General features: G+C 44.1%; 3 protein-coding genes and 2 long non-coding RNA genes across 13 annotated transcripts; 2 read left to right on the forward strand and 3 right to left on the reverse strand.

Moving 5' to 3' along the window:
- Positions 1-1,736: 1,736 nt before the first annotated feature.
- LOC129633683 (uncharacterized) lies at positions 1,737-4,037 on the reverse strand. The gene is made up of 3 exons (XR_008705216.1): positions 3,915-4,037; positions 3,286-3,459; positions 1,737-1,856 (listed from the first exon to the last, which is right to left on the reverse strand). It is a non-coding gene; the product is annotated as an uncharacterized LOC129633683 (long non-coding RNA).
- A 9,022-nt stretch (positions 4,038-13,059) lies between these two features.
- CHRNA5 (cholinergic receptor nicotinic alpha 5 subunit) lies at positions 13,060-41,938 on the forward strand. 7 transcript variants are annotated; one of them, XM_055555548.1, is made up of 8 exons: positions 13,060-13,195; positions 18,748-18,857; positions 29,013-29,164; positions 29,815-29,914; positions 33,480-33,524; positions 35,167-35,276; positions 37,162-37,993; positions 41,497-41,938. In XM_055555548.1, exons 5-8 carry the CDS (start codon positions 33,498-33,500, stop codon positions 41,656-41,658), a joined length of 1,131 nt encoding a protein of 376 aa, XP_055411523.1. In that variant the 5' UTR covers positions 13,060-13,195; positions 18,748-18,857; positions 29,013-29,164; positions 29,815-29,914; positions 33,480-33,497; the 3' UTR covers positions 41,659-41,938. The 7 variants fall into 7 exon arrangements, with proteins under 7 accessions (XP_055411523.1, XP_055411522.1, XP_055411527.1 ...); XM_055555547.1 differs by lacking the exon at positions 29,815-29,914; XM_055555551.1 differs by lacking the exons at positions 18,748-18,857; positions 29,815-29,914 and having other exon boundaries at positions 13,066-13,195.
- Positions 41,939-44,526: 2,588 nt separating this feature from the next.
- CHRNA3 (cholinergic receptor nicotinic alpha 3 subunit) lies at positions 44,527-64,000 on the reverse strand. 3 transcript variants are annotated; one of them, XM_055555544.1, is made up of 6 exons: positions 63,875-64,000; positions 59,313-59,452; positions 59,155-59,199; positions 57,943-58,052; positions 50,967-51,978; positions 44,527-45,863 (listed from the first exon to the last, which is right to left on the reverse strand). In XM_055555544.1, exons 2-6 carry the CDS (start codon positions 59,331-59,333, stop codon positions 45,735-45,737), a joined length of 1,317 nt encoding a protein of 438 aa, XP_055411519.1. In that variant the 5' UTR covers positions 59,334-59,452; positions 63,875-64,000; the 3' UTR covers positions 44,527-45,734. The 3 variants fall into 3 exon arrangements, with proteins under 3 accessions (XP_055411519.1, XP_055411518.1, XP_055411517.1); XM_055555543.1 differs by lacking the exon at positions 63,875-64,000 and adding an exon at positions 62,203-62,219; XM_055555542.1 differs by lacking the exon at positions 63,875-64,000 and adding an exon at positions 61,044-61,278.
- Positions 64,001-65,496: 1,496 nt separating this feature from the next.
- Positions 65,497-84,105, reverse strand: CHRNB4 (cholinergic receptor nicotinic beta 4 subunit). The gene is made up of 6 exons (XM_055555783.1): positions 84,051-84,105; positions 79,222-79,370; positions 72,657-72,701; positions 72,444-72,553; positions 70,664-71,654; positions 65,497-65,673 (listed from the first exon to the last, which is right to left on the reverse strand). Exons 1-6 carry the CDS (start codon positions 84,103-84,105, stop codon positions 65,533-65,535), a joined length of 1,491 nt encoding a protein of 496 aa, XP_055411758.1. The 3' UTR covers positions 65,497-65,532.
- Positions 84,106-93,406: 9,301 nt separating this feature from the next.
- LOC129634128 (uncharacterized) lies at positions 93,407-96,372 on the forward strand. Its single transcript, XR_008705437.1, has 3 exons — positions 93,407-93,601; positions 95,684-95,769; positions 96,243-96,372. It is a non-coding gene; the product is annotated as an uncharacterized LOC129634128 (long non-coding RNA).
- The last annotated feature ends 15,586 nt before the right edge of the window (positions 96,373-111,958 follow it).

Here is a 111,958-nt window from a genome sequence, read left to right on the forward strand (position 1 = left end):
AAGTCAGCCTCTGAGCTGAGCCAGAGCATAGCTTGTCAGGGGAAGAAGAGTAACCACAAGAGATGAGAGAAGGCAGCTTCACAGATCTTAGAGTCTGTGCTCAATACAATGCAGAGGCTGCTGAGATTAAGAGAGAAACTATTACACTCTTAATTCTTGGAGTCCAGAAGATGGATTAAGTGGGAAGAAACAAGGCAGGGAGACCAGTCAGGAGGCCATCGAAATAGGCAAGGAAGGATGAGTGTCTATAAGACCGTGGTAAAGGGAACAGAGAGGAAGAAGGCTCCATACAGTGAGGGATGAGAGAGGGAGTAGGGGATGACTAGGGTCTCTAACTCAGATAAAGGGTTACAATCTAATTTCAAAAGATGTTAAGTGAATGTGATGAACTATTCTTAAAATATCCTACCCTCTTTTTTTCTTATTGCTGTTTTGGGCTGAAGCCAAGTGGAGACTAATATCCTTGGGTGGGAAGAGTTCAGTGAACATCATCACACATTACACAGCAAAACCATGTCATAGGCTTTATTTTTCTTTTTCTTCCAAATATTGTTCTTTTGTATACTTTTGTGCACTGTTCATCTCCTTAGCTCAGTTTTCTATTAGAGCACTTAGCTTCTAAAAGATTCAGTTTTGATGTGCGTGTCCAACTCTTTGGGACCCTGTGGACTGTAACTTTCCAGGCTCCTTTGTCCATGGGGTTTTCCAGGCAAGAATGCTGGAGCGGATTGCCATTTCCTCCTCCAGGGAATCTTCCCAACTCAGGGATCAAACCCCCGTCTCTCGCGTCTCCTCTGTTAGCAGGCGGACTCTTTACCACTGCGCCACCTGGGAAGCCCTGATGCGGGTATAGTGAATGCTTTTTGTGTTTATGCAGGCAAATCTATTGTTCATTTTTAGTTCTTGTTGTTAGTATCATGCATGCAAAGATACTCCATAACCAAAGTATATAACATTCTTGAGTAAATTTGTGGTTTTGTCACTTTTATCATGCATAATTTAAAATATATAATTGGCATCTATTTTTAAAAGGCACTATTTAAATCATGCAACTTTAATTCCATTGTTCAGGCTAATTGGGAATGGTCCAGTCTTTTTTTTTCCTTTGGCCAGATATTGTTTTAATGAGAATTATAAACAACCAAAACCATTTTTTTGCAAACCACCCTTTTTTTTTTTAAACAAATGATTTGGAAATCATTACAAATACTGTGTAAGATGTACACAGTACATCTTTGCCTTGTTTTGCAAAGCCAACAAATACAAGAACAAATTTTAAATATATGTGATTTGTTCAAGTTATTTGGGGTGGGGTGGGGTGGGTGGAGAGCCTGATTTTTTCCCCAGTATTTAAAAAATGAGTTTTTCCTAACCTTTCAAACAAAAAGTTTATGACAACTGGAGAAAAAAAGACACAGAGAGATAGACCATCTTATAGCTGCTTTAAGTGGTTTCTGATAATTCTTCCAATGTTACCTTTCCTTTCCAGAACTCATATCTTCACTAAATAGTTGAATTTAAAATATTTCTCTATTTATTTTTGGCTATGCTGGGCCTTCGTTGCTGCGTGTGGGCTTTCTCTAGTTGCAATGAGTTGGGGCTCCGTTTTATTGCAGTGCGTGGGCTTCTCATTGCAGTGGCTTTTCTTGTTGCAGAGCATGGGCTCTAGGGACGTGGGCTTCAGTGGTTGTGGTTCCTGGGCTCTAGAGCGAGGGCTCAGTAGCTGTGGCCCACAGGCTTAGTTGCCCTGCAGCATATGGAATCTTCCCGGATCAAGGATCGAACCCATGTTTCCTGTATTGGCAAACAGATTCTCCACTGCGCCACCATAGAAGTCCTAAAATATTTCTAATGAACTGATTAATGGGAGAAAAGAAAATGAATCAATTCAGAATTACATGAAACAACATAGTTATTTGCCTTTCTTGGTTTACTAATTTATTTTTTGGTAACAGCTTTATTGAGATATAATTCATAGAGCATACAGTTCATTTAAAGATTATACTTTAATGACTTTTAATATATTAACAGAGTTGTACAACTATCACCACAATCTTAGAACATTTTTATCACCCTGGAAAGAAATTCTATACCAATTTACCATTCACGCCCAGGTTCCTCCTTAGCCCTACACAATCACCAGTCTACTTCCTGTCTATACATAGTTGCCTATTCTGGAGATTTCATATAAATGGAATCATATACTCTGTGGTCCTTTGTGACTGACCTCTTTCACTAATTGTAATGTTTTTGAGGTTCATCCACATTTTAGAGTATATTGGTAATTCATTTCTTTGTTTACTAGGTGAGAAAAATAGCAAGAATTCATTTCTTTTTATTACTGAATAATACTCCATTGTGTGACTATATCACATTTTATCTATTCATCAGTTTTGGAATCATAGGTTTTTTTACATTTTTTGGTTATTATGAGTATTGCTGCTTTGTATACTCATGTATACATTTGTGTGGGGGGGAGGTGTGTGTGTGTGTGCTCAATCATCTCTGGTTCTTTGTGACCCCAAGGACTGGCGCCCACATCCATGGAATTCTCTGGGCAAGGATGCTGGAATGGGTTGCCATTTCCTACTCCAGGGGATCTTCCCAACCCAGGTATTAAAACAGCGTTTTTCCTGCATCTCCTGTATTGACAGGCAGATTCTTTACTGCTGTGCCACCCCAGAAGCCCATTTTTGTGTGGACGTATGTTTTAATTTCTCTTTATATATGTAGTAGTGTAATTGATGGGTCACATCTTGGTTTATTTTTAATCCATCTTTATACTATTCATTCATATTAGCAATACAGATTTTAAAAGAAGCCTGCTTTCCTATTAAGATCCCAATAAAAATGGGAACTGGATTGACTCTGAGTAAATGCATGTATATGAATGTTAGTTATCCTTGAAGTAGGTCTCACAGTTGGAGAGGATTTTGGCTTCCTTTCATCCCAGCAGGAAGAATCTCTTCTCTAAATTCCATTATGCCTAACACTAGGAAAGGCCACGTCTTTGATTCTGCACCCAAGAACCTTATATAATAACATCAGAGTCATATGGAATGAGAGAATCCAGGGTAAATTGTCTTCTGAGTCCAAAACAATCTAACAGCCTATTCTTTGATTAAAAAAGCAGTATATGCTCACTTCGGAAAATATACAATAAATTAAATAAGAATTGCCCTTAGAGTTAGCCACTCTTACTGCACTGGCCCGGTTTAGCTGCTGAGTTAGTGTATGTGGTAGACTCTGGCAAATTATACAAAGTGAAAAGTGAAAGTCACTCACTCATGTCCGACTCTTTGAGGCCCCATGGATTATACAGTCCATGGGATTCTCCAGGTCAGAACACTGGAGTGGGGGATCTTTCCCTTCTCTGGGGAATCTTCCCAACCCAGGGATCGATCCCAGGTCTTCTACATTGCAGGCGGATTTTTTACCAGCTGGGCCACCAGGGAAGCCCTAAAATTATACAAAAGGTATTATTAAAGAATCTTAGAGGATAATTTAAAATAACGTTTTTTTCCCTTACCATTGCTTTTCTAAAGCATTTTGCAGCCTTAGAAAGCCCTGTGTCTCGATACAACAGAGTAGAAGCTATCATTTGTTGAGCACACAAGTGTGTCAGTTACATTATATTTGTTAGTGCTAATTCTCACCATAACCTTGTAAAACATTTAGCATAAATGATTTAGAGGCAAACTTTCAATTATGTAGTTAAGAAAAACAAAGCTCAGAAAAGGTGAGTGTCTTGTGCCAAGAGACACAGCTCCAGTGCCACCGCTGCAGTGCAAGCCATTATCATCCCGTGCCTGGGGTCCCGTGGGAGCCCCCACACTTGTCCCTCTCTATCTCCTTTCCCCTTTACTGCTAGAATGTTTTCAATTTGTTGAAAACTACAGAATACTTGAAATCACCTGTAAGGAAAAGGCTCTATTTGATCTTTGATTACATCGGATCTTCTCAGTCACCACTAAAGCAGAGTTGAAATTCCTCATTGTGCTTTTGATGCTCATCTCTCCAACACTCTGTAAAGTGATAGATTGAGAAATGCAGAAAGTTCTTGACATATTGCGAAGTGCAGTCTTGGGTCTTTGATGTCAGATAAAAACCAGTGTGTATCCTTGCTCTGTTACCTAGCTATTCGTTCAACAATTGAGAATCAATACCTGTCAAGTTCTCAGGCTGATGCAATGAACAAGATAGACAGTGTCTCTGCTTTCATGGAACTAACTGCCTAGGGGATGAAGGCAGGAAACATTATTAGTCAGGTGTGTTATAGAAGAGCAAGGAATGATTAGGCCTTGTGTGAGATAGCTGTGGAACTGGAAATTACCAAATGATTTCCGATTTTGAGAGACTTGGATCAGCTGGCTTAGAATTAGGCGCAAGATAATAGATGCTCTGGAACAATCAATGCCATACATTAACCTTCAGAGGGAGTTTTCTGTGTTACTAAAAGGTTGTTCATTTGGTCTTGCTTCTTATCCATAAAGGAAACGACATCAATTAGCATTCATTGGCTAGATGAAAGCTTTTTATTGCTAAATAGAGGAGCAGATCATTAGAGCAGATTCCCAAACATGGTAGAGAAATAGCTCCATTTTGGTTTTAATTTATCTTCACATCCTAAAAGCATTATTTGGCAGTTTACAAATTACACATGGAAGTGAATTATATTTAATTTTGAATTTTTGACCGCTTTTGAGGTTCATAATTTCTTAATATCCCTTGATTGAAGTGGGAATAGTGGGAATAGTCTGGGAACAATTAAATTGGCAATCAATGAATGAATTCTAAGAGGGCAGTTCTGGTGCATAGCTACAAATTTCTGGAGCATCTGTATACCTGCAGTATAATTTGTCCTTTGGATTTATTTTTGGTATATGTGGGAGTGTCTATAAATACCTTTCATTTCTAGAATAGAAAGTGACCAAGATATAGGCTGTGTATTTTATAAGAATATTTAAATTCTACCTTTTGTAGAAAACAATTGTGTTCGCATATTTGCAGCTGTGTTTTGTGGTCATTAAATATAAGGGCATGAGTTTCTTTCTAAAATTTATAATAGTGTGCCATTTATGAAGAACATTTCACATAATACAATAAATATTTTTATATTTCTAAGAAATTGTGTTGATTTAGTATACAAATGTTGAGTTTTTGTATAGTGATTGCAAATCTGCTAAAGGAATTTACTTACTGAAATCCATATTTGGCATTTTTTCACCATAGAAATTATTTTTATTTTTAGCAGCTTTGTGGAGCTATCATTGATGTGTACAAACTTGATGTTTATTATACATATAAATTGCAAAATGATCACCACAATCAAGCTAATTAACATATCCACTACTTCCACATGGTTACCATTTTGTTTGTTTGGAAAAGGTTTAAGATCTATCCTTTTGCAAGTTACAAGTGCACAATAGAGACTGTTTATATTTGTCTTTAAAAAAATCTTTCATCATATGATTCATCTCTTCCAGATGTAAAAGTTTTCAACATTCAGAGGACATGGAGTATTGCAGTGTTCTTTCTTAAGATGGAAAACAATATCTTCATTTATAAAAAGAGTTGGGGTTTGTTCAGGACACATTATAATTTACTCTGGTTTGTAGTAAACTGTCATTTCCTTTTCTCTTGTGTTTTTCTATTGTAATTGGGTCTGTGACATTGTGGTATATATATATACTATTATAAAATTCTAGTGCGATAGCTCAGTTTTATATTTTTGTGATATGTGATTTATGTGCTACTAGTTATTACAATCTAATAAAAATGTGGTCAATTGATTTTCTTTTAAAGCTCTCTGCATTAAAATATGCCTGCACTTTTACATTTTGATTACAGCCATTGAAATAGCCCTGAAAGGAAGCTTTTATTTTGATATCATTTCTTTTGAAGGATTGGATTTTAATATTCTATCAATATTTGCTTTTTTCCCTTTAATGTGTGAAAAATGCATTTAATTTCAACAGCAAATTGACAGCATCCATTTTTATCTTTAATTAACTTTTCAGTTTGGCTCTCATCTTCAAGACTTACAGCAGAATTTATCACCAAGCCATAATGGAAATGCTGAATGTAAGATTCAGAGAATCTGCCTAGCTCTTAATTTAGCTCTCAGTTGACCCCATTAGAAAAAAGAAAAGTCAACAACAACATTGGTATAAAAGACAATTCATTAGGTCATACCACTTGCAAATGACAATGTCTATTTTTGATTCCTCCTATGTATCTGGTCTCCTAATTCCCTTCTCAATACCCTCCCCTTTAACTCCAAAGCACCAACTGCCCTTTGCTTGAGGGTTTTGTAAGTGCAGAAGTACAGTAGCGAATAACTTCCACACAAATAATAATAGCTGTCACCTATTGAACGCGTGGGCCCTGCAGCTGAGCACTTGCTTTACCAGCTTTATGTCCTGCAAGGCAGGTTTTAAGGCTCTAGTTTACAGATTGGGGATGGCGTATACAGAGAGGGATTCAGTTTGAATCTCTGTACAAACTGAGATTGTACTGCTGCTGCTGCTGCTGCTAAGTTGCTTCAGTCGTGTCCGACTCTGTGCGACCCCATGGACTGCAGCCTACCAGGCTTCTCCGTCCATGGGATTCTCCAGGCAAGAACACTGGAGTGGGTTGCCATTTCCTTCTCCAATGCATGAAAGTGGAAAGTGAAAGTGAAGTCGCTCAGTCATGTCCGACTCTTAGCGACCCCATGGACTGCAGCCTACCAGGCTCCTCCATCCATGGGATTTTCCAGGCAAGAGTACTGGAGTGGGGTGCCATTGCCTTCTCCCTGAGATTGTACAGTTTGAATCAAATTGATGCCTTTGAACTGTAGTGATGGGGAAGATTTCTGAGAGTCCCTTGGGCTTCAAGGAGATCAAACCAGTCAATCTTAAGGGAAATCAACCCTGAATACTCTGTTGAAAGGACTGATGCTGAAGTTGAAACTCCAGTATTTTGGTCATCTGATGCAAACAACTGACAACTGACTGATTGGAAAAGTCCCTGATGCTGGAAAAGATTGACGGCAGAAGGAGAAGAGGGCCTCAGAGGATGAGAGGGCATCAGAGGCGGGATGGCATCACTGATGCAATGGACATGAACTTGGGCAAACTTTGGAAGATGGTGAGGGACAGAGAGGCCTAGCATGCTGCAGTCCATGGGGCTGCAGAGAGTCAGACGCGACTGAAAAACAACAACAAACAGCACTTAAGACTAAATTAGACTTGGTGGGTGAAGCAGAGGAAAGAACAAAGGATGACCTCCAGGTTTTTCACTTGAGTAATTAGTTGAGATGGGAAAACTAAAAGGCCAAAGTGCTTTGTGACATATTAACTGATATTCCAACAAAGTCACATATACGGAGACACAGAGTTGAGATGACCACCCAAGTGTGAATCTGGTCGTTGCCAGTGTGCAGCAGATATTTAAAGCCAGGGAAATAGATAAGATCACAGAGGGAGGGATGGGTGGAGGTGGGGGCACAGTGTACAAGAAATAGTTCTGAGATTTGAGCCTGTGGAATTCCCAACATGCAGCATCTGGGTGGGAGAAGAGGAACCTGCCAAGAACAGTGAGAAGGAGTGCATGCATGCTCAGTCACTTCAGGCAGGTCTGACTCTATGTGACCCTATGGACTGTAGCCCACCAGGCTTCTGTGTCCATGGGCAAGGTAAAAATAAAATAAGGGTAATAAAAGTGCTTCCCTGGTTGCTCAGTGGTAAAGAATCCACCTGCAGTGAAGGAGATACACTTTGAATTTCTGGGTCGGGTGGATCCCGTGGAGAAGGAAATGGCAACCCACTCCAGTATTCTTGCCTGGGAAATCCCATGGACAGAGGAGCCTGGCAGGGTAGAGTCCATGGGGTCGCAAAAGAGTCAGACACAACTTAAGGAACTAAACAACAATAAAAGTGCCACCCTCCTAATACTGCTGGAGTTTAAATGTGCTAGTACATTAAATAATGATTGGATTATTACATTCTCCTACTATGTAGCAAGGGTAATATGATAATTATTAAACTCCACTTTCTATGGCAAGAAAGTAAAAGTGTAAGCCACTCAGTGGTGTCTAACTCTGACTGGCTAGTGGGTATTACAAAGATGGATAAGACCTAGACTCTAATCCTAGGAGCTCATTATCTACTAGGGGACATAAGGTTTATAGAGAAATGGGTCCAAAAATGGAAGGTGGCAAATGCTGTGAGAGAAGTGAAAGTGTCCTGGAGGTTCGGAGAAGGGAGATGGCTGTGGCTGGTCAGGGAGCCAGGCTAGGCTTCAAGAGTCAAGTGACATTTGAAGAAGGGGTGGGTTTGGATATTCAGGGAAAGTCGGATCGGTGAAGGTGAGGAAGTATAATAAAAATTCCACAATCTTCAGAGGAAATGCGGTGTCTGGGATGTGGGTGCTCTGTAGACTGTATGCCAGTCCCTTTGGTCAAATCTCAGAAAGTTGGTAGACAGATGCTGCTTTAGGGGCCTTTGTAAGCGGTGGCCATAGCGATAGCTGCAGCGTGCATTGTCATTCGATCCGCCAGCGTCTCCTAGCAGTGTGCAAACGCCTCTTATCAGAGGCAGGTGCAGCCACCACAGCCAACAACCGAGAGTAATTGGTGTATCCGTCTAGGAAAAACCATCCAAGAGGCATACATTATATTCTGTATTTATTTGCTTGGATTTCAAAGTGCCCAACAAATTACACACTTTACCTTTCACTTAAAAACAGTAATGACAGCTAGTTTTCCACTCCCACCACCACAGATTATTTAAATAACTATTGTTTTCATGGTTATTGATATATAAGACTCTGGGGAGACCTAGGAGTTCCAATCATGCTTGCTGTGGCTGAGTTAACAACCATATAATTCTAGTTTGCTACTGACAGGTGCTGTGACCTTCAACAGTTATTCAACCATTCTGTTTTAAATCCTCTAGCTGTTGAAGTGCAATAACACTTTTACTTTCTCCAAATACAGTTAGAGTGAATCGCGTAAGTGTCTACATGTTCCATAAATTCTTCAGAGCAAAATACAAATAAGGGACAATAAATACTGTCTTTTCTTCCTATGCTATGCTATGCTAAGTCACTTCAGTCGTGTCCGACTCTGTGTGACCCCATAGACAGCAGCCCACCAGGCTCCCCCGTCCCTGGGATTCTCCAGGCAAGAACACTGGAGTGGGTTGCCATTTCCTTCTCCAATACATGAAAGGGAAAAGTGAAAGTGAAGTCGCTCAGTCGTGTCCGACTCTCAGCGACCCCATGGACTGCAGCCTATCAGGCTCCTCCGTCCATGAGATTTTCCAGACAAGAGTACTGGAGTGGGGTGCCATTGCCTTCTCCATTTCTTCCTATGTAGAAGTATAATTAATGACTAACCTGGTTATCATTTTCTGTGGCTCTTTTCTTTCCTTAAGTCCAGCTTAAGCAGACTAGCTTCTACGGGTATTGTTCCCAATTTCCTGATTGTACTTAGATGGAGGGGAAAAGTCTCTATTTTCACTGTTTGGATTCTTTGCAGCCAGGTTTAGTTTTTAAACAGATTCACAGAGTCTGGAGCTTGGAGTGATATTTCTGCTCACAAGGAGCCTTAGAGGTGTCAACTCCATAAAACTTTCTGTGAAGAATCAGCGAAACACACTGCCACTGAAGTTTAAAGATGATTTGCCTGAATCTCTTCAGCCAAATGAAGCTTTCTAATCAATTATGAACAGAAGGGATGAAATGTAGGGTCTAGTGGGATTTGAGATGGGATTCTAGCAGCCATCATCAGTCACCACCTGAGCTGCTAAGTGTCTGTGGCAGATAGAGTCATTAATATTTACTAATGTTAATTGATGGCAGCACTAATGTTAATTTATGTCCACTCTGAGGTGCCAGCATATCATTTCTGTGGATGGCTTGAATAAGTGTCAGAACTGGACCTTCCGAGTCCTCTATTTGATCCCCCTACTTCTAAGGATAAAGAAAGAGGCCCAGAGAAGGAGGGTGATTTGCCAAGGGTTGCCTGCTGGCCTCCTATTGGGGATCACTTGGCTCCCATAACAGACTTTTGAGGCATGTAAACTGCCACTGGTATTTACCTGACAAGGAAGAATTTAGTGGGTAGCAGGGCTGAATGGAGAGAGTTTTAGCCAGGAGCATGGGGGAAAGTCCCCTCCTGCTATGTTTCAGGCTCCCTTGGGTTTCCTTTGCATCTTTCATCACAACTCAGTAACTTTATTTATGATTAATGGTTTTCTGTCTGCTGAGAGCCGTCTGTCTGTCTGGTTCCCCTCTTGGTGCTGGGCCCAGAGCAGATGTTAATTGATGGTAGTTATCATAGGTATGCAGTGGCTTGCCCACGGTCACTCGGTGGTTGGATTGAGGACCCGCCTGTGATGCTATCTTCTGGCCTTGTGCTTCCTGGGACTCTGAGCTCCCAGATAGTGAGGTGGGCCAGGTGTGAAAAAGGTGGAGCTAGAAAAGATACTGCTGCTGTTTAGTTGCTAAGTCTGAGTCGTGTCAGACTCTTTGTGATTCTCCAGGCTGGAATGGGTTGCTATTTCCTTCTTGGAGGAATTTTCCTGATCCAGGGATCAAACCTGCATCTCCTGCATTACAAGCAGAGTCTTTACCGCTGAGCCACCAGGGAGACCCTAGAACAAGCAGTTCAGTTCAGTCGCTCAGTCATATCTGACTCCTTGCGACTCCATGGACTGCAGCATGCCAGGCTCCCCTGTCCATCACCAACTCCAGGAGCTTACTCAAACTCATGTCCATAGAGTCGGTGATGCCATCCAACCATCTCATCCTCTGTTGTCCCCTTCCCTCCCACCTTCAATCTTTCCCAATGAGTTAGTTCTTCACATCAGGTGGCCAAAGTATTCGAGTTTCAGCTTCAGCATCAGTCCTTCCAATGGATATTCAGGACTGATTTCCTTTAGGATGGACTGGTTGGATCTCCTTGCTGTCCAAGGGACTCTCAAGAGTCTTCTCCAACACCACAGTTCAAAAGCATCAATTCTTCGGTGCTCAGCTTTCTTTATAGCCCAACTCTCACATCCATACATGACTACTAGAAAAACCAGAGCCTTGACTAGACGGACCTTTGTTAGCAAAGTAATGTCTCTGCTTTTTAATATGCTGTCTAGGTTGGTCATAGCTTTTCTTTCAAGGAGCAAGTGTCTTTTAATTTCATGGCTGCAGTGATTTTGGAGCCCCCCAAAATAAAGTCTGCCACTGTTTCCATTGTTTCCCCATCTATTTGCCATGAAGTGATGGGACCAGATGCCATGAACTTAATTTTCTGAATGTTGAGCTTTAAGCCAACTTTTTCACTCTCCTCTTTCACTTTCATCAAAAGGCTCTTTAGTTCTTCACTTTCTGCCATAAGGCTGATGTTATCTGCATATCTGAGGTTATTGATACTTCTCCCAGCAATCTTGATTCCAGATTGTGCTTCATCCAGCCCAGCATTTCTCATGATGTACTCTGCATATAAGTTAAATAAGCAGGGTGACAATATACAGCCTTGACGTACTCCTTTCAAGATTTGCAACCAGTCTGTTTTTCCATGTCCAGTTCTAACTGTTGCTTACTGACCTTCATACAGATTTCTCAGGAAGCAGGTCAGGTGGCCTGGTATTCCTATCTCTTGAAGAATTTTCCCGTTTGTGTTGTGATCCACACAGTCAAAGGCTTTGGTGTAGTCAATAAAGCAGAAGTAGATGTTTTTCTGGAACTCTTGCTTTTTTGGTGATCCAACAGATCTTGGCAATTTGATCTCTGCTTCTTCTGTCTTTTCTGAATCCAGCTTGAACATCTGGAAGTCCAAGGTTCATGTACTGTTGAAGCCTGGCTTGGAGAATTTTGAGCATTACTTCACTAGCGTGTGAGATGAGTGCAATTGTGTGGTAGTTTGAGAATTTTTTGGCATTGCTTTTCTTTGGGATTGGAATGAAAACAGATATTTTCCAGTCCTGTAGCCACTGCTGAGTTTTCCAAATTTGCTGCATATTGAGTGCAGCACTTCCACAGCATCATCTTTTAGGATTTGAAATAGCTCAACTGGAGTTCCATTTCCTCCACTAGCTTTGTTCATAGTGATGCTTCATAAGGCCCACTTGACTTCACATTCCAGGATGTCTGGCTCTAGGTGAGTGATCACACCATCGTGGTTATCTGGGTCGTGAAGATCTTTTTTGTATAGTTTTTCTGTGTATTCTTGCCACCGCTTAATATCTTCTGTTTCTGTTAGGTCCATACCATTTCTATCCTTTATTGTGTCCATCTTTGCATGAAATGTTCCCTTGGTATCTCTAATTTTCTTGAGGAGATCTCTAGTCTTTCCCATTCTATTATTTTCCTCTATTTCTTTGCATTGATCGCTGAGGAAGGCTTTCTTACTCTCCTTGCTATTCTTTGGTACTGTGCATTCAAATGGGTATATCTTTCCTTTTCTCCTTTGCCTTTTGCGTCTTTTCTTTTCTCAGCTATTTGTAAGGCCTCCTCAGACAACCATTTTGCCTTTTTGCATTATTTTTTCTTGAGGATTGTCTTGATCACTGCCTCCTGTACAATGTCACGAACCTTGGTCCATAGTTCTTCAGGTACTCTATCAGGTCTAATCCCTTGAATCGATTTGTCACTTCCACTGTATAATCATAAGGCATTTTATTTAGGTCATATCTGAATGGTCTAGTGGTTTTCCCTACTTTCTTCCATTTAAGTCTGAATTTCACAATAAGGAGTTCATAATCTGAGCCACAGTCAGCTCCCGGTCTTGTTTTTGCTGACTGTATAGAGCTTCTCCATCTTTGGTTGCAAAGAATATAATCAATCCGACTTCAGTATTCACGGTCTGGTGATGTCCATGTGTAGTCTTCTCTTGTGTTGTTGAAAGAGGAACAGGCAGGGTGGGGCCAAAACCCGGGGCCTGGGGATCAACCGGGCAGGATGGAGGCGGGGCTATGAGCTGGAGGGGCGGGGCCAGACAGGACGAGGCGGGGCTTGGGCGGGACAAGAGGTAGTGGGGCGGGGTTTGGGCGGGGCCAGGCTCCCGAGTCTCCTCACGCTCCCTGAGCCCGCCCAAATCCGGCCGGGACTGGAGGCTACCCTTACGCCAGCCGAGGAGCGGAGCACCCGGTCTGTTGCAGAGCGGAGCACCCGGCCTGCTGCAGCTGCTGGCACTTGGCTCCAGCCCACACTCCCGGTTCGGTTCCTCGGGTCCGCTTTCCCCGCGCGACCGTCGTGTGGCGGCTCCCTGCGTTGACGCACGGGTCCTGGTCGATGGCTGCGCCGGGGTTGGGGCGCTGGGTCCTCGGCCTCGGGCCCCTCCTGCTCCAGTTCTTCCTCCCTTTCCAGCTGGTCGCTGGGCGCTGGGGTCCGGAGGGCGCGGGGGGAGGCGTGCGCCGAGGTGAGCCTGGGCGGCGGAGGGCGGTCTCGGGCGTTCGCCCTCGGAGTGGGCGGAGGGGCTCAGGGCGGCCGGAGTGCGCCTGGCTGGGACCTCTGGGCGGCCGGGGCAGCTCCACGCCGGTACCGGAGAGCCGCAAGGTTGCAGCCGTCACGGAAAACCTTGTAACCGAGGGCGGTTATATTCTTCTCCTGGGGGCTTGGAGTGAGGTTTCAGCCTAAATGCTCAGATGTGTTTATTTAAATGTAGAGAAAAGGCCACTTTGACTTTTGTTCCATGACTCTCATCACTCTGGGTGACTTAGTATATATATACTTCGATACAACTTTTTCAATAAAAGATGCCCTCTTTATCCATCAGGGCTTTACTTTCTTGGTTTCAACTGGGTTTCCCACGTTGTTACTTTATTCTCAGACGATTATGGAGGCTCCTTCATACTTGCCTGTGAATAAAGGGGGGTCGAACACCACACTGTGAATAAAGTGGGGTGAATAAAGAGTCGAACACGACTGAGCGTTGCGCTCGCACACACATCGAGGCTCCTTGGGTTTATTACTAGGGATTAGGATTTGATCTGATTTGATTTACCGCTTGTCCCTGTCCTCTAACTTGTCCCTTGGCGTTTCAAATCTTTCCTTTTGCCTGTGATGAAAAGTGTGAGTTGTGTGACTGGAGAGCGGACTAACCTGGCTGCAGAGCTATTTGCATCCTAAGTTCTTCCTTAGCATCTTGGAATAGAGTTTTTTCTTCTAGCCTTCTCTAGTTCAAAATGTTTTGGACAGGAATAGAAACAAAAGAAAATGCTTAGTACTTTTTCAAATTGAAAGCTTTAGAAAGTTTGTCAGCCCTCTCAATACCTTGAAGAAAAAATACTACCGCTTATGGAGCACCTGTAGTGTGATCGCCTGGAGAAGGGAATGGCTACCCACTCCAGTATTCTTGCCTTGAGAATTCCATGGACAGGAGCCTGGCAGTCTACAGTCCATGGGGTGGCAGAGTCAGACACGACTGAGCGACTAACATGCACATGTTCGGTTAAGCAGGAGATAAAAGCTGAAGTTCTCTACTCCAGTATTTCAGTTTTTATGAGTAAGGAAACTTTATTTGGGTATAAGCAGAACCTTTTCTTGTCTTTCCTTCCTTAAGGTTTTTAAACTCTGATTCCTGATTCTAGGAAGTGATAATCTTGAAGGCTAGAATTATTTATTGCAGGATGTGTTTCTTTACAATGACTGTAGAGAAATAAGGTGAAGGATGATTTAAGCAAATAAAATTTGGTGCAGAAGGTGTCATAATTTAACAGAAAGAAAGGAATGTGATTTTGGAGACAGGCAAACCTGGGTTCAAATTATGACACTTGTGTATCTTGACTTGGACAATGTCTCAGCTGTCCTCCTCCTTTGAAAAACGGATGATACTGCTTACCTCTCAGTTGTTTTCAGGATTAAATAATACATGTGAAATGCCAAGCACTGTGCCTGACACTAGAAAATAGTAGTCTCTATGCCTTTTGGTGAAAGTGGATAACTATCATGTTGTATTACATTTATATATATATTTTTTCTCTTGGTCCCACATGAGCTTCTTAAGAACTGTGATCTTATCCTGTGTCTCTTTGTATCTCTTAAGACCTAGCTTATTGTAGCAGTCCAGTAAATGTTGGTGGATGAATGATGAAACAGTAAGATCTCTCTGGATATCAGTTTCCTCATCTGTAAGATGAGTGAGCATTAAAGGCTTCCCTCTCTAGCTCTAAAATTCCAAGAAACTGTTGCTTTTAGCAAGTGATCATTTGAAGAGTAATGTTGAAAAGACAATGGAATTGCACACTGGCTAATTTATATGCTTTTGTGTAAAACTGCAGAAAGTGAAAGTCACTCAGTTGTGTCCAACTCTTTGCGACCCCATACAGTCCATGGAATTCTCCAGGCCAGAATACTAGAATACTGGAGTGGGCAGCCATTATTTCCTTCTCCAGGGGATCTTCCCAACCCAGGGATCAAACCCAGGTCTCCCACGTTGCAGGTGGATTCTTTACCAGCTGAGCCACCACGGAAGCCCCAGAAGTACTCCATTAATTTGCTGTGTTTCCTTGGGCATATTGCTTGACCTTACTGAACCGTTATTTCTCCATCTTTAAAATTAGAAGGTGATAATAGATAGATTTCAGGTGCTTCCAATCAATTAATTTTACATTTACATTTTATTGTTTTCATATTCATCCTAGGACCTTAATAACTCTTCCTTGTGGTTTCCTGGGAGCCAGTCTCTAGGAAAAGAAAATGTCTGGTCTGCCAGCTGCCATACTTATTTAACTGGTGGAAGGTCACGGAGCTATGAAAGATTCTCAGGAGGCAGTTTTGTCTGTATTAAAGAGTAGATAATTAACCTAGTACATTAAAAGAATATAAGCCTTTTAAACTGACCCGACCCTGATTAGGAGAGTGATTTATGGAAATTAGTCATTGGTCAATTATATTCCTTAGCTGTATAGTTGTGAGACATTTTTAATGGTTGAAACTTTATTTGTAGTGACTGAGTTCTGTTTCATTCAAAGGGAAATAAAATAATTATATTGTGGAAAATGAGAGCTATGAAAGATTTTTTATCCTCACCTTTAGTCATTTTCATTAACATATTAAGAAGCTAATAAAATACACATATAGTGACCATCCTCTTTACTTTTATTATGATTGCTGCTGCTGCTGCTGCTAAATTGCTTCAGTAGTGTCCAACTCTGTGTGACCCCATAGACGGCAGCCCACCAGGCTCCCCTATCCCTGGGATTCTCCAGGCAGGAATACTGGAGTGGGTTGCCATTTCCTTTTCCAATGCATGAAAGTGAAAAGTGAAAGTGAAGTCGCTCAGTCGCGTCGACTCTTAACGACCGCATGGACTGCAGCCTACCAGGCTCCTCCATTATTATGATTACATCCAAAAGAATGTCGAGATGCTTTATGTAAGGACACAGACTCTTCACACAGTTTAACTGAAAATAAAAATTATTTTTGTTTTCTTGCAAATGCTAAATATGCTCTGAGTTAGACTGAGCACCTGGAAGATAGGGTTTTATTTGTGTATCTCCTGATACGTTTCAGTACCTGAGTTTGTAAATGTAGCCTGTTGATGGAACCTTAAAAAGGTTTTCAATCATTTGTCAGAATAGGGCTTTTTTCAACCTATAATGTACAAATTAGATCTAGTAAGTAATTTTTTACAATTAGGATATGAGTTTTTTAATACGTAATTTCACTACAGAACATTTTTCTCTAATAGCATTATATTTCTTCCCTAAAAAATTGGAATTAAATTCTTTCAGATGTAATTTTAAGTTTAATATTAAATAAGCATGTCTTGACAATGAGAGTTGGTGAATATTCCTTTTGGAAAAAAGTTTACAATTTGCGTCTATAAAACTGCTCTCCAAAATGGCAAAGGTGTGGTTTTATAATGGCAATAAGACAGAAGAGAGTCTTTTTAACGGTCTTTTTCTGCTTGGTGACTAAAATTTTAATTTAAATGTTTTGTTTCCACTTTGGGGACGCCTGATATCATTTCTTCTAACGGTGTTTGATTCAGTGACCTTTCTTCTAAAGGAGAATTATAGTCTTTTGCCAATAAAAATAGGAATTAAATATGAATATTTGAATTCTGACAAAAAGAACAATATAAACTTTTAAAAGTCAATGAATTATTTTTGGCTCTGCTGGGTCTTCATTGCTGCTCGTGGGCTGTCCCTAGCTGGGGCGAGCAGGGGCTTCTCTGCCGTTGCAGTGCTTCTCGTCGCTGTAGCTTCTCATTGCGGGGCATGGGCTCTAGAGTGCTCGGGCTCAGTACTCATGGCACATGGGCTGAGCCTCACGGCCATGTGGAATCTTCCCAGACCAGGGACCAAACCATGTTCCCTACATTGGCAGGCCGATGCTTAACCACTGGACCACCAGGGAAGTCCAATATGAACTTTGGATATATTTCTTTTTATTTTGTGATCTACAGTGTATATATGGAATTAGGCAAAACTGGTTTTCCTTTCAGTGTTTCTCAACCTCTGGCATTTGGGGCCAGATATGTGTTTGTTATGGGAGATTGTCCTCTGCCTTGTAGGTTGTTTGGCAGGAACCCTGACTTCTACCCACAAGATGCTTGTAGTACCCGCTGAAAAATATCTCCAGATATTGTCAAATGGTTCTTTGGAGCAAAATTGTCTCCCTTTTTCCCCACCCTTGAGAATCACTGCTCTTAGTCTTGTAGACCAGGGCTTCTCAAACTTTAATGCGCACAAGAATCCTCTGGGGATATTAGAATTGCAGCACTGCTTCAGACATGGGCTGAGCTTCTGCGTTTCTAAGAAGCGCCTGGGTGGTGAATGCTCCGGGTCAGAGTACCACACACTGCATAGCAACGTTGCAGACAGTTTCCCATTCATATAAAGTGGGTGGATTCTCAAGAGGATGCAATGATAGTAATTATGGAAATAGAGGATTTACAACGAACGGTAGCCCAAACAGGAGAAGACCAATAGGAAGTAAGCTCCATCCCACCAGCCTAACAAATAGAGCCATCTTCCTTTTTCATGTTTCCTCCCAGGCCCCACTACTCATTCGTATTTGGACAGTCCTAAGGAGGAATTTCCCAAGAGTCTTATCAAGGTCACACAGGCTATAGTGAGCTGAGGCAACTTCATGTTCTGGCGGGTGTTTTAGTTCATGACACTGGAAATATATTAGCTCATAATACATATTTATTGCCTGTTGAGAGGTTTGTGGTGTCAAATTACGATAGTGAACTCTGCATTTATTCAATCTGATGATGCCTAAACTTTTAAAGTGTGCAAGTTGTTTCTTTTTGAAAACTATTGACTAGACCTAAATTTAACACCGCCTAAGGTCATTTTCTTACAGCCAGTGTTCTGAGAGTCAGGGTAAGATGTTAAATTAGGTTTACTAAAGCATATCAGTTACAGAGAAACTTTATCCGATAATTCTGTGATAAAAATCAATAGAAAATAGAATGAAAATCCTTGAGTGAAAAAAAAAAAACCCTCTGCATTTCATTTATAACACTTAGAATAATGATTGGTAAGCATGCCTACTTGCCACATTGACAATGTTGGATATAGTATGCATTTCTTCTCATTTACAAAATGGTTGATTATGTTCACTTTTTTTCCTTGCTATTGCTTAAAATAGACCTCTTTCGACTGCAGCAGAGAGGATCTTTTAAAAAGTATATAAGACACTTTTCGTTAACTTTAAAAAATACAAGGACACTTGTAAGGGAAGATTACTCCAGGAATGTCTTAATTATGAATTGAGGGTATATAATATATATCACTCTTACAAACTTTTTAGATACATTATTTCGCTCTATGATGACCTGTAAAGAAGAAACGGAAGGCTATTGGCAGTAACCAGCAAAACTGAAACCGTGTACCCTTGACTCAGCTCTTCCACTTCTGAGAGTAGGTGTCATGGAAGTCCTTGTATTAATACAAGGATTTAACTTGTATGTTAACTACAGCATTTTTTCATTGTAGCATTGTAAGAAATAATCAAAAGCTAACAATAGTATAAATGCCTACCAGTGGTGAAAGCTTACATAAATTATGATACAGCCGTAACCCAGACCACTTCATGTCTTATGAAGAAAGCGTGGAGATGGATGGATGTACATTGACATAGAGAATTGAATGAAAAAAAAGCAAGTCGCAAAACTTAAAAAAGAAAACATTTGTTCTTCCTCTGTGTGTGAGTGCATTTTAAGATGTCCACACAACAAACTTAAAAGTGGTTAGCCTTGGAGGAAGGGAGATAAAGAGGAGGAAATGGACAGTTTCTACTTTTCATGTGCTTTTGGTTGGAATCTTGACAGTGATCATACGTGACTTTTGTAATGAAAGTATTATTTTGAGAAGAACAGAGACAAATCTGGGTCCTAGTTCTATCTCTGCTTCCTTCTAGCTACTGTAAGACCAGTGATTCTTAAAGATTCTTCTTAAATCTTTAGCATCTGCTACAACTCTGGTATATTAGAGCCTAACATGTGATACCCAGTTTAGTTTATTCGTTCATTCATTCAGCAAATGTTGAGTGGCTGTTCCTGTGTCAGTCTTGGTGCCAGAGGTAGAGCAGAAAACTCTGGTGCCTGGCTTCCTGGGGGACATACTTAAGACAAATTTGCATATTTATTTACTTTTATCAGATCATACTATTGAACAGTATGGCTGTGCAAAGAACACCCCACAATGTGAAGGGCACTCCCTGCAAATGAGAATATGGCTGCAGCCCTGAAGTCGGACACAGCGTTACTCAACACTATTGAGTTTGGGCTGGATAAATCTTTGTCATAAGGGCTGTCCTGTGCAGTACTGGTAGCTCAGATAGGAAAGAATCTGCCTGCAACGTGGGAGACCCAGGTTCAACTCCTGGGTAAGGAAGATCCCCTGGAGGTGGATATGGCAACCCACTCCAGTATTCTTGCCTGGAGAATTCTATGGACAGAGGAGCCTGGCAGGCTATAACCCCTGGGATCGCAGAGTCGTACATGACTAAGTGGCCAACAGACACACCGTGCCCTACAGGATGTTTGGTAGCATCCTGGCTTCCATCCACTGCTCACACCACCCCCTCCATGTGACAGTCCAAAGCATCACCAAACATTTTCAACATTTTTCCAACAGATAGTCTTGTTTTATTTAAGTAAGTTAGAAAGTGGGGACACATGAATTTAATACCTAATTACTGGTGCCAAGTATTCAAATCACAGTTTTCAGCTTTGCAGTTTTGCATCCTTTCTTAATCACCATACTAAAATTAAGGATCAAGCTGACATTTCTTTGAAAATATGTGTGGTTTCAGTAAGTAACTTAAAAGTGAAACTTTTTTGATAAGTCATTCTTTTAATTCCTCAAACTTGAGACGATACCAGAGTAATGCTACTTGAGGAGTTACAGATGGATTTGTGAAACCCAAATTTCAATCTCACAGAGTTAATAACAGTATACATATTGTACCTTTTATGTATTCAATTTAGTTCTTTCTGTCATTATATTTTTAACTACTTCAGAAGAATTGTCCATTAGTTTTTTGTTCTTATTCTTGTCCTACTTTTAGTGTGTTTCACTGCTAGGTTCTCTTTGTTTTTCTGAGATAATGTGATTCATGTGCTATTAGTAGGTTGGTATTCTAATTATTATTATTAGCTGTAAAGGGTAGAGACTTGAGGAGAGCTTTTCACTGAACTGTCATTTGCAGTGTTGAGGGTGCCCAGTGCCACAGATATGTTATTCCTTCATTTTGGTTTTTTTTTTTTTGCAAGTTTCCATTGTCTGTGGTATTCTATAGGGAGATGATCTTTGGTAGGCTATCAGGAAAGTTTTATGTAGAAATCAGAGCTCTACAGGCAGTAATTGCTTTGTGATAGTACTTTGGTGTATTTGCCTTTTGAGGTCTATCAGTTATCCTTACTTCAGCATCGTTTGTAGGCGGATAAGAACGACTGTGCTGGCATTTACAGGCACAGTTTTACTTAATCCTCACAATAACCTTATTAGGTTGGTATTGTTTTAGACCAGTTTTACAGATGATAAAACTAATATGCAAAGAAGTTATATCTCCAGGTCAGACTGTAAGTATTAGAGGATAGATAGAACCCAACTCGTGGACTTAAAATCTACTAGTTCTTAGCCAGCATGTTATATTGCCTCTCTTCATACTCAAATCTGAGTAGCACAAGGCCTCTCTACCTTTAAAAAGATGTCTAGTGGGACTCTTAATCCTTAATAGTAAGCTTCTGTAGCTCTTGTGACAGTTGCTTTCACAACCAAGGATGAAATTCTGAATTACTAGAAATAAATGGAAATTGTCAGATGGTATTAACTTCTTCATCTGTTCATGTATGCATTCAACACACAGACCATCTGCTCTGTGCCAGTATGTTGTTAGGACCTGGGGTTGTTGTTCAGTCGCTCAGTCGTGTCTGACTCTTTGCAACTCCATGGACTGCATCACACCAGGCTTCCCTGTCCTTCATCACCTCCCAGAGTTTGCTCAAACTCATGTCCATTGAGTTGGTGATGCCATCCAACCATCTCATCCTCTGTCAGCCCCTTCTCCTCCTGCCTTCAATCTTTCCCAGCATTAGGGTCTTTTCCAATCAATTGGCTCGTCACACCAGGTGGCCAAAGTATTGGCGCTTCAGCTTCAGCATCAGTCCTTCCTTTTCCTGAATATTCAGGACTGATTTGCTTTAGGATTGACTGGTTTGATCTCTTTGCTGTCCAGGAGACTCTCAAGAGTCTTCCCCAGCACCACTGTTCAAAGGCATCAGTTCTTTGGTACTCAGCCTTTTTTATTGTCCAGCTCTCACATTTGTAAATGACTACTAGAAAAAGCATAGCTTTAAGGATCCCAATTTCTCCACATTTTAACCAAAAAACATGTTATTATCTGTATTACTTATTATAGCCATCTTAGGGGGTATGACATTCCTATAATTATTGGCCTTTCTGTCACTTGCTCCTTGGAGGAAAAGCAATGACCAAACTAGACAGCATATTAAAAAGCAGAGACATTACTTTGCCAACAAAGGTCCATCTAGTCAAAGCTATGGTTTTTCCAGTGGTCAGGTATGGATGTGAGAGTTGAACTATGAAGAAAGCTGAGTGCTTAAGAATTGACTCTTGAGAGTCCCTTGGACTGCAAGGAGATCAAACCAGTCAATCCTAAAGCAAATCAGTCCTGAATATTCAGAAAAAGGAAGGACTGATGCTGAAGCTGAAACTCCAGTACTTTGGCCACCTGGTGTGAAGAGCTAATTGATTGGAAAAGACCCTAATGCTGGGAAAGATTGAAGGCAGGAGGAGAAAGGGACAACAGAGGATGAGATGGTTAGATGGCATCACTGACTCGATGGACATGAGTTTGAGCAAGCTCCAGGAGTTGGTATTGAACAGGAAAGTCTGGCGTGCTGCAGTCCATAGGATCGCAAAGAGTTGGACATGACTGAGCGACTGAACTGAACTGAACTATCTGTTTTTAAATTGATTAGGTTATAGAGTCTTTTATTATTCAAGTCCCTTGTCAGATGTATAATTTGCAAATTATTTCTCGTGTTTCTCTCTTTAAGTAGTAAGGGAAGAAAAGCTACTCTTAACTTAGTGCTGTGATCAGCACTAAGTATAATGCTGTAGGAATGCCAAACTAAAGAAATGATTCCTGCATTCCAGGACATTGGTTTCCTGGAGACCCACGACTTATGTGACATAATTGAAAAATAGTGCAGAGCAATACAGTAAGTCCCTTGCATATGAATCTTCAGGTTGTGAACTTTTAAGATGTGAACGTGCCCCTGTAAACCAACTGTTGTACTGTACTTCTATATTTTCAAGGTACTCTACTTTAAGATGAAAAATATTTTATTTTTTGTGTTTGTTTCTTATGTATTATTTGTGTGCAAAGTATTATAAACCTACTCAGTACAGTACTATTCAGCTGTGTTAGTTGGATATCTAGGCTAACTTTGTTAGACTTACGAACAAATTTGACTTATGAATACACTCTCAGAACAGAACTCATTCATATGTAGGGTACTTTCTGTATAGTAATTGCCACAGGATTCCTAGGAACCTAGGTTGAAAGTGATTGCTTTAAAGTATTTATTTTGAGTAGGATGAGCAAATGTTAATTATTCACAACAAATTTTTTAAAATAATTTTTTAGTTTGATTCAGTTTCTATAGAAGTTAGCTTATATATAGTATCACATTTTCTGAATCAGTCCTTACTGCTGCTGCTGCTGCTAAGTCGCATCAGTCATGTCCGACTCTGTGCGACCCCATAGACAGCAGCCTACCAGGCCCCACCGTGCCTGGGATTCTCCAGGCAAGAACACTGGAGTGGGGTGCCATTGCCTTCTCCTCAGTCCTTACTACTAGATGGTAAATGTGGATTTCCCTGTCTTTGAGTACTAGTGCATTTCCAGCATTTGGCATAGTGCCTGATACAAGGCATATTCTGTTAAATGTTTGTTGAATGAATGAGCAAACATTGGTGGGGCTTGAGCTCTCAGGGGATATAACCTTAAACCTCTTTTCCAGTTGTCATGAGGTGGAAGAAGTTAATGTGGAAAGAGGAAGAGGCTGAGGGGGGCTGAGCTCTGCCGCTGATGAGCTCTGTTGCACTGGCCTTTCTGGTCTATATCCTCATTTGTTAAGTAAGGGAATGTGTTGGATCATCTCCTTCTTAATATTTTGGGGTTTATGAGCAGTATAAACTGAAAACACTTAGAACCAGATAAAGAAACATAGCCTCTAAGTAGAGTTTGAGCGCACCATTAAGTTTTTGTGCTAAAATACCATGGACCTTTGCGCCTATCATTTCTGTAACATTGTACTAGGAAAATGTTATTTCTAGTATCGGATATACTAAGAAGGTGTTCACAAGGTAGTATCTTAAGGGTTCTCATTAAGTAGAATGATTATCATTTTATTTATTTATGCCCTATCTACTTTCTTTCAAACAAAATTTAAGGTGGCAATTCGAGTTAGTGTTTTTTTTCCCCTAAGACAAAGTTTCCTTCATTTCAGTTTAGTCGATCAGTCGTGTCCGACTATTTGCGACTCCATGAATCGCAGCCCACCAGGCCTCCCTGTCCATCACCAACTCCCGGAGTTCACTCAGACTCAAGTCCATCAAGTCAGTGATGCCATCCAGCCATCTCATCCTCTGTCGTCCCCTTCTCCTCCCGCCCCCAATCCCTCCCAGCATCAGAGTCTTTTCCAATGAGTCAACTCTTCGCATGAGGTGGCCAAAGTACTGGAGTTTCAGCTTTAGCATCATTCCTTCCAAAGAAATCCCAGGGCTGATCTCCTTCAGAATGGACTGGTTGGATCTCCTTACAGTCCAGGGGACTCTCAAGAGTCTTCTCCAACACCACAGTTCAAAAGCATCAATTCTTCGGTGCTCAGCCTTCTTCACAGTCCAACTCTCACATCCATACATGACCACAGAAAAAACCATAGCCTTGACTAGACGGACCTTTGTTGGCAAAGTAATGTCTCTGCTTTTGAATATGCTATCTAGGTGGGTCATAATCTTCCTTCTGAGGAGTAAGCATCTTTTAATTTCATGGCTGCAATCACCATCTGCAGTGATTTTAGAGCCCCCCAAAATAAAGTCGGACACTGTTTCCACTGTTTCCCCATCTATTTCCCATTAAGTGATGGGACCAGATGCCATGATCTTCGTTTTCTGCATGTTGAGCTTTAAGCCAACTTTTTCACTCTCCACTTTCACTTTCATCAAGAGGCTTTTGAGTTCCTCTTCACTTTCTGCCATAAGGGTGGTGTCATCTGCGTATCTGAGGTTATTGATATTTCTCCCGGCAATCTTGATTCCAGCTTGTGTTTCTTCCTGTCTAGCGTTTCTCATGATGTACTCAGCATATAAGTTAAATAAGCAGGGTGGCAATATACAGCCTTGACGTACTCCTTTTCCTATTTGGAACCAGTCTGTTGTTCCATGTCCAGTTCTAACTGTTGCTTCCTGACCTGCCTACAAATTTCTCAAGAGGCAGGTCAGGTGGTCTGGTATTCCCATCTCTTTCAGAATTTTCCACAGTTTATTGTGATCCACACAGTCAAAGGCTTTGGCATAGTCAATAAAGCAGAAATAGAGGTTTTTCTGGAACTCTCTTGCTCTTTCCATGATCCAGCGGATGTTGGCAATTTGACCTCTGGTTCCTCTGCCTTTTCTAAAACCAGCTTGAACATCTGGAAGTTCACGGTTCATGTATTGCTGAAGCCTGGCTTGGAGAATTTTGAGCATTACTTTACTAGCATGTGAGATGAGTGCAATTGTGCGGTAGTTTGAGCATTCTTTGGCATTGCCTTTCTTTGGGATTGGAATGAAAACTGACCTTTTCCAGTCCTGTGGCTACTGCTGAGTTTTCCAAATTTGCTGGCATATTGAGTGCAGCACTTTTACAGCATCATCTTTCAGGATTTGAAATAGCTCAACTGGAATTCCATCACCTCCACTAGCTTTATCTGTAGTGATGCTTTCTAAGGCCCACTTGACTTCACATTCCAGGATGTCTGGCTCTAGGTCAGTGATCACACCATCATGATTATCTGGGTCGTGAAGATCTTTTTTGTACAGTTCTTCTGTGTATTCTTGCCACCTCTTCTTAATATCTTCTGCTTCTGTTAGGTCCATACCATTTCTGTCCTTTATCGAGCCCATCTTTGCATGAAATGTTCCCTTGGTATCTCTAATTTTCTTGAAGAGATCTCTAGTCTTTCCCATTCTGTTGTTTTCCTCTATTTCTTTGCATTGATTGCTGAGGAAGGCTTTCTTATCTCTTCTTGCTGTTCTTTGGAACTCTGACAGAATGTGGTCCACTGGAGAAGGGAATGGCAAACCACTTCAGTATTCTTGCCTTGAGAACCCAGTGAACAATATGAAAAGGCAAAATGATAGGATACTGAAAGAGGAACTCCCCGGGTCAGTAGGTGCCCAATATGCTACTGGAGATCGGTGGAGAAATAACTCCAGAAAGAATGAAGGGATGGAGTCAAAGCAAAAACAATACCCAGCTGTGGATGTGACTGGTGATAGAAGCAAGGTCCGATGCTATAAAGAGCAATATTGCATAGGAACCTGGAATATCAGGTCCATGAATCAAGGCAAATTGGAAGTGGTCAAACAAGAGATGGCAAGAGTGAATGTAGACATTCTAGGAATCAGCGAACTAAAATGGACTGGAATGGGTGAATTTAACTCAGATGACCATTATATCTACTATTGTGGGCAGGAATCCCTCAGAAGAAATGGAGTAGCCATCATGGTCAACAAAAGAGTCCGAAACACAGTACTTGGATGCAATCTCAAAAATGACAGAATGATCTCTGTTCGTTTCCAAGGCAAACCATTCAATATCACAGTAATCCAAGTCTATGCCGTAACCAGTAACACTGAAGAAGCTGAAGTTGAACGGTTCTATGAAGACCTACAAGACCTTTTAGAACTAACACCCAAAAAAGATGTCCTTTTCATTATAGGGGACTGGAATGCAAAAGTAGGAAGTCAAGAAACACCTGGAGTGACAGGCAAATTTGGGCTTGGAATACGGAATGAAGCAGGACAAAGACTAAGAGTTTTGCCAAGAAAATGCACTGGTCATAACAAACACCCTCTTCCAACAACACAAGAGAAGACTCTACACATGGACATCACCAGATGGTCAACACCAAAATCAGATTGATTATATTCTTTGCAGCCAAAGATGGAGAAGCTCTATACAGTCAACAAAAACAAGACCAGGAGCTGACTGTGGCTCAGATCATGAACTCCTTATTACCAAATTCAGACTTAAATTGAAGAAAGTAGAGAAAACTACTAGACCATTCAGGTATGACCTAAATCAGATCCCTTATGATTATACAGTGGATGTGAGAAATAGATTTAAGGGCCTAGATCTGATAGATAGAGTGCCTGAGGAACTATGGAATGAGGTTCGTGACATTGTACAGGAGACAGGGATCAAGACCATCCCCATGGAAAAGAAATGCAAAAAAGCAAAATGGCTGTCTGGAGAGGCCTTACAAATAGCTGTGGAAAGAAGAGAAGCAAAAAGCAAAGGAGAAAAGTTTCCTTAGATGCTATTAAAAAACATTAAAAAAAATTTTTTTAGGACCTACTGTATAGCACAGGGAACTATACACAATATCTTGTAATAACCTAAAATGGAAAAGGAACTTCCCTCAACAGCATTTCTGGACACAAACCTCATGGTTCTGAAAAGTCTCTCAGAAATTCAGTGCCTGGCATAGATGTTTTTACTATACACATGATATACATGACCATCCAATATTTACCCTAACCCATCAGAGTGTTATCGCTGTCTTTTAAACAACCTTAAAGTTTTGGTGTTTCAGAGACTATAACATTTTAAAATAGAATTAGAATAGGAGAAACTGGTCAATAATGCTATTTTAACTTTAACCTCTGAAATTAACAGCTTTTAAACATTACAGAGAATGACTCCTTAGTGTATAATATTCTAATTGAATTGCAGTAGCTCCAGTACTGTGCATTTCAGCAGAAGGAGACTTTTACAGAGGCATGGCACAAACTTATGGTATTTATAGGTTAAATCAAATATCTTAAATAGCCTAGGGAAGCAAGACATAAACTCTGAAGACTAAGCTGCTCTATTAATTAAGGAATAGGCAGTGAGAGAAAATCAGAGGATGGATTTCCTCTAGCTAAAATAACTAGATACTTTTTAATAGCTCTACATAGAAAACATGGTCTCTCATAACAAAAAGAGATTTTGTGAAAGTGCTAATTTTCTGTCAAATCATTTTTTCAGGTTAGAGAAAGATCAACACTAGCTACTCTAAACCTGCAATATATACTTCATGATAAATAAGCCATTGACATTTTGTTTTAAATAAGTGTTTTTTCTTTGTAAAATCCTAAGTTTTGAGTAAATGTCATCCTTGAATTTCACGGATTCCACATTTCCTAACAGAGACTCCAGTGTCCATAAAACACTAAAAACCCATTTCTTTAAAGAGACGTATTTAAACTCAGTAGAAGTGTAAACATTACTATGATCCATAAATCTAATTAATCTTTGGCTATGGCATCTCAAACTTTTAAAATTTTGTCTTTTTTTTTTAAGTCTTGAACCCTAAGGTAATTGTATACAATGTGTAGCAAAGATATGACAAAGCTGAATAATTTACTCAATATTTATGTGTTTGTATATATTAAATGCATTTAAATTAAAGCATACAGTTCATGGGGTCTCAAGGAGTTGGATACGACATAGTGACTGAACAACAAAAACAAATTAAAGCAGGTTTATTTTATATTTATGCTGCATACTAAGTTGCTTAGTCGTATCTGACTCTTTGCAACCGAATGGACTATAACCTGCCAGGCTCCTTTGTCCATGGGTTTCTGCAGGCAAGAATACTGGAGTGGGTTGCCATTTCATTTTCCAGGGATCTTCCAGACTCAGGGATTGAACCATATCTCTTATGTCTTCTGCACTGGCAGGTGGGTTCTTTACCACTAGCACCAGTTTACCAATAAATTTTAATACATCTGTTTTCTAGGTTTGGAATTTTATGACAAGCAACCCCCCAGCCCTGGTAATTTAAAATCTTTTGTTACTTAGATTTTAAATTACTCTGTGTTAAGTACTGAGTGCTTCTTATGGAACTCAGCATATTTCCATGTGAATAATCTGATTTAACTAAGAAATATATCTGAACCAGAGTGTCCCTCCTGGATCACAAACATTTATATTAATATTTTATATTAAAATCTCCTATGTCAATAGCCTAAATAATACTTTGTTGTTGTTCAGTCGCTCAGTCGTGTCCAACTCTTTGTGACCCCATGGACTGCAGCATGCAGGCTTCCCTGTCCTTCACTATCTCCCAGAGTTTGCTCAAACTCATGTCCTTTGAGTCGATGATGCCATCCAACCATCTCATCCTCTGTCACCCCCTTTGGTTCATTCATAATGCTGAACTTTTTAAAAGTCTGTGTGTTTCGTGGGAGAGAAGCCAATCCACTAACTTCTAAAAATTTGTTGTACAGGATTAGCTGAACCATCCGTTGTTGCCAAACACGAAGATAGTTTGTTTAAGGATTTATTTCAAGACTACGAAAGATGGGTTCGTCCTGTGGAACACCTGAATGACAGAATAAAAATAAAGTTCGGCCTTGCAATATCTCAGTTAGTGGATGTGGTAGGTGTGCGCGTCATTATGTATTCGTTTCACGCAGGTTATGCAGAGCGTCTTGTGCATGCAAGCGCCGTGCCAGGCCACAGAGATAACGGGTGAATGAACACGGTCGTTGTCCTCAAGGAGCTCACCAGGGAAAAACAATGATTACACCACAGACACAGGAATACTGTATGTTTATATAATCTGGTAGAGTTTAGAAATCATTTTATCTCATTTGGTGATTAAAATAGGCCTATTCTTAATAAATTTGAAGGGATTAAATATTTTATATGGAAGTTTCTCCTTAAATGTGTTTTAAAAATATGACCAAAAGATCAAAATTTTAAAAGAAAAAATCCAAGAGTTAGAGTTGTAGATTTTTAGAACCAAGAAGGATCTCAACAGATTATTGCTTCAGTATCACACTTAGAATGTTTCTGAGATCTTTTCATGTGAGATTTACCAGGAAGTAAATTCTCTTCATAAACTTGTTTTTGTTGTCAAGAGATTCTTTCTATTTTAAACTAAAAGGTTCACACTGATTTTCAAACTAGTTTCTTCTTGTTCTGATCATATTAACCAATAATTATTTCCCTGTTGTGTTCCCAGAATAGTTGACAAGTATTTGTGTGTGTGTGTAACGTAAGTGTGCCTTTATTTTCTGATTATAGAAGCAGTGCATGGTTTTTGGAAAGAGTTTTGAAAGTTCAAAAAAATACAAATAAGAAAACAAAAATTGACTGTAATTCTACCACCCAGAGGTGACCACTGGTAATGTTTTGTTGTATTTCTTGCCAGTTTGTTCTTTATGAGTATGTTATGAAATTGTGATATTATTTTAGATATAATTTTGATTACTACTTTTCCCCCTATTGTTATGTGATGAACATTTTTTATGTTAATACATAATCTTTAAATGTAATTTTTAATGGATATATTTAATTTATAATTTATTGTAAACATTCTTTTATAATAGCAGAAACTTTTGTAAAATTGTTCCCAATTTTTCCTATTATAAATGACAATGATGAATATATTTGTACATAAGCAAGGAAGGTGGTGAATCAAAAGATATACAGTTTTTGAAGTCTGTTGATTGATATAGGTCACCTCATTGCTTCCAGAAAGATCAATCAATATGGATTCTGGGCTTGATCCTTTGCTGGGCAATCCAGGGAGATTTTAAATATAAATTAAAAATAGGGAAGTAGGGTGTAGTTACTAGGACTTGCTTTCAACCTTTCTTTCCAGTTGGGATCGTTAGCATGTAAATGGAGTAAGGGTAGAACACTGCAGTACTAAAGCGTGATGTCACAGAAATCTGGCTATTCAGATCTTGGTGACTGAGACTATCAAAGAAGGCAGAGTGCTTGAGCTGGCCTTGTGCTAAGCATAGGATCTGGCATGCAGAGAAGAAAGAACTTTAATAACAAGGAACAGTGTAATCATAGTGATTACATAAGTGATGCTAAGCCTTTTTGTTCAGCGGTTTAGATCAATGGTCTAACTGGACGGTAGAGGAGGTGACAAGTGATACCTGGGTGCCACTGTGCCTTTGCTCCTGCTGTCGCTTCTGTTTGGGGGACTTTCCTTCTCAGCACAAGCCATTTTTCCTACAAGGCCAAATTCATCTGTCAGACTCTGAAATCCAAACTTCTGAAGACAGTCTCTCCTCTGTTCCAGTTACACTGACTGGCGCTCATGTGCTGGCAAAGCCTCCTCACTAAGGCAGAGTGAGCCTTAGTCCTTGTGTCTCTTCTAACATGGTGTCTGGTACACAGTAAATGCTGAGTGAATGAGAGATCTGATGGGTAACAGACATGGTAAAAGCAGAACTTTAGGAAGATTAATACAATAGAAACATATGGCTTTGAGGAGGGAAAGATTAGAAGCTTGAGAGACAAGTTAGAAGACCACATATAAGAAGGAACAGGACTTGACCACTGATTATGGGGGGAGGCGTCTAATTCTGAAGCCTGGGTGGTTAGAAGGGTAACCAATTGGAAAGTAAAACATAGTTGTTATGGAGGCAGGACAGAGAAGATGATGGGTTTGCTTTTGCCATGAGGTCATCGTGGTGCATTCAAAAGAAAATGTTGGCGAGGCCCCTGGAAGGTCGAGTCTGGCTCTGAAGTGAGAGACAAGGCTGAGGATGTCATTTTGGAATTACTGGCCTGGGGGTGATTGTTAAAAACTTTGAATTGGTGTGTTTTTAAAGCAGAGAGAGCAGGAGCCTGATCCTTCAGGAACATTCATAGAAAGTGGGTGGGTTAGCCAAGCACAGAAGTTGAGGAAGGGTGGCCTCTTAAGAGAAGAGCCCAGAAAATGTACAGCCAGTGGCAATGGGAGGGTAGAGGGACTGTAGTCAAGGAAGATGAGGGCCAAGGGTCCTGGACATTGAGACTAGAAGTTTCACTGCATTGCTTCTCAGCAGGTTTATGTTCCTTTCCATCGCTGAAGTCTTTGCCCTGCAACCTTGTGGTCATATTTAGTGGCTCTGGAAGTTGCCTCAGATTCCTATTCCATTGTGTTCTCGCTCTCTTTTTAAAACCTCAGTGTTGGCTTGTTTGTTTTGATTTTATTTTTATGGTCAGGTTAAAATAAACCTACTACCCCTAAAACTTTTCTGCTTTGCTTATGAGTGTTAACATTTCATTTATTTGTGCTTTCCTCCTGAGTGTCATCTTACATTTTTCTTTACTCAATTGCATCCTCCACTGGGTTAAACACACGGCAGATGCTCAAGAGACACTTGAGATTGAAATAAGCTATATCCCCTGAGTCAATGGCTACTTCCACATCTTTGGAGCTAGTTGTGAATTTATGGATTATTCTTTTATCTATGTTACTGTTGAAGATACTAAGTACTGACTAGGTCCTACCTCACAGGGTAAAATTGATGTGTGTTCACATTTTCTGGGGAAATGGTCTATAATTTTCATCAGGTCTCATAAATGACCTACTGGCATGCAGCATGCTCATTATGTGTTTACCAAAACTCCCCTAATTTTTGATGCCTCTGTTTAGAACTTCTGCCTGAAAGGCATATTCTAATAGAGGGCTCAGCAGTTATTCTGGATGGTGTGTAACTTTGGGGTGGGCAGTAGATCTGGTGGTGTAGGGTTTAAATTTGGGAGTTTTGAGTTCTAGAGTAGATTTTACCCACAAACTGGTGGTGTGATTTTAAGCAAGTTTCCATTGGGCCAGTTTCCACGTTTGCAAAATGAAGGGATTATGATAGAAAAAATCTCTAGTTCCTTTCCAGCGCTAGTATTTTAATCGAGGAAAATTGCTCTTTGGAAAACACACCATAAGCGGGATGGCCATGCTGTTTCCTAGGACCCATTCTCCATGTAGGGACTAACAGCTGCCTTTGTCCCTAGGAGTGTGCTTTTTTCTGTCCTGCTCCTTTCTCCTAGGTCATTCATGGGTTGTTTGGATGGGATAGGCAATGGGGATCCTCTAGTCACCTAAGCTATTTATACCCCATCCTGCCTCCCCAACTGTAGCGACTGCCTTGGCTTCTGTGGGTCTCTGTGCTCTGAGCATTGTATCCTATACAAGGTCCGTTTGTGGTTGATGACCATGATGATCTTTTAGTGGTGCAGTTGGCTCTATGATATTTCAGTAAAATTTAATGGAAGAGCTGCCACTTTAATTAGGCCTTGAAAATTCAGTGAAGGACTGGCATAAGCAAAGATGAGACAATAGGAAGGTCTAAGTGGCAAGGACCCCTGGTTCTCTAGAAAAGTCAGATGTAAAAGCTTTATGAAGTTAACATCCAAGTCTCTGACCTCCACACTTTTTCTACATAACAGCTCCATAGAGAGATTGACATTTGTGCCTTCACAGAAGCAAATGACAAGTTATAGCCCCTCAAGAATACATACATTGTATCTCATCAATTGTAGGATGTACATTTCCCCACATTTTAGTACTTCTGAAATCAAGATGTCTTATAATTAATGGCAGCTTACAATTCATTATCAGCCTTTTTCTTTCTTCCTTAGTGCTAAGTACATAAAATAATGCTGTGCTTCTTAGATTGCATCTTAGATTTGAGGAAATGTAGTCGTTGAGACTATTAACGTTACATGGGAAAATGCCAGTGGTGGCCTTTATAGCAAGTTATCTGAAATACAGAGTATGTTGGAAGGAATAACGTGAGATTAGGCTGGAAAAAAAGATCCTGCTTTTCTAGAGAACTGGATTGATGAACAGAATGTAGTATTCTATAGAGAGGAGTGCTTATGTAAAAACTGATAAAATTCTTACTTAAAGAATTATCGTTTCTGTAATTGAAATAATCAGCCTTTTAAATTTTTTTATTTTATAGGATGAGAAAAATCAGTTAATGACAACCAATGTCTGGTTGAAACAGGTATGTATTGAATTTGAAGGGCCATGTAACTGTTAACTGGTGCCACTGTTATTACAGAGTTTGTAGCACAGAAGGGACATGAATATTTGGTCTCGGTGGACAGGCAGGAGACAGAAAGGTGAGGTAGATGGAGTCTTGTATTCATGCAGTTAATACTGAGTGCCTGGCATTCGGCAAGCACTGTTCTGGGCACTGGGGAAATGGCAGTGAACAAAACAGACAGAAGTCTAGCCTTCAAGGAACATCATTCCAATTGGGGGGCAGTGGGATAAATAGGAAGTTGTATAGTACTTTTCAAGATGATAAGCTTGGAGAAAAATACTGAAAAGGCAGACGGGAAGTGTTGGGGACTGGACTTTTAAATCGAATGGGCAGGAGAAGTGCCACTGAGAAGGTAAGATTTGAACAAAGACTTGAAGAAGAAGCAAGCCACGCAAGTATCTGGGGGAGGAGCGTCCAGGCAGAGGGACACAAACGTGCAAAGGCCCTAAGGTTGGAAGGTGCCTGGTGTGTTTAGGGAGTAGCAGAGAAGCCAGCTGCTAGGGGTGAGTGGCCATGGGGATGGGAGTGGGAGATGAGGTCAGTGAAATCTACCAGAGGCCGATGGGTACTCCTAGCATAGGTTATGAGTAGTGGCTTCTAGGCCACTGTAGGATTTTGGGTTTTACTCTGAGTGAGATGGGAGCAGGCAAGAATGTAATGATTTTTTTTTTCATAGTCCCTTTTATATAAAGGAGTTTTCTTTCTGTTTCTGGACCGTCAGATGTGCCCACGTGCTGTTGAGCACTTCCATTTGTTTGTTCTTTATTACCCCTGATTTTATTTATCTTTGATTGCACTGGGTCTTCATTACTGTGCACAAGCTTTCTCCAGTTGCAGAGAGCGGGGGGCTACTCTTTGTTGTGGTGCGCAGACTCATTGTCGTGGCTTCTTTTGTTGTGGAGCATGGGCCCTGGGGCACGGGGTTTTCAGTGGTTATGGTGTGTGGGTTTAGTTGCCCTGCAGAATATGGAATCTTCCCAGACCAGAGATGGAACCCATGTCCCTTGCATTGGTAAGTGGACTCTTAACCACTGGATTACCAGGGAAGTCCTGTCCCTGATTTTTAATACTTACTACGAGTTCCCTAAACCCAAACTCTTTAAAGGCATATGTGCTTTCCTTGGGGTGCAAGTCTTTACCTGATCACAGAATTACTACGATGTGGAGGTGGGATGGTGTGTTTAACTATGTGGAATGTGTCATAAATCTGTCTGCTCTTTGCATGGCCTAGTCCAGCTAAGTCAATGACAAAACAGCTAGAAAAGAGAATGTTTTCCTTGAACCTGGACCTTAGCCTGGCCTGGACCAGGCTGTAGCTCCTGGGTATGGTTAGCTGGTGGAAGAGGTGTTGAGCAGAGCTTTGAACACACCCAGCTCTGGTCCTCACCTGTGTCTCATGAGGGCCATGGTTACAGCCACCTCACAGGGGGACAGGGCTGTCCCCCAGTGCCCATAAGAAGGATGTGGAGGTGAGTTTTCTCTACTGGGAGTAGAGGTGACTTCGTGTCTAAAATATCTGAGTTTGGCAAAAAGAGTAGAGTTTTCACTGTTTTTGGCTATTGCTTTTATTGAAATTGATTCAGGTTTCTTTGTTTTAAAGGAGTGGATAGATGTGAAGTTAAGATGGAACCCTGATGACTACGGTGGAATAAAACTTATACGTGTCCCTTCAGACTCTCTCTGGACTCCAGATATCGTTTTGTTTGATAAGTAAGTTATAGTCAAAATACCATTTTATGTTTTCTTAAGAAAGAAATTGCATCACCATTAGGCACCAGTATTTTTTTTTTATTCCCTTTGAACATTGTTTGCCTACATAAAGTCCCATGACTTAATCTTGTGTTCTTTTGTTTCGTGAACCTACAAATATGTTCTGTGGATTCTCTCCATTTTTCTTGTGAATTATTTTCTGATCATAAACGTGTCCTTGGATTTTAAAAATTTGTAATCCATTTGGAAAGTCCAGGAAGGTATGAAGAAGCTGGGGGAAACATAATCAGTCCCGTTAGCCCACATGGAGCCAGCCTCAGCTGCGGCTTACGTGCACAGTGAGCTTACTCTGCCTGGCTGTGTGCTCAGTGCCATGCGTGCTTTAGCCATCTGAGTCTCAAGATAACCTCACGAACTAGGGATGACTACATTTATGTGCCAGATGAGAAAATGGAGGCCAAGGGTAGTTACGTTTTGTCTAAGATCACAGCTCACATGTGGTGGGGGTGGAGGTGTTCATAGCAAAGCATCCTGACATTCCCATTTACCTCCTATTTTCAAGCCTACATATTTGCTGACTGCCTTCCAGATTTTTTGGTATTATTTTTTTTAAATAGTTAAGGTCATACTTTATGTTTAAAGGTGCATCCTTTTAATTTTGCTTAGATGTTGTAATTTTTGTGATTTTCCATAATTTTGAAAATTATGTTGTCATAATTTCCCCACAGTGAGGAATGTTGGGTTGATTATTAGCTCATATTAATGAGCATTCTACCTAAATGTGTTTTGATTATGGTTTTTGACTTAGGGGAGAGGGTATTTCTGGATGCCAGTTCCATTTTTTTCTAGGACCAACCACTCCAGGACACTGGGGAATCTGTGCTTATCCTAATGTACTTTATCTTATTTGCAAAAAGGCATTGGCATGAGGACAGAGCAAAGGCTGAGAAAAAATGTTTCTCATTTTTCAAACCTTTACCTCCATGCTTCTCAACATGGAAGGAGTGAACAAAGCTGCAAGATAGCATGATGCAGCTTCCTGAAGCATCATTTTACTCGAAGTCACTGCAGTTTTATATTTAACTTGGATATATTGCAAAGGAGTGTGCAAAAGCTACATGAATTTTAACATAGAGAACAATAAAGATAGCTCATGTTGGTGGTGGTGGTTCCCGCTAGACTGCATGAGTTCATGTGGCAACAGACTTCGAGAGGACAGCTGTTTTCCAGGGGTCTGCCCAGCTTGGGACTGTTGTTCTTTCCCCATCACTGTAGAAGTGTCCAGTATCTGTCATGGAGGGGGACAATCACTGGAGGGAGTGGGTCTAGGAATATGGATTCAGGTTCTGGCTCTATGCATGTCCATTGTTATAAACAGCCTAGTTATATTTTGTGTGTGCATGCATGCTAAGTCACTTCAGTCATGTCTGACTCTTTGTGACCCCATGGACTGTAGCCCACCAGGCTCCCGATTCTCCAGGCAAGAATGCTGGAGTGGGTTGCCATTTCCTTCCCCAGGGGAATCTTCCTGACCCAGAGCTCAAACCCATGTCTCTTGCATCTCCTGCATCGGTTTTTTACCACTAGCGCCAATTACCTTTTGTGTGTAATCAAAGTGAAATCATTTCAACTACATGAATCTCAAGATTCTGTAAATACAGATCTGTTGGTCCTGGAGTAGACATGGAAACAGTGGTTGGACTTCAGTAGAGTTAGATATTTAAGGACTCTAGAGTCCCCTACATGTTGTAGGTATATCTCAAGTGTAATAATTTTAAGACTATTTCATGCTATAACGTAGGCTTTCCTATAGACATTAGGCTTGTAAAACATATACCCGGGTTGTTCACTCTCTGCCTTGTTACTGTGTGTGTGTGTTTTTCAGTGCAGATGGACGTTTTGAAGGGGCCAGTACCAAAACCGTCGTCAGGTACGACGGCACGGTGACCTGGACTCCACCGGCAAACTACAAAAGTTCGTGTACCATCGACGTCACATTTTTCCCATTTGATCTCCAAAACTGTTCCATGAAATTTGGTTCTTGGACTTACGATGGATCACAGGTTGATATAATTTTGGAGGACCAAGATGTAGACAAGAGAGATTTTTTTGATAATGGAGAATGGGAAATTGTCAGCGCAACAGGGAGCAAAGGAAACAGAACTGACAGCTGTTGCTGGTATCCTTACATCACTTACTCATTTGTAATTAAGCGTCTGCCTCTCTTTTATACCTTGTTCCTCATTATACCCTGTATTGGGCTCTCATTTTTAACTGTACTTGTCTTCTATCTTCCTTCAAATGAAGGTGAAAAGATCTGTCTCTGTACTTCAGTACTTGTGTCTCTGACTGTCTTCCTTCTCGTTATTGAAGAGATCATACCTTCATCTTCCAAAGTCATACCTCTGATTGGAGAGTACCTGGTGTTCACAATGATTTTTGTGACACTGTCTATCATGGTCACTGTCTTTGCTATCAACATTCATCACCGTTCTTCCTCAACGCACGACGCTATGGCTCCGTGGGTCCGCAAGATATTTCTTCACAAGCTACCGAAACTGCTTTGCATGCGAAGTCACGTAGACAGGTACTTCAGTCAGAAGGAGGAAGCTCGGAGCAGCCGTGGACCCAGATCTTCTAGAAACACCCTGGAAGCTGCACTGGATTCCGTTCGCTATATCACAAGACATGTCATGAAGGAGACCGATGTCCGTGAGGTCTGTGACCACATGTATTTACAAATCCATGTCTGTTTTGATTCGAAGTCAAGCCCCTGGCATGACCCTTAAGACTAAGTATAGATTGAGGGCCAGAGATATTGACAGACTGTTTTGTAAAAGACTGCTACTAAAATTTCAGTGAAAACATCTGCAAAATGTGGCATATACACAAATCTCACATCTCCTTTTTCCCCCATTCGCATCTTGGATGACTTTTTTTATTGGAGGATAATTACTTTACAATATTGTGCTGGTTTCTGCCATACATCAACATGAATCAGCCGCAGGTACACATACGTCCCCTCCCTCTTGAACCTCCCCCCCGTCTCCCACCCCATCCCACCCCTCCAGGTTGTCATGGAGCACTGGGCTGAGCTCCCGGTGTCACACAGCAGATTCCCACTGGCTCTCTATTTTACATACGGTGTGTATATGCTTCCATGCTACTCTGTCAATTCGCCCCACCCTCCCCTTCCCACACTGTGTCCACAAGTCTGTTCCCGAAGTCTGCGCTGGAATGCTTTTAGTAACGCTGTGTGATTCTGACTGTTCTGCTTTTCTAAGGCATAGTTAGCTTTGGCCGGAGAAGGCAATGGCACCCCACTCCAGTACTTTGCCTGGAAAATCCCATGGGCAGAGGAGCCTGGTAGGCTGCAGTCCATGGGGTCGCTAAGAGTCGGACACGACTGAGTGACTTCACTTTCACTTTTCACTTTCATGCATTGGAGAAGGAAATGGCAACCCACTCCAGTGTTCTTGCCTAGAGAATCCCAGGGACAGAGGAGCCTAGTGGGCTGCTGTCTATGGGATCACACAGAGTCGGACACGACTGAAGTGACTTAGCAGCAGCAGCAGCAGTTAGCTTTGACTAACAGGATTAACTGTTTGAATTTGATCTTCAGTAACTTTGTTTCTGAATTCTATGGTCATCTGCAGGCACAACTGCATTGTAATTTATCAAAAGTGAATTTAGTTTTTTAAAGAATGACTCTACCTGTGGCGGATTCATTTTGATATTTGGCAAAACTAATACAGTTATGTAAAGTTTAAAAATAAAATAAAATTAAAAAAAAAATAAAGAATGACTCTAATGTAGGCTTTATAAATACACCCAAGATATTTTTCTAGAATCCTCTTGTTGTTCGCTTACAAGAGAATGTTAGTGAACTTAACAGCAATAATGTCTCAGGTGTTATGCATTATACATCAGATACATGTCTAGTATTTAATAATATGCTTAATTTCTTAAAAACAAAATTTGCTCCAAACGTTGTTATAGAAAAATAACTCACTAGGTCCTTAATTTTTAAAATGCAAGAATTAAACTATGAATACATTTTATTAATGTGTTATTGAACTGGTGTTCTTTTCAAAATATTTCAGCCTTGTCACTATTCTTTATTTCTCTTGCGTAATATTTTTAAAGGTATGACTATAATACGATTTTTTATAATTGAATTTACTTTTAATAGTTGCATTAAAATTATATGAATTTTCTCACAGGTACAGAAAACAAACTAGAGGTTACCAGTGGTGAAAGGGAAAAAGGGGGCAAGACAGGCCAGGGGATTAAGAGGTACAGGTTACTATATGTAAAAATGCTATCAGGATATATTGTACAGCACAGGAAATATTTTTTAAAATGTGTATCTTTTTGGCTGTGCCAGGTCTTCATTACTTTCTCTAGCTTCAGAGAGCAGGGGTGCTCTTTGTTGTGGAGCACAGGCTCTAGGGCATGCTGTCTCAGTAGCTGTGGAGCATGGGCTTAGTTGCTCCTCAGAAAGTGAATCTTCCCGGACTGGGGATTGAACCCCTGTCCCCTGCATCAGCAGACGGATTCCTATCCACTGTGCCACCAGAGAAGTCCCTAGCTGATATTTTACAATAACTTAAATGGAGTATAATCTATAAAAATTTTGAATGATTATTGTATACCTGAAACTAATATTATATTGTAAATAAAAAGAAAATAAAATAGTACCTAACATAAAACATGTATATGAATTCTAATCCCGAAAACTTTGTTAAATGGAAAAATTTCTAGCAGGTGTGGTAAGCAGATGGAATTAATCTGGTAAAATACCAGCCCTCTCCCTCACAGGGACATTGACATATGTTTCTAATAAACTTTAAAAAAAATTTTACTCAAGTATAGTTGATTTACAATGTTGTATTAATCTATAAACTTTTAATACTTGTGAAACATAATTTTTCTATTTGATGTATCTAGTTAAATTAGTTTATCAGGTGAAGCCATCAAAGGAGTCTTAAAGAATACAGATATTAGATAATAGTATGGATTGAGATAGGATTTATTTATTTGGCCAATCAGTGCAGCATGTGGGATCTTAAATCCCCAACCAGGACTCAAACCCACACTCCCTGCATTGGAAGTTCAGAGTCTTAACCACTGGACCACCAGGGAAGTCCCTAGACTGTATTTAATGAATGTCTGCAAAGTGTTGTACAGCAGGGTCAGGGCACCTTCCATGAGACCAGTAAAGGGGGTTTATTTTCAAGGAAAAAACTTATAAGTAGAGAAGCTGTAGGGTTTTATAATCCTCTAAATCTTACATTATCCTGAAACTTTGGTGCACAGTTCCTATAGAAGACTCCGTGCTTCATAGCAGGGGCTAAGGAAGCCCGTGGTCAAGGACATGGCCTGTTGAGTAGGACCCTCTGGTGCTCAGGGCCTGGTCTCAGCCTGCCCTTTCCTTGAGATCACTCACATCTGCTGAGCCAGCTCTCTGCTTGGGCTGCAAAAACGGGGAGGGAATGTGCTCTCTGCTGGCAGATCTGAACTCATGTTATTGTTGTTTGGTTGCTAAGTCATGTCCGATTCTTGGTGACTCCATGGACTGCAGAATGCCAGGCTCCTCTGTCCTCCACTATCTCCTGGAGTTTGCTCAAATTCATGTTCATTGAGTTGGTGATGCCATCCAACCATCTCATCCTCTGCCATCCCCTTCTCCTTTTGCCTTTAGTCTTTCCCAGCATCAGGGTCTTTTCTAATGAGTTGGCTCTTCCCATCAGGTGGCCAAAGTATTGGAGCTTCAGCTTCAGCATCAGTCCTTCCAATGAATATTCAGGGTTGATTTCCTTTAGGATTGACCGGTTTGATCTGAACTCATGAGCTTAGGTTAAAATGGTCCCTAGGAAATCCAGAACTAAATAAAGCAAGTGAGGCGAGGAAGAAGAATAACAGCTGTTGAATGTATATTATTCTGAACCAACTTTTCATTTGTCATGAGATTAACTTCAGGCTGGATTGTCTTTAAAAATTAAAACACACACTCCTGGGCCAGAATAATTAATAGAAATAACTATATATAGTAAGAATTAAAAATATTTTTAAAGTTTATTGTAAGATATGCAAGTACTATATTTTATTAAAAATCGATCAAAATAAGCCACTTGTATTATAAGTTGATGTGTAAATTTACAAATTGTGTCTTAATTATTTAACATTGGTTTTTGTTTTTGTTTTTGTTTTGGTACAGGTTGTTGAAGATTGGAAATTCATAGCCCAGGTTCTTGATCGGATGTTTCTGTGGACTTTTCTTCTGGTTTCAGTTGTTGGATCTCTTGGGCTTTTTGTTCCTGTTATCTATAAATGGGCAAATATAATAGTACCAATTCATATTGGAAATGAAAATAAGTGACACTTTCCAAGGTGTTGTAGTAGGAATTTAGTTAAAAGGCACATATTTCTTATGGCACCTATGAATTACAAAAATGTAAATTGTGTTTAAAATTTGGTGCAACCAGCATCAGTTTATCTCAATAGATTGCCCATTAAAATATTTAGCTGCATGACTGAAGTAGTAACTGAGTGAATAATATTTGATCTTCTAAAAATAATAGCACAAAATATTATCTAAACTGAACTAATAAAAATCTAATGTTTGTATCCTGGCAAATAATTCTACTTTGTAATCAGCAGTGAAGTTCATCTTTTGACTGTGCTGGAAAATCCTGTTGTATTTGAAGACTGATTTCATTGGGTAAAAGTACACATTTAAAAATTCTCTCTGTCCTGTATTTACTGCATAACAGCTACAGTATACTGTTGTTTTAAGTAAGCTGGCTACTTGGTATGATAATGATTGAATATGATGCAGCTTTTTTATAACCAGTATTTTTAAAAAATGAAAAATGGGAATTGGGAATTCCTTTAAGGCTTACTTTATTTTGTAGATGCTTAAACTAAACAATTATTGTTATTAACTATTTTTACAGCTTACCTTCCATTATCAGGTCATACAATAGACAGTTCCTATGGACGTGCAGTATAGCATATCCCTAACATTATTTCAATTCTCTTGTCTACTTTTTGCACAATTAATAGGACCACCTTTTTATATAAATTCTGGTAGCATCTTTTGATCCTTGACCTTAGAAGTGTCCACTACAACTAAGTGAATCCCATTTTAAGAACACATCTGTGTATACTACTGAATTGTTCTGTGAGAAAACCATCTTCTAATATTAAAGGTGATATTCTAATTATGTATAAGCACACTGTTACATACCTGTGATGTTTCAGTTTTACCTCTTTCCTTCCAAAAATTACAGTACAGTAGTAGAATATTAGAGTTGTGAGGGCCTTTAGATGTAATCTAGTCTTAGCCTATTACTACTTATTCAATATAGTATCATGTATCATAGGTAGACAGGTTAAAATTTCATCTCTAAATTCCTGATTCAGTTATGACCAGGAAGAAAATACTGATAGAAATCTTGCATTCAATTTAGAGTTCTTAGCTCTTGACACAACAGATACCGTATTTATTTTTAGTAAGCAACAGGTCTAAGTTCAAGTCAACACTCTTTGGAAGGCAGAGGGCATCCTATCTAATTTGCATTTTATTGTAGGCAGGTGTTTAATGCTATTTAATGAGTGACAGTCTCCTGATTTGATGAGTTTAAATAAGTCTGTTGGTTGTCACAGCTTGTCTATATCCCCGATCCTTCTTATTATATCTCCACTACCCTTACTTTAAAAAGTGAAAGTCATTCAGTCGTGTCCGACTCTTTGCGACCCCATGGACTGACTATACAGTCCATGAGATTCTCCATGCCAGAATACTGGAGTGGGGAGCCTTTCCCTTCTCCAGGGGATCTTCCCAAACTCAGGTCTCCTGCATTGCAGGTGGATTCTTTACCAGCTGAGCCACCATGGAAGCCTTACTTAAAAAATTTACATGTAAATACATTTTATAGAAATCTTCTTTTAGCTTATTGAAACATGAGTCACGGTGGGCTGCAATTTTGTCAGTTTTATTTTTGCATAGGAAAAACATCTTAATGACTAGTGAGAAGATTAAAACAGTCTCTGTAAAGCATCATCTTTTGCCAGTACTCAGATTCAGAAGTAGAGTATGGGATATGCTCTGTTTAATAATTTATCTAAAGCAATGGTTCTCAACCAGGGGCAGTTTTGTCTCTGAGGGGACACTTAAAAATCCTTGGAGACATCTTTGGTCATTGTACCTGGCAAGGGGTGGGGTTATGTTATTGGCATCTAGTGGGTAGGGGCCAGGGTGCTGCTAAAGATCCTACAGTGTACAGGACAGATCTGCCCCTCAACACAGAATTAATCTGGCCCCAAATGTTACCACTGCTAAGGGTGAGAAATCCTGTTCTGAAGGCTCATTAACAACGAATGTGGGGCTAAGAATAATCTCTCTTCAGTTCAGTTCAGTTCAGTCGCTCAGTCGTGTCTGACTCTTTGCGACCCCATGAATCGCAGCACGCCAGGCCTCCCTGTCCATCACCAATTCCCAGAGTTGACCCAAACTCATGTGTATCGAGTCGGTGATGCCATCCAGCCATCTCATCCTCTGTCGTCCCCTTCTCCTCCTGCCCCCAATCCCTCCCAGCATCAGGGTCTTTTCCAGTGAGTCGACTCTTCGCATGAGGTGGCCAAAGTATTGGAGTTTCAGCCTCAGCATCAGCCTTTCCAATGAACACCCAGAACTGATCTCCTTTAGGATGGAATGGATGGATATAATCTCTCTTAATCATTTAGAATTATGCAAGATAAATAAGGCTATCTAAAATGGGGGCATGGTCCTAGGACTCTTGAAAAACAGTAAAGATTAAAAAAAAGTGCATGGTAAGAAATGATAGTAGTGAGGTCTTGCTGAAATGATATAAACTTCAAGGAGATCATGAGCTAAATAAGAAAACCATTGGGAAATCTGTTGTGATACTGAACCAGACAATTCTTCCCATTTCTGAACAGCAAGGTTTTTCTTTTTTCTCATCCAGCTATGTTTCCACCACTAAAAAAACCCCTACAGTTTCTGTAATTAGTCCATTTTTACATGGTCCATAGCACAGCATGCTACTTATCACTGTAGAAGAATTATACTTTGACATTTTTTTTACCTAATCCAAAGGCTGGTTAAATGTTAATTTACCTATAATACTCTTGACATTTTTCTTGCGTGAATCTTTTTTTTTAACAAAAGTCAAGACAACTGGATAATAAGTAAGCTTTGAAATGCCAAAAGCAAAGCCAGTAGTGTGATGATAAGAACCTCTATTAAGAAAAAGCTTACATGTTAAGACCTAAAACAATTAAGCTCTCAGAAGAAAACAGGACAAATGCTTTATGACATTAGATTTGGCAGTGGTTTCTTGGATATGACACAAAAAAGCACAGGTAAGAAATGAAAAAAACAGACAAATTGGACTTCTTGAAAATTTTAAAAATTTGTGCATCAGAAGATACTATCAACAGTAATGACAACCCACAGAATGGGAGAAAATATTTGCAAATCATGTATCTGATAAAGGATTAATATCTAGAATATAAAGAGAACTCCTAAAACTTAAAAAACAACCCAATTCAAAAATGGGCAAAGATCTTGAAGACATTCCTCCAAAGAAGACATAAGAATGGCCACTAAACACATGAAGAATGCTCAAAATTACTAATAATTAGAGAAATGCAAATCAAAACTACAATGAGATACCGCTTCACAACCAGCAGGTTTGCTATTGTCAAAAAAAACAAAAAACAAAAAGAAAACGATAAGTACAATGAGGATTGGAGAAACTCGTGCGTTGTTGATGGGAATGTAAAACGGCATAGCCCTGGTGGAAAACAGAATGGCAGTTCCTCAAAAAATTAAAAATAGAATTAACAAATGATCAAACAATTCCACTTCTTGGTATATCCCTAAAAGAATTGAAAGCAAGGTACAGAAGAGAGATTTGTACACACATGTTGGTAGCAGCATTATCCACAACAGGTAAAACCTGGGAGCAACCCAAGTGTCCATCAACAGATAAATGGACAATAAAATGTGTATACTTGCAACTGAGTATTATTTAGCCTTAAAAAGTAAGGAAATTCTGCAATATGCTACAACACGGATGAACCTTTAGGGACATTCTGCAACATGAAACAGGCCAGTCACAAAAAGACAAATACTGTGTGATTGCACTTACATGAGTACTTAGCTTAGTCAAAATCATAAAGACAGTATTATGGTGGTTGCTGGGGAGAATGGGGGGTGATTGTTTAACTGGTCTACAGTTGGGTGGGATGGTGGTGATGTTACATAACAATGTGAATATATTTACCACTGAACTGTGGACTTAAACGTGGTTTAGATGGTAGATTTTATGCTAAGTGTACTTTACCACAGCGAAAAATAAATTAAAAAGTGAGCCCCCTCTCCCTCAACACCCACGAATAACCTCATAATAACACACAGTTTAGTTCTTATGCATCATCCCTGGTCATCAAGGGTTGTAGAAACAATCCTGCCGTCCCTAAAATGCACACCAGGATAAAAACCCACAGAAAAATACGATCAATCACCATGGCAACATACTTCCAATCGTCTTGAATCTGAAAGACAAAAACAAAAATCATGAGAGGAAAAAATAAAGCAGGAAGGAAAAGGCAAACCGAACATATTTTCAACACCAAATATTTAATAAATGGGTTTCAAGAGGAGAAGAAACCATTCTGCTGCCAACATGCAAGAAAACTTTTTTTTCCTAATTAATGTAGTCTGAGGAAATCTCCCTTCTCACATTTCTCTTTATGTACTAGAGAAACAAGAATAAAGTATCTGTCATATTAAATGCTTTAAAATCAGAAATTTCTTTTTTTTAAAGATTTTTTTTGATGGGAACCATTTTTAAAGTTTTATTGGATTTGTTAAAATATTGCTTCCATTTTATGTTTTGGTTTTCTGGCCAGGAGGCATGTGGGGTCTTAGGTCCCTGACCAGAGATCGAACCTGCACCCTCTGCCCTGGAAGGCAAAGCCTTAACCACTGGACCGCCAGGGAACTCCCATAAATAAGAAATTTCTTAATATATACATAACCCATTTCCCCCACCCCCCAAATTGAATTCTAATTTATAAAGTTAGTTAAACCAGTTACTTGACTTATACTTCTGTGGGAGGATTCTGGGCCCTTGTTAGAATAGCTAATGTAATCCAACATCATTTACCATTATTTCAAAGTACTAGCTCTTATCCAGTTTTAGATACTAATTTCCTTTTAACATCTGTTTCAAAAATGAAACAAGCACACCAGGGCAAGCCGCTCATCACTCTTTCACACAGCCCCCCTGTCCACAATACCCAACTAGCCAACTATCATCTTCAATTATAAGGCCAAAGCATCAGGGAATTCTGTATAGTTATAGGACAGGTTCAAAGTCAGAAACAATTGCTGACAATAAAGTAAAAGATGGAAGAAAGAGCGAGTCTAATTGTATATAATAGAGCTTCAAATTCTGGCTTGAAATAGGAAGGAGAATTGCACATTAATTATACTCCTGGACAACTCAGAAAGCAAGGAAACCATAATTGGATTGAGAAAAAGAGAACCCATGAATCAACTGATTTTTTAAGAAATAATCACATAATAAAGAGGCAGCATGTGATTTAGTAATTTAATTAAGTGGACTGAGATGGGGCTGGGAGACCAGGATTCTATTTCACCATTAGGAACTTGAGTCAATGCGTCCTCTTGATGACACTGAGAAGTCAAAGGATTAGAACTATAATGCCCTGTTTGCCACAAGGTACTTTATTCAAGTCCCTAAGACTGGTTTATAAAAGCTTCAAGTATAAAATAGACCCTGTAATTTCTACTAACCTCACTACTGGCTAAACCTCTTAAGGCTCTAAGAAGCCGTGGGGTGGAAAAAGCAAGACTTGTTACAGTTCCCAGCTCTGCTCCTTTCTAGGTGTGAGAATCCGGTTCAAATACGTGACCTCGCTTAGCCTCAGTTTCCTCATTGGTAAATCAGGTATAAGAACAGTACCTACTTCAGAGAGTTGTTATGAAGATTAAATGCAATATGTGCCTGGTCCTTAATGAATAGTGCCAATTGATATTAATGCTGATTTTTAAAATGAGGCATTATAAATCTCCCTCTGACAGCATTTCACATGGTTTAGCCTGGTGAAGAAAGAGTGAACTCGGGTCTTACACATAATACAAATAGTGCTGCAAAGAGATCTGGGTGAAAATTAACTGTATGTCTAACACTGGGTATTTCGGCACAATGATATTGGCTATTCTCTGGAAACTTTAGCACTAATGATGCGTGAACAGGTAGATGAGTGTTAGGCAGAATGGTAAACTGGCCCAAGCGCCTGGTGTCATCCCTCAGCCCAACCCCGGAGATATCCCAGAAAGGAGACTGCAGTAAAGATGGTCAGAAACGCGGACAGGTGTGGCCTGGTGGGTGTGAGCATGAGCGTGGGGTTGGAGGAGGAGGGTCTTGTTAGAAGGAAGAACTGGAGAGGATTGATTGTGCTCTTCTCCCCCAACCCTGTGCCTCCTTCCAGCCTGCTACTCCTGGCCCAGACAGGCAGGTGGGGCCACTTGTGAGCAAAGTGGAGCCGGGGAAGAGAGAGCAGAGAAGGTGCCCACTGACTGGCGGGGCCTGAGACTTCCCTCCTTACTCCCCACATCAAAGATGAAACAAGCACAGCGGAGTGAAAGGAACGAGGAGGAGATCTTGAGGGACAAGGTAACAGAAGAATAAAAAGAGAGCACACGGCTTTCAATCAGCAAAAGAAGTTTCACGTTTCTAAAGCACGACAAGAACCGAGGCAAAAAAAAAAGTAAATGCAAAACATGAAATAAGATGCCCGAAATTTAACCCTCGGAAAACAGTAATTACAATACATATAGATAAATCATTGATCAAAAGTCAGACTCTGGTGGGAATGAATGAAATAACAGATATACATACATCTATAGATATATCTCTGTATCTATATCTCAATCAAACAAGTTGTCTCAGGCTTATTAGCTCAGAAGATCATGGCTCTGATCTGTGCACACCTCCAAGACCTCAAGAGCAACTCATGCAGTGGAACCAGTCTTGAAGGATCAGCTGTCAAAACCATCATACGAAAGTATTAACATGAGACCACAAGCTCCCTAACTAGTTTTCTAATTTGTAACCCAATCCTACCTTAACTCTGAATTTAGAGTGTTAGTTAAACTCCTCACAAATGTGAGCAAGTAAGGGGCACCAACACAGCTCGAGAAGAGCCAAGGCAGGGGACACGGTGACACTCCTGTCCCTGTGGGGCCTGGTGTGTCCAGGGACAGTCATTCACGGGCTCCCAGCACCCTCACGAGATGGCTCTGGGAGAACTGGGCCTGTTTGGTCTGAATTCCTAGGAGGTCAGGACAGTTAAAACCAGCCAAGTTGGAGCTGGGGAATTAGGAAATTAAAACATCTCTGGGAAATTATGTACACAGCAGTGTGTCAGTCACACAGTAAGACAGAAAAAGGAATCTGTCGGACAGCCCGACTCCCCAGAGCACTGAGTTGGCATCTTTATTCTAACACCTGCCACCCTTTCACAAATAGCAATCCACTGCCCTGTGGTCCAGATTTCTGCATCCTCTGGAAAAGCAATGGGACCACATGACCAGATGACCAGAGGTGAGCAGTGGCTGCCTCGTGAGATGAACCATGTGCCTCTAGTTGGGAGCAGCCAAACACGTAAGTGTAAAGCTTCCCCATCATTAATACCTATCACTATTTCTAACATAAGATTTTTGGAGGAAATAGACGTCCACCCAATTATCACTCAAAAGAAGTGATGATTTTAAAAGTAGATAAATGTTAGAGAGTATCTGCAAAAGTGATTAGTGTTAGACCAACAAGAGGTTTTCACTAATCATGTACTCAATGTCCAACAATTGCTTCAGCAGAATCTGAAGGCAGGCCTGGCCTTTGGGCTAAATTTCTGACATCATCAGGAGGCTGTGCGTTGTTACAGTCACAAGATGGGCAGGGAGTTGCTCGGATGGGTGGGGTGAGGAGATAGGGCCGCTGTCTCTGTCTCCCTCCCGTCTCATCCACTCCCATTAATATGCCATTCACAGCTGAAAGAGAGGATCTAGACATTCCCTACCAACATTAATTACCTCCAGGGCATCAGGAAATGAAATTATCTAGTAATTAGCTCTCTGCTAATAAGCAACTTAAGGCAGAGCATAATAACCTTGGGGGTAAACAGAGTGGGAGCAGCCAAACACGCAAGTGTAACGCTTCCCCATCATTAATACCTATCACTAGTTCTAAAATAAGAATTCTGGAGAAAATAGAAGTCCACCCAATGAAAAAACCATGGGCAAGCGTGTGAATAGATATTTCACAGAAGATATCCAAATGGCCAATAAGCATATGAAAAGGAGACCTATTCATTACTCAACCAGGACATGCTAATTAAAACATCAAGTGATGCCACTTCACCCCGCTGGCGAGGAGAGGCGGCAGCTGGGGACTCTCAAACATCGCCAGTGGGTGTGTCAATCGGCTTAAAAATTTTGGAAACCTGACAGCATCCACTAAAGTGGAAAATACATCTCTGCAGTGACCCAGCAGTGCCGTCCTTAGGTGTGGATCCAGGAGAAATGAATGCATGTATTCACCCAAAGATACGTATAAGAACACTTAGAGCTGCTTTATTCACAACAGCCCCAACCTGGAAACAACCAAACATCCAACAATTGTAGATGGAATGAATAGACAGAAGGCGGTGTTGTCTTATTGCAGAATACTACACAGCAGGAACAAGCCCAAAGGATAAACCTCAGACGTTTTGTACATTTTGTTGAAAGAAATAAGTCAAATATGAAAGAGGTTATGCAATGCTACTTATATGAAGTTCAAGAGTAGGTAAAATCAGGGACTTGCCTGGTAGTCCAGTGACTAAGAGTCCACACTCCCAATGCAGGGGGCCCAGGTTCAATCCTTGGTCAGGGAACTAGATCCTGTATGCCACAACTAAGAGCTAGTGCAGCCAAATAAGTTTAAATTTTTTTTTTAAAGAATAGGTAAAATTAATGTAAAAGAGGCCAGGCTCAGTGGTTACTAAGGAGGGAGGGAGTGGGGTACTGACTGCGAGGGGCACGAGGGAGCTTTCTGGGCATTGGAAATGTTCTATGTCTTTATCTAGATCATGGTTCCATGAGTGTACACATAATATAATAATTCACTGAACTGTATGCACACTTAAGACATGTGTACCTTCTGTAAATTACACTTACAGGGGGATGGGGGGACACAATCAGTAAAGTTTAAAATGTCAGCTCAGCTAATCAATACTAATTGGAGATCATCTGGTCTCACTCCGTCTTCCAGCCTACCTCCTAATCCATTCTCTCTTGGCATTAGGAGTTCCTATGGCCTAAACGGCTGGCAGCCCAGGAGCTAAATGCAAGGCACCACATACAACCTTTATCATCCCATTTTACAGAAGACAAGACAGGCTCACACAGGTGAGGCAACATATCCAAGGGTATGTAACTGGTACGTGGAAGAGCAGGTCTGAAAACAGCCCACTGATGCCAGTGTGTTAAGTCTAATTCCTTAACCCCACCCTAAGCCTTGTCCACAAAGAACCAATAAATGCTTGTTGAATGAGTGAATGCTAATGTAATAACAGACACAGCCTTACCTCTTTGGCTTCATTTTGTGCTTTCATATTTTCAGCAATATACTTGACACTTTGGATAGCTTCTTTGATTTCCGGTGACAGAGCAGAGAGGGACAGCACAGCGTCGACAGATTCAGAACTGGAGCTTCTCGTGAGGTTGGCACTGAAATTGGAGATTTTTGCCCTGTGATGGTGGCAGTAGCCGCACAGCCCGTCCTGGCAGGGGTAGCCTTCCTTGCAGACCTTGGACTCTACGCGGCTGAAGCAATTCAGGTTTGAGAGCTCAGCACTATAGAAGGGTCTTGGCCTCTGAGTGTTGCCCTCGTTGCTTGCTGGCCTGGTCATGAACATGACCCTGGGAAGCAAGTTCAAGAATATGGTCTTCACCCACGCGGGCATCGTGTGGGTGGTCGGGGTCCTGTAGTGCACGTTGAGCACGAAGACGGTGATGACGATGGACAAGGTTACAAAGATCATGGTGAAGAGCAGGTACTCGCCGATCAGGGGAATCACCAGCGAGGTGGACGGGATGGTCTCAGTGATCACCAGGAGAAACACGGTCAAGGAGAGGAGCACTGAGATGCAGAGGGTCACCTTCTCACCGCAGTCGGAAGGCAGGTAGAAGACAAGCACAGTCAGGAAGGAGATGAGCAGGCAGGGGATGATGAGGTTGATGGTGTAGAACAGAGGCAGGCGCCGGATGTAGAGCGAGTAGGTGATGTCCGGGTAGATCTCCTCGCAGCAGTTGTACTTGATGTCGTGCTTGTAACCAGGGGCTTTGATGATGGCCCACTCGCCGCTCTCCCAGTAGTCCTTGAGGTTCATGGAGGAGCCAATGAGGACCAGGTCGATTTTTGCCTTGTCGTAGGACCAGGAACCGAACTTCATGGTGCAGTTCTGGTAATCAAACGGGAAGTAGGTCACGTCGATTTTGCACGAGCTCTTAAAGATGGCTGGGGGGATCCAAGTCACTTCCCCCGTGTACTTGAGTAAAGCTTTGGTCTTGTCGTCCACTTGGAAATCCCCAACAGCACTGTGAAAGCAAACGGGAGGCACACACGTGGTCATCTAGTCCAGCCTCTCACACTGCCAGCTGGTAAACAGCAAGTGGCGACTTGTAAAACTGCAGAATGTAAGTGTTCAAAGGGCTATAAAAAGTCTCCCAGGCCACCATTCCATTTACCAATGGGGATACTGAGGCCCAGGACCCCCCACCCACAGACAGTCTGACACACTCGTCATTCTCCCCAACCCAGGCCATGTCACTGGTTCATTCCACACCATACAACTCCCTACTTGAAACTTATCACGTGTGTGCATGCTCAGTCGCTTCAGTTGTGTTCGACTCTGCAACCCTGTGCACTGTAGCCCGCCAGGCTCTTCTGTCCATGGAATTCTCCGGGCAAGAATACTGGAGTGGGTTGCCATTCCCTCCTCTTGGAGATCTTCCCGACCCAGGGATCCAACCCACATCTCGTGCATCACAGGTGGATTCTTTACCCACTGAGCCACCTGGGAAGCCCTGATATTTACTGAGATACTCCCAAATGCAAGGGAGTTTTCTCCTTTAATTAATAAAAGAAATTAATGAACGTGGTCATTTGGAGGCAGGTGTTCAGGTCCCTATAATTTAGTCCTTGTGATGCCGCCTCCTTCTGTCCTCAACTGGGTGCGCAATATGTGTACACCCATGCATGCAGAGCACACCCTGGACCTCCAAGGGCTGTGGAGACCACTGTGGGCGCCCACTCCCATTAAACTGAGCCCTGTTAGATGGGTCTATTACCAGGCCCTGTCTCTGGATTCTGGTTCTCCGGTTCACCACACTCCCCCATTCTTCCCTGCACTGTTCTAGAAAGAATAATCACATTTTCTGATTCCTTGTCTTTTAAACCCAGCACAGCAGGTTCCTTTGCCTTGTGTGTCCCTATCCTTCCCCATATTCTCCCCCATGCTCCTTCTCCCTTAGCTACGTCCACCCTGACTTCCTCTCTAGGCAGAGATATATATTATTCTTAGAGTTGGCTTGCTGGCATTTATCAGCTGGCTTGTGCAGTGGAAGATTTGCTGTCGACCAACTCAATACCCTGTCCAGTCTCGCATCTGAGAGGGAAGCCAGCCAGTCCTCAAAACAATGGCTTTGCCTAGGGAAGCTCTTGATGTTTCCCTGGGTCAGCCAGCCTTTGACTGGTTTCTTAGAGTTGTGCATTTGAAGGCGTGCATGTCCTTCTAAAGGCAACAACTACCATAACAATTTGCCCAAAAAGCTGGGGGAAAAAAAAAGACAAACCTAAACATTTAGAGATATCCTGTCTGGTTGTTACTGGATATCATTGTGTGAAGACAGAAGGGAGGTGTCTGGGGCCTGTCTCCTTGCTGGTCTCTGGCCCTCCCACCCTCACACGTTCTGTTGAGCAGGACAGTAATTACATGTGGAACTGGATGTCAAATCCATTAACCCCTTTACTCCAGCTGGACTGTCCCAAAGGTGCCCTGCGTTTATATGTTCTCAGCCCCACTTTATCATACTGGGCCCTCGATTCCCCAGAAGATGACTCCTGACCCCAGGAAGAAAGGAGGAGGGGTATGAGAAGTGGAGGGGTAGGGACCCATGCAATCCCAAGTGGACTTGACCACGTTGGGCAGGGAGGAGCTCTGGAAGGCTGGCCTACACTCCATGGAAGGCTGAGAGGACCTCTGGGAAGGCAGAAGCCTCTGGAACAACTTTTCTTAAGGCATCCTGGATTAACAAAATGGACCTTCAGAGCCCAGGCACTAGTCCAGGAGTTGGCAAGCTATGGCCCACTGGCTTGGCCCCTATTTCTGTAAATACATTTTTATTAGTGCACACACCCATACACATTTGTGGTTCAATGTCTGCAAATATTAAGTGACAAGGACAGGGTGTATCGCGGTGACAGAGCCTGTAAGGCCTCCAAAGCCTAAAATACTACCTGGTCTTTCAGAGAAAATCTTGATGATCCCTGCTCTGGTCTAAGCCCCTCATTTCACTCAAGAGGAAACGGAAGATCAGAGAGCAGGACTGCTTGCTCAGGGTCCCACAGAGTTTGTGGCAGAGCCTTGAACACTCGGAACTTGAGTCTGGTCTTTTGGACACACACTTGAGGACTCACTGCCCACATCATCAGCAGAACTAGGTTACGTGGAACCCTATGAAGCTCAGATGTGAGAGTGTGGGGTCAAACACCGCCACCAACGGTTCCTGCATGGGCTGCAGGCAGGGTCAGCTGCTCTGGAGGTGCCCAAGGGAAGGGGAGGAGGTCTCCTGTCCTGAGAGCCCCAGACAGAAATCACCAAGAAGTATCTGCTCCTCAAAAGAAGGGATCCAGACTTTCCTAGTGATCCAGTGATTGGGAGTCTATCTGCCAGTGCAGGGGGCACAGGTTCGATCCCTGGTCCAGGAGGATTCCACATGCAGTGGTGGTAACTGGGCCCGTGCACCACAGCCACTGAGCCCACGCTCTACAGCCCACGGCCCTCAACTACTGAAGCCCAAGCACCCTAGAGCCTGTGCCCCGCAACGAGAAGCCACCACCACGAGAAGCCCGTGTCCTGCCACTGGAGAGTGGCTGCCACTCGCTGCAACTAGAGAAAGCCCGTGCACAGCAGCGAAGACACGGTGCAGCCAAAAATAAATAATTACATTTTAATAAATGCTAGCTCGTCTTATTGAAAAGAAGCGGACCTCCTCTCTGTAGTGCAGCCTTAGCAAGGGGAACAGTGGAACAGGCAGCGTGCCACCGGTTCCAGTTTGTGGGAGAGGACAAAATGATGGGCCCATGGAGGTCTGCAGAGGAGTCTCGACTGGTGTGGGCTTTTGATCTCAGAAAAATATGCCCCACCCCAACTGCCTTCCAGAAGGACAGAGACCTACCCAGGAAAAAAAGCTTCATCGGGTAGGATCCAGATTGAAAAGGGCAGGAAACTGGGAGTGAGAAGATGGTTCAGAAGCTAGAGAAGCAACCATCTAGAAGTGGCAGCTCTTAGGCTGTGGAGGTGACTACCTGGGGCATTTTTAAGAGAGTTATTTTTTTTTAATATTTAATTATTAACTTATTTGGCTGTACCAGGTCTCAGCTGTGGCACACAGGATCTTTAGTTGCAGCATGTGAACTCATGATTGTGGCGTGTGGGATCTAGTTCCCTGACCAGGGATCGAACTCAGGCCCCCTGCATTGGGAATGCAGAGTCTCAGCCCCTGGACCACCAGGGAAGTCCCTACACAGAGCATTTTAATGCTTCAAGGGGACTACTGGAAGAGGGAACTCCCAAGCGGGTGACACAGAGTTGCGCTCTTACCCACAAATGCTGTAAACAAAGACAGCAAAGACGGATAGATTGGACCCCTTATTAACATACTGTAAGAAAAATATGAAAAGTAATTGAATAACATGCAAGCACACAAAAATACAGCCACAGAACAGATGAAACGGATAACCTGACATTACAAATTAACCTAAAAGAGCAACCTTTAGAGACTTTGAAAGAGCAGCATAAATTAGAGACAGAAGCGGTAAGAATCTGGGTAAGCGACAGGAGTTCAATAAAGAATGGACGAAATGCAGAAAAGAACAGGAAAAGAGAAATTTTAAAAATCATTTCAGAAATAAAGACTAAAACATAACAACAAGCAGACACCATGGACAGTGTAGTGATTGAAACAAAAAAAGAAAGGAGAAAAAATGTAAATCAAAGAGAGATAAAAAGAGATAAAAGAATTTGAGAAAAAATAACAGAGAATATAGGTAAAGAAGTTGTAATTTATGTGAAAAAGGAGTTCCTGGAGAGATAAAGCAATAGAACAGAGCAATCTTAAAAACTCGAATTCACAAAAAATTTACTGGAATAAAAGAAGTCTTATTATGTATATGATACAGAGTAAAACAACTAGATTTTAAAGATAAATGAAAAATATCTTTGGGTTACCCAAGAAAAAGCTGGGTATGCATCCCAGCTGATATGCACCCCAATTTGTTTCAGGACAGCCCTGGTTTATTTCTGTGATCCAGGCACACTTATTCATAGAGTCCCTTTTCTCTCCCCAAAGTCACCAGATTATACAAGAAAAAGAAAATTAGATTGGCAATCGTTTTTGACAGCAATACTTCATACCAGATCATGAGTCAGCATTTTTAAGATTTTCATGGAAGGAAAATGTGAACCAAGGATTTTATATCAGCAAAATGACAAAAGTATTACCTAAAAAGGGTACTGTGAGTTATGAATGTGTGAGAACTTAGGGTATATTGTCCATGAACACTTTCTGAGGATTCTACTAGAAAACGAACTTCAGAAAACAAAAAACCATAGGAGAAACTGGCATAAGAAGGTAAAAGGTGTTTCTAGTGTGTTGAGATGAAACTTTCACCTGAGGTTTAGAGAAACTGAAGTTTTAGTTAGGAGAGAGGAGCTGGATGATTTTCTCTAAATGTTATTTTCAGCTTCAGATTCTAAGGAAATTCCTTTTGATATTTGCTCCTCTCCACACCTGATTTGAAACATTTCACTACATCTCTCATTATTGTTAAAAGCATACATCCCTAAAGCACCCCAGCTGTTCACCCAAGACTGCCAGCAAGAAAACAGCTATGACTTTCAAATCATAAGATTAAAAGCTGTGCCCACTTTAATTCTATCTCAGGAAAAATTCTCACCACCCTGCCCAGCTCCCTAAGAGCCTCCGGACCAGAAGATTCGTAGGATGCCTCACATTCTGCAAACCAGTTAATTTATCCCCTGTCCCAGTTCTTTAAGTGCCAATTTACAAGTTGCATGAAAGAAACATGAATGCTGTCTTTTCTTGGGAAAGCAATAAATAAAACATGGACCATCTTTGGAATGGGTAAAGGACTCCTCCTTTTAGTTCTTCTAGCCCATTACTAGAAAGTGGGATTCAGCTCCTCTAGTCCCAATACTAGTAGTAACACATATTCATTTGTACTAATATGGCAGATAAACCTAAACACAGAACACTTTAAAATCAGATTCGACTAATTCTATACCAAGTGTTTTGCTGAAAAATGCTCACTGTTTTTTTTTTCAAGACACTATAACTCCAGAGACAAGCACAGGTGCAAACATGAAGTTTTGCAATACCCAGAGAATAAACTAGTACATACTGTAAAATATCCATTAAAATTATGTGTGTCTGAGATGGCTGGATGGCATCACTGACTCCATGGATGTGAGTCTGAGTGAACTCCGGGAGTTGGTGATGGACAGGGAGGCCTGGCGTGCTGCGATTCATGGGGTCGCAAAGAGTCAGACACGACTGAGCAACTGAACTGAACTGAACTGAACAGAGGTTAGATACGTCAAGTGTCAGGTTTGCATGTAAAGAGAGGCTGGTTTTGGAGGTGCCAGGATGCGCAGGTTCAGACCAGCAGGAAAAGAACCTTTGAAAGTGAGAAAGAAGCAGGGCTTCCTGCCACTGGTGGGCAAAGGCGTATGTACAGCATCAGGCTGGGAGGGGAGCATCAGTTAGTTGAGTAGAAGAATGAAGCTTTCCCATGCCCTAACCATAGGGCCTGGTGGGACCTGACTTTCAGGGAGGTTCAGCTCCTGCCTCGGTGACCAATGCCCACTCCCATGTATTTCCTTCTTTGCCCTTCCTCCCTCTCATTGTATGTTTTGATATTATAACTCATGCCTGGCTTCCCTGATGTCTGGCAAACTCCTAGAGGCAAGGGGAGTAGTGGTTTTCTATTGATGTTTTGTGCCACCTTATCTCAACAACAACGGCATATGATTCTGACTTAAAGATGAGTTTTTAGCATGAGGAAAGGGAAGAGGGCTCTCAGGCACCACGTAACACCTAGCATATAGGAGATGCCCAATAAACACCTGTGGAATGAATCAGATGAATGAAGCCCTCTTGGCAAAGGTCTCAGGACGCCTAGGCTGTAAAGCACAGAAGGCCAAGGACCCAGGTCCAGGCTGACAGCCCCGAGAGGGTGGGGGCCACCCAGCAGCTTACTTGTTGTATAGTACAATGTCTGGCTTCCAGATCTTCTGCGCAGGGACGCGCATGAACTCGGCCCCGTCGTAGTCGGACGGGTTCCACTTCAGCTTGTAGTCGTTCCAGATCTGGGGGGAGGAGGCGGAGAAGGACCAGCGTGGTTTTACTTCTCTTGACACTACCCATCTTGGTGACCTCCCACCTCTGCCACACATCACAGAGCCATCTCCGTGAAGACCACACTGGTCCAGTTCCTCCTGTGGGTGCTAGTCACGGGGATAGCACTGGGCTGGTGCTGGCTGCCGGGAGCCGCTGCCTCCATGGTTGGGGCAAGCCCAGCCCCCAACAATCAGTTAGGACCATTAGGGCTTTCTCCAGTCACCTCCAGTGCTAGGTCCAGGTCCCTGCCTTATGCTCCTGCTGTTTACATTCCTGAAACGGCTCAGATATGCCATGAAGCCCTAATAACAGAGTGCTAATGACACATAGAATCCCCTTTCTATCTCCAAGTTGAGCAGGGTTGGCCTCTTAAGGGTTCTGGGGAAGGAACCATAATCCCACCAGGACCCAAGAAGCATCTGGGTGCAGAGGCTGGGAGAGCTGAGTCCTGAGTGCCTAAGGAGAGAAAGGACCTTAGGCTGTGGTCAAGGGGCATCTGTGCCACAGAGCGCTCACAGAAGGCTGTTGAGCTGACCGGCCAGTTGGCTGGACTGGTGGAAGAATCAGCCTTAGGTCAGTGAGTTATCTGTCCATGTCTGCACAGAGCTCCCTGGGGAGGACATGTGGGAGCCGATTTCTTTGGTCTCAATCTGAACAAGAAAATCCAGAACCCCCGCTCCCACCCTCCCAACTACAACGGCATATGATTCTGACTTAAGCATGAGTTTTTAGCAAGAGAAAGGGAAAGAGGTGTCTCAGACAGCACCCTAGGGTCAGAGGTCAGGGCTCTAGGCCTGGGTCTGTGCCATTTTGTGTGAGCATGTGGGGCGGGGCAGGGTCTCTCTCTCTTTCCAGGCTTCAGTCTATTGTCTGTGACTTGAGGGGCTGGACCCTGCAGTCCTTCCAGGAGGATGTAGGGCACTGCATGTGACCCCAAGCCCAGGAAGAGACAGACCAGCTAGTCAGTGGACCCCATCTAGGTCCACATCTAGGCCCTTTGTTCTCGTTCAGGGATAGCAAATAAAATAGTCACCACCAGGGGGCAGCAGTGCTCAGGGTCTGGTCACTTACTTGCTTGAGCCACAGGTTAGTCTCCATGATCTGGTTTACTTCATCCTAGAAAGAGAGATTAAAGTAGATGGTGAATTACAAAAACAAGGCTGGTTCTGGGAAAGGCTCTTCCAGAAGCTCCATCCCCCACGGCCACGGCTTGTGGCTCTGACACTCACCACCTTCACCAGCTGAGACATGGACACCTCAAACTGGATGATGACCGGGTCAGACACATTGGCCACTGGCCGGATGATCTCGTTGTAATCTTCAAACAGGCGCTCAAACAGGCGATGCTCGGCGTCGGAGGTGCTGGCCACTGAGGGAAGTAGCCCTGTCAGATCCTGGGGTAGTCATCACTTCCCCCTCCCCAGGAACATCACGTACCCCCAGCCTCCTTTCCACCTGCTGGGGGTACTCTCTGGAACTCCAGACTTTCAGACCAGCCCCGCTCCTTCAAGTTTACAGACGAGAAAACTGAGGCCCAAGACAGAAGGGATTCCATCAGATCACACACATTCGGTGAGAAGCACAGTGGTTACAAGCACAGGCTCTGAATCTGGATAGATCTGGTGCAAATCCTGACAGATTGCCTGGCAGTGGTGTGAACTTAGGCAAGTGGCTTAACCTCTCAGTGCTGGCATGTGGTAAAAGCTCAAGAACCATCATGGCTGTCTTTGTTACTACAGGGCAGGGGTGATACAAGTGAAGTCTGCCAGGGCACAGCCACAACGGAGAGATGACCAGTCCACTCTCAAGGCAGGGGCACCCCAGGGTCAGAGGGAGACCGCAGCCCAGGACTGGGACTCTCCTTCTTCCTGCCCAGGACCTTGCAGGGGTTTGGCCACCAAACCTCTTAGAAGCCGGGTGCCTATATGGGTCCCATGATCTCAGAGAGTGACCCACGGTCCCTGTTAATGATGTCTTCACATCTTGATCAGACTCTTCTCTCTCTGAAACCCCTGGGGACCCCCTTTGTTTATAGGCCACACCCCAGGCATTCTGAGTCAGCTCTTTTGCTTCTCACTTACAGATCTGCGAGAAACCTGGGGAGGGGATGAGGGGAATCCTTGGTGAAGTTCAACTCAACTTCTCCAGGGATTTTGACTGCCCTCCCCGCTCCGCCCCGCAGATAAAGACCGGGCCACAGTCAGGAGCTCCGCGTGGAGCGGACGGCGCTCTGTGTAGTGGGGGCCTCAGCCCCGGAAGGCAGGATCAGCGTTCTGAGTGGATGGTCACAACGTGGTCTCCCAACCGACGTCCAGCCCCGCTGCAGGGACCGCCGTCAGCCCTGCCAAATCCTTCGCCCCCTCGTATCTACCACCCCTCGCAGGACACTCAAAAAGTTTTCTGGCGTCGTCGGGTCTGGGCCGGTATTTCCCTAACAGGCTCCTCTAAGAGACCGGGCGGAAGGCGGGGAGGCGCCAGCAGCGCTAGAGAGGCGAGGACAAAGAGGAGAGGCAGGCGCCCCGAAACGACTCCTCTCTGCCCCAGATGGCCTCGCTCAAGCTTTAGCCTTCAACTTCCCCATCTATTCGTAAAACGAGGAGGTGGGCTGGATGCGGACAGTGGAACCCGCGGCCTGGGCGCGCCAGTGCGCCAAGCAGGACGACAGGCAGGGCTGGGACTCAAATCTGTAACCCCGGGCTGGGAAAGGAAGGCCCCCGGTGCGGGCCCTCCCCGCGCCTTCGGCCAGCGCCCAGAAGACTCTCAAGAATGGGGGATTCGAGGGGGAAACACGCACGCACCCATCCACCTCGCCGCCGGGTCGGAGCCAGACCACACAGGGTGCGGGGCCCCGGCCACGACGCCCTTGTCCCTGCCTCTCCACGCTGCGCTCGGGGCCGCAACCCCTACGGACCCTGAGTCCCGGCTCGGTCCTCCGGGTCTCCGTTGCCCCGCGCCCATACCTGGCAGCAGAAGCAAAAGCAGCAGCGGCGCAGCCGGGAGCGGCGAGAGCTTCGCGGAGCGAACACCGCGCGAGTGGGCGCCCATAGCGTGTCGGCCCGCGGGCCGGAGGCTCCGCGCGGACGGGGCGTGTGGCGGGCGGGGAGGAGCGGAGCCGAACAATCCGGAGCCGGCGGGGCGGTGGCGGAGACAGACTCGCGTGGCCAGGCGCGCAGCGCAGCCACCCCGCTCGGAGCCGGACCCGGGCCCGGCGCGCCGAGCCCCGGCTGCCCCACCCACAACCTCGGCGCGGCCCCGCCCGCCCCCGCGCGGTTCCGGAGCCTCTAACACGAGAGAGGTGCGCTCGCTCCTGGAAGGAGGACCCGTGGGCGCCAGTGCGCTGTGCTGAGCTCTCTCTCCCCTCGCTCTGTGGTCGGTGCCGCCCACGGACAGACGGCTCCGCGCCCGGCCAATCGGAGCAGGTCTTGACCGACCGCGGGGAAGAATAGGGGCCGCATCTCTGTCCCGGGCCTCCTGGGTGAGTGTGGGTCTCTCCCATCCCCGGGGTTGGGGACCATCGGGCTAGACGATCGTCTGTGCCTGGAAGACTCTAACGTACCTTCAAGACGAGGGCTCAGAATTTTGAAACTATTAAGTAATTGTTCAATATTTTAGGAGTGATAATGGTAATTGTGTTTTTTAAGAATCCTTATAGTTTACCACGAGGGAGAGGGTGTGAGTCCGTTGAAACAGTATTGGCCCTGAGCTGGGGGTTTGTTATCCTATTCTACTATTGAATATGTTTACAATGTCCCTTGATGAAAAAGTAAAACAAGAGAAAGAAATAACAAAAATGAGGCTTGGAGATGGAGCCAGCATAGAGAGCAGTGTGCTTTCCTGCCCTGGAACCCTCCAAAATCTCTACTGCCCACCGGCCCATCTGCACCGCTGAGTGCTCCAGGACGGTCGTGTGATCAAGAGACAGCCCTGGGGCCCCTTGGCCTGTCCGACCACCCACTGGCAGTGCTGTGGGGTAGCTGCCGGCTTGCTTGCAGTCCCGTTAGCACAGGACAGGTGAGTCACCTTTATTATTTCCACAATGGTCCACCTACCCACATTAAAACCGAACCAAAGGAAACATTTTGCAAGACTCAGAAAATGTTTGTAAGAATTGGGACTTACTTTGAGGCCCCCATTTAGAGCATCCTCCTTGTCCTGGCAAGAAGCCCTTTATCTGAAAAATATTGCCAATCACATATCCAACAAAGGACTTGTATCCAGAACATCTAAAATAGCCTCAAAACTCAAAAGAGGGACTTCTCTGGTAGTCCAGTGGCTAAAAAGCCACCTCGCAATGCAGGGGACGCAGTTCAATCCCTGGTCAGGGAACTAAGATCCCACATCAGGGAGCAATTAAGCTGGGCACCACAATTAGAGTCTGTGCTCTGCAGTGAAAGATCCTGTGTGTTGCAACTAAGACTTGATGCAGCCCAATAAATACTTTTTTTAAAAAAAAGATTATCTTCCTTATTAAAAAAAAACAAAAAAACCTCAAAAGCAGGAATGGACGGGTATGAGGGATCTTATTAGAGTGATGCCAGTGTTCTAAAACTGAGTTATAGTGATAAACTTATTAAACTCATTGAATTGTACACTTAAAACAGGTGGATTTTGTGATACATAAAGTATAAAGTGAAAGTGTTAGTCACTTAGTCATCTCCGACTCTTAGCGACCCCATGGACTGTAGCCCGCCAGGCTCCTCTGTTCATGGGATTCTCCAGGCAAGAATACTAGAGTGGGTTGCCATTTCCTCCTCCTTGGGATTTTCCCAACCCGGGGATTGAACCCAGATCACCTGCACTGCAGGCAGATTCTTTACTGTCTGAGCCACTAGGAATACCCAATACATAAATTATACCTAAATAGTTGTAAGATCTCAGCAGTAAGAAAACTAAAATGCGGTGTTAAAAATGAGCAAAAGAGTTAAACAGACACTTGACCAAAAAAGGCAAAAAACTCATGAAAAGATGTCAAACATCGCTAACATTGGCAAAGTAAAGTCAAACATACTCTCCCCATATGTGAAAGTTGAACTATAAAGAAGGTTGAGCACTAAAGAACTAATGCTTTCAAACTCTGGTGCTAGAGAAGACTCTTGAGAGTCCCTTGGACTGCAAGGAGATCAAACCACTCAATCCTAAAGGAAATCAGCCCTGAATAGTCATTGGAAGGACTGATGCTGAAGCTGAAGCTCCAATATTCTGGCCACCTAATTCGAAGAGCCGACTCATTGGAACAGACCCTGATGCTGGGAAAGATTGAAGGCAGAGAAGAGGGTGGCAGAGGATGAAATGGTTAGATAGGATAGCCGACTCATTGGAACAGACCCTGTTGCTGGGAAAGATTGGAGGCAGAAGGAGAAGAGGGTGGCAGAGGATGAAATGGTTAGATAGGATAGCCGACTCATTGGAACAGACCCTGTTGCTGGGAAAGATTGGAGGCAGAAGGAGAAGAGGGTGGCAGAGGATGAAATGGTTAGATAGCATCACCGACTCAATGGATATGAATTTGCCCAAACTCTGGGAGATAGTGGAGGACAGAGAAGCCTGATGTGCTACAGTCCTTGAGGTCGCAAAGAGTCGGACACAACTTAGTGACTGAACAACAACAACCCCGTGTAACCCACGAACCACATTCCTGAGTATTTATCTAGAGAAAGGAAAACTTTTGATCACACAAAATCCTATAAGTGAATGTTTATAGTAATGCTGTTGATAATTGCCCCAAACTGATGACAACCTAAAATGTGCTTCAACATCCATATGATGGATGCAAAGAACAAATTATTGGTACCTTCACCAACTTAGATGAATCTCAAAGGTATTATGCTGAATGAAAGAAGTCACTCTCCAGACGAAGGGATTCTTGAAGAGACTAAACTGTAGTGGAGAAAAGCTCAGTGGTTGCTGGGGGTTGGGGTGGAGGGACACATGACCATAAAGGAGTAGCAGGTGTGAACTATTTTGGGTGATGAGTATCTCCTGTATCCTGATTACATAAATCTGTGTGTGTGTTGGGCTTCCCCGGTAGCTCAGTGGTAAAGAGCCACCTGCCTGCCATGCAGGAGCCGCAGGAGATGCAGGTTCGACTCCTGAATCCACGACTGAAGTGACTTACCGTGCACTAGTCGCTCAGTTGTGTCTGATTCTTTGTGACCCCATGGACTGTAGCTTGCCAGGCTCCTCTGTCCATGGAATTCTCCAGGCAAGAATACTGGGGTGGGTAGTCATTTCCTTCTCAAGGGGCTCTTTCTGACTCAGAGATTGAACCCTGGTCTCCTGCATTGCAGGTAGATTCTTTACCATCTGAACCACCAGACATGAATCTATACATGTGTTAAAATTAACAGAACAGTACATAAAAGTCAGTTTTATTGTACAATTTTTAAAATAGATTTTTTTAAAAAAGCTCCTCCATTCCACAAATATTTCGAGTGCCTACTACATGCCAGGCACTGTGCAAAATATAATATGTGGGGGAGCCAATCAGAGCATCAGTGAAGGAGACACACTTGACCCAGGCAGGATGAAAAACATGACCAGGGCTGGGGAGCGTGGAGGAGACAGCCATTCCTTTCAGGTGGGGAACCACGGAAATGCTCAGAGGAGGGTGCAGGAAGGAGGAATAGGAGCCTTGTATTCATTCAACAAACATTTATTGAGCCCCTACGGTGTGCTGAGCTCTGTCCTGTGGGGATATCGCGGTGAACACACAGGTCTAGGTCCCCGCTCTCACGGAGTTCACACTCTAGTGGGTGAGAGGTGGACAATAAACGCTCTAATGAGAGCCTTGGGTGCCAAGGAGCACTGGAGGAAGGTGGTGGGGTAACACGGCTGTGGGGGAGAATGCTTTGGAATGAAGGGCTGAGGGAGGCCTCTGGGGGAGGTGACCTTGGACAAATGATGGGGTGGAGCAGAGTCCTAAATGATGCAGCCATTTGGAGAGCTTTCGAGGCATCCAGAGAACAAGATATTGGTAGAATGTACAGCAAAGGCAGGGGCTCTAAGCTGGGAAGATACTGAAGCATGTGAGGGACTAAAAGAAGGCCAGTGAACCTGGTGGACAGGTGGAGTGGAGAGAGATGGAGTGAGAGGTAGGCCAGGATGCAGGTAAGATGCCTGGTGGCATCTTGGATGACAGTGTTACGCTCATCTTTATCTGCATTGTCTGCTGGGGAAGGAAGATAGGCCAGAATTAAGGTGTCCAAAGACCTTCCTGCTGGGGGTTTCCTGGGGTTCTCCCAAGGCCTTCAGAGAGGACAGTCCAGGCCCCTCATCCTTGCCGTGCCCCATCTCCCACCTCCCTCCATGGCTATGGCTGTTGGATGGGGCTGATGGCTGATAGACTCATTTCTTTAGGGCCTCATCTGCCGTGACTCAGAAGGAAGTGGCACACTGGCTGCTCACAGCATCTCACCCCACACCCTGGGGGCCTCAGACACACAGGGCAGTCTAGGGTTCTTCAGAAGGCGTGTGAGTCTGGAAAAGGGGAGGTAGGAAGAGCCCCACAGTGCCTAGCACACACACAACCACGAACACCCACAGGAACAGCCGGTCCACCACCATGGCCACGTACTTCCAGTCCTCGATGACCTGTGGGCAGACAGAGGGGCCAGTTACAGGGGCCGAGTGAGGGCAGTCCTGTTTTCCGTCTTCCCCCTGAGTCGGGGCCCCACTCTCTGGCCAGGGACCCTGCAGGCCACTTAGTACTTGGAGGGCAAGTTCTGAGTCTGAAGCTGGTCTTTCAGCTGGGAACCTGTGTGCCTCTCGGGTCCTCAGTCCACCCCTACACACCCCTATCTCAATCCACCCCTCCTCCATGGCATCATGGAGCCACTGGGAGCTGGGCTGTACACAAAGGTTAGGACGAAGGGGTTATTGATGCCACATATGCAATTCAAAACCAAACTTGATTACACATAAGCGGGGCAGGACCTGAGGATCACAAGGCCCCTGCTCTCATTTCTACCCCAAGCCCCCTGTCTGAGCTGGCCTCACCCAAAGGAAGACTTGGGGTACACCGAGCTGAGTGGGGGCTGGGCAGTGGGCCCTGCAGGACAGCTGGAAATCCTGCTGTTTAATTTGCTCAATTCTGTTAACAGCAGATTGTCTGCTAGTTCTCTGATCAAGACCCACTCTTCTACATCATCTAGGTTTCTCTCCTCAACCCTCCTGCCCTTCCCCTGGCTCCCTGCCCCCACCCCAATGCTCCATGTGGTTCTTCTCAGACTCAGCTGTGGGATAAAGGATTGGGAGGAACCTGGCTGGCCTCTTGAGGTGCCACTGCAGATGTGCTTGCCTCTCTGGCCTGGGAGAGATGCCCCCAGAGAGACCCAGCCTCCTGGTCTTCCTCCCCCACTTCCGCTTTCACAGCCCAGCCTGTCTGGATCCTTCTGCATGTGAACTTGCTCTGGTGGAGAGTGGCTGGATCAGCAAAATTCAGCAGAGGCTCTGGAGCTGGAAATTCGGGCAGCAATGGACAGGCTGATGTCAGTGACCCAATTTTTCAGAGCCCTGGTCAGCAGTGGGCATCTACCCTCCAGGACGACAGCTGGTCAACCAGTCCCACACCTGCAGCCAAACACAACCGCTGCAGAAACCTCACACTTTTCACATGGGGCTCTTGGGTTTCTTTTTGACAGCCCTAACTGCCAACGACTCTGTGTGTGTGTACGTGCCTCTCCCCCTCTTTTTATATTTCTGCACTATTTATAGTGACCGGTTAATCACCAGGGAGGGTGACAGTGCTGAAGATGAGAAGCAGCCGGGCCGGCTCAGGGGCAAGCGAGCACGCCCTGGGAGGGAAGCCTCTTTTCACCAGCTAGGCACGAGAAAGTCGATCAACAAATAAGGCCACCATGTGTCAGTTCAGGGCAAGGCACTGAGAAGGGCAAGAAATGGTAATGACATCAGAAAGATGTGAGTGTGGAGCTGGGCTCTGCTCCGTGCCAGCTGTGTGACCTTGGGCAAGTCAGTGAGCCTCTCTGGACCTAGTTTTTTCTATTGTAAAATGGGAGTTTGAGTAAATGCCACATCACAGGTTCCCGGGAGAGTTAGTGGTAACGTCTGTCAGGTCCTGGCAGAGTGCCTGATGTGTGGTTGGAGCTCAACGAACACAGGCCATTATGTTATGGTAACCGTGGGTCATGCCTGGCTCCTTCCCACAAGATGCTTTTAATTAATTGAGTTAGAAACTGGAGGAGGTCTAGAGGAAGGGCTCAAGGGTGGTGAGACCTTTAGAAGAGAGAGCTCAGGGTAGGGGTCTGGCTCAGCCAGGGGTGCAGGAGAATAGCTTCTCACCCTGCGTCTGCACAGGAACTGGCAGGGATCTGGTTAAAAATGTGGCCCTTGGACTGCCTCCCATATCGGTCCTGGCTCAGTCAGAACAGGTGGCCCCAAAAGCTGTATTTTGAAAAGTTGCCCAAGTGGCTCCTAATTAGCCAGCAGGGCCCCAGGCTGCATATGAACATTTGGGACTCAGTGAATTAGGTGATGCTCAGCTACTGATCACTCACCTAGAGCCAGACATCCTGGAATGTGAAATCAAGTGGGTCTTAGAAAGCATCACTATGAACAAAGCTAGTGGAGGTGATGGAATTCCAGTTAAGCTATTTCAAATCCTGAAAGATGATGCTGTGAAAGTGCTACACTCAATATGCCAGCAAATTTGGAAAACTCAGCAGTGGCCACAGGACTGGAATAGGTCAGTTTTCATTCCAGTCCCAAAGAAAGGCAATGCCAAAGAATGCTCAAACTACTGCACAACTGCACTCATCTCACACGCTAGTAAAGTAATGCTCAAAATTCTCCAAGCCAGGCTTCAGCAATACATGAACCGTGAACTTCCAGATGTTCAAGCTGGTTTTAGAAAAGGCAGAGGAACCATAGATCAAATTGCCAACATCTGCTGGATCGTGGAAAAAACAACAGAGTTCCAGAAAAACATCTATTTCTGCTTTATTGACTATGCCAAAGCCTCTGACTGTGTGGATCACAATAAACTGTGGAAAATTCTGAAAGAGATGGGCATACCAGACCACCTGACCTGCCTCTTGAGAAACCTGTAGGCAGGTCAGGAAGCAACAGTTAGAACTGGACATGGAACAACAGACTGGTTCCAAATAGGAAAAGGAGTACTTCAAGGCTGTATATTGTCACCCTGCTTATTTAACTTATATGCAGAGTATACCATGAGAAACGCTGAGCTGGAAGAAGCACAAGCTGGAATCAAGATGCCGGGAGAAATATCAATAACCTCAGATATGCAGATGACACCACGCTTATGGCAGAAAGTGAAGAGGGACTAAAAAGCCTCTTGATGAAAGTGAAAGAGGAGAGTGAAAAAGTCGGCTTAAAGCTCAACATGCAGAAAACGAAGATCATGGCATCTGGTCCCATCACTTCATGGGAAATAGATGGGGAAACAGTGGAAACAGTGTCAGACTTTATTTTTGGGGGCTCCAAAGTCACTGCAGATGGTGATTGCAGCCATGAAATTAAAAGACGCTTACTCCTTGGAAGGAAAGTTATGACCAACCTAGATAGCATATTCAAAAGCAGAGACATTACTTTGCCAACAAAGGTTTGTCTAGTCAAGGCTATGGTTTTTCCTGTGGTCATGTATGGATGTGAGAGTTGGACTGTGAAGAAGGCTGAGTGCCGAAGAATTGATGCTTTTGAACTGTGGTGTTGGAGAAGACTCTTGAGAGTCGCTTGGACTGCAAAGAGATCCAACCAGTCCATCCTAGAGGAGATCAGCCCTGGGTGTTCTTTGGAAGGACTGATGCTGAAGCTGAAACTCCAGTACTTTGGCCACCTCATGCGAAGAGTTGACTCATTGGAAAAGACTCTGATGCTGGGAGGGATTGGGGGCAGGAGAAGGGGACGTCACAGAGGATGAGATGGCTGGATGGCATCACCGACTCGATGGACGTGAGTGAGTTTAAGTGAACTCTGGGAAGTGGTGATGGACAGGGAGGCCTGGTGTGGTGCGATTCATGGGGTCGCAAAGAGTTGGACACGACTGAGCGACTGAACTGAACTGAACTGAGCTACTGAATGGTTCTGAACTAAAGCAAGCGTAATTCAATCTACTTTTTAGAAAATGAAATCTGATTATTCTATAGAGCTTTTTGATTCTCAAACTGGACTGAGCCTAGGGATCCACTGGGGATCCGGTGAAAATGCAGCTGCTGAGCCACCAGGTCTGGGGTGGCGGTGGGAAGACTGGGGGCAGGCAGTTGAGACGCAGGCTCTCTAACCAGCTCCCAGGCCAGGCTGGTGCAGCTGGTCCAAGGACCACACTCCCAGGACAAGGGTGGAGAAGAGCTTGCGTCCTATATTCCGCTTGTTAGCAAAGCTTTCTCACAGGGTAATTTTGGAGCTTTTCCACCCTGTTCTTTTCTCTGGGCACTAACTAATGGAATCCCGGAACCGTCCCTTGAGAATAAGGCTGGTGAAAAGGAATTGCAGGAAGGTAAGAACATGGAGATGCCCTCTTTTTCCCTGGGGAAGCTGCATGTTGTGTTATAAAAAAATCTGTTCAAAGAATCTTATCCGATAAGGTGTTAAGATGCGAACATTCACAAGACTCTGAAACTTGTTCTCCTGCCGGGTTTGGAAAATTTCTAATTGTTACCATTACATTCTGTCTTCAGCTGTCATAAAATTGTTCTCTGAAGCATTACTTGTTCAGTGGAATCGATTGAGTGCCTGAGCTCTAGAACTCATTGCTCTGTCCTGTGAAAGTAAGCTTAACCTCTTTTTTGGAAATCTGTAATTGTAGTCACCCAAGTTGATAATTTATTACCCCGGTAGCAATAATATTTGAATGGATAGTTCTACCCTCCTAAAAGCTATAAATGTTTGCGTGGCTTCTTCACAAGCCTGACAAGCATGGGAGTGGAGATCCTGGGTGCCCTGGCCCACCTGTGTCCCTAAAGGCTGCAAAATCAGTTTCCAGCCCACGGACAGCCTCCCACTTCTGCCTGCTTCTCCTCTCTGCTCTGCCCCCGGGGTTCCTCCCACACCAAAGCTGCTTGCTCCACAGCCAGCTGGTGTCACCAGGAAGTGCAGGGGAGTTCATGCCCCAGGGCTACTCGAGCAGTGCGGGATGGGAGTGATGGGCAAAGCCCTTTTCCCTCCCAGGGGATGATTCTGAGGCATGCTCCCATACTTCTGCAGGGGGTCTCTGATGCCCCAGACCCCATAGCAGTATCCTGCTCACTGATACCCACACTGGCAATCCTCCTTTCCCCGTCTCACTTTCTCCACTTCCTTAATGTGCTTCGTGGGATCACTTCTCAGAAAAAAAAAAAAAACAAAAAACTACCTCTGCCTAGGTCCTTATATCGAGCTCTGCTTTTGGGGAACCCAAAACAAACTAAAAAGGATTATTGGTACTTCCTTCCTCTCCCTGGATGCACAAAACTAAAATAAAACTCATTTTACTCTTGGATTTCTTATTCAAGAAAAGAATCTGAGAGCCTTTGTCTCCTGAATTAACTTCAGGAAATGGGAAACTGACTGTAGAGTCCAGACCTCTTCCATTGGGCGGGTGTTGGGGGATGGGCTAGCAACTTACACTCTGGTCCAGATCGTCACTCTTCATGTGCTGGGCAATGAAGCTGACGCCCTCTAAAGCCTCCTGCACATCCTGCCTGAACCTCCCAGAAGACCTCAGCCGGAAATCTCTGGGGATACCCGCTGAGTCTGAGGCCACTGGAGACTTGGGAGCTGCCAAGCCAGGGTTCACAAAGTACATGGAGTTCCCATAGAGATTGGATGAGCTGGTGGGGCCCATGGCCAAGGTGGTGGTGGTGGTAGCCTCAGACTTGGTCAGGCGAGCCAGGCTGGACTGGGGGGCCCTAGAGGGGCTGCTGTCGGGACGCTTCATGAAGAGGAAGGTGGGGAGCTTGTGTAGGAAGCAGCGCTTGACCCAGGGTGCCATGGTGTGCGTGCTAGGTGAGCGGTGGTGCACGTTGAGCACGCAGACGCTGGTGACGATGGAGAAGGTGACCAGCACCATGGTGAACATGAGGTACTTGCCGATGAGCGGCACGTTGAGGGAAGTGGGAGGCACAATCTTGGAGATGAGCAGCAGGAAGACGGTGAGCGCCAGCAGCACGGAGATGCACAGCGTCATCTTCTCGCCACAGTCGGAAGGCAGGTAGAAGACAAGGATGGCCAGGGAGGTGATAAGCACGCAGGGGATGATGAGGTTGATGGTATAGAAGAGCGGCTTGCGCTTGATGATGAAGTCATAAGTCACGTCCACATAACTGGGGTCCTGTGGGTTCACTGTCCTTCGCCCAGGGAGGGCGACTATGTCCCATTCGCCACTGGGGGTGAAGTCATCCATGCTGGCCGAGGGCATCTTGAGGACCATGTCAATCTCCGTGTGGTCGTATGTCCAGGAGCGGAACTTGAGGGAGCAGTTCTGCTGGTCGAAGGGGAAGTGCTTCACCTCGATCTTGCAGGCACTCTTGCAGATGGCAGGGGGCAGCCACATGACACTGCCATTGGAGCGGACCACCACGTTGGTATACAGAGACACCTCGTAGGTCCCGTCGGCGCTGGGGGCAGGGGCAAGGCATGGAGGAGAACATCATGAAACCCATAGATGACGTCCGGCTGTTCTTAGAACTGGCCAAAGAGCCCTGTGGGATTATTTCTCACTAGTCACTCTTCCAACCCCCCCATGCTCTCAGTGCAAAGGCCTGCTTTAATTGGCAATTGCACAGCAGAGAGAGACCCTGCCATGAAGCAGCTTAAAGGCTTTATGTAGATGAGCTCATTTAAGCCTCACAACGGTCCAATGAAGTAAGTATTATTAATATTATTGTCCCCATTTTACAGACGGGAAAACCAAGGTTCAGAGAAGTCAGCTGTCTTCAAGTTCAGAAAACTAGTAAGCAGTACCTCTAAGATTTGAAGTCTGGTCTTTCTGTTTTTACACCACCTACTCATAATCATTTCATGCTTTTGCTAGTACAACTATGACCTGGGAAGTCTGTTAGTCCCCTCCACCTACCTGAAATATGTATGCATATCAAGTCAGTGCTACCCAGACAAAGAAATATATATGCATATCAAGTCAGTGCAACTGACAGTCAAAAAGACGGTATGGAGGACAGAAGGAGCCCTGGACTCAGGGTCAGAAGGCTGGCCCTGGTGCCAGCAGTGCCTGAGTCCTAAGATCCTTCCCATCTCTTGGTCTCCAATTCCTCTCTGTAACTGAGGGTGCTGGCTCTGTGCTTCTCTAATTCCTCTTGTAGCATGACGGCTGGGAGGTCTGGGTGAAGCCCAGGACTGGAGGACCCCCAGGCTTGGCCCTCACCACCGTGGCCAACCCTTTCACTTACTTGTTGTAAAGCACGATGTCAGGCAGCCAGACGCGATTTGCGGGGATCCTCAGGATGTTCACACCCTCATAGCGGGAGCTGTTCCAGGCCAGGCGGTAGTCTGTCCATTCCTGAGCAGACAGGCAAGGTCCCGTCACTTGTAGGTCCCTCGCTGCCAAGGGGCAGCCCTGGAGAAAACATCTCCTTGGGCTGGGGACCCTGCAGGGCACTTACCTGTTTCAGCCAGATGTTGGTGGTCATGATCTGTTCTCGCTCATTCTGGGGAGGGAAATGCAGCTATCAGTTCACCAAGTAGGAGGTGAACAGATCCCACTTTATCAAGCAAAAGGCTGTGAGCTTCAGGGCCATGTGACCAACCGCTGACCTAACATCTGCAAAAGGCTCAGAGGTATTTCATAACCAGCGTGCCTGAGACAGAGCTCCTTATCTTCACCCAGACCTGGGTTTCCACTGGCATTGCCATCTCAGTGAATGGCACCCCAGCCATACAATTCCACAGGCCAGTAAACCTGGCAGGTGTCCCTGATCCCTGGCTCTCTGATCCATCAGTAAGTCCTATAGATCAACAGGTTCCCAACCATTTTGGCACCAAGGACCAGTTTTGTGGAAGACCATTTTTCCATGGACTGAGGTGGCAGGGGGCATGGTTTCAGGATGATTCAAGTGCATTCCATTTATTGTGCACTTTATTTCTATTTTGTGGCAATCTCAGGATATTCCACCTTGACTTTAGGGTTAGGATTTGTGCTCCTCTGAGAATCTAATGCTCCTGCTGATCTGACCTGAGGCACAGCTCAGGTGGTCATGGGAGTGATGGGGAATAGCTGTAAATACGGATGAAGCTTTGATCGCTCGCTCACCATTCACCTGCTGTTCAGCCCAGTTCCTAACAGGCCACAGTGCCAGCCCGGGGGGTTGGGGACCCTACACAAGTCACAGATTTGCCTGCTTGAGATCAGCCCTGGGATTTCTTTGGAAGGAATGATGCTAAAGCTGAAACTCCAGTACTTTGGCCACCTCAAGCGAAGAGTTGATTCATTGGAAAAGACTCTGATGCTGGGAGGGATTGGGGGCAGGAGGAGAAGGGGACGACAGAGGATGAGATGGCTGGATTGCATCAGTGACTCGATGGACGTGAGTCTGAGTGAACTCTGGGAGTTGGTGATGGACAGGGAGGCCTGGCGAGCTGCGATTCATGGGGTCGCAAAGAGTCGGACACAACTGAGCGACTGATCTGATCTGATCTGATCTGCCCATCTCCTCTGCCACTATCATCTCTTGCTTCATAGATACTGCATCTTTTCTGAATTCAAGGTTTGTGGCAACTCTGTGTGGAGCATCTTATTGACAGTTTTTCCAACCGCAGTTGCTCACTTTGTGTGTCTATGTCACATTTTGGTAATTTTTGCAACATTTAAAACTTTTTCATTATTATATTTGTTCTGGTGATCTGTGATCAGTGATCTTTGATGTTACTACTACAAAAAAACTACAACTCAGATGATGGTTAGCGCTTTTTTGGTTTTTTAGCAATAAAGCACTTTAAAATTAAGTTATGTACATTTCATTTTAGACATAATGCTATTGCACACAATACAGCATAGTGTAAACATACCTTTTATATGTACTGGGAAACCAAAAAAATCATGTGACTTAATATTCACTATATTGTGGTGGTCTGAAACCAAACCTGAAGTATCTCCAACATAATATGGCAGTTATGCTCTACAAAGTCAATAGGGACCTTCCAGATTTCTTCTCTTCCACACCTAGAATGTGGTCCCCATATGCGTGGTCCACAATGACCACCGCAGCTGCAGCCATTATACCCACATTCTAGGCTCTTGAAGGGCAGACGGAAAGAGGAGAGAGAAGATGCACGTCAACTGTCTTTTTCCCTCAAATGCCTTGTTTTAATTAGAGTATTTAGACCATTTACATTTAGTGTAGTTACTGATATATTTGGGTTTAAACCTACCATCTACCTGTTTTCTGTTTATTCCCTTTCTCTCTTTTCTTGCCTTATTTTGGATTAACAATTTTATTATCCATTTCTCCCCTTATTAATGTGACTCTTCTTTTAGTAGTTACTCTGGAGACTGCAAGATGCATAATCCTAACCTTTTAGCACCTAATATAAATTAGTACTTTTATCACTTCTAGAACAAGGCAAGAACTTTAGAACATTTCGTCTACACCCTCCTTCTGCTGCTGCTGCTGCTGCTAAGTCGCTTCAGTCGTGTCCAACTCTGTGCGACCCCATAGATGGCAGCCCACCAGGCTCCCCCGTCCCTGGGATTCTCCAGGCAAGAACACTGGAGTGGGTTGCCATTTCCTTCTCCAATGCATGAAAGTGAAAAGTGAAAGTGAAGTCGCTCAGTCGTGTCTGACTCTTCACGACCCCATGGACTGCAGCCCACCAGGCTACTCCATCCATGGGATTTTCCAGGCAAGAGTACTGGAGTGGGGTGCCATCGCCTTCTCCCACACCCTCCTTACTTTGGGGCTATTGTTATGTATTTAATTCTACATAAAATAAAAATCTTGCATGATATATTTTTTGTTTTATACTGTCAATATCAGTTCAAATTCACCCATATATTTACCCTTTCTGTTATGTTTCATTCTTTCCTACATTTCTGTATTTCCATCTGGAATCATTTTTCCTTATGGTTGAAGAACATCTTTTGGTATTGGGTCTTCTTTTATTAAATTCTCTCTCTCTTTTTGTCTGAAAGCATCTTTATTTAACCTTCAGTTTTAATTATTTTTTTTACTGGTTGCATACATCTAGGTTTGCAGGTTTTTCTTACAGCATTTAAAAAATGTCATTTAATTTTTTGGCTTCCATTTCAGCTGTTAGTTTTATTGTTTCTTCTGACTTGTTTCTTCCTGACTGCTTTTAAGATTTTCTTTGTCTTTGGTGGTCAGGAGTTTGTCTATGATGTACCTCGGTAAGATTTTCTTTGTATTTATCCCACAAGAGTTCATAGAGCCTCTTGCACCTGTATCTTAATATCTTTAGTCAGTTTTGGAAAATTCTCAGTATCACTTCAAATATTGCTTCTGTCTTATTTTGATATGCACTCTTTCAGGAACTCTAGATGCACATGTTAGACCCGACATTTTTATCACATACCGTATTATCTTCATTTCCATGTTTTCCTTCCTTTTTTCTATCATTTGTCTAGATATTTTTGATTGACCTTTCTTGCTGTTTATTTTCTCTTCTGCTATGACCAATCTTCTATTAAACCCGTCTAATACATTTTAAATTCTCTATCACTTTAAGTTTCCTACACATATTAATGCATGTTATTTCCTTTTTAAGGAAATTTATTTTGTTTATTTTTAGTAGTGATAAAATACATATAACACAATTTTTACCATCATAATGCAGGTTATTTTAAAGTCTATGTATGATGACTTCAATATCTGAATCATCTGTGTGTATTTCCCTTCTTTTATCTGTTTTTTCTTTTCTTATTTCATCTTGTCTTATTGCTTTCTTAGTAGGTTTTTATCTGACTTTATCCGCCTCCAGGGAAGACCAACTTTGGCTTTATGGCAGGCAGTCAGAGGAAGGGCAAATCATTTTCATTGTCTGTGACTGAGCTGGCTCAAAGCAGGGTTTAGTTTTTGTGAGGGCTGGTCTGTGCTTGACTCCTTTTGATTCTTAGGGATGGTCCTTTCAAGGTTCTCACCAAGGCCCCATCTCCTTGGTGGGGCTCCAATTCCAATTTGTGTCATCTCAGCCCTGCAAGAGTAGCAATGATTCAGCTAGGCTTCCCAACCTCTTAGTCACCACTTTGGATTCAGCTCCCTAGTCTCTTGGCCCAGTGTTTGCTGCTGCTGCTACTAAGTCTCTTCAGTCGTGTCCAGCTCTGTGCGACCCCATAGACAGCAGCCCACCAGGCTCCCCCATCCCTGGGATTCTCCAGGCAAGAACACTGGAGTGGGCTGCCATTTCCTTCTCCAATGCATGAAAGTGAAAAGTGAAAGTGAAGTTGCTCAGTCATGTCCGACTCTTAAGGACTCCATGGACTGCAGCCCACCAGGCTCCTCTGTCCATGGGATTTTCCAGGCAAGAGCATTGGAGTGGGGTGCCATTGCCTTCTCCGGCCCAGTGTTTACCAATCATCAAACGAGGGGGAAAGCACCAGAAACTGTCAGGGCCACCTCCTGGGTTCTGGTCCCTCAAATCCTAGACCTAGAAGAAGTTCTCCAAGACCTTCAAACTAACTGTGGGGAGGACAGGCATTTTTGTCTGGCTTTTCTAAATATTCTTGTGAGAAAGTTAATCTGCAACAAGCAACTCTGTCATTAATGGAAGCTGAAAACCTTCATCTGCCTTAAAAATTATTTTTAAGTGGAGGTATAATTTACATACTGTGAAAGGCATAGGTCTTAAGAGGTACAATTTGATCAGCTTTAACAATGCATTATCCAGGTAGCCCATCTCCTTTCAAGGTATAGAACAATGCTATCACTCAGAAAGGCCTCTTGTTCTATAGTCCCACGTCTTAGTTCTCTCTACTTCCCCAACAGCTGCCTTCCCAAAGACAGCCCCGAGTGCAATCTCTGAAGGCCTGCGGGCCTTCGCATGGCACAAACTCCCTGTTTGTGCCCTAGAAACTTCCATCTTTAAGCTGGTTATGCCCTAATCCTCCCTTCTCGAAAACCAAACCCTGAAATAGAGTAGGGAAAGTAAGCCCCCAAACCTCACATCTGTTCCATACACAGCTTTCAGGATTATGATGGTTCACAGGTGTGGGGGCTGGAGGCTGTGTGCCCTCCTCTTTCTGGTAACTTCTGTTACCCCACAGAGCAGATCTGGGAGGGGCAGCCTGACCCTGGAAGCATGGCGAGAGCTGCCTGCCTGTCTTTCCTCACTAGGGCAGCAGCTGGGCTCACCCCATTAAGCAAAAAGCCCTTGGCTGGACAATAACACTCAGACATCAGCCTGGGAGCGGCCTGGCCGGAAGCGCTTATTCCTTCCAGTTGGCCTGTGGAGAGGAGAGGGGCAGAGAGCACAGGCTTTTCACCCCTCCCCCATTCTGGAGCTGTGCTTCCTCCCAGGGGAGGAAGCCAGCCAATAATTTGGCCAAAGCCTTCGCCAGGGCTATAGGTTGCAGGGGCTGGCTTTGTGGGGGCCGACTGGGCTAGGGAGAGAGGCTGGGGATAAGAAGGCAGTCGCTGGACCAGAGGAGGTTCAGGCATCTTGGCCGGCTCCTTCCCCTTGCTTGGACAAGTACCCCACACACTCCCCATGTGAATGCTCCTCTCAGAGCTGCTTTCAGAGGCAGGGTTCCAAACCTGTGCATGGGGATGTGGAAAGGGCCACAGGGAAGATTAACAATGGGCCATGGTTTTTTCAGGCACCCCCAAATCAGAGACAGTAGAGGGGAGAGAGGGAGCTCCTTGTACCTCAGCACCCCTACCCAGGTCCCGCACCTACACATGACAACCCTACTTGTGGACTGTACAATCCATTCTTCATTTCCATACCCACAGTGACTACCCTCATTTATCCAGACCCTCACCCAGTTGGCTAGACCAAGGCAGCAGCTGACTCTGGCCCTGTCCCTACACCTGGGCCTCTGTAGCCATTAGTTTCTGTACCCTGATTCCTATTTCCCCCGGATAGGTAGGGGATATGTGAGGTCATCTGTTCAACAGACAGGGGAGATGATAGGGTAGAAGGAGGAGATGCTTATGGCCATGTTGGAGGCCCACTTGTCTATGGCAGGCCTGTTGGCTGTCTGCTCAGTGGTCATTCCACCCTTATAACTTCTTTGTTAATAAAACTATGACTTTGTTAGATACTGCATACTCATGAACTTCATGGGCCCTTCTCTGGCCTCCTCGCCACGTACTTTATTATATATTTAGCGGTGCCAGGTCTTAGTTGCATCACGCAGGATCTTCGTCTTCATTGCAACATGCGAGATCTTTAGTTGCAGCATGCAGGATCTAGTTCCCTGACCTGGGATGGAACTCAGGCCCCCTGCATTGGGAGCATGGAGTTTTAGCCACTGGACCACCAGGCAAGTCCCACCTCATATTATTTAAGTCTTAGCTAACTGTGGTAATTCCATTCCTCCAGCCAACAATCAGTGAAAGCTTAGGCATGAGCTGCAGCCCTGGCCACTGGGATGCCCAGAGGTGGGGAGGTCTCTGGGAAAGTCTTCCTCATACTCAGAAAGGTACCCCCCAAAAGATTTGCCATTTCCTGCCACAGACATTGTCATGTGAAGATTTTATGTTTGGAACCATGGCCACCGTCTTATGATCAAGGTGGGGGTCGGGGGGGGGGGTCAGAAAACAAGAGACTAACAGTCCTGACATCATTGCCAACAACCTAGGATCCTGACATCACTGAATTACTGCATTAATTGAAACATTTAACGACAACACTGAAACGACTGGCCTGCTCTCCTGTTATTCGATATAACAGATGTCCTTATTGTTTTAGCCACTCATAGTTGGATGCTTTGTTGATCATCCAACTATGCTTGAAGCCAAAGCACTGTAATTGGTATTGGGGTCATGGATGTGCAGGTGGCTCCAAAGTGTGGAACAAGAGTGCACAAAGTGGGCAAGACCTCTCTAGCAAAGAAAAGAGCAAGCGCAAAGACACAGACAGCAGTTTGGGAGAGAAAAATAGTAACTTAGAGGCCGAGTCAGGGGTCTCAAAGTTTAGGCAAATTCCTTAATTTTCACACACAGAAAAAGATCAGATGAATAACCTTGGGGCACATCTGCCCCCAGTACCTACCACGCTGATGAGCTGGGCCAGGGAGAGCTGCAGCTGGATGGAGATGAGCTGGGAGGAGCTGGTGGCTGGGCGGATCAAGTTGTTGTAGCGGGTTTTGTTCAGAAGGTCGTCCATGAGCTTCTCCTCTGCATTGGCCACACGGCAGTCCCCTGGGAAAGCACATAGTCAGATCTGCAGGATCCTCATCCAACTGATGGCAAGGAAAGGGAAAGCTGCAAAGGCCAGGGAGCACAGGTGCCCTCAGGGCTGGTCGGAGCAGCTAAGATGCTGGCAGGCCTGCCTCTCCTTGGGGTCTTCCAATTATATCTGTCCAAGACAGAGCTCAGCTCTCTCCCACCTTGCCCTACATCTTCCTCCTTCTGTCCCCTCTGACAGTGAATGGCACCTGGGCATCTATTTCTGACCCCTCTCTTGGTTCATCCAAGTGGCCACCCAGTTCTGTCTCTTCTACTTTCCTAGTCACTCAGTCCATCCTCCTCTCTCCATCCCTCCAGCCCTGATCCTGGCTCACCACCCTGCCCCCAGGCTCTTCCAGGGAGACCTCTTTGCTGGTCTTCCCTCCCTAACTCTGCCCCTGCTGCCATGTCCCATCAGTGCCAGAGTGGTCTTCCTACAACCACTGTATCAGACCCCATCCCTGCCCATAACCTCTCAGAGCTGTAGGCAGAGTTCACATCACATGTTTCAGCTTGGCATCCAGAGTCCTTTGCTCCTGGCACCAGCATCACTTCCTCAACCTGATCTTTTCTTACCTCTCCACCTCTGTGCCTAGGTGCTCTATATTTCACCCATATATACTGTTTTCATTTCCCCATGGGACCTTCACTGTCTCACTTCTAAGTCTTCCAGTGCACTCTTCTGCCAGAATAGCCACCAAATATCTGAGTGTCTTTCTTATGCCAGGCACTGCGTTATGTGCTGGGTATAACAGCTGGCAAAGACCCAGAAATGGCTCCTGCCCTCAGAGAGCCTCCCGTGTAGTGGAGAGACATTACGCAAACGTGAATTTGTGTTCAGAGCTGGGGAGATGGTGATGCTTTCACTAAAAGAGAAAAGCCCTGAGCCAGGAGGCAGTTTCCTGGGCTCAGACTGCCCTACAGAGAGCAAAGTGTTTTTGAGATACCAAATGAAGGGGTCCAACTGGCAGTTGGCTCTTGGTCTGGAGCTTAAAGGAGGGGTCTGGGCTCAGAACCATATTTGAGACCCAGCAAAGGCAGCCTCCTGCAAGGAGCCTGATGTGGTTGTGAGCCTCACTGAACGCTCACAGCCCCAGAGCTGCCCAGATCTCTTGCCATGTGGCATCTGTGCCTTTGTCCTGTCTCCCTTACACGTCTGGGAGTGAAGGTGAGGTTCAGGAACTCCATCATGTTCATTCTGGTGACTTCAATTAGGGGTAGGTGGGGGAAGGGTCTTGGAAAGAAGGAGCCTCCAAGGAAGGTCAAGGACACCTGAGCAGGAGATCCCAGGGATAAGGGAAGAGATGAGGGTGTACAGAGGAAATAGTGGGGCAGCAAGAAAGAGGGGGAAAGAATGAGGGAATAAGGAAGGCTGAGGAGGTGGGGGTGGGTCTGCTAGCTCAGCAGGCCCCGCACTGGGATTAAATCTCTGGATGTGGCCAGAGGACCCTGAGTGTGAACTGCCCGACAGAGCAAGTCTGAGGTGGACTCCTGGGTGGGAGCTGGGCTGGATGCAAGGCCACGGAGGGCAGCTACCACCCTGCCTGCTCCACGCACTTTCCAACTCGCTGCCTATCTGGAGCAGATGCAATATTTAGTGCCTGTGAAAGATGCTCCCGGCGCACCTGCTGCCCACTGTCCCTCCCCCAAACTGCTCCAGGCTGCCCAGAGGGTCCTGTGGATGCCTGGCCTACATTCTGAGCTCTGCCTCTCACACCCTGGACCCCCTCCCAGAGGCCAGCTGCTGGAAGCCAGTCTGTAGCCCCCCGAGTTGACACACCATTTTAGCAGGGTATGACTTGCCCAGGTCCATCTGGCATGTCTGGGACAGCTCAGGTCAGAATCTGTAGCTCCTGGCCCCCACCCCTGAAGGGCTGGATCCCACATCTCTGCAGCCCCAGGAGGCTGGTTTACCTGGGTATCTAAGAGGCCAGGGCTGCTCTGCAGGCTGTGGGAGCCCATGTTCCAGCTCTGAGCCCCCTGGGAGGCTCAGGTTGCTCATCTTTGGGGCTGTCCTGCCTCTCAGGCATTCATTTGGCCCCCAGGGACCCCTTCCCATTTTGAGGACCAGCTATGGGCTCCAAAGAAAGCAGTTTCAAAAACTTTAGACCACTTATCCCACTCTCTATTTCTTATCTGGAGAAACTGAGACCAAAGAGCGGGAGGAACTTACTCAAGGAGCCCCAGCAAGTCAGAGGCAGAGCCAGGTTTAGGAAGCTCTTTCAGGTAGAGCCCCGCTCCCACGCCAATCCCCAACCCCTGGGTCTTCTATCACACCCTTAAGGAGCCTGTCCCTGTAGAAGCCATGGAGGGGTCCAGGGCCGAGTGTGTACTCATGCCTGTGCCTGCATTTGTACTTGTGTACGTGCACAGTGCGGGGCGGGAGGGGGGCAGCAAAGGTGAGGGGGGCTTCAAACAATACATGTTTAGGCTTTTCAATCTGCTGCTTTATGCCTGTGAGGCCTGCCAGGTTTAAAAGACAAGGAACAGGCCTCTCACTCCCAGATGATAGGGGTGGCCCAGAAGAGGTGAAAGCTTCACAGACACAGTTGGGGGGGGGGTCACCTTGGAGCCCTGAGGCCAGCAGAGATACACAAAGAGGCCACCACTAGGGGTCAGTCATGACCCAGTGATTCTGAGGAGGAGTGGGCCCGACCTGCCTCGGTCCAGCGCCTTGTCTTCCTAGGCCTTCTGTGCAGGTGTTAACAGTCTGAGAGGGATGACAGTCTGCGAGGAAGCCATGGCTGGAATTCTAAACTGGGTGAGTGTGTGTACAGTTTGAAAAAGCAGAGCTTATCATAAAAGCTATATTGGAAAAACAGAAAGGCAATAGCTATTGGTTTATAATACGAGCCCCACAGCTATTGGGGCTTCCCTGGTGGCTCAGATGGTAAAGAATCTGCCTGCAGTGCAGGAGACCCAGGTTCCATCCCTGGGTCAGGAAGAGCCCCTGGAGAAGGGAATGGCTACCCACTCCAGTAAGCTTGCCTGGAGAATCCCATGGACAGAGGATCCTAGCAGTCTACAGTCCATGGGTTGCTAACACTTTCTTCTTTTCACAAACCACAGAAAGTGAAGGGTCACTTTTATGGAATCTTGGCAAGTGGGCATCTGAAAGGCAGAATGATTTTCCGTCGAGGATGTTTGTCCTTAACAGAGGAAGGGAACAAGAGATTTGCATTTATTAAAAGGCAGCTATGGATTTTTTTTCCCCAAAAGTTGAGGGTTTTAGCTTTTACAAAGAGCTCATGATATATTACCAGTAGCTTCTCCAATCATGTGTAAGAATCACCAGGATGCTTGTATAAATGCAGATTCCTGGGCTCCATTTCCAGAAATTCTGACCCTATGAGCCTAGGATGGGGCCCAGGGATGTGTACTGGGTGTTTCTGATGCAGGTGGCCCTAGGACCATATTTCAGAAACACTGCAACTGACACAGCGGAGAAGGCGATGGCACCCCACTCCAGTACTCTTGTCTGCAAAATCCCATGGACGGAGGAGCCTGGTAGGCTGCAGTCCATGGGGTCGCTAAGAGTTGGACACAACTGAGCAACTTCACTTTCATTTTTGCTTTCATGCATTGGAGAAGGAAATGGCAACCCACTCCAGTGTTCTTGCCTGGAGAATCCCAGGGACGGAGGAGCCTGGTGGGCTGCCGTCTATGGGGTCGCACAGAGTCGGACCCAACTGAAGTGACTTAGCAGCAGCAGCAGCAACTGACACACGAGTCCCCAAGTATGTAGTCAGGGCATATCATACCCATAGAACAGACAGGGAAATGGAGGCCCAGAGAGGGTCAGTGAGCAAGTGGTGACAGAGCCAGGACACACACATGGAGTGCAGACATCATCTCTGGGGAGAGCTCCACTTCCCAGTAGGAACCTTGCATGTCCCCCCATCCTCTTCCATCACCCCCTGGTATGTCTCTGTCCAAGAAAGACACAGCCCTGGTCTTCTAGTGGGCTGACTAGAGCCGGAAGGATAAGCTTGGGCTGGAGGGTAGGAACTGAGACTCCTTGGAACACAGATGGGGAGACTGAGGCCCAGAGCAGGCAATCCTCACCATACCTGACTCTGCTTGGGCAGGGCTGACTGGGTTTCCCTTCGAGGTAGAGTCTGCAGGTTCCTGAGTGGCAGGCCCAACTTCACCAGCCCTGCACTCAGCCAAGCTGGCTGTCCCGACGGCCAACCCCTAGGGGGTGGGTGACCAGAGCCAGAGGTGCCAACGAAGTGTGTTTCCTAGGAGATCCACCCCCAAACACACCTGGATTGGCAAGTTGAGTACCACCCCCACCTCCCCACCCCCAAGCTAAATTTCGCTGGCTGTCTCTACAAGAGCGCTGGGGTTGAGCACACCTTCCTGTCCACTCAGCCCCGCTACCCAGCCCAAAGGCGCTCGATTCGGAGGGTGGCCCTGGTGGCCACGCAGAGGACACGCGGTCCCCACCCCAAACTCGCAGACCCATTCATCCTGCCCCTCCCCTACTGCTGGAGAGTGGGCTTAGCCCCGCCCACGCCCCCACTCGTCGGGGACAATCTCGGGCCACTCCCCCGGGTGCTAAGCACCCCCCCTTCCCTCCCACTTATAGCCAGTGCAGCCCGGCTATGCCAGACTCAGTCGCCCCTCCCTCCTTCCCCGAAAAGAACTCACCTCGCCCGCAAAGGGCAACCAGTGAGAAAAGGACCAGAGGGAGAGCGCTTCTCATGATGGGAAGGGGCTGGAGAGGTAGCCGAAGCGAGTTCAGCGGTCGGACCGCACGGGCACCGGCAGCCTCGAGCATGCTAGTGAGAGCGGATGCCCACGGCCTCGGAGGTATGAAGTGGCGGTGAGGAGGGCACTAGGACCCCGCGGAGAGCCCAGCTGAACCCCGCTGGGGGCAGCAGCTGTGAGCTACGCCCACTCGGGAATGGGCGGGGCCAGCACCAGTGGGGCGCTACTGGCTCTTCTGAGCCAACCTCCTAGGGTCGTCACCCCGGGGCTGACCTTGGTACTTCCAGACCTACTCAGGCCTCCCACTTTCCCTAAAGGGAGGCTGGCAGAACAGCGCCTGCACCCTTTGTACAACTGGGGAGACTGAGGCGGACCCTGGCTCTCGCTCTCTTACCTTTTTGAAAAGTGCTTGTACTCTAGCCGGCAGTTCTCTAGGATTTGCATGCTGTCAGGACTCAGGAGGTCTTACAGAAAAAGATCTCCAGTCTGTGCCCATGGGATTTGCTGAAAGCAAGGAGCACTGCAAGAAGTGGGGAATAAGACTGGTGGTGTGCGGCACAGCTATCTGCAGACATTGGGGAAAGGGTGCCTAGGGCAAGTGTGTGGATTTGGGGAGGGTTAAATGGTTCAGAGTCCCCTTACATACTAATAGATTGAGTGACTAGGGAAGGGACAGGATGGGGCCGGAGTGGACTGACTGTGTCCTCCCACTTGAGCCTTACAACCTGTGCTGACCGCAGACAGCTCTGGTGCTTCAAGGGAGTAAGCACCCCCTCCTCCAGCTAAGCGATCCTCGATAAGAGTTGCAATCAGTATCATTCCTTTGGGAGTTGGGGGACCTTACAGGACAGGCATCAACACCAGGGCAGCCCTACTTTTGGACCTGACCAGAAGTGGTGCCTCGATCCAGGATCCTACAGGGTCTTCGGTGTATTCCTGTAGCCCTCATTCCAAGCTTTCCACCTCCTCCCCTCCCTGAGCCCCACCAGGCAGACCTAGCAACTGGAGGGACAGGGCAGGGTCTGGGGGAGTGGTCACCTAAAGATAGTAACTTTGCCACTTTCTCTCCAGGACTCTCAGGCTTGCTATCACATGGATTTCCCCAGTGTCTTTTTTGCTATAATTTGACATGTTGGCATATATTCTTTTTAAAAGAACACTGTTGAAATGGTGCTGATTTTCCTTTTAAGATGGCTTGGAGAATGTAGGATTGAATGCATTCTCTTCTCCAAACTGTAGCAATAAATAAATGAAATATTGGGTTGGCCAAAAAGTTTGTTTGGGTTTTTCTGTAAGATGTTACGGGAAGAGTGGAACAAACTTTTTGGCCAAGTCAGTGTATAAAGCAAACAAAAAGACGTAACCAGGCTGAAGATAAGATCTTCATGAACCAACTTTGGGGGGAAAAAAAGCAAAGTAATGGGGGGGCTGAAATTGGGAGCCGACTGGGCTCTGGAAGTCAAAGGCAGTGGCAGGTGCTTAGGGATAGAAGGGGACTAAAAGACTCTTGGCTGGAAGCTAGGGGCTTGATTGTATCTCAATCCCTGAAAGATGCTGGAGAGGGATACTGCTGCTGATCAGTTGTCTGAGGCCTTAGCTCATAGTATCTGTATTACCTCTCATACACTATAGCACAGGAGCTTGAAAATGCCATGGGACTTGGAGGCATCTGCAAAACCTTAAGTTAGGTGAGCAATGGTGGGAGGGTGGGAAGGGAGAGAGAGAGGGAGAGGATACATTATTCATTCAAACTAGCCTAACTTGTGCTGAAACATAGGTGAAGTGCTCAGAGAATGATGGGGAAAGGGTTCCATTGACCAGATCTGGGACAATTTTAGCATTAAAATAAATAATGATAATGATGAATATTCATTGAGTAAAATGAGAAAATTTAAGACTATATTGTAGTAGATAAATGATGAAAGTTTGATGATAAATGAGGAACTTAACATAGTTTCAAAATACCTCCCCACAAAACTTTTATTAATTATAAGGGGGTAAAAGAGTTGACGGGGGAGAAATTTTGCAGATACCACCTGTGGTAGATTGAGTAATGACCCCCAAAGACGTCCACATCCCTATTTTGGAACCTGTGGTTATCACTTTATATGGTGGAAGAAACTGCTTGTGTGATTAAATTTAAGGTTTTGGGATGCAGAGATTCTCCTACTGGGACTGATATAGTCACAGAGGTCCTTATAAGGGGAAGCAGGGAATCAGAGAATGTATGTGAAAATGGAAGCAGAGATTGGAGTGATGTAGATATGAGCTAATGAATGCCAAGGCAGCCTCCAGAACTGGAAGAGGCAAGGCACAGATTCTCCTTTGGAAACACCACAAGGAATTAGTTCTTGTGTACCTTGATTAGTTCTGCCAGTACCTTGATATTAGCCCCATAAGACTGATATTGGACTGCTGATCTTCAGACCTATAAGAGAAAAAAAATTATGTTGTTTCAAGCCACTACATTTGTGGTAATTTGTTACAGTAACTTTAGGAAACCAATATAGTACTTCAGCTAAGTGATCAAAATTAACATCATGAATAATGGAGCAAATCAAAATTGTACATTACCTGATAGGTTCCAATGCACAGGATTGTTTCTGTGATATTTCTGCCAAAGATGTATGACTTGAATCTAGTCATGAGGATGCATCAGACAAACCCAGATTAAGGGATATTCTATAAAATAACTGGTCTGTAATCATCAGAAGTATCAAAGTTAGGAAAGTCAAGGAGAGACTAAGGAACTGTTTCAGATAGAAGGAGACTCAAGTGACATCACAGCTAAATGCAACATGTGATTCTGAAATGGATCCTTTTGCTCTACAGGACTTTATGGGAACAACTGGCAAAATATGAATGGGGTCTGGAGGTGAGATAATAATGCTATATCAATGTTAATTTCTTGATATTGATGACTATATGTTGGCTATATCTACAAAGATATCTTTGTAAATAATGTACATGAAAGTGTCAGAAGCTTATGTTGTAAATATAATCAAAATGATGCAAGGGGAGAAAGTTCTTTGTATGATACTTGCAAATTTTCTCTAAATTCGAGATTAAAAAAAAAAGCAAAGTGAGCTTACAAACCAAGATTTGAAAACTTAAGCAATCAAAGGCTAAGAAAGTCAATAAAATATATTGGTGAATTGACTCCAGATAAAATAAATTTTTATAGACATATGACAATTTTTAGGAAGAAAAGAAAAAAAAAAGAAGAAAAGCTATCCAACTTATTTGTTGAGGATAGTATAATTGTGGTACTAAACCAGACAAAGACAGAGAATTATAGGCCAGTGTAATTTATGGGTATTTTTCACAGGGAGATGGCATGGGCTAGTGGTTAGTGCATGGCCTCTGGAGCCAAGCAGTCTGGATTTATATTCTGGTGTCACTACTAATATTCTCTGTGAACTTGGGGAAGTGACTTAACTTCTCTGTGCCTCAGTTCTCTCATATTTCAGAGGAGGAAATAACCTTCAAAACAATAGGCCTTCTAAGATGAAATGAAATAATTCATGAAAAATGCCTTAATGGTGCCTGGAACATAGAAAGCACCTAATAAATGTTAGCTCCTATTAGTTTTCATGAATGTAGATGCAAAAATTCTAAATAAAATAATACCAAGTTGAAAACAGCAGTGTACACACACAAAAATATTGCGTCATGGCAAAGTAGGGTTTATTCCAAGAGCCCAAGAGTGAGTCAACATTAGATAACTCACTAATGTAATAAACTACCCTAACGGATTACTCATGCAATGCAAACTATTAGCAAACTAGCTTCCTTAACCTAATAAACATGTAGCACTGATCAGACTTAATGGCAAAACTTTAAAAGCAATTTCCATCAAAGTCAAGACTTCCACAAGGATGTCTTCTATCATAGTTTCCATTCAGCACTATATTGGAGATCCTTCACCTTCTTGTGGTAGTTTAAATTATGTTAAATTGCCATATTTTTTTAGGTCACAGGCTGCCCAACAGCAGCAACTTATATGATTCAACCTATAAAAGGAAGAAATAAATAGCATTTAAGAATTGGAAAAGAAAACTACCCGTATGTGCAGACAATGTGATTGTCTGTGCAGAAAATACAAGAGAACATACAGAGAAATTATTAAAACTAGTAAGAGAGTAAGGTTACTAATTTCAAGATCAACTTTTTAAAAATGATTAGCATTTGTGTACCAAATTATAACATGTATAGAAAAAGAGATTCTATTTACAACAGCAACAAAAATCTGAAAAGGCATCAAGCAAAAGATAAACAAGAACTTTCATGTAGAATATTATGTTGTAAAAATTATTCCAGGACTTGAAGAACTGACTAAATGGAAATATATAACATGTTTATGAATGTAAGGACTCAAATTATAAAATGGAAATACGAATATTTATGAACAGGAGGACCTCATGGACAGAGGAACCTGGTATATTGTATTACTTATTACTAAATTAAACTATAAATTTGATGTGATTCTCATACAAATCCCAGTAGAATTTTTCATGGAACTTACCAGGTGCATTGTAAGATCCAAGTAGAAATCAAGGGACCAAGAATAGCATAGCGAACACTACTGGTGCCCTGCCTCTACCCTTCAGCATCACAAACCCCATACATGCCAGGAAGTGGATGCGTCCAAGAGCAGCATTAATATATTAATCATACCTTTTTATTTGACATCTAAGGCTTTGCTGATCCTGTAGAGACTCCCCCTTCCAGGGCTTAGTCAATTTCTAGAAATAATAAAGAACTTACCTGCCAGTGCAACTTTCATATGCATACCAACTATCTAAAGCCCATAGCCCTGAACTAACTCCTTATCAGGCTCTTATACTTCTGTCCACTGTCCATCTGGCTTAATCACCCTAGGGCCAAGTATTTGACAACTGCAGATAGCTGATATGCCCCAGAGGCCACTGAAATTATTCAAACTAGAAAATCCCACGGACGGAGGAGCCTAGTGGGCTGTAGTCCATGGGGTTGCGAAGAGTCGGACATGACTGAGTGACTTCCCTTTCACTTTTCACTTTCATGCATTGGAGAAGGAAATAGCAACCCACTCCAGTGTTCTTGCCTGGAGAATCCCAGGGATGGGGGAGCCTGTTGGGCTGCCGTCTATGGGGTCACACAGAGTCGGACACAACTGAAGTGACTTAGCAGCAGCTGCCAATCCTAAGCCTACTTATTTTGCCTTGCTTTCCCTGCAGAAACCACAGTAAAGGCTCGTGCCATTTCCCCTCACTCCCTCTGCCTCCTGACTGATCTTGGGACTTTGCAGGGTGGCCCTGCATGGCCCGTCATGCCTCCTGTGTCTAGGGATCTGTGGGTATGATGTTGAAAACTTCCTCCTTTATGACAGTCATTTCCATGTCTGTGTGTCTTAGTATACCTAATCAAAACAAATCCTGGATACATTTTTAAAATAGTCAATGAGGAACGAGAGGTAGCCTATAAATAATCCAGTTTCTTTGCCTGTGGGTTGGAATAACTTTAAAGTGCCCAGTGAGACTGAGCTCAGGTGGCCTTCCAGCTTGTTCATTAATGCCCCCTCATTGACTTTCTTCCCTTATACCTCGCTTCTCCACTCTTACCTGTTCTTCCTGTGACTGCTCGCTAAAGAAAATCCTTGCACCCAAATCCTTGTCTCAGACTCTACTTCTCGGGAAACCCAAATTGGCTTGTGGGGTGCTGGTGGGGCTTCCCAGGTGGCACTAGTGGTAAAGAAACCACCTGCCAATGCAAATTAGAATTTTCTCTGGGTATATGCCAAGGAGTGGGATTGCAGGGTCATATAGTAACTCTAATTTTAGGTTTTGAAGGAACCTCTATACTGTTCTCCATAGTGTCTGCACCAATTTACACTTCTACCAACAGTGTAGGAGGGTCCCCTTTTTACTAAACCCTCTCCGGCATTTATTATTTGTAGACTTTTTGATTATGGCCATTCTGACCAGTGTGAGGTGATAGCTCCTATAGTTTTTATTTGCATTTATCTAATAATTAGAGATGTTGAGCATCTTTTCATATGCCTATTTGCCATCTATACGTCTTCTTTGAAGAAATATCTGTTTAGTTCTTCTGCCCATTTTTGGATTGGATTGTTCCTTTTTTGTTATTGAGTTATATGAGCTGTTTGTATATGTTGGAAATTAAGCCCTTGTCAGTTGCATTGCTTGCAAATATTGAGTTGGCCAAAAGGTTCACAAAAAAACCCAAATGAACCTTTTGGCCAACCCAATGTTTCCTACCAATCTGTTGGTTGTATTTTCATTTTGTTTATGGTTTTTTTTGCTGGGTGAAAACTTATGAGTTCAATTAAATCCCATCTGTTTATTTTTGCTTTTATTTCTATTGCCTTAGGAGATTGAACTAAGAAAACATTGTTTTGATTCATGTCAGAGAATGTTTTGGCTATGCTTTCTTCTAGGAGTTTTATGGTGTCTTGTGTTTAAGTCTTTAAGCAATTTTATTTTGTATATGGTGTGAGGGACTGTTCTAACTTCATTGATTTGTTTGTGGCTGTTCAGCTTTTCCAACATCACTTGCTAAAGAGACTGTCTTTTCCCCCTTGCATACTATTGCCTCCTTTGTTGAAGATTAATTGTCCAGGGGAGGGAGGAGGGAGGGGGGGTTCGGGATGGGGAACACATGTATACCTGTGGCGGATTCATTTTGATATTTGGCAAAACTAATACAGTTATGTAAAGTCTAAAAATAAAATAAAATTAAGAGACAAAAAAAAAAAAAAGATTAATTGTCCATAGGCGTGTGGGTTTATTTTTGGATTCTCTGTTCTGTTCCATTGATCCATATGTCTGTTTTTGTGCCAATACGATGCTGCTTTGATTACTGTAGCTTTGTAGTATTGTCTGAAGTCTGGGAGGGTTATGCCTCCAGCTTTATTCATAATGGTATAAATAAGACAGATATCTACTTCTCTCACACATAGACACCTGGAGGTTGGCAATATAGGACTAATATGGTCACTTTATTTCCCAAACTTCCTGTGACACATGGTCCTTCTAGCTTTCTGCTCTATGATCCTAAGGCAATATTTCTTGATCTGTATGTTTCAAGATGGCTGCTAAAGCTCCATCCATCACATGTGCACTCCAGTTAGCCAGAGGAGTAAGAAATCAAACAGAAAAAGCTAAGAGCATAGACCAGCTGTCTTTTAAGGAAACTTCTTGGAAAACTGCCTCTTAACATTTCTGTTTATATCCCATTCAGCAGATCTTTGTCACACTTGGCTCCAAAGGAGCTTGGGAAATGTAGTCTTTATTCTGAGTGGCGATAATCCAGTAGATAATTAGGGATTCTACCATGGTAGAAGTAGGGGAAAATGGATATTAGGGTACAGTAACAGACTATGCCCCAAGCATCTGCTTTGTACCAGGATCTGTTCTTGGAAATGAATTGATAGGTAAGCAAAGTCTCTGCCCTCATGGAATTAACACTCTAGTAGAAGAAAGTGAAGTGAAAGTGTTAGTCACTCAGTCGTGTCTGACTCTTTGCAACCCCATGGACTGTAGCCTGCCAGGTTCGTCTGTCCATGGAATTCTCCAGGCAAGAATACTGGAGTGGGTAGCCATTCCCTTCTCCAGGGGATCTTCCTGACCCAGAGATTGAACCCAGTTCTCCTGCACTGCAGGCAGATTCTTTACCATCTGAGCCACCAGGGAAGACCCTCTAGAAGAAACACACATTAAACACATAAAGAAAAGATTGGCAAAGTATGATGAGGAAAACTACTGAATACTCCAGGAGAGAACAACAAGGAATGTAAATGAATGTGGATGAAACCAAGGTGGGACAAGTTTGGAGTGTTCGTGCCTCTGAACCTTTATAAGTGTGGTTCCCTCTGCCTGGATGCCTTTACTTGTCTTTGCTTCCCACTCATCCTTCCCGGTGGTTTAAACTGTGTTAACTTGGTTAAATTGGAACTGTATTTTCCAGAGGGCTTTCCTGATGGCTCAGTGGTAGAGAACCCACTTGCCAATGCAGGAGATGTGGGTTCGATCCCTGGGTTGGGAAGATCCCCTAGAGAAGGAAATAGCAACCCACCCCAGTATTCTTACTTGAAAAATCCCATGACAGAGGAGCCTGGTGGACTACAGTCCATGGGGTCACAAAGAGCCGTGCATGACTAAGCAACTAAAACAACAACGAATATTTTCCAGAATTCCCACTCCATTTTTGGTTTTGGGTTGAGTCAGCCAAAAGAAGAACCTTTATGAGATTTGGAAACAGAAGTGAAGAGGCAGCTGTCACTGTCCAAAGGCTGCTGTGGTTGTATGCGGTGAGAGATGCAGCGATGCCGGGGGGTCCAGCTCTCTGCCCTGCGTCCAGCTCTTCTTCCTGGTGCTGGCCAACAGCGGCCCCAGCCCACCACTCAACGCTGAGCTGCAGACCCACAGATGTGGGAACTCCAGGTTGGCACAGCTGCCCAGTATCTTCTCCAGGAGCATCTCCTTGGCAGTTCCACACAAGTGGCCAGCCAAGGCACCTCAGATTGAACAAATGGTGACCCCTTCTCTGATCCTCCCGCACCTCTGCTTCCCCAGCTCCTCCCACCATCAAGCAGCATCTAATTCCTGTAATAAATCCCTCAGCTCTTGCTCATGGTGGTTCTGCTTCTTCCCTGATCGGACCCTGACAGTTCCTTCTTGAAGTGGTAAGCACTCTACCAGGATGCTCCTCCTCCTCCTCCAAGAAGCCTTCCCTACCCGCCTTGGCAGCTCCAGTGAGACCTGCTTCATTCAGCCTCACAGAATTGTTTGTTAAAAAGGTCTGCCCCTTACTACTCTGAAAGGACTCCAGGGACAGGGTGGGGTCTTTGGTCCTCATTTCTGGGGACAAGTGGGAGGAAGCCACAGTATTCCAGGTCTCTAGAAGGTGCCAGATACTTCCTGATTAATTCTCTCATTTTGTCATCATAAGAATTTACTGCCTCATTTTATGAATGAAGAGAAAGTCAGTAGGTGGAGTTGGTGTTTGAACCCTGGACTACAGGCACCAGGGCCTACTGTCCCTCCACTTGCTCACGGCTGGGGCAGGAAGTGGGGCTGCGACTTCCATCCAGTTCAGCCTCTTGGATTCCTTGCTCCCTGACCCTGCTGGTCTCGCCCCTCCCACACCCGTTCCCGCTCCACCTGCTCCCTCTCTCCTGCAGGCAAGCTCCACTCTCCACGGTGCTAATCGGCACCTGGGTCCCGAGGCAGCAGCTTTGATGGCTCTGCAGCTGGGTTCAGAGACAAGGGCCAGGCGGACTCAGAGCCAAAACCTAGCAAGTGCAGACACCCGACCTGAGGGGATGGAGATGAGGAACAGCTGGCCCCCTCCCCTCCGGCTGGCCCCACACCCGGCATTTCTGAGGGCTCACCATCTGGGCTGCTACTGTCTCCCTGCTTGTGTGCTGGCTGCCAGCCTAACACTTTCCTGGCCTCAAAGAATCCTCCTCCATTACGAAGCAGATCAGAGTGAGTTTTCTCTATCCTACTTCCAGCCTAGGGTTGTAGTTAGGGCTGTGAGGTTGATACACAGGGTTCCCATCCTGCTTTGCCACTTGGGACCTACATGACCTTTTTTAAAAAGTTAGTTTCTCCTTTTCCTCTGCTATAAGGCTGTCCTGATGATTAAATGACATAATGTCTGTAAACCATGCAGCCCAACGATGGAGCACTGGCAAGGTGTGGCACTGGGAGAGATGCAAGACACAGCATATTGCCAGGCCCTCAAAGACACCCTGTGCCCCCCAAAGATCCCTTGTGTCACTGCCCTCCCTAAACGAAGCCACTGTTTTGGCTTCTAATGATATAGATTAGTTTCACATATTTTTTAAAAAATTCCAAATTTATGGAGATTTGATTGAAGTACAGTGAAACTTCCCTGGTGGCTCAGTGATAAAGAACCTGCCTGCCAATGCAGGAGACATGGGTTCAATCCCTGGGTTGAGATGATCCCCTGGAGAAGGAAATGGCAACCCACCCCAGTATTCTTGCCTGGGAAATCCCATGGACAGAGGAGCTTCAGGATACAGTCCATGGAATGGCCAAGAGTTAGACATGACTTAACAACAACACAACAACTGAAGTATAGTAATGTCCAAATATTTTAAATGTGCAATTTGGTCAGTTTTGATATTTATATATGTACTCATGAAACCAACATTCAGAGGGCAGATATTTGCATAACTCCCCAAAGTTTCCTGTGCCCCTTTGGAATCCATCACTCCCTCCACTCCTTCCCCAGGCAAACACTGATCTGCTTTCTGTCCCATAGATTAGTTTGTACTTTCTAGAATCATGTAAATGGAATTACACAGTATGTGTGCTTTGGGGAGGATGGGGAGAGAATTTGCCCATTATGCGCTTGCCTCTGCCTAGTGATCCTGAGGTTCTTCCATTTTGTCAAGTGTGTCCAGCAATTGGTTTCCTTTTATTGCCTTCATTCCATTGTATGGCTAGACCACAGTCCAGCTATTTACTTGTTGATGAAAATTTGAATTGTTTTTATTCTTTTACTATTGCACATAAAACTGTGAACATCCTCAAACAAGTATCTGTGTGGAAAGTTATTTTTTCTTCTCCTGGGTAAATATCTGTGAATGGAATGGATGGGTCATGTGGTAGGTGTTGGTTTCATTTTAAATGTCTATCAAGTCATTTTCAAAGTGATTGTACACTTTTCCATTCCCACCAATAGTGTTTGAGAGTTTCAGTTGCTCCACATCTCACCAACACTTGGTATAGTCAACTTTTTAAAGTTGAACCTGTAATACTGGATGCATGGCAATGTCTCATTGTGTCATAATTTGCATTTTCCTAATAACTAATGATGTTGAGCTTTTTAAAAATGTGCTTATTAGACATCTGTATACCTTCTCCTGTGAAATGTCTGTTCAAATCCTTTGCCCATTTTCATACTGAGCTGCATGTCTTATTGAATTTTAAGAGTTCTTTATACATTATGAATGTAAGTCTTGTCTGATATATGTTATGAATATTTTTTCTCAGAACATGGCTTGCCTATTTATTTTCTTGGAGCAACAGTTTTTTATTTTGATCAAGTCTAATATGTAATTTTTCTTTTAATCAAATAAAATGCTTTTTGTATTCTATCTAAGAAATCTTTGCCTATCCCAAGGTTACAAAGATATTCTCCTCTTTTTTCTTTTTTTGTCAAGAAATTTTTATTTTTACATTTTACACTTTGGTCTCTGATTCTATTTTGAGTAAAATGTGGTATACGGCATTATTGTTCATTCCCCGCCCCGCCCCTCCCCGACTGGATAGCCAGTAATTTTAGCACAATTGTTGGAAAAAAAAAAAGCTTTCCTTCTTCCATTGAATTGCTTAGTATTTTGGTCAAAAAAACAGTTGACCGTATACATGTGGGTCTGTTTCTGGGCTGTATTCTATTCCATTGATCTATATGCCTATCTTTTTACCAGTACCAAATGGTCTTGATTACTGTAGTTTTAAGGAAGCCTTGAACTCAGGTAGGGTAAGTTCTTTAATTTTGTTCTTCTTTTTAAAAGTTGCTTTATTTGTCTTGGAAAGTGAAAGTGAAAGTTGCTCAGTTGTGTCTGACTCTTTGACCCATGGACTGTGGCCCTCCAGACTCCTCTGTTCATGGAATTCTCCAGGTAAGAATACTGGAGTGGGTAGCCATTCATTTCTCCAGGAGATCTTCCTGACTCAGAGATCGAACCTGGGTCTCCTGCATTACCGGCAGATTCTTTACCATCTGAGCCACCGCAGAAGCTCAGGGAAGCCCCTAGGTCCTATGAATGTCCAGATACATTTTAAAATCAGATTTTTCAAATCTAAAAAAAAAGTGACTACTGGAATTTTGGTTGGAATTTCATTGAATTTATATTAGGTAGAGGGAAGCTATATTAGGCATTTCATATATCTCAATGCAAAAACTGGCATATTTCTCTGTGTATTTGATCTTTACTCTCAGCAATGTTTCATCATTTTCAGTGTTGAGGTTTTATAAATTTATTCCTAAGTATTTGATAAATGTTGATGCTATTCTAAATGGGATTTCTAAAATTTTGCTTTCAAATTGCTCGCTGCTAAGAACTTCCATGGCGTATTCTTCCTTTCCTAACAGAGGTGTTGGAAAACCCGGATATGGGGGCATTCTTGCAGTGCTCACTGTCAGGTGCTGTAGACAAGATGTCAAAAGTCTGAAAGAGGAAGAGCAGAATGACTGATGGGGCTTCAAGTAAATGCATAAAAAGCTTCCTCCTCCTGTTCGCCTTGATTTTGCCTCTAATTTTTTATTATGGAGTGTGTGTTGTTATGGTGATGAGAGTTGGGGAGATCCTGCAGTGGGAGGAGATGGGAGGTCCTCAGCCCTCTTCCAGTTCTACACTCTGTTCTAGTGCCACCTGCATCCACGCTTTCAAGGTCTTCTACACACAGTAAACCAGGCATCTCCTCTAAGCTCCAGGCATGTACCACTCACAGGACTCTTAAACTCAGCATCTCCATAACTGAATTCACAATCTATCCTCAAACCAGTTTCTTGATCAATATTTCTTTTGTTTCAGATAGCAGTCTCCACTAGTTGCACATACCCAATAGGGATAGCAGTAAGTAAATACCCAATAAATACTTGTTATGTGGATAAGTGGATGAAGATTTGCAGTACAGAAAGTCATCTTATCCTAAATAATTTTTGAGGAAAGTTGCCACCTTTGAGCTGGTTTGGAAAGTCCCATGCATATTCTCCTAATGCTGGAAACCTCCAGATTTAAACAAAAAGACTTTGCATGCCAGAGTTGGTTCTTCCTCCTGTGTTACTCTGGGCCTCACTAAGACCATAGCTACAAGCAGGATGAGGGCAGGACATTTCTGGTCCTTTGTTGTTTAGTTGCAAAGTTGTGTCCAATTCTTTGGGACCCCATGGACTGCAGCACACCAGGCTTCCCTGTCCTTCACCACCTCCCAGAGTTTGCTCAAACTCATGTCCATTGAGTCACTGATGCCATCCAACTATCTCATCCTCTGTCACCCCCTTCTCCTCCTGCCTTCAATCTTTCCCAGCATCTAGGTCTTTTCCAATGAGTCAGCTCTTTGCATCAGGCGGCCAAAGTATTGGAGCTTCAGCATTAGTCCTTCCAATGAATATTCCAGGTTGATTTCCTTTAGGATTGACTGATTTGATCTCCTTGCTGTCCAAGGGACTCTCAAGAGTTTTCTCCAGCCCCACAGTTCAAAAGCATCAATTCTTTGGTGCTCAGCCTTCTTTATGGTCCAACTCTCACATTCATACATGACTACTGGAAAAACCACAGATTTGATTATGTGGACCTTTGTTGGTGAAGTGATATCTCTGCTTTTAAATACACTGTCTAGGTTTGTCATAGCTTTTCTTTCAAGGAGCAAGCATCTTTTAATTTCATGGCTGTAGTCACCATCTGTAGTGATTTTGAAGCCCAAGAAAATTAAATCTGCCACTGTTTCCATTTCCCCCCTCATCCATTTGCCGAGAAGTGATGGAACTAGATACCATGATCTTAGTTTTTTGAGTGTTGAGTTTTAATCCAGTTTTTTCACTCTCCTCTTTCACCTTCATCAAGAGGCTCTTTAGTTCCTCTTTACTTTCTGCCATTAGGGAGGTATTATCTGCATATCTGATGTTGTTGATATTTCTCCCTGCCATCTTGATTTCAGCTTGTCCTTTATCCAGTCTGGCATTTTGCATGATGTACTGTGCATAGAAATTAAATAAGCAATGTGACAATATACATCCTTGATGTACTCATTTCCCAATTTGGAACCAGTCCATTGTTCCATATGTGGTTCTAACTGTAGATTCTTGACCTGCATAGAGGTTTCTCAGGAGGCAGTTAAGGTGGTCTGGTATTCCCATCTTTTGAAGAATTCTCCAGTTTGTTGTGATCCACACAGTCAAAGGCTTTAGTGTAGTCAATGAAGCAGAAGTAGATGTTTTTCTGGAATTTTTAGTCCTGGGAACAGAAAAATCATTTTTCATTGCATTGACTTCATCTCATTTATTTCTATATCACCTGTGCCTTGGCTCAATCCTGAAATGCAGAAGATACTTAATGCTTTGAAGGAATGAATAAATGAGTGAATGAAACAGCTCCATGGTGTAAATACTGTTTCTTTTTGTATAGGAGAGAAAATTGAATCTCAGAGGCCGCCCAGCTAGGAAGCAGAAAAATTGGGGTGCAATCCCTGTCACCCTGGTTCCCAGAGCAGTGATCTTTCCACTGCATCAAGACAGTTGTGACAAACAAGTGCAGGTTTCATTTCATTTTCCTTCCAACTAATAGTTCTTAAGTGCTTCCTGCATGCCAGGCATTGATACCGGATGAATCAAGATTGGATGAAGCTATTAAAGTTCTCTTGAGAGCTCATATGGTTAGCCACAAGATTTGGACACACAAACACACACAAAAGCCTTTTTCCTAGGACCCTGACTTGAATCAATTCTTGATCAACTAAAGCATTGATCTCCAAATAAAGATTTCTGGGGCCCTCCCTTGGAAATTCTGATTCATTCATCAGCAGGTGATGCCTGGGAATCAATATTTTAACCACTGCTTTGGCCTGACGTGTTATATAGCCAGTCTTGGGAAAGGTCCAGTGGGAAGGTTCCAGACAGAAGCCTCATGAAGACAGAGAGTAAGTCTGTCTTCATTCTTTTGTTTGCGAACATTTACTAAGCATTTGTTATGCCACTATCTAAGTCTTAGGGATATAGTAATGAACAAAAATAGGTAGGAAAAAAGTGGAAACAGTAACAGATTTTATTTTCTTGGGCTCCAAAATCACTGCGGATGGTGAGTGCAGCCATGAAATTAAAAGATGCTTGCTCCTTGGAAGAAAAGCTATAACAAACCGAGACAGCATATTTAAAAGCAAAGACAACACTCTGCTGACAAAGGTCCACATAGTCTAGGCTATGGTTTTTCCAGTAGTCACATATGGATGTGAGAGTTGAACCACAAAGAAGGCTGAGCATCGAATTGATGTTTTCGAACTGTGGTGCTGGAGAAGACTCTTGAGAGTCCCTTGGACAGCAAGGAGATCAAACCAGTCAATCCTAAAGAAAATCAACCTTGAATATTCATTGGAAGGACTGATGCTGAAACTCCAATACTTTGGTCACCTAATGCAAAGAGCTGACTCATTAGAAAAGACCCTTTAACAGAAAACAACAAAATTCTGTAAAGCAATTATCCTTCAATTAAAATATAAATAAATCAATTTGTTTTTTTTTAAAAAAAAAAGATCCTGATGCTGGGAAAGATTAGGGGCAAGAGGAGAAGGGGATGACAGAGGATGAGATGGTTGGATGGCATCACTGAACTCAATGGACATGAGTTTGTGCAAACTCTGGGAGATAGCGATGGACAGAGAAGCCTGGTGTGCTGCAGTTCATGGGGTCACAAGGAGTGAGACACGACTTAGTGACTGAACAACTGCAACAACAATGAACAAAACAAAGTTCTGTTCTCATCTGTTTTGTGAGGAAGGGGGAAAGACTAAGTGGGAGATGATGAGCAAGCAAGGAAATGAATGGACAGTGCACCCTCTGGTTGTGGTGCTGAGCGCCCTGGAGAAAGCAGAACAGCGGGGTGGGATGCACAGGGACTGGGAAGGAGTACTCCAGCTCCCGGAGAAGGTAACGTTTTTGCTGATACCTTAGTGACAAAAGAAGCCAACTGAACGGAGCTCCAGAACCCAGGCAGAGGGAACTGGACATGGCAAAGTCTTTAGAGAGGAGCAGGTTTGGCATGTCTGGCTGGCAGGGTGGAAGCAATGGGAGAAGAGCTGAAGATGTGGTTAGACAGTGAGAGCAAGATGGACACGTATCATTTAAGCAGAAGATCTAGATTTTCTTCCAAAGGGTTTTGAGAGGGAGTGACCTGATGGGACTGATTTAATTGATTTGCTCTGGCTGCTGGATAAAGGCAAGAGTCTAGGGGTCCAGAGTTATAGCAGGGGACCAAGTAGGGACTGTTGGGAATTCAAGCTAGAGATGATGGCAGCTCAGGCCTGGGTAGGAACATGCAGATAGAGAGAGATGGACAAACTAGAAACACAGCTAGGAGGCTTTGCTGGTGGGGCTGAATATTGGGTGCATGGGGAGGGTGATGAGGGCAGGGAGGATCAAGGATGGCTCCTGGACTTGAGTAACTGGGTAACTGGGTAGATGATGAACCACTTACTGAAATGGGAAGGCTGAGAGAGCGTGCTAGGTTGAAAAATGTCTCCCCCAAATTCATGTTAACTGACAAAGGCTTTCTTCTTGTTGAGTTTTAGACAGGTTTCTCTCAGCCCTCTGCAACTAGGACTCAACTTTGATCTGTAAAAAATGGCAGACTCAGCACAAATGGTTTGTCTACTCCCCAAGCCCTACACCAACGGCCTCGAAGAAACACTATCAAAGGTTCTAACAGCTCAAGGCCGCATCCCTAGGTGACCCTAGTGCCCCCTTATAAAGTATCTGCCTGAGCTAGTACAATGCTGCCAGGAGAATCTCTGCTCCTAGTCAAGACCTGGTAAGAGATAGGCCCCTCTAGGGACTTCCCTGGAGTGGGGCATTGATTAAGGCTACACACTTGTACTGCAAGAGGCAAGGTTTTGTTCCTGCTCAAGGACTAAGATCCCACATGCCTTGGCCAAAGGAGAGAAAATAAAAACAAACCAAGATAGAGTCCCTAAACAACCCCTTCCCAAAGCAGCTACTTTAGAAAGTTTGAAGTCATACATCTTTTTTCTCTGAACACAGCTCTTCAACCACCCAAATCTGACTTCTCAAGGACCTAAGAGCTGTCTCTTTAAAATGCAAACATTCAGAAAAATAACTCCCTCCCAGCCCAGTGCACACTTTATTCTAACTTGCACTGCTACTGCCTATTATAAAGATAAAGAAGTTTGGGGACTTCCCTGGTGATACAGTGGCTAAGACTTCCAATGAGGTCTTCCAGTGCAGCGGGTGTGTGTTTGATCCCTGGTGGGGGAGTTCAGATCCCACCTGCTTCACTGCTGCCAAAAAAACAAAAGATAAAACAGAAGCAATACTATAAAAAATTCAATAAAGACTTGAAAAATGGTCCACATGAAAAAAATCTAAAGAAAAATATGCCTTAAAAAGAGAGAGAGAGGTTTGCTTCTCCTTTAGAGAAGTACCGATCAATAAGACTACTTACCTCATCATGAATCAAAGTTGAGTTCGTGGGCAATTTTCCCCACTGCAGTGGTTAGCACTGAACAAGGTCTACACTTCCCACTCTAACCTGTGTCTGGCTTTATGTCTGACAACACCCAGAACCCGTGAATGTGACCTGTCTGGGAAAGGGAGTCTTTGCAGGTGTCATCATGTTAACATGAAATCATGCTGAATTAGAGTGGACCCTAATCCAATGACGGCTGTCCTGATAAGAAGAGGAACTAGAGATGCAGAGACGGGCACAAGGAAAATGCCATGTGATGATAGAGGCAGAGAGTGGGGCCATCACAGAAGCTGGGCGAGAGACATGGAGCCGCTTCTCCTTCTGAACCTCAAGAAGGAAGCTGTTCCTCATGATGGTTTGACTCTAAACTTCTAGCCTCCAGAGCTGAGAGAGCGAAAGCTTTAGCTTAACCCCCAAGATGATAGCTTACACTTTGTCTTGGGATCCCAGGCAAGCCCTCAGGATGATAGTGATAGCTACACCTTGTTTTGGGATCCCAGACAAGCCGCCAAGATGATAGATGAAAGCTTACAGTGTTCCACCAGATTTGTGGTCTCCAAAGAGAAGATTTAACTTGTGGACCAAAGACAGTCTCAGTCACTCAGAGTTTTGTGTAGCAGAAGTTTTATTAAAGTGATAGTAAAAGCTTCTGACATAGACATCGGAAGGGTAGAAAGATTACCTGTCTTGCTAGTTTAAACAGGGCATTATATACCTTTTTGCTAGCTGCTGAGAATAGGAAAAAAACAAAACAAAACCTTGAGGCTGTGAAAATTTTGTCCAGACCCTTTCCCATTGCATATATCTTGGAATGACATCAGCACAAGATTAGCCAGAAGGAATGGGTTAACCCAGAGCTCAAGGCTGTGGAAGTTTTACCCTAGACCTTCTCCCATAACATACATTCTGAGCTCAAAAAAAGACATGTCCTTGAACAAGAGATACCTACGAGCCCGAACCCTACGTGTTTAAGACAAAAGAATGTGGAAAAGAAAGAATGTTTACCTCCTCCTTAAAGGGGCCTTAGGCTTGGATTCCTTATCAACCTGCCTAAGTTATGTCTCTCAAGAGAATACATTTCTGTTGCTTAAAGCTGTTACCAAACCAAACTCGGATCCACTCACCAGGCACAGGAAAGCCAATGTACTAATATCAGGTTGTGGTGAAGGAAAGAGCAGCGTTAACTGCAGGATTCCAAGCAAGGAGTCCACACAGCTAATGCTCAAAACATCAGATGGGTTTCAGGAAAGTATTTTTAAAGGCCAGGTGAGACAGGGGAGTCGCAGGGTGTATGACTGGTTGGTGGTGAAGTATGGGACTGTGTCACACGGGTTACAGTACCAGTCCTTACGCCCCAGCAGGTCTGGGGGCCACATGCTCATCATCATCACATAGTGAATGTCTTCCATTTGATGATGGCTTTAACCTCTGTAAAACAACTCAGGAGTGTGCATCAGCTCTCATCTGGGTACTTCAGAGAGGAGCTGAAGCAGAGGATATGGGGAGGGGTGTGTCCTAGGGAGGCCCCAGAGGGTCCTGCTTTGTTGCAAAGCCAACCAGCTTCTGGTACTTTGTTATAACAGCACTAGGAAACGAATACTGGCAGAAACAGGTTTTGTTAGCATGCTGTATATTCACAGCACCCAGCACAGTGCCAGATAGTTGCTGTTGTTCAGTTGCTAAGTCCTGTCTGACTCTTTGTGACCCCATGGACTGCAACACACCAGGCTTCCCTGTCCTTCACCATCTCCCAGAGTTTGCTCAAACTCATGTCCCTTGAGTTCAGTGATGCCATCTAGTCATCTCATCCTATGTCACCCCTTCTCCTCCTGCCCTCAATCTTTCTCAGCATCAGGGTCTTTTCCGATGAGTCAGTTCTTCTCATCAGGTGGCCAAAGTATTGAAGCTCTCAGCATCAGTCCTTCCAATGAATATTCAGGGTTGATTTCCTATAGGATTGACTGGTTTGATCTCCTTGCTGTCCGAGAGACTCTCAAGAGTCTTCTCCAGCCCCACAGTTTGAAAGTATCAGTTCTTTGGTGCTCAGCCTTCTTTATGGTCCAACTCTCACATCTGTACATGACTACTGGAAAAACCACAGCTTTGACTATATGGACCTTTGTCAGCAAAGTGATATCTCTGCTTTTTAATACTCTGTACAGTACAAATAGAGAATAAATATTTGTTGAATGAATTAATTAGTGACTTACTCCACATCCTGGACTGAAGTGAACACAGTATCCTCCTGGCTTGGAAAAACACTTGTTGGCAGTATTTGTAGAAACTCAGAATATTTCTTCTGATAAACACAGAGCGGGCAAATAGCATTCTACTGGGCATTTGATGAGCATTCCCTCTGTCTGCCCATTGAGTGTGCAAGGTGGGCATGGTTGTTGCCATTTTTTGCAGGTGAGTTCCTGAGACTCAGGGTGAGACTCGTTTTCCGGCCCCTATAAGGGGGGCCCTGCACCCGGAACCCCAGTGTGTGTCACACTGAAGCCCGTCCCTCACTCCACACGGCTGTCAGTGCAGAAATGGGCTGGTTCCTGATTTAACTGGTGTCTGAGAGAAGCTTTGTCTGTCTGCTGTGACGCAGGCCCAGGCACTGACCCTGAAGTTGAACTTGGCTCAGGAGAGAGAGTTCCAGGGTGGATCCTCATCTCAGCGGTCACTGAGAGCTCTGTCTGGCTCAGGGGAGTCTCAGTCTCCTGGCAGCACACCTCCTTTGGTTCTTCAGAGCGGCTCTCAGACTGTAATTTGCACGTGGATCACCTGGGGTTCTGCTAAACTGAAGATTCTGACTCCACGGGACCCTCGTGGGGCCAAGTTTCTGATTTCTAACAGGCTCCCAGGTGATGTGGATGCTGCTGGCCCGTCTGCTGCACTGTATAGAGAGTGGTGGAGGCGGGAGTGGTGTGGGGTGGGCAGAGAGGAGCGAAATGGAGGTGCTGAGGTCTGGGGAGCTGTGGGGTGGCGTCTTTGCAGGGAAAGTGGCTCAACTTCACTCCTCTCTTTCTCTTCTACGCTTGTAAATTGTTGTTAGAAGCCTCTCTTCATCTCTCTCCCACTCCACCCATCTATAGTATAGAGAGAGATAGCTGAGCATCAGGACATCTGCTTTCTTGTCCTGCGGTGGACCCCAGGGAGCTAGCAGGCAAGCTTCCTCCCTATTCCTTCAGCCCTGTGGCTCTAACTCCAGGAGTCTGCGCGGGGTGGGGACCAGAGTGCAGTGAGTCTGCCGCTGCTCCCCAACAAACCCATCACTTAGAGGGGTGGGGAGAGCTGAGAAGAGGCCCTTCCTACTTCCTAGCATTTGTGTGCAGCCCTCAGGGCATAGGAGTTAATGAAGACAGAGGATGGCCTCCTCCAAATGGACCTCTCAAGCTCTGTGGACAGGGGGGAGGTAGAAGCTGGACTTCCCAGCAAGACCAAGAGTCCACTGGCTGCACCACCTTTGACCCCATTCATTGTCAACATGTTCTAATGAAGGGCGTCAGAATCAGAGAGAGAATATCTGCGAATGGGAAGTTACCTTCAAGTTAATTTATAAGTTCCAAGCAAGATCCTAAAGGAATTACTTTGTGGGGAGCAGAGTGGTAGTGAACTTGATAAATCCATTCTGAATATCACTGGTAAATGAGAGGAGATGGTCAAATAAATACGGAAAAAAATAAAAGACCATTGTGTGGGGCTATGATACTTATAAAAGATATACCAATGTAATATAATAGAAAGCCCAGAAGTCCCACACATGCTTTAAGTATTTAGAATATGACAAACATGGCATTTCAAAATGGGTTGGCAATGGATAAATATGGCTGAGAAAATTAAGGATTTGATTTTTCCTTGAACCACATACTCACATAAATTCCAAATGGGATAAAGAGTTAAATGTAACAGTGATACCAAAAAGATACTGAAATAGAGGGAAATATTTATATAAGGTCAATGCAGAGGAGACCACTCTAAGTTTCACACTGAAAGCAGAAACCCTAAAGGAAAGATGGAAAAATGTGACAGCAAAAGTTCTTACATGTTAAAAATCTCATAAACAAAATTAATAAGCAAGTAATAAATTGGGGAATTCAATATATACCTGATGAAGGGTTAATATTATTACAAATTAATAGGGAAAAGACATCAGCCCAACAGAAATGGGCACCAAGCATAACAGACATGTGATTTAGAAGTACGAATGGGCACTTTCCTGGTGGTCTAGTACTTAAGACTTCGCTTCCACTGAAGGGGACACAGTTCCATCCAGGAACGGGGATCCCACAGGTCACGTGGCACAGCCAAAAAGACCAACTGCAAATGACCAGTAACCATGTGAAACCATTTGCAATGATAACAGTAATAAAACAAATGCCACTAAAACCATGAGGTACCTCTTTCTGCCAGCTGAATGGGCATAGATCAGGAGATATTTTGAAAATGACAGACAGGGGAGAGTTTGAACAAACAGACTCTCACTTACTGCTGCTGGGGCTGTGTATTGGTACAACTGCTCCACGGGGCGAAAGCTCTTAAAGCTTTCCATCTGTTTGCGCCAGAAATTCCATTTCTAGAAATTGATCCTAAAGAAATAATTATATGCACGAAATGAATGCAGTAATGTGAATGCATCACAGTGGCACTCACTCATGGAAAATAGGAACTGCTTAAATATGCATCCACGAGTCCGAACTCTTCTCCTTCAGCTCACTCCAACAGTCACCCAAGGCCTCCAACCCAACGGTCTAAATTTCCCCTGAAGAGCAAGCATTTCCCACCCTTTCTCTGGGTTGAGCCTCACAGCGCCCCCTCGTGGCTTACAAGGCAGGACTGGATTTAGCTCCGTGCTGGGAAAGATTGAGGGCAGGAGAAGGGGACGACAGAGGATGAGATGGTTGGATGGCATCCCCGACTCAATGGACATGGGTTTGGGTAGACTCCGGCAGTTGGTGATGGACAGGGAGGCCTGGCGTGCTGCAGTTTATGGGGTCACAAAGAATAAGACACGACTGAGTGACTGAACTGAACTGAATTGAACCAGGTGGTGGGGCTTCCCAGGTGGCTTAGTGGTAAAGAATCCACCTAACAATGCAGGAGACGCGAGAGCCATGGGTTTGATCCCTGGGTCAGGAAGATCCCCTGGGGGAAGAAACGGCAACCAGATCCAGTATTCTTGCCTATAAAATCAGATGGACAAAGGAGCCTGGCGGGCTATGGTCCAAAGGCTCGTGAAGTCAGACACGATTGAGCATGCACTCATCCAGGCAGAGCTGGACGTGCAGGGGAACCAGGCAGCTGCTGAGGATTTAACTAGGGCTTTGATTCTTAGTTCTGGTGTCCAGAAGGAATAGAAAGCATTTTCTGTCTCCCTCAGTTCAGTTCAGTTCAGTCGCTCAGTCGTGTCTGACTCTTTGTGACCCCATGAAATGCAGCACGCCAGGCCTCCCTGTCCATCACCAACTCCCGGAGTTTACTCAAACTCACGTCCATCGCGTCGGTGATGCCATCCAGCCATCTCATTCTCTGTCGTCCCCTTCTCCTCCTGCCCCCAATCCCTCCCAGCATCAGGGTCTTTTCCAATGAGTCAACTCTTTGCATGAGGTGGCCAAAGTACTGGAGTTTCAGCTTTAGCATCATTCCTTCCAAAGAACACCCAGGGCTGATCTCCTTTAGAATGGACTGGTTGGATCTTCTTGCAGTCCAAGGGATTCTCAAGAGTCTTCTCCAACACCACAGTTCAAAAGCATCAATTGTTCAGCACTCAGCTTTCTTCACAGTCTAACTCTCACATCCATACATGACTACTGGAAAAACTGTAGCCTTGACTAGATGGACCTTTGTTGGCAAAGTAATGTCTCTGCTTTTTAATATGCTTTTTAATATGCTATCTAGGTTGATCATAACTTTCCTTCCAAGGAGTAAACGTCTTTTAATTTCTGTCTCCCTAGGGACCTGCTTTTATTTCTAAGACCTGCTTTTGGCTTCTTACTACTCTTAGGCCCTCAAAGACCCATGTGGTCTGCTCCACCCCTCAGGTCCCACATCACCCAGAAAGCCTCTTGGCAGGTCCAGCCACACAAGTCTACTTTCAGTTTTTCCAACTCATCATGCCATCTGCAGATGCTGTTCCCTTTACTGCAAACACTCCTCCCTTCCTCTCCTACCTGACTTCAAGGTCCCACTTCAGAAGCCCTTTCCTGTTTCCATAGCTCCTTTATGATATGGGGCTTCCCTGGTGGCTCAGGCGGTAAAGAACCTGCCTGCAATGCAGGAGACATGGGTTCAATCCCTGGGTCGGGAAGATTCCCTGGAGAAGGGAATGGCAACCCACTCCAGTATTCTTGCTTGGAGAATTCCATGGACAGAGGAGCCTAGCGGACTATACAGTCCATGGGGTTGCAAGCAGTCAGACACAACAGAGTGACTGACACTTTCACTTTTTCTATGATGTGTATTATAGTTGCATTTTTATATTGATTTATGTAACTGTGCCCCTCCACCAAGACTTTCAGTGATGTGTAGCAGGATTATGGCAGTTGTAATCCCAGGATTCACACAGTACTTAACACATAGTAGGGCCTCAACATGGCCAACCAGGGCTCTGGGAAATTATCTTTTATTGTTTCTCTGATAACCCCTACCCCTTTGTTTTTTCTGTCTTCTTATCAGAATGCCAGCCAGTTGGATGTTGGACTTCTTGAACTATTTCTCTAAGTATTTTCTCTTGTATGTTTTTCTTTCTGACATTTTATTCGGCATTCTGGAGATTTCACTAACTTTGTTTTCCAGAGCACTTCTTAAAAGCTTTTTTATACTTAACTTGCTTTTCACTTTCAATTTTTTTTTTTAATATTTGTATGCCTGTGTTCATAACAGCATTGTTCACAATAGCCAGAAAGTAGTGAAGTTGCTCAGTCGTGTCCAACTCTTTGCAACCCCATGTACTGTAGCCTACCAGGCTCCTCAGTCCATGAAATTTTCCAGGCAAGAGTGCTGGAGGGGGTTGCCATTTCCTTCTCCATGGGATCTTCCCGACCCAGGGATCAAACCTGGGTCTCTTGCATTGCAGGCAGACGCTTTATCATCTGAGCCACCAGGGAAGCCCAGCCATAATGTAGAAACAACCCAAATGTCCATTAATGTGTGTGCATCCAATGGAATAATTTTCAGCCTTAGAAAGGAAGGAAATTCCAACAGTCTCATTGATAAAGCCTAAGGACATTATGCTAAGTGAAATAAGCCATTCACAAAATGGCTTAATACTGTATGATTTCACTTATATGAGGTACCTAGTCAAATTCATAGACTCAGAAAGTAGAATGGGAGGTGCCAGGCGCTGGGGGCAGGGAGGAGTGGGTACTTAGTGTTTGATGGGCGCAGAGTTCCATTTTACAAGACAAAAAAACTTCTGGGAATGGATAGTGGCTACAGATGTGTAACAATGTGAAAGTACTTAATGCCACTGAACCGTGCACTTAGAGATGGATACAACAGTAAATTTTATGTTGTGTGTATTTCACCACAGTTTTTATTTATTTTTCTCTAGTTCTTTTTTTCTTAACATCTTGTCTTTTTATTTAAGATACAGTATATTCTTGAACATTCCTTGGGGTACTAATTTCCTTCCTTTATTTCTTTTTTTATTGAAATACACCAGACTTACAGGGTCATGTTAGTTTCAGATATACAGTGATTGGGTTGTATAAATGCATATATTTTTCCAGATGCTTTTCTATTATAGGTTATTAAAATATATTGAATATATCAATAGTTGCCTGTGCTATACAGTAGGTCCTTGTTTATCTATTTCATATACAATAGTGTGTATCTGTTAATCCTTATTGTTTATCTATTTCATATACAGTAGCGTGTATCTGTTAATCCTTGTTGTGTTTCTATTTCATATACAGTAGCGTTTATCTGTTATTCTCAAACTCTTAATTTTTCCCTCCCCCAGCTTTCCCCTTTGGTAAATTTGTTCTCTGAGTCTGTGAGTCTGTTTCTGATTTATAAGTAAGGTCATTTGTATCATTCTTTATTTATTTATTTTTGGCTGCTCTGAGCCTTCCTTCCCAAGCGCGGGCTGCCTCTGGTTGCAGAGAGCAGGGGCTCCCCTCCATCTGTGGTGCACGGGCTTCTCACTGTGGCTGCTTCTCTTGTTGAGGAGCACAGGCCCCACAGCATGGAGCTCAGCAGTTGTGACCCATGGTCTCTACAGCGCAGGCTCAATAGTTGTGCTGTACGGGTTTAGTTGCCCTGTGGCAGGCAGGTGAAATCTTCCCAGACCAGGGATCCATCCTGTGTCCATTGGCAGGTGGATTCTTCACCACTGGACCACTAGGAAAGTCCCTATATAATTTTTTAGATTCTGCATTCAAGTAATGTCTTATGATATTTGTCTTTATCTTATTTACTTCAACGAGTATGATAATCTCTAGGTCCATCCATGTTGCTGCAAATGGCATTATTTTTATTTTTTTATGGCTGAGTAATATCATCTATCTATCTATCTATATCACACATCTTCTTTATCCATTCATCTGTTGATGAGCATTTAGCTTGGCTCCATGTCTTGGCTATTGTAAATACCACTGCTATGAACATTGGGTACATGTATCTTCCTGAGTTAGTTTTCATCTTTTCCAGATAATACGCCCAGGAGTGGGATTACCGGATCATATGGTAATTCTACTTTTAGTTTTTTAAGGAACCTCCATACTATTCTCCATAGTGCCTGCACCAGTTTACATTCCTATCCACAGTGTATGATGGTTCCCTTTTCTCTACCCTCTTTCTTTTTAAAGTTGTCTTTTATTCTCTGAATTTTCTCTGAGGATTTCCTCTGCTCTTCATGTTGATCAGATCAGATCAGATCAGTTGCTCAGTCGTGTCCGACTCTTTGCGACCCCATGAATCGCAGCACGCCAGGCCTCCCTGCCCATCACCAACTCCCGGAGTTCACTCAGACTCACGTCCATCGAGTCAGTGATGCCATCCAGCCATCTCATCCTCTGTCGTCCCCTTCTCCTCTTGCCCCCAATCCCTCCCAGCATCAGAGTCTTTTCCAATGAGTCAACTCTTTGCATGAGGTGGCCAAAGTACTGGAGTTTCAGCTTTAGCATCATTCCTTCCAAAGAAATCCCAGGGCTGATCTCCTTCAGAATGGACTGGTTGGATCTCCTTGCAGTCCAAGGGACTCTCAAGAGTCTTCTCCAACACCACAGTTCAAAAGCATCAATTCTTCGGTGCTCAGCCTTCTTCACAGTCCAACTTTCACATCCATACATGACCATAGGAAAAACCATAGCCTTGACTAGACAAACCTTTGTTGGCAAAGTAATGTCTCTGCTTTTGAATATGCTATCTAGGTTGGTCATAACTTTCCTTCCAAGGAGTAAGCGTCTTTTAATTTCATGGCTGCAATCACCATCTGCAGTGATTTTGGAGCCCAGAAAAATAAAGTCTGACACCGTTTCCACTGTTTCCCCATCTATTTCCCATGAAGTGATGGGACCGGATGCCATGATCTTTGTTTTCTGAATGTTGAGCTTTAAGCCAACTTTTTCACTCTCCACTTTCACTTTCATCAAGAGGCTTTTGAGTTCCTCTTCACTTTCTGCCATAAGGGTGGTGTCATCTGCATATCTGAGGTTATTGATATTTCTCCCGGCAATCTTGATTCCAGCTTGTGCTTCCTCCAGTCCAGCGTTTCTCATGATGTACTCTGCATATAAGTTAAATAAGCAGGGTGACAATATACAGCCTTGTTGATAGCGCTTGTCAAAATGTGTGGGGGCTCCCTGGCATCTTTTCATATTTAAGTAGGCTGACCTGGGGAAATGTGCACATGGGCAGAGCTCAGAGTGAACAGATGGGGAGCCACTAAGCTCTGGAACAAGGGGACTCACTCAGGAGTACTGACGACTATGCTAGTAGCACGCACTCTCACCAGGCTGCTCGTACAATTGTCTTTAGAGGAGAAACTGATTTTCCCCAGTTAGGTAGGTGCCTGCCTGCTTTCATGACTTGGCAGAAAGAGCCTGGAGTACTCGCACGTGGAGCTTCACTGGCCCTGCCTGTTCCAGCCCCACTTCTCACTCTGCCTTCCGTGATACCTGCCCTCATGTCCGCAGGTGCCCTGAGATTTCGCTGGCAAGTGGGTGAGCCCCCTGGCTCCAGCCCCTTTGCATATTTTCTGGGCTTTTGTTCCCTCCTCCAAAGGTCTCTTTCTCCTTTCCATCTTCCAGAACCCCCTTCCATCGTCTTTGCTGTGCTACTCTAGACCTTTTGCTCACTGATCCATCGCTTGAATGAAGCAGAGGATACGAAAGTGCCTTGAACTGGACTCTGCTTGTCCTGAGGCCCAACCACTTGCCTAATCATCACAGGGATGGAATCAATGCCAGCCTTGGCTTTGAGCCCTTGAATACCCGATCTCCAGGCTACTCTGTGAATCACTCTGCACACCCCAGCACCATGCACACATACACACACACAGACGCCCAGCTGTCTGGTGTCAGCTTCTCTGGGGTTCTTTATACCTGGGTGAGATCCCGGCCTCCCTGTTCTGCTCCTCACTTGGGACTCCACCTGTGGAGCTCCTTGCCTCTCTCCCTTC

This window comes from Bubalus kerabau, chromosome 19, assembly GCF_029407905.1.
Source record: "Bubalus kerabau isolate K-KA32 ecotype Philippines breed swamp buffalo chromosome 19, PCC_UOA_SB_1v2, whole genome shotgun sequence".
NCBI lineage: Eukaryota > Metazoa > Chordata > Mammalia > Artiodactyla > Bovidae > Bubalus > Bubalus kerabau.

Coding starts and splice junctions, on each gene's coding strand:
- CHRNA5 (XM_055555545.1), top strand. CDS start 13,273: ATGGCTGCGCCGGGGTTGGGGCGCTGGGTCCTCGGCCTCGGGCCCCTC. Junction 33,525..35,166: donor CCAATGTCTGGTTGAAACAG/GTATGTATTGAA, acceptor TTTGTTTTAAAG/GAGTGGATAGATGTGAAGTT. Junction 35,277..37,161: donor GATATCGTTTTGTTTGATAA/GTAAGTTATAGT, acceptor TGTGTTTTTCAG/TGCAGATGGACGTTTTGAAG.
- CHRNA3 (XM_055555542.1), bottom strand. CDS start 61,128: ATGGGCGCCCACTCGCGCGGTGTTCGCTCCGCGAAGCTCTCGCCGCTC. Junction 51,979..57,942: donor GACATTGTACTATACAACAA/GTAAGCTGCTGG, acceptor TTGCTTTCACAG/TGCTGTTGGGGATTTCCAAG. Junction 45,864..50,966: donor CACAAAATGAAGCCAAAGAG/GTAAGGCTGTGT, acceptor TTTGTCTTTCAG/ATTCAAGACGATTGGAAGTA.
- CHRNB4 (XM_055555783.1), bottom strand. CDS start 84,105: ATGAGAAGCGCTCTCCCTCTGGTCCTTTTCTCACTGGTTGCCCTTTGC. Junction 79,371..84,050: donor GGTTGCCCTTTGCGGGCGAG/GTGAGTTCTTTT, acceptor GTGCTTTCCCAG/GGGACTGCCGTGTGGCCAAT. Junction 65,674..70,663: donor GTGACGATCTGGACCAGAGT/GTAAGTTGCTAG, acceptor GTCTGCCCACAG/GTCATCGAGGACTGGAAGTA.